The sequence below is a fragment of the Scyliorhinus canicula genome, chromosome 5, assembly GCF_902713615.1.
Source record: "Scyliorhinus canicula chromosome 5, sScyCan1.1, whole genome shotgun sequence".
Taxonomy (NCBI): domain Eukaryota; kingdom Metazoa; phylum Chordata; class Chondrichthyes; order Carcharhiniformes; family Scyliorhinidae; genus Scyliorhinus; species Scyliorhinus canicula.
In genome coordinates this window covers 60,072,364-60,216,542 of record NC_052150.1, presented here as the reverse complement: position 1 = coordinate 60,216,542, position 144,179 = coordinate 60,072,364, and the positions used below count along the sequence as shown (strand labels likewise).

The following is a 144,179-nucleotide window of genomic DNA, read 5'->3' as shown; positions in this document are numbered from 1 at the left end:
CCTGGCCGGGAAAGGTGAGAAATCAATTTTCAATGTTAAAGTTGACAAGCCCAAGAAGTCTGATTTCTCCTCACACTGCCTGTCCGCAAACAGAAAGGTGGTTTTGATTTTTGATTTCCCCCTTTATAAAAGGTGACATATTTTCTTCAACCATTCAGTTTGGAGTGTTCCAATCGTTTATGAATAACCCCACAGGAAACTTGAGCTAATATGAAATAAAGTCTGGTGTGTTTTACACACGCACAAAACATAGGAAAGGGGTTTTGCAACATCTGCCCTCCTTTGTACTACTATAATAAAATGAATAAAATAAGGGAAAGAAAGGGCTGTAGGGCGAAAGCACAATAAGTGGGTTTCCTTCCGGTGCTCTGGTTTCCTCCCACAGTGCAAAGATCATAGATCATAGAATTTACAGTGCAGAAGGAGGCCATTCGGCCCATCGAGTCTGCACCAGCTCTTGGAAAGAGTACCCTACCCAAGGTTAACTCCTCCACCCTATCCCCATAACCCAGTAACCCCACCCAACACTAAGGGCAATTTTGGACACTAAGGGCAATTTATCCAATCCACCTAACTTGCACATCTTTGGACTGTGGGAGGAAACCAGAGCACCCGGAGGAAACCCACGCACACACGGGGAGGATGTGCAGACTCCGCACAGACAGTGACCCAAGCCGGAATCGAACCTGGGACCCTGGAGCTGTGAAGCGATTGTGCTATTCACAATGCTACCATGCTGCCCATTAATTCATGCACTAAGATATGCAGATTAGGTGGAATGGCCATGCAAAATTGTCCTTTAGTGTCCAGGGATGTGTAGGTTAAGTAAAAGTGTTGTAGGAATAGGGCAAGGAAGTGGGCTTGGGTGGAATACTCTTTCAGAGGGTGGGCCCAGACTCGATGGGCCAAATTACCTTCTGCACTGTAGGGATTCTATGATTCTGTGAAAATCTGCGGTCTGACTTTGCGTGACTCCAAAATCCAGATTAAAAAGACCAATGGTGTGTTCCTTCAGAGAATAGCAGGCTGACTGCTGCAGGGTGATCCATCTTTTCAGAAGCAAGGACTTCCACAATGCAGAGTTGAACTAGTCTTGAAGGCACAAATACAGAGGTTCCAATATTCCAGTTGTTCATAGTGTGGATGAAGGTTGGGCAATTTACCCAGCTGGTGTTCTTTCTGCTGCTCGATGGTAAAATGGTAGACAGAGGCAGACTGCTTGCCTGGAGTGGTGTTTGTCTTCTGAAGTCAAACAGTGATTGAAAATAAGGGCCAATCATTTGCGGTGAGTGGTGGGAAGCCACGGGCTGACGATTTTGAAAGCAGACCAAGGCGGGCCAGCAGCACGGTTCAATTCCTATACCAGCCTCCCTGAACCGGTGCCGGAATGTGGCGACTAGGGGCTTTTCACAGTAACTTCATTTGAAGCCTACTTGTGACAATAAGTGATTTTCATTTCATTTTCCTTTGGCAGCCACGGCCTCCAATGCCCCGGTCTATGCAGGAAGAGGACAGTGGGACATCCCCTTATGACACGGCCAGCTTGGAAGTAACCATTGAGGGCAGGCATCTAAACAGATAGAAAACAATAGGCAACAATGTTAACAAGTGTTTTAAAGATAGAGCTCAGGAATAGGAAAGGTGCAGTCACAATGTTGGGGGTTTATTACAGGCCTCCCAACAGCCAACGGGAGATAGAGGCGCAGATATGTAGACAGATTCTGTCTCCAGATTAGTGATAGGCACCATGGAATTGTGAAGGGGAGGTCATGCCTCACTAACTGGATTGAGCTTTTTGAATAAGTGACAAAGATGATTAATGAAGGAAGGAGGGCAGTGGATGGTCTCTACATGATGGACTTTAGTAAGGCCTTTGACAAGGTCCCTCATGGCAGACTGGTACAAAAGGTGAAGTCACACAGCATCAGAGGTGAGTTGGCAAGATGGATATAGAACTGGTTCAGTCATAGAAGGCAAAGAGCATGCTGGCCTTCATCGGTCGGGGCATTGAGTATAAAAATTGGCCAGTCATGCTGCATCTGTATAGAACCTTAGTTAGGCCACACTTGGAATATTGCCTACAATTCTGGTCATCACACTATCAGAAGGATGTGGAGGCTTTGGAGAGAGTCCAGAAGAGGTTTACCAGGATGTTGAAACCAAAAGAGAAAATAAGAACAAAGAAAAGTACAGCACAGGAACAGGCCCTTCGGCCCTCCAAGCCCGTGCCGACCATGCGGCCCGACTAAACTACAATCTTCTACACTTCCTGGAGCCGTATCCTTCTATTCCCATCCTATTCGTGCATTTTTCAAGATGTCCCTTAAATGTCACTATCGTCCCTGCTTCCACCACCTCCTCCGGCAGCGAGTTCCAGGCACCCACTACCCTCTGTGTAAAAAAACCTGCCTCGTACATCTACTCTAAACCTTGCCCCTCGCACCTTAAGCCTAGTAATTGACACCTCTACTCTGGGGAAAGGCCTCTGACGATCCACTCTTCTATGCCCCACAATTTTGTAGACCTCTATCAGGTCGCCCCTCAACCTCCGTCGTTCCAGTGAGAACAAACCGAGTTTATTCAACCACTACTCATAGCTAATGCCCTCCATACAAGGGAACATACTGGTAAATCTCTTCTGCACCCTCTCTAAATCCTCCACATCCTTCTGGTAGTGTGGCGAACAGAATTGAACACTATACTCCAAGTGTGGCTTAACTAAGGTTCTATACAGCTGCAACATGACTTGCCAATTCTTATACTCAATGCCCCGGCCAATGAAGGCAAGCATGCCGTATGCCTTCTTGACTACCTTCTCCACCTGTGTTGCCCCTTTCAGTGACTTGTGAATCTGTACACCTAGATCCCTCCGACTTTCAATATTCTTTAGAGTTTTACCATTCATTGTATATTCCCTACCTGCATTATACCTTCCAAAATGCATTGTCTCACATTTGTCCAGATTAAACTCCATCTGCTAACTCTCCGCCCAAGTCTCCAAACGATCTAAATCCTACTGTATCCTCTGACAGACCTCATCGCTATCCACAAATCCACCAATCTCTGTGTCGTCTGCAAACTTACTAATCAGACTAGTTACATTTTCCTCCAAATCATTTATATATACTGCGAACAGCAAAGGTCCCAGCACTGATCCCTGCGGAACACCACTAGTCACAGCCCTCCAATTAGAAAAGCACCCTTCCATTGTTACTCTCTGCCTTCTATGACCTAGCCAGTTCTGTATCCACCTTGCCAGCTCACCCCTGATCCCGTGTGACTTCACCTTTTGTACCAGTCTGCCATGAGGGACCTTGTCAAAGGCCTTACTGAAGTCCATATAGACAACATCCACTGCCCTACCTGCATCAATCATCTTTGTGACTTCTTCGAAAAACTCCATCAAGTTAGTGAGACATGACCTCCCCTCCACAAAATCATGCTGCCTCTCACTAATACGTCCATTTGCTTCCAAATGGGAGTAGATCCTGTCTCAAAGAATTCTCTCCAGTAATTTCCGTACCACTGACGTAAGGCTCACCCGTCTGTAGTTCCCTGTATTATCCTTGCTACCCTTCTTAAACAAAGGAACAACATTGGCTATTCTCCAGTCCTCCGGGACATCATCTGAAGACAGTGAGGATCCAAAGATTTTTGTCAATTTCTTCTCCAGCCTCCTGCAGTATTCTGGGGTAGATCCCATCAGGCACTGGGGACTTATCTACCTTAATATTTTTCAAGACACCCAACACCTCATCGTTTTGGATCTCAATGTGACCCAGGCTATCTACACACCCTTCTCCAGACTCAACATCCACTAATTCCTTCTCTTTGATGAATACTGATGCAAAGTATTCATTTAGTACCTCACCCATTTCCTTTGGCTCCACACATAGATTCCCTTGCCTGTCCTTCAGTGGGCCAACCCTTTCCTTGGATACCCTCTTGCTTTTTATATACGTGTAAAAAGCCTTGGGATTTTCCTTAACACTATTTGCCAATTACTTTTCGTGACCCCTTCTAGCCCTCCTGACTCCTTGCTTAAGTTCCTTCCTACTTTCCTTATATTCCACACAGGCTTCGTCTGTTCCCAGCCTTCTAGCCCTGACAAATGCCTCCTTTTTCTTTTTGACGAGGCCCACAATATCTGGAAAAATACTGGAAAATTTCAGCAGGTCTGCCAGCATCTGTAGGGAGAGAAAAGAGCGGACGTTTCAAGTCCATTTGACCCTTTGTTAACTTTGACAAAGGGTCACCTGGACTCGAATGTGATCCCAGGGTAGAAAAGTTAATTACATGGGGACATAGGTTTAAGGTGCGAAGGGGAAAGTTTAGAGGAGATGTCTGAGGCAAAAGCTTTACACAGAGTGTTTTAAGTGCCTGGAACTCGCTGCCGGTGGAGGTGGTGGAAGCAGGTATGATAGCGACTTTTAAGAGGCATCTTGACAAATATATGAATAGGATGAGAGTAGAGGGATATGGGGCGGGATTCTCTGATCCAGCGGCAGAGTATTGACACCATCGTAAACACTGCTGGGAGCAGTGATTCTGGCCCGTAAAACGGCCAGCACATGGGAGCCGCGAGAAGCGTGGGGGGAGCGGCCACAGACCAGCATTGGCTGCGTCACTGACGCGGCGCCGAACCGCTTAAGTTGCGCGTGTGGCGCTCACTGGCGACACTGGCAAGATGGCCACCGCCCGCCGTGCCGCCCCGAGGTTTAGGGACCACGACTTGGACACGCTCCTGGATGCGGTAGAGGAGAGGAGGGCGGTCCTGTGCCCCGGACGGAACCACCACCACCCGGGCAGCACCATCTGGCGTATGTGGAAGGAGGTGGGCCAGGCCGTCAGCGCCGTGGGGCACACCCCATAAACCAGCGACCAGTGCTACAAAAAGCTGCACGACCTAACAAGGACAGCCAGAGCGAGTACACAGCAACGTGCCCCTGGCACCACTACCACCCCTACCCTCACACATGTGAAAGGCCCCCCCCACCCATGAGGATGGCGCAACCCCCTCCCTAACCCACATGGGCTGCACACACCCATGACAGCCGCAATGGCCGGATGCCCTTGCTCCCATGCCATCATATACCCAACAGCTGCGCTGCATGCGTCGGACTGTCTAACACTAATGTCTGTCCCCCCCCCCCCCCCCACAACAAGAGCACCCACAACCAAAGGGAGTGGGAAAGAACTGGAGGGGGTCCACCCATACTGCACCCCCTCACCGTCCATGAGCAGAGGGCACTGGATCTCGCAGGCGGAGCCGAGGACAGGGAGGTTGCCGGTTGCCAGGTCGGAGGCGCACCACCAAGAGAGACTCCCCTGCCTGACTCCACCCCCTCACCCCAGCCCCCCCATTCCATCCCCCAGCCCCCCACTCCACCCCCAGCCCCACCCACCCCCTCACCCCAGCCCCCCACTCCACCCCCAGCCCCCCACTCCACCCTCACCCCAGCCCCCACCCACCCCCACCCCCCAGCCCCCTACTCCACACCCTCACCCCAGCCCCCCCCACTCCATCCCCCAGCCCCCCACTCCACCCCCAGCCCCCACCCACCCCCTCACCCAGCCCCCCACTCCACCCCCCAACCCCCTACTCCACACCCTCACCCCAGCCCCCCACTCCATACGCCCCCACCCCAGCCCCCCACTCCACCCCACAGCCCCCTACTCCACCCCCCAGCTCCCTCCACCCTCACCCCAGCCCCCACCCACCCCCTCACCCCAGCCCCCTACTCCACCCCAGCTCCCCACTCCAGCCCCCCACTCCACTCCCACCCCAGCCCCCACCCACCCCCTCACCCCAGCCCCCCACTCCACCACCAGCTCCCCACTCCACCCTCACCCCTGCCCCCACCCACCCCCTCACCCCAGCCCCCCACTCCACCACCAGCTCCCCACTCCACCCTCACCCCAGCCCCCACCCACCCCCTCGCCCCAGCCCCCCACTCCACCCCCAGCCCCCCACTCCACCCTCACCCCAGCCCCCACCCACCCCCTCATCCCAGCCCCCTACTCCACCCCATCACCCCAGCCCCCCACTCCACCCCCCAGCTCCCCACTCCACCCTCACCCCAGCCCCCACCCACCCCCTCACCCCAGCCCCCCACTCCACCCCCTCACCCCCACACTCCACCCTCACCCCAGCCCCCACCCACCCCCTCACCCCAGCCCTCCACTCCACCCCCAGCTCCCCACTCCACACTCACCCCAGCCCCCACCCACCCCCTCACCCCAGCCCCCCACTCCACCCTCACCCCAGCCCCCACCCACCCCCTCACCCCAGCCCCCCACTCCACCCCCTCACCCCCCCCACTCCACCCTCACCCCAGCCCCCACCCACCCCCTCACCCCAGCCCCCCACTCCACCCCCCAGCTCCCCACTCCACACTCACCCCAGCCCCCACCCACCCCCTCACCCCAGCCCCCCACTCCACCCTCACCCCAGCCCCAACCCACCCCCTCACCCCAGCCCCCTACTCCACCCCATCCCCCTAGCCCCCCACTTCACCCCCAGCCCCCTACTCCACACCCTCACTCCAGCCCCCCACTCCATACGCCCCCACCCCAGCCCCCACCCACCCACTTACAGGGCATAGCACCTCCACAGCTAGTGCCAGGTCCAGTGGCCCCCAGGGACGCAGGCCACGGCGGGGAGGGCAGACGTCACAGACGCCCTGCCACCGACACAGAGACCCAGGGCACTGACACACAGAGGACGGACGCACAGAGGACGGACGCACAGAGGACGGACACACAGAGGCCGGACACACAGACAGGCGAAGTGGAACCTGGAGTATTCCTCGACCACGTTAAGGAAGTATGTGTTTCGGTCGCTGGAGGGGCGGGGTCCTTTGAAGTCCATGCTGAGGTGCTCTTTACCAGGTGCACTCTATCTGGCCAGTAGAAGTGCGGCTTGCACTCCGCGCAGACTTGGCAGTCTCTGGTCACGGTCCTTATCTCCTCAATGGAATAGGGCAGGTTGCGGGCCTTGACAAAATGGAAGAACTGGGTGACCCCCGGGTGGCAGAGGTCATTGTGGAGAGCCCAGAGCGCTGGCACATGTACCGTAGGATAGGGCATCTGGGGCTCATTGAGCTTCCCGGGGCGATGCAAGATCTCATAGTTATAGATGGAGAGCTCGATCCTCCACCTCAAGATCTTGTCATTTTTTATCTTGCCCCGCTTCGTATTGTTAAACATGAAGGCAACCGACAGTTGATCAGTGAGGAGAGTGAATCTCCTGCCGGCCAAGTAATGCCGCCAATGTCGCACAGCTTCCACAACGGCTTGTGCTTCCTTTTCGACAGAGGAGTGCCGAATTTCGGAGGCATGGAGGGTGCGGGAATAGAAAGCCACCGGTCTGCCCGCCTGGTTGAGGGTGGTGGCCAGAGCTACGTCTGATGCAGCACTCTCCACCTGGAAAGGGAGGGACTCATCGACCGCATGCATCGTTGCCTTGGCGATGTCCGCCTTGATGTGGTTGAAGGCCCGGCAGGCCTCAGCCGTCAGGGGAAAAACTGTGGAATTAATGAGTGGGCGGGCCTTGATCGCATAATTAGGGACCCACTGGGCGTAATAGGAGATAAACCCCTGCCATTGTTTCTGGGCCTTGGGGCAGTGGGGGAGGGGGAGTTCCAGGAGGGGGCGCGGTCGGGGTCGGGCCCGAAGTCTCCATTTTCCACCACGTAGCCAAGGATGGCTAAGCGGTTGTTGCGGAAGACACTTTTCTCCTTATTGTAGGTGAGGCTAAGGAGTTTGGCAGTAAGGGGGAATTTTTGGAGGTTTACGTCGTGGTCCTGCTGATCGTGGACGAAGATGGTGACGTTATCTAGGTACGGGAAGGTGTCCCGCAGCCCGTACTTGTCAACCATTCGGTCCATCTCTCGCTGGAAGACCGAGACCCCATTGGTGACGCTGAAGGGAACTCTAAGGAAGTGATAGAAGCGGCCGTCTGCTTCGAACGCTGTGTATTGGCAGTCCTCCGAGCGGATGGGAGTTGGTGGTAGGCAGACTTCAAGTCAACTGTGGAGAAGACTCGATACTGCACAATCTGATTGACCATGTTGTGGTAGTCACTGCTGTTCTATTGTTGTGTTGTATATATCGTGCATAAGGTGTGATACAGTAAGGCCCCTGTACTACAGGTACAGGGGTTGATCCCTGCCTGCTGGCTCCGCCCAGTACGCGGAGTATAAACGTGTGGGTTCTCCGAGCTGCAGCCATTTTGGCAGCAGCTGCGGGAGGCTACACATCTCTGCGTAATAAAGCCTCGATTACACTCTACTCTTGTCTCGTCGTAATTGATAGTGCATCACATGTCAGATATGCGTGGGAGTGGGTACGCATCGAGCTGCGTGTACCGGTTGGTGGTCTGACTGTAGTCAATGACCATCCTGTTTGTCTCCCCGGTTTTCACCACGACCACTTGGGCTCTCCAGGGGCTGTTGCTGGCCTCGATGATGCCTTCCCGCAGCAGTCGCTGGACCTCTGTCCTGATGAAGGTCCTGTCGTGGGCACTGTACCATCTGCTCCTGGTGGCCATTTCGGCAGCAGCTGCGGGAGGCTACACATCTCTGCGTAATAAAGCCTTGATTACACTCTACTCTCGTCTCGTCATAATTGATAGTGCATCAATTTATTACGCAGAGAAATTAAAACGATGGATCTCTGCATCAAGCCTGATCGCCTGCAGCTGCACCCTCAAGCAGACAACGCCAAGTCGGCCTTCGCACATTGGCTAGCTTGCTTCGAGGCATACATCGGATCTGCGACTGAACCACCCTCAGAGGCACAGAAGCTCCAGATCCTTTACCCGAGGCTGAGCTCCAACATCTTTCCCCTCATCCGGGCGCGCCCACCTACGCTGAGGCCATGGCGATACTGAAGGAGAACTACGCTCAACAGACCAACAAGATCTACGCCAGGCACCTCCTCTCCACGTGGCATCAACTCCCCGGTGAGTCTGTGGAAGATTTCTGGTGTGCCCTGCACGCCCTGGCGAGGGACTGCAATTGCCAGGCCGTTTCGGCAGTTGAACATTCTGAACTTCTAATTCGAGATGCGTTCATTACTGGCATAGGGTCAGCTTACATCCGCCAGCGCCTCTTAGAAGGGGCTACCCTCGACCTCGCGGCCACCAAGAAGCCAGTGATTTCACTCACAGTTGCCTCCCGCAATGTTCAGGCATATGTCCTCGATCGCTCGGCCCACCCCTCCTGGGCATTGTGGACCCCGCTGGCGAACACCCCATCATGGACCCCAGCAGCGGCCGTCCCTGAGCTGCGCGGCAGCCAACCAACCCCGGGGGACCCAAGTGCTACTTCTGCGGACAGACAAAACACCCCTGGCAGCGCTGCCTGGTGCGGAGCACACTCTGCAAGGCCTGCGGGAAGAAAGGACATTTTGCTGCTGTGTGCCAGGCCCGCTCCATCGCCGCTATTGTACCTGCACCCACCACGTGCGTTCCGTGGGCGCCGCCATCTTCCTTGCCTCAGACCACGTGCAGCCCGTGGGTGCCGCCATCTTGCCCCCCTGACGACATGTGCGGCCCATGGGCGATGGCATCTTTAACGCCGCCCACCACATGCGCCCCGTGGGCCCCACCATCTTCCCCGCCTCAGGACCCCTGCTCGTTGGGCACCTCACCTGGCCGATCATTTCCTGCACCGCCGCCGATCTTCCGCGTCTCGCCTCCATCACGATCGACCAGTCCCGACCGCACAACCTCCCGACCGTGTCGACGACAGTGAAGGTCGATGGGCACGAGAATCCTGCCTTCTGGACTCTAGGAGCACTGAGAGCTTCATCCACCCCGATATGGTAGGGCGCTGCTCCCTCACAGTATACCCTATTAATCAAAAAATCTCCCTGGCCTCCGGATCCCACTCCGTGGCGATCTGGGGATACTGCACCACCACCCTCACCATCCAGGGCGTAGTGTTCAGTGGCTTCTGCCTCTACATCCTCCCCAATCTCTGCGCTGCATTGCTACTCAGCTTGGACTTCCAGTGCAACCTCCAAAGTCTGACCCTGAAATTCGGCGGGCCCCTACCAACCCTTACTGTAGGCGGTCTCACAACCCTTAAGGTCGACCCGCCTGCTCTGTTTGCAAACCTAATCCCGGATTCCAAACCCGTCGCCACCAGGAGCAGACGGTACAGCGCCCAGGACAGGACCTTCATCAGGTCTGAGATCCAGCATCTGCTACGGAAGGTATTATCGAGGCCCCTGGAGAGCTCAAGTGGTAATTGTAAAAACTGGGGAGAAAAACAGGATGGTCGACTTCAATCAGGCCATCAATCGGTACACGCAGCTCGACGCATACCCCCTCCCACGCATATCTGATATGGTCAATCAGATTGCACAGTACCGGATCTTCTCTACAGTGGACCTGAAATCTGCCTCTCACTAGCTCCCCATCCGAAAGGCGGACTGCCCGCACACTGCGTTTGAAGCGGACGGCCGCCTTTACCACTTCCTTAGGGTTCCCTTCGGCATCACTAATGGGGTCTCAGTCTTCCAACGGGAGATGGACCGAATGGTTGACTGGTACGGACTGCGGGCCATCTTCCCTAACCTGGTACCTGGATAATGTCACCATCTGTGGCCACGACCAGCAAGACCACGACGCCAACCTTTCCAAATGCCTCCACACCGCAAAACTCCTCAACCTAACCTACAACAAGGAGAAGTGCGTGTTCAGCACTAACCAATTAGCCATCCTCGGCTATGTGGTTCAGAATGGGGTCCTAGGGCCCGACTGCATGCGCCCCTTCATGGAATACACCCTTCCCTATTGCCCCAAGGCCCTCAAACGATGTCTGCGGTTCTTCTCGTTCTATGCCCAGTGGGTCCCGAACTAGGCGGACAAGGCCCGCCCACTCATTCACTCCACCCACTTTCCCCTGACGGCTGAGGTTCACCAGGCCTTCAACCGTATCAAGGCCGACATCGCCAAGGCCGCTATGCACGCGGTCGACGAGACCCTCCCCTTCCAAGTCGAGAGCGACACATCAGACGTCACTCTGGCCGCCACCCTCAACCAGGCAGGCAGGCCTGTGGCATTCTTTTCACGCACACTCCACGCCTCTGAAATTCGGCACTCCTCCATCGAGAATGAGGCCCAAGCCATAGAAGAAGCTGTGCGGCATTGGAGGCATTGCCTGGCCGGCAGGAGATTCACTCTCCTCACTGACCAACGGTCGGTTGCCTTCATGTTCAACAACACACAGCGGGGCAAGATCAAAAATGATAAGATCTTGAGGTGGAGGATCGAGCTCTCCACCTACAATTACGAGATTTTGTATTGCCCCGGTAAGCTCAACGAGCCCCCGATGCCCTATCCCGAGGTACATGTGTCAGCGCACAAGTGGACCGACTCCGGACCCTACACGACGACCTCTGCCACTCAGGGGTCACCCATTTTTTGCACTTCATAAAGGCCTGCAATCTGCCCTACTCCATCGCGGAAGCCAGGGCTATCACCAGAGACTGCCAGGTCTGCGCGGAGAGTAAACCGCACTCCTACCGGCCAGACCGAGCGCACCTGGTGAAGGCCTCCCACCCTTTGAACCTGTCAGCATGGATTTCATACAGCCCCTCCTCTCCAGCGACCGAAACACATACTTCCTTAACGTGGTCGAGGAATACTCCAGGTTCCCCTCACCGCCCCATGCCCCGATATGACGTCTGCCACCGACATCAAAGCCCTCAACACCATCTTCTCCCTGTTCGGTTTCCCGCCTACGTCCACAGCGACCGGGGATCCTCATTTATGAGCGATGAGCTGCGCCAGTACCTGCTCAACAGGGGCTTTGCCTCGAGCAGGACGACCAGCTCCAACTCCCGGGGAAATGGGCAGGTAGAGCGGGAGAATGTGACGGTCTGGAAGGCCGTCCAGCTGGCCCTACGGTCCAGGAATCTCCCGGCCTCCTGCTGGCAGGAGATCATCCCTGACGCCCTTCACTCCATCCGATCGCTCCTTTTTACCGCGACTAACAAAAACCCCCCATGAACGTCTCTTTGCCTTCCCCAGGAATTCCACCACCGGGGTTTCACTCCCAACGTGGCTGGCAGCTCCAGGAGCTGTTCTCCTCCGTAAGTACATACGGCTCCACAAGGCGGATCCGTTGGTTGAGAGGGTACAGCTACTTCACGAGAACCCTACGTGACATACCCCGACGGCCACCAAGACACAGTCTCCCTCAGGGACCTGGCGCCAGCTGCCCACACACCCCCCCCCTCTACCCCGGCGCCACCCAAACTCCCCCACCCCAGCGCACTCCACCACAGCCCCCGCTCCAGGACGATACGTCCTCCCCTTGGTCCCACCCTGGGATGAAGATGAGGCCGACACACTCCCGGAGTCACCCACGCCCGAACTGACGCCTGCATCGCCACCGGGACTGCGGCGCTCGCAACGACGGATCAAGGCGCCTGATCGTCTGAAATTGTAAACTTTTTCTAAGATGTTAAAAAAATCCTGCCTGTAAATATCCTTCCACCAACCCCACTCGACTCTTTTTTAACAGGGGGTGAATGTGGTAGCACCACTGTTGTATTGTTGTGTTGTATATATCGTATATAAGGTGTATTACGGTAATGCCCCTGTACTACAGTTGCGGAGGTAGATCCCTGCCTGCTGGCTCCGCCCAGTAGGCGGAGTATAAACGTGTAGGTTCTCCGAGCTGCAGCCATTTCGGCAGCAGCCGCGGGAGGCTACACATCTCTGCGTAATAAAGCCTCGATTACAGTCCACTGTCATCTCGTCGTAATTGATAGCGCATCACATGTCAGATATGCGTGGGAGGGGGTACGCGTCGAGCTGTGTGTACCGGTTGATGGTCTGACTATAGTCAATGACCATACTGTTTGTCTCACCGGTTTTCACCACGACCACTTGGGCTCTCCAGGGGCTGTTGCTGGCCTCGATAATACCTTCCCGCAGCAGTCGCTGGACCTCAGCCCTGATGAAGGTCCTGTCCAGGGCGCTGTACCATCTGCTCCTGGTGGCAACGTGTTTGCAATCCAGGGTTAGGTTTGCAAAAAGGGAAGGCGGGCGACCTTCAGGGTCACCAGGCCGCAGACAGTAAGGGGTGGTAAGGTCCCGCCAAATTTGAGGGTTAGGCTCTGGAGGTTGCCCTGGAAGTTCAGGCCAAGTAGCAAGGCAGCACAGAGGTTGGAGAGGACGTAGAGGTGGAAGCCGCTGAACACTATGCCTGATGCAGTATCCCCGGATCGCCACGGAGTGGTATCCGGAGGCCAGGGAGATTCTCTGGTTAGCGGGGTACCGCGAGGGAGCAGCACCTTACCGTATTGGGGTTGATGAAGCTCTCAGTGCTCCTGGAGTCCAGAAGGCAGGATATCGCGTGCCCGTCAACCTTCAAGTGGTCGCGAGGTTGTGCGGTCGAGACTGGTCAATCGTGACGAGGCGAGATGCAGCTGGTCGTCGGTGGTTGGAGGCGATGAGCGGCCAGATGAGGTGCCCGATGGGCAGGGGTCTTGAGGCGGGTAAGATGATGGTGCCCACGGGCCGCACGTGTCCTGGGGCAGGCAAGATGGCGGCACCCTCGGGCCACATGCATTGTGAGTAGAGCAAGATGGCGGCGCCCACGGGCCGCACGTGGGACACGCCAGGACAATCGCGCCGATTGAGCGGGCCTGGTACACTGCAGCAAAATGTCCCTACTTGCCACAAGCTTTGCAGAGCGCACTCCGCGCCAGGCATCACTGCCGGGGGTGTTTTGACTGTCCACAGAAGTAGCATTTGGTTGGCGCAGGCGTGGAGTTGACTGGGGGTGGTTGCCGATGAGGTCCATGATGGGGTGGCCGTCAGCAGGGTCCACGATACATGGGGGGAGTGTGCCGTGTGGTCGGGGCATCGGCCTGTATGTTGTGTGGCCCCTTCTTAGAGGCGCGGGCGGATGTAGTCGGACCCTATGCCCGTAACGAATGTGTCTCTCATCAGCAGGTTGGGATGTTCAGTGGCCGAAACGGCCTGGCAGTCACAGTCTCTCACTCGGGCGAACAGGGCACGCTAGAAATCTTCCACAGACTCACCGGGAAGTTGGTGCCGCGTGGATAGGAGATGCCTGGCGTATATTTTGTTGGTCCGCTGAGCGTAATTCTCCTTCAGTAGCGCCATGGCTTCTGTGTAGGTCGCGCATCCTGGACGAGGGGAAAAACGTTGGAGCTCAACTATGTGTACAGAATCTGGAGCTTCTGTGCGTCTGGGATTGGGTCTGGCGCAGACCCGATGTATGCTTCATAACAGACTAGCCAATGTTCAAAGTCTGTTTTGCCGTTGTCTGCTTGAGGATGCAGCTGCAAGCGATCCGGCTTGATGCGGAGGTCCATCTCTGAAAAATCTCTGTGTAATAACTTGATGCACTATCAATTACGACGAGACGAGAGTAGAATGTAATTGAGGCTTTATTACACAGAGATGTGTGGACTCCTCCAGCAGCTGACGAAATAGCTGCTGTACGGAGAGCACACATATGTATACTCCACCTACTGGGTGGAGCCAGCAGGCAGGGATCTATCCCCGTACCTGTATTACAGGGGCCTTACTGTAAACCCATATATACAGAATATACATCAGTGGTGACTACCACACAGTGACACGCAGACGGGGCCGACACTGGGACCATCGGGCCAAAGGTCGACGCAGGAGACACCGGACTTTGGCTCCGATAACGACATTGACCTCTCGGCACTGCTGTCTCCCACACCCTCCACCATCGCAGAAACTCTCACCTTGGTTGGGCACTTTAGTGATGAGGTTTCTGGGACACTCTCTGGTGCGCACCACACAGCCGTACCGGTATAGCAGGTGGATGTAGGAGCAACCGAGGTGCCAGATGGTCGGAGGGCAGACCGGCCCCAGCAACCAGCTGCCACCCAGACGGTTCCCGGGTTTGTGGATTTATTAGACCCACCCAGAGACCCGAAGCAGTCAGACACCCAGGGACTAGACAACGGGATGACGGCCAGCTTCCGGCAGCTGCAGACGCAGGTGGAGGAGTCCATCCATGTCCAGGAGCAGTGAGTGGTGCCGGTCATGGCTGCGACCCAGGCCGACACGCACGGTGTCCGCGGTGGAGGCAATGGGGCAATGGTGTCGGCCATGGGTCAGGTCATGCAAGGCATGGGGCTTCATGTGCATGCGTCATCCGTGGCCCAGGACAGGGTTGCCCTCTGACTGGCAGCCATGTGCCAGACCCGGCTGGAGATTTCAGCGGTGCTGCGCAGTCTGGCCGAGTCTCAGCAGGCCATTGCTGAGAGCATCGGCGGCATTGCCCTGGTGATGGCCCAGGCTCAGCAGGCCATCACTGAGAGCATTGGCGGCATTGCCAAGGTGCTGGATGGTGTCGCACAGGCCCAGAGGGAAGTGGCTCAGTCCCAGACAGGGACGGCCCACTCGCTGAGCTCCATCGCTGTTGATGTTTGGACCCTGGTCGATACATCAGCAGGCCTCCAGGACTGGCAGCGCCAGGTGTTGGCGGTGCTTCGGAGCTTGTCTCCACTTGCACCCCCATCCCATGGAGAGGCCCGGGGGCCACTGGGCACCCCGAGGGAGGAGGAGGTGCTGGGGCCTGTGCCGGTGACTCCTGCAGGGGAGGTCCCAGAACACGCGGCATCTCGGACGCCCCCCGTTCCGCCCCTGGTGCAGCTGGCGGACAGCGGGCAGAACAGGGTGGCACCACGCCATCCAGGACGCCCGAGGAGCAGCTTGGCCCATCCAGGCCGGGCCACCCCAGGAAACGAACACGAATGGGGAGTCAAGTTGCAGGGCAGGAGTCTCAGCAGTCCGCCTCCACTCCTGCTGTACCGTCTGGGGAAGCACAAGGACGTAGTGGTAGGGCCATAAGGCCAGGCAGTGTGACACCTAGTAAGTTGGCACGGGTGCAGGGCACAGTTTAATTATGGGGCTTGGGCGCGTGTATGTAATGTTTCTAATTAAACTCATTGTTATACCAATGCAAGCTGCCTCTGTGCTCTGTCCGATGCCTACGGGGTCTAGTAGGGGACTGAGTGCCTAAGTGGTCGAGGGGTAATTTGATTTGATTTATTATTGTCACATGTATTACATAGAACATAGAACAGTACAGCACAGAACAGGCCCTTCGGTCCTCGATGTTGTGCCGAGCATTGTCTGAAACAAAGATCAAGCTATCCCACTCCCTGTCATTCTGGTGTGCTCCATGTGCCTACCCAATAACCGCTTGAAAGTTCCTAAAGTGTTTGACTCCACTATCACAGCAGGCAGTCCATTCCACACCCTAACCTCTTTCTGAGTAAAGAACCTACCTCGGACATCCCTCCTATATCTCCACCCTGAATCTTACAGTTATGCCCCCTTGTAACAGCTACACCCACCCAAGGAAATAGTCTCTGAACGTCTACTCTATCTATCCCCCTCATTATTTTATAAACCTCTATTAAGTCACCTCTCATCCTCCTCCGGTCCAAATAGAAAAGCCCTAGCTCCCTCAACCTTTCCTCATAAGACCTATCCTGCAAACCAGGCAGCATCCTGGTAAATCTCCTTTGCACCCTTTCCAATGCTTCCACATCCTTCCTATAATGAAGTGACCAGAACTGCACACAATACTCCAAATGTGGTCTCAACAGGTTCATGTATAGTTGCAGCATAACCCCGCGGCTCTTAAACTCAAACCCGCTGTTAATAAACGCTAACACACTATAAGCTTTCTTCACGGCTCTATCCACTTGAGTGGCAACCTTCAGAGATCTGTGGATATGAACCCCAAGTTCTCTGTTCCTCCACATTCCTCAGAACCCTGCCGTTGACCCTGTAATCCGCATTCAAATTTTTTCTACCAGAATGAATCACCTCGCACCTATCAGGGTTAAACTCCATCTGCCATTTTTCGGCCCAGCTCTGCATCCTATCAATGTCTCTTTGCAGCCTACAACAGCCCTCCACCTCATCCACGGCTCCACCAATCTTGGTGTCATCAGCAAAATTACTGACACACCCTTCAGCCCCCTCCTCCAAGTCATTGATAAAAATCACAAATATCAGAGAACCCAGCATTGATCCCTGTGGTACACCGCTAGTAACTGGTCTCCAGACTGAAAATTTTCCATCCACCACCACCCTCTGTCTTCTATGTGATAGCCAGTTACTTATCCAATTGGCCAAATTTCCCTCTATCCCACACCTCCTTACTTTCTTCATGAGCCGACCATGGGAAACCTTATCAAACGCCTTACTAAAATCCATGTATATGACATCAACTGCTCTACCTTCATCTCCACACTTAGTTATCTCCTCAAAGAATTCAATCAAATTTGTGGGGCAAGACCCTTCACGAAGCCGTGTTGACTATCCCGGATTAAGCTGCATCTTTCCAAATGGTCATAAATCCTATCCTTCAGGGCCTTTTCCATTAACTTACCGACCACCAAAGTAAGACTAACTGGCCTATAATTACCAGGGTCATTCCCATTCCTTTTCTTGAACAGAGGAACAACATTCGCCACTCTCCGGTCCTCTGGCACTATCCCCATGGACAGTGAGGACCCAAAGATCAAAGCCAAAGGCTCTGCAATCTCATCCCTTGCCTCCCAAAGAATCCTTCAGTATATCCCATCTGGCCCAGGGGACTTCTCGACCCTCAGGTTTTTCAAAATTGCTAGTACATCCTCCCTCAGAACATCTACATCCTCCAGCCTACCCGCCTGTATCACACTCTCATCCTCAAAAACATGGCCCCTCTCCTTGTGAACACTGAAGAAAAGTATTCATTCAATGCCTCTCCTATTTCTTCTGACTCCATGCACAAGTTCCCACTACTGTCCTTGACCGGCCCTACCCTCACCCTGGTCATTCTTTTATTTCTCACACAAGAGTAAAAAGCCGTGGGGCTTTCCTTGATCCGACCAGCCAAGGACTTCTTATGCCCCCTCCTAGCTCTCCTAAGCCCTTTTTTTTTTAGCTCATTCCTTGCTACCTTGTAACCCTCAAGCGACCCAACTGAACCTTGTTTTCTCATCCTCGCATACTCTTCCTTTTTCCTCTTGACATGACATTCAACCTCTTTTGTGAACCATGGTTCCCTCACACAGCCATTTCCTTCCTGCCTGACAGGGACATACCTATCATGGACACGCAGTATTTGTTCCTTGAACAAGCTCCACTTTTCATTTGTGCCTTTCCCTGACAGTTCCTGTTCCCATCTTATGCTCCCTAATTTTTGCCTAATCGCATCATAATTACCTCTCCTCCAATTATAAACCTTGCCCTGCCATATGGCCCGATTTGTGGTCACTATCTCCAGGTCACTGTCTGTGTGGAGTCTGCACATCCTCTGTGTGCGTGGGTTTCCTCCGGGTGCTCCGGTTTCCTCCCACAGTCCAAAGATGTGCGGGTTAGGTGGATTGGCCATGCTAAATTGCCCGTAGTGTCCGAATAAAAGTAAGGTTAAGGGGGGGGGGTTGTTGGGTTACGGGTATAGGGTGGATACGTGGGTTTGAGTAGGGTGATCATGGCTCGGCACAACATTGAGGGCCGAAGGGCCTGTTCTGTGCTGTACTGTTCTATGTTCTATGTAAAGTGCACTCCCACAAACAAATCAAACACTTGGCCCGGTTCATTACCCAGTACCAAATCCAATGTGCCCCCCCCCCCCCCCCCTTGTCGGCCTATCCACATATTGTATCAGGAAATCCTCCTGCACACACTGTACAAAAACTGCCCCATCCGAACTGTTCGACCTATCGATGTTCCAATCAATATTTGGAAAGTTAAAGTCACCCATAACAATTACCCTGAGACCTCCACACCTATCCATAATCTGTTTTGCAATTTCTTCCTCCACATCTCTATTACTATTTGGGGGCCTATAGTAAACTCCTAACAATGTGACCGCTCCTTTCCTATTTCTAAGTTCGGCGCATATTACCTCAGTAGGCAGATCCCCTTCGAACTGCCTTTCTGCAGCCGTTAAACTATCCTTGATTAACAATGCTACTCCTCCACCTCTTTTACCACCTTCCCTACTCTTACTGAAATATCTATACCCCGGAACTTCCAACAACCGTTCCTGTCCCTGCTCTAACCATGTCTCCGTAATGCCCACAACATCGTCGTCCCAAGTACCAATCCACACTCCAAGTTCACCTACCTTATTCCGGATGCTCCTTGCATTGAAGTGGACACACTTCAACCCACCTTTCTGTCTGCCGGTACATTCCTGCGACCTTGATACCCTCCTCAGTACCTCACTACTCTCAACAATGACTTCTGGACTACAGCTCGTTTTCCCAGTGAAAAGTATTGTTTCTTGCATGCTGTGCAAACAATGCATACCGTACATAGGAAAGGAAGGAGAGACTGTAGAATATAATGTTACAGTTATAGCAAGGCAGCAGGGAAGAAACTGTTCTTGAGTCGGTTGGTACGTTACCTCAAACTTTCGTATTTTTTTCCTGATGGAAGGAGGTGGAAGAGAGTATATCCAGCGTGCACGGGGTCCTTAATTATGCTGGCTGTCTTTCTGAGGCAGCAGGGAATTATAGATAGAGTCAATGGATGGGAGGCTGGTTTGCGTGATGGACTGGGCTAGATTCATGACCTTTTGTAGTTTCCTGCGGTCTTGGGCAGAGCAAGACCCATACCAAGCTGTGATACAACCAGAAAGAATGCTTTCTATGGTGCATCTGTGGACGTTGGTGAGGGTCATAGCTGACATGCCAAATTTCCTTGGTCCTCTGAGAAAGTAGAGTCGTTGGTTGGCTTTCATAACTATTGTGTCGTCATGGGGGCACCAAGATAGGCTGTTTGTGATCTGTACACCTAAAAACTTGAAGCTCTCGACCCTTTCTATTTTGTTCCCATTGATGTAGACAGGGGCGTGTTCTCCGCTACGTTTCCTGAAGTCGATGACCATCTCCTTCATTTTGTTGACATTGAGGGGGAGATTATTGTCGTCGCACCAGTTCACCAGATTCTCTATCTCATTCCTGTACTCTGTCTCATCATTGTTTGAAATCCGACCACTACGGTGGTGTCATCAGCAAATTTGAAAATCGAGTTGGAGGGGAATTTGGCCACACAGTCATAGGTGTATAAGGAATATAGTAGAGGGCTGAGGACACAGCCTTGTGGGGCACCGGTGTTGAGGATGATCGTAGAGGAGGTGTTGTTCCCTATCTTTACTGATTGTGGCCTGTGGGTTAGAAAGTTCAGGATCCAATTGGCCAAGGCCAAGGCCACGGAGTATGGAGATGAGTTTCATAGGAATTATGGTGTTGAAGGCTGTGCTGTCATCGATAAATAGGAGTCTGACATAGGTATCTTTGTTATCTAGGTGTTCCATGGTAGAGTGAAGGGCCATGGAGATGGCGTCTGCTGTGGATCTGTTGCAGCGGTAGGCAAACTAGTGGATCAAGGCAATCCGGGAGGCTGGAGTTGATTCGTGCCATGACTAACCTTTCGAAGCACTTCATGATCATGAATGTCAGAGCCACTGGACGATAGTCATTAAGGCACGCTGCTTGACTTTATTTTGGTACAGGGATGATGGGCATCTTCTTGAAGCAGATAGGGACCTCAGATTTCTGTAAAGAGAGGATGAAGATGTCTGTGAATACCCGCACCAGCTAATCCGCGCAAGACCTGAATGCTCTTCCGGGTGCCCTATCCGGGCCAATGGCTTTCCGTGGGTTGGCCTTCGAGAAGGCTGCTCTGACATCTGCAGTGATGATCTCAGATGCAAGTTCATCCGAGGCTTCCCGGGCGGAGGACTCGCTCTCGCTGACCTCTTGCTCAAAACGGGCATAGAATGTGTTGAGCTCATCAGGGAGGGGTGCATTGGAAGCGGCGTTATGTCTTGCAGACCTTGCCGTGTGGCTAGTCTGGGACTCGAGCTTGGCACGGTACTGTCTTTTGGCATCTTTGATGGATTTCTTTAGATCATATCTGGCTTTCTTGTACAGGTCAGTTTTAGGGGGCGCGATTCCCCCAGCCCCGCGCCGGGCCGGAGAATCGCCGCAACCGTGCCACACAGCCCCGCGCCGACGCACGATTCTCTAAGGCGCAGAGAATCAGCGCCATTTGCCGGTCGCGTGCTACTGTACGCGGCAGAGCCAATGATTCTCTGGCCCGGATGGGCTGAGCGGCCACGCGGAAAAAGCAGAGTCCCACTGGCGCCATCCACACCTGGTCGCTGCCGGCGGGTACTCTGCGCGAAGGGTCGGGGGCGGCTTGTGGGGGGGGAGGGGGCCTCTGTCCCCGGGGAGGGCCTCCGATGGGGTCTCCCCCCCCCCTCCCCGGGCCTACTTTGCTGCGCATCCGGCCCCTGAAGCCCTCCGGCCCCATGTTGTGTCGGGGCCGGAGCGTTCAGTAAAGCCACCGCGCATGCATGGGTTCGCGCATCGACACTGCGCATGAGCGGGTTGGCGCCACGTCCTGTGCGTGCCAGAAAGTAAGGCTGGAGTGGTGTGAACCGCTCCAGCACCGTGCTGGCCCCCTGTGGAGGCCAGAATCCCTACTGCCCGTGCCCGTTGCGCACCATCGTGAAATACCCGGAGAATCTCCGCCAGGGTGATGGAACGTTGAGCCCCGGTGGGTGCACTGTCTACCCCGGACGTCTGCTCCACCCCGACCCCAGCGATTCGACAGGGCCTGCCTGCATGCAAGGACCACCCAGGTGGAGGATTTAACCGTGGCCATGAGTCTGACATTGTCAAATGATTTGGAGCTCAGAGCTCATCGCAGAGCAGGTTGTCATCATCCTCCATGGCATGGACCACACCCGCTTCCATAAGCAATCGTGCGAGCTCAGCCCGTTGTGCTACAGGTTGATGTGTAATGGAGGGGTGTTGTCCATGCGGTCGTGTGGGTGCTAAGGGTGGTGGGTGGTGGGTGAGGTGCATCTCAGGGGTGTTGTGGGAGGTAGGGGTGCGGGGTAGTGAGGTGGTGCAGTATAGTGGTGTCAGTGCTCCTGCTCAGCGAACCCCTACCCCCCCCTAGTTGGTGAAACATGCGGCGATCAACGCTTCCGTGCTCACTGGCCCTGCTGGTGGCGCTGTGCAGCCTCCCGTCCATATCCCGCCCCCATGTCACATCGATTGCCCTCATCTGGAGAGACGTCCTCTTCCTCATGCTCCTCCTGCCCCTCTGCCTCCCCCTCCTCCTCCTATAGCACATCGCACCTCTGCTGGGCTATACTGTGGAGGACGCAGCAGACCACAACGATGCGGCCGACCCTCCCCTCTGAAATCCACGTAAAGCTTTTTGTAAACCAACGCTGTACTCTCTCCAAGACCAACATATCCTTCCCAAGGTGTGGTGCTCACAGTACTCTGTGGGGTCTAAACAGGGCTTTGTATAGCTGCAGTATAACTCGTGTCTTTATATTCCAATCCTCTAGATATAAATTCCATTAGCCATTTTGATTATTTTCTGCATTTGTTCCTGGCATTTTAAGGACCCTTGCTTCTGAACCCCCAAGTCTCTTTGGACTGCCACTCTACCCAACTTCTTTCCATTTACAAAGTACTCTGCTCCATCCTTTTCTGGTCTGAAATGGAAAACCTCACACTTGCTGACATTAAATTCCATCTGCCAAAATTCTGCCCATTCACCCCATCTGTCAATTTTGCTTTCCAATTTTATGCTATCATCTAGGCTGTCTACAATACCACCTAACTTTGTATCATCCGCAAATTTGGATACATGTCTTTCTATGCCATCATCCAATCATTTTGTTTTTTAATAATATTTTATTAAGGTATTTGAATTTTTTTATAACTAACAAAAACAATGACATCAACATGGTAAAATAAATATTTCCCCCCCCCCAGCCCAATCTTGACACACCTCAACCATACAACAGCCCCCCTCCCCCCCGAATACTGCATCTCCTGACATTTTAAATTTTCTCCGAGAAAGTCGACGAACGACTGCCACCTCCATGTCACTAACCCAGGTCTCTACACTCGGGGGCTTCGTGTCCCTCCACATTGAGAAGATCCGTCTCCGGCTACCAGGGAGGCAAAGGCCAGGACTTTACATAGAACTTAGAGTGCAGAAGGAGGCCATTTGGCCCATTAGGTCTGCAGCGGCTCTTGGAAAGAGCACCCTTCCCAACCACACACCTCCACCCTATCCCCATAACCCAGTAACCCCATCCAACATTAAGGGCAATTTTTGGAAACTAAGGGCAATTTAGCATGGCCAATCCACCCGACCTGCACATCTTTGGACTGTGGGAGGAAACCGGAGCACCCGGAGGAAACCCACGCACACACGGGGAGGATGTGCAGACTCCACACAGACAGTGACCCATGCCGGGAATCGAACCTGGCACCCTGTAGCTGTGAAGCAATTGTGCTAATCACTATGCTACCGTGCTGCCGACCTCTTTCGCCCCCTGAACTCCCGGATCTTCCGACACTCCAAACATCGCGACCTCCGGATTCGGTACCACCCGTGTTTTTAGTACCGTGGACAATGCCCTCGCAAAACCCTGCCAAAACGATCCAAGCTTTGGGCATGCCCAAAACATGTGGACATGATTTGCTGGGCTTCCCGCGGACCTAGCGCACCCATTCTCTACCCCGAAAAACTTGCTCATCCTCGCCACTGTCATGAGTGCCCGGTGGACAACCTCGAATTATATCAGTCTAAGCCTGGCACATGATGAGGATGTATTAACCCTGCTTAGGGCATCCGCCCATAGACCCACCTCTACCTCTGCTCATAGCTCGTCCTCCCACTTGCCCTTAAGTTCCTCCACCGGAGTTTCCTCCGCCTCCGAAAGCTCCTGGTAAATATCCGATACCTTCCCCTCTCCCACCCAGGTACTGGAAACTACTCTATCCTGTATCCCCCATGGCGGCAGCAGCGGAAAGGCCGGCACCTGTTTTCTCAGGCAGTCTCGCACTTGCAAATACCTAAAACCATTTCCCGCTGGCAATTCAAATTTATCCTCCGAGGCTTTCAAGCTGGGACAGCTCCCATCTATAAATAGATCCCCTATCCTTCTAATTCCTGCCCCCTGCCAACTCCGGAACCCACCATCCAGCCTACCCGGTACAAACCTATGGTTGTTATAAATCGGGGTACAAATCGATGCTCCCTCCACTCTCTTATATCTCCTCCACTGCCCCCAGATTCTCAGAGCCGCAACTACCACCGGACTTGTGGAGTATTGGGCCGACAGAGGTGCCGTTACCAATGCTCCCAGAGTGGTGTCTTTACATGACCCTGTCTCCATCCGCTCCCATGCCGACCCCTCCCCCACTACCCAATTCCTGATCATGGCTATATTAGTTGCCCAGTAGTAATTGCAGAGGTTCGGCAGCGCCAACCCACCGTCCTCCTGACTGCACTCCAGCAACACTTTCTTCACTCGCGTGGTTTTACCCACCCACACAAAGCCCAAAATAACCTTATTCACCCGCTTGAAAAAGGCCTTTGGGATGAAGATGGGGAGATTCTGAAAGACAAACAGAAATCTGGGGAGGACCGTCATTTTCATGGTCTATACCCTCCCCGCCAGTGATAGCAGGAGCATGTCCCATCTCTTAAAGTCCCCTTCCAGTTGTTCTACCAACCGGGATAGGTTTAACTTGTGTAGTACCTCCCATTCGCGGGCCACCTGGATTCCCAGATATCGAAAGCTCTTCCCTACCATTCTAAGCGGCAGCTCTCGCAGTTTAAGGGCAATTTATCATGGCCAATCCACCTAACCTGCACATCTTTGAACTCCTTCTCCCCTGTGTGGGTGAACTGCCATGGGTCCACTGCTCTCATCAGCTCTATTAATATGGTGAGTTCTTTCACCATGTTAGAGACCCTCCCCATTTGGGGTTCGACCTGACCGTCCGTGGATCCTGTACACAGTTAAAGTCCCCCATGACGAGTTGCCCGTTTTCCCAGTCAGGAATGTACACTTTCACCAGGACCACCGGTGCCCCATCCAGGACACCGCTGACCATGACGCACCGTCCCCATGGGTCCGTAACTGTCCTGCTCGCAGTAATCATCGTCCTCTTATTTAGTAGTATGGCTACCTCCCTGGCCCTTGTCCCATAGCATCTGTCCAACCCAGCCCTTACTTACCCACAGTCGGTCATTCTCCCTCAGGTGCATCTCTTGGAGGAAGACTATATTGCTTTCATACTTTTCAGGTGGACGAAGACTCTGTATCTTTTCACTGAGCCGTTTAGTCCTCTGACGTTCCAGGTGAATATTCTGATGGGGGGTGGGTTCTGCCCCCCACTACACCCCACCTCTTGTGGGATCAACCATACTTATCTTGTGGCTAAGCCCCTGCACTCTGGGGTTTCCCTTTATTTGGGGGCCGTCCCAAATGGCCGCGGACATCATTCTCACCATGAGGCTGGGCCCCTGCGGTCCGGGATTTGAAATGAAAATCACTTATTGTCACGAGTAGGCTTCAAATGAAGTTACTGTGAAAAGCCCCTAGTCGCCACATTCCGGCGCCTGTTCGGGGAGGCTGTTACGGGAATCGAACCGTGCTGCTGACTTGCCTTAGTCTGCTTTCAAAGCCAGCGATTAGCCCTGTGAGCTAAACAGCCCCTGGATTTCCCTTTGTCCAACATTGGATTGGATTTGTTGGATTGGATTTGTTTACTGTCACGTGTACCGAGGTACAGTGAAAAGTATTTTTCTGCAAGCAGCTCAACAGATCATTCAGTACATGGGAAGTAAAGGGAATTGAACAGAATTCAAGAAAATACATGAGAATACATAATAGGGCAACACAATATATACAATGTACTACATAAGCATTGGCATCAAATGAAGCAGACAAGGGTGTAGTGTTAATGAGGACAGTCCATAAAAGGGTCATTTAGGAGTCTGGTGACAGTGGGGAAGAAGCTGTTTTTGAGTCTGTTCGTCCGTGTTCTCAGACTTCTGAATCTCCTGCCCAATGGAAGAAGTTGGAAAAGTGAATAAGCCGGGTGGGAGGGATCCTTGATTATGCTGCCTGCTTTCCCCCGGCAGCGGGAGGTGTAGATGGAATCAATGGATGGGAGGCAGGTTCGTGTGATGGACTGGGCGGTATTCACGACTCTCTGAAGTTCCTTGCGGTCATGGGTCGAGCAGTTGCCATACCAGGCTGTGATGCAGCCCGAGAGGATGCTCCCTATAGTGCATCTGTAAAAGTTGGTAAGGGTTAATGTGGACATGCCGAATTTCCTTAGTTTCCTGAGGAAGTAAAGGCGCTGTTGTGCTTTCTTGGTGATAGCGTCGACATGAGTGGACCAGGATAGATTTTTGGTGATGTGCACCCCTAGGAATTTGAAACTGCTCACCATCTCTACCTCGGCAACGTTGATGCTGACAGGGGTGTGTACAGTACTTTGCTTCCTGAAGTCGATGACCAGCTCTTTAGTTTTGCTGGCATTAAGGGAGAGATTGTTGTCGTTGCACCACTCCACTAGGTTCTCTATCTCCCTCCTGTATTCAGACTCGTCGTTATTCGAGATCCGGCCCACTATGGTTGTATCGTCAGCAAACTTGTAGATGGAGTTGGAACCAAGTTTTGCCATGCAGTCGTGTGTGTACAGGGAGTAGAGTAGGGGGCTAAGTACGCAGCCTTGCAGGGCACCGGTGTTGAGGACTATTGTGGAGGAGGTGTTGGTGTTCATTCTTACTGATTGTGGTCTGTTGGTCAGAAAGTCAAGGATCCAGTTGCAGAGTGGAGAGGCAAGTCCTAGGTTTTGGAGCTTTGATATGAGCTTGGCTGGGATTATGGTGTTGAAGGCGGAGCTGTAGTCAATAAATAGGAGTCTGATGTAGGAGTCCTTGTTTTCGAGATGCTCTAGGGATGAGTGTAGGGCCAGGGAAATGGCGTCTGATGTAGACTGGTTGCGACGGTATGCGAATTGAAGTGGGTCAAGGCGTTCCGGGAGTATGGAGGTGATGCGCTTCATGATCAGCCTCTCGAAGCACTTCATTACAACTGACGTCAGGGCCACCGGGCAGTAGTCATTGAGGCACGTTGCCTGGTTCTTCTTTGGTACCGGTATGGTGGTGGTCTTCTTGAAGCAGGTGGGGACCTCGGAGTGGAGTAGGGATAGGTTAAAGATGTCTGTGAAAACCTCTGCCAGCTGGTCCGCGCAGGTTCTGAGTGCACGACCAGGGATCCCGTCCGGGCCCATCGCCTTCCGTGGGTTCACTTTCAGGAAGGCCGATCTGACTTCGGAAACTGTGATGGTGGGTACGGGTGAATTATGGGTTGCTGGGGCACCCGATAGCGGGTTGTTGGTTACCTGCTCAAACCGAGCATAGAATGCATTAAGTTCATCGGGGAGGGGTGCGCTGCTGCCAGAGATACTGCTCGGCTTCGCTTTGTAGCCCGTTATGTTGCTTAGTCCTTGCCACAACCGCCGAGAGTCTGTCTGTGACTCTAGCTTAGTTTGATATTCTCTTTGGCATCTCGGATGGCTTTGCGGAGGTCGTACCTGGATTTCTTGTATAGGACAGGGTCGTCTGCCTTGAACGCCTCAGATCTGTCCTTCAGTAGGGAGTCAATCTTGCGGTTGAGCCATGGTTTCCGGTTGGGGAACGTACGTACTGCTTTCTTTGGCACGCAGTCGTCCACACATTTGCTGATGAAGTCTGTGACGGTGGTGACATACTCATTTAAGTTAGTCGCTGAGTTCTTAAATATGGACCAGTCCACTGTCTCCAAGCAGTCACGTAAGAGCTCTTCTGTCTCCTCAGACCAGCACTGCACAACCTTCTTAGCTGGGTTCTCCCGCTTGAGTTTCTGCTTGTAAGCCGGGAGAAGGAGCACAGTCTTATGGTCTGATTTCTCAAAGTGCGGTCGGGGGATGGAACGGTAGGCGCCCTTGATTTTTGAGTAGCAGTGGTCAAGAGTGTTGTCGCCCCGGGTGGTACAGGAGATGTGCTGGTGGAATTTTGGCAGTACACTCTTGAGGTTGGCTTTGTTGAAGTCTCCGGCCACAATGAACAGGGCCTCCGGGTGTTCTGTTTCATAGTTGTTTATGACTGTGTACAGTTCATCCAGCGCCTTCCTCACTTCTGCCTGGGGTGGGATGTAGGCCGCTGTAATAATGGCTGAAGTGAACTCACGTGGAAGGTAGTATGGGCGGCACTTTACGGTCAAGTATTCCAAGTCTGGGGAGCAGTAGGTCGCCAGGGTCACCACATCCAAGCACCAGGAGGAGTTGATGAGGAGGCAAACCCCTCCACCCTTCGCTTTGCCTGAAGATGCCGTGCGGTCCGCCCGGCGAATAGAGAAGCCTTCAGGTTGTATGGCACAGTCCGGTGAGGTGGGGGTGAGCCATGTCTCTGTGAAACAGAGCACACAGCAGTCTCTTACTTCCCTCTGAGAGGTAAGTCTGGCGTTAAGTTCATCCAGCTTGTTTTCAATCGCTTGGACGTTTGCCAGGAGTATGCTGGAGAGAGGGGTCTTGAAACCGCGTTCCTTCAGTCTAACCTGCAGACCGCTGCGTTTCCCTCGCTTTCTCGGTCGGCGGCTGCTGCTGGATGATCCTGGGATCCGATGGGAGACGTCAGCCCTTGTGGAATGTAGGTGGTTGCGTCTGGCAGGGTCCAGGGCGCTGGCGGGGTCCAGGGCGCTAGCGAGGTCCAGGGCGCTGTTTACAACATGACTTGTAACCAGCCAAATGCCCTTATTACCCTCGCCCCCATATTTCCCCTATGTTTCTTTCTTCTCCCTCCCTCACAATCTTCTATTCCCCTCCTTTTGCTGTCCCCCCCACTGTGTTCCCTTCTCCCTGCTTCTTCCCCTGGTTGCTCCCTCTTTAGTGATGCACAGCACCACCTCCCCACTCCCCCCACCCCTCTCAGGTGTCAGGCGCCACAGCCTCCCTTTCGCTCGAGCTTCCTGGTGCTATGGCTCCTCTCCTCTCTCTCTATCTATCCTTCACCTGCTATCTGTTTCCTGTCCTGCCTTTCTTGTGCTCTTCTATCCTCGCCCTTTCCCTCCAACACTGCAGCTCCCGTATTCAAAGTGAGGCAATGCAGTCCCACATAAAGGGCGCGATTCTCCGCTCCCGGGCAAAATCATGAAGGCCGTCGTGAACTCGGCCGAGTTTCACGACGGCATGGCCTCGGAGCCCGCTCCTCTCACCGAATTCACCCCCACCCGGGGGGCTAGGAGCGGCGCTCCGTAACTCTCGGTCGCCGGGCCTTGACGCTGGCCAGGGGCTCGTGAAATTAGTCGGGGGGCCCTCTCGCGATTCTCCCATGTGGCGTGGGGAGCGGAGAATCGTGCCCAATGTGTCTTTCGGGTTGGTTGCATAAATAAAGTCTTTTCGGATGCTCATTTCACCGCTGTCCCTGCTGCTGTTTTTCCAGCCCATTCTCCAGGGCAAAGTTGTCCACCTCCGCAAGGACCATGAAGAAGTGCTTCCTGCCCTGATATGTGACCCAAAGTTTGGCTGGGTGCACCATCCCAACTTTTATGCCACTTTTATATCGGGCTATCTTTGCCCTGTTGAACTCTGCACGACGCTTGGCCAGGTCAGCCCCAATGTCCTAGTAGATCCTGGTAACCTTCCCAGTTACAGTTTCTGGTCTGTCTTGCTCAGCGCAGGATTCTTTCCTGGTCTAGATACCGATGCAGTTTGATGATTATCGCCCTTGGCTGCCCTCCAGGCCTTGGGTATTGGATGGAGCGACCGGTGGGCTTTGTCTATTTCTGATGGGTTGGGGAAACTATCTCTTCCCACCAGATTGCCCAGCATGTGGGCCACATAGTCCATGGGATCCCTGCCTTCAATCCCTTCCAGCAAACCCACTTTGGCACCATGACCGGTTCTCCTGATCCTCTATCTACCCTTCAGACTCCCCTGCATCGTGACCAACCTCACTATTTCCTTCTCTAGGGTATCTATCCGGTCGCTATGGTCAGTTGAGACCTTTTCTACTTCTTTTCTGGTGTTCCCCTGGGCCTCCAATAGCCTCTCTGCCTTGACCAGAGCCACCTGCATGGTTTCCCAACCATCACCCTGACAGCAGCCTGAATACCGGTCTTCATCTCCTCTCTATAATCTCTTAGTTCCCTTTAGAGAAGCATCCTCCATCCACCCTCTCGTGAGGGGATGTTCCTCGTGTGGCGCGCCGGTCCTTCTCATTCTGGCGTGGCCGGCGCTTTGTTGCTTTGTGAGTTCGGCGGATCACCATTTGCTTCTCCTGGCTTTTCAAAATTGGAGAATCCAGCCCCTCGAGTAAATTAAGGATACAAATTCCATCCAAGTTATTTCCATCTCCGATTTCTGGATTTGCATTTAGCACTGGTGATTGAATAAAAGACTCCTTTCTCTGTTTTATTATCTTAACCCAATTTTTCATGTACAATTGTTACTAACTTGGAAATTTTACTCAGGACCTAAGTATAAGGGTGAAAATGATGCACCTGTCAGTTCGGGTAGTTGCTGACATTCAGTAGGATCAGTATCCCTCAGTGTCTGGCTAACCCACACCTCACTCCATCTCTTGATTCCAATACTAGATACAGAAAAACATGGTTGTGCTCATAATCTCCAACTCCGTTACCAGAAATTTTCAGATGGCAGAGATCATCCAAGGAGATGGTGGCGAACACATGAATGCCAATACTCAGGGGAGGCAGTGGCAGAGTGGTATTATCGTTGGACCAGTAATCTAGAGACCCAGAGTCGCGGGTTTGAATCCCGCCATGGCAGATGGGGAAATTTGAATTCACTAGAAGTCTGGGATTAGACGTCTCAGGCTGACCATTGACGATTGTCGTAAAAACCCATCTGGTTCACTAATGTCCTTTAGGCAAGGAAACCTGGTCTGGCCTACATGTGACTCCAGATCTTAAATGTCCTCAGCGATGGGCAGTAAATGCTGACCCAACCAATGATTCCCACATCTCATGAACAAACAAAAATAACCTCTGCTTTGCAGCCAGTTTACTGGTCACTTCAGAGGTCCCTTACAGTCAGAAACAGGGGATTTTATAATGGGAAACAAAGAAATGGCTGACCAAAGAAATACATACTTTGGCCAATAAACCCCGAGAGTCCAATAACCTACGTCCCAGAGTATTTAAGGAAGTGGACCAAGAAATAGTGAATATATTGGCGGGCATCTTTCAAGGGTCTGGAACAGGTCATATGGATTGGAGGGTAACTAATTTAATTCCACTATTTAAAAAGGGAGGCAGAGAGAAAACAGGGAATTATAGACCAGTCAGCCTGACATTAGTAGTCCATTATAAATGATTTAATAGTAGAGCACTTGGATCAGACAGAGTCAGCATGGATTTATGGAAGGGAAATTATGCTTGACAAATCTACAGGAATTCTTCAATGATGTAACCATTAGAGTTCATGAGGGGAAGCCAGTGGATGTGGTTTGTTTGAATTTTAAGAAGGTTTTTGACAAGCTTCAACATAAGAAACTAGCGTGCAAAATTGAAGCGTACAAGATTTGGGGAAGTGCATTGAGATGGGTAGAAAACTGCCTGGCAGACAGGAAAGAAAGAGTATAAATAAACTTGTCTTTTTCCAAGTAGCAGGCAGTGCCAGTGGGTACCACAGGGACCAGTGCGATGACCCCAGCTATTCACAATATATATTAATGATTTATATGAGAGAACAAAATGTAATATCTCCAAATTTGCAGATGACACAAAGTTAGGTGGGAGGGTGAGTTGTGAGGAGGATGTAGAGATGCTTCAGTGTGATTTGGACAAATTGAATGAGTGGGCAAATGCAGTATAATGTAGATAAATGCGAGGTTATCCACCATGGTAGCAAAAAAGAGAAGGCAGATTATTATCTGAATGGTATAGATTGAGAGAGGGGAATGTGCAATGAGACTTGGGTGTCCTGCTATACCAGTCACTGAAGATACGCAGGTGGTGAAAAGGTAAATTGTATGTTGGACTTCATAGAGAGAGGTTTCGAGTAGGGGGGCAGAAATGTCTTGCTGCAATTATACAGGGCCTTGGTAAGGCCGCATCTGGAATATTGTGTAAAGTTTTGGTCTCCTTACATGAGGAAGGATGTTCTTGCTATGGAGGCTAACAAACCAGGTTAAAGTCCAACAGGTTTGTTTGGAATCACTAGCTTTCGGAGCGTATCTCCTGATGTGTTGGGTAAGCTGGGTCTGCGAGGACTGCGTTTACTGCAGTGGTGAGAGAGACAGGCTTCCAACACTTGTAGAAATGCAACTCGATTTTATTGAACACTTGACTTTAATACATGCTTTAACTGTGGGTTGACACTATGCTGACTTGACTGGAGACCTGAGGCTAACCTGACCAGACTATCTTACTAACACATGGTGTTTGTTCTAGTTGCTGCTCACAGGCTCTGACTGTCTCAGAGGCTGGATCCTGAGCGAGCGGGAAAACTAGTGCCCTCTGGCTTTATAGTGGTCGTATCCTGTCTGGTGATTGGCTGCTGTGTTCTGTGTGTTCACTGGTCATCCTGTGCGTCAATCACTGCCTGTCTGCACTCCATCATATACCTGGATGTATATTATGACATCTCCCCCCCTCCTTTTATTTAAAAAAAAAATGTGTTCAGGTCAATAAATAGTGAGTGTGTGGGTACACGAGCCTGACTATATACAGAATATGCTAACGTATTTACATGAGAAGGTGTCTAGTGCAGATAGAGGGCAGATAGATAATACCTTAGAAAAATACGATATGTACAGATGTGTAAACGAAGAGATAACAAGGTAATGCAACATTCAGTCTATAAATTCAGTCTCTGTGGCGAGCGGCAAATTCTGGTTGACCGCCTCAAGGATGGGTCAGGGTCCGCCTGCACTTGAACGGGCGGAACTGCCTCCAATGTAGAGGTCGGTAGAATAACTGGCAGATCAGTGGCCTCATGGAAGGGCACGTCCTGAGGAACCAGCGTGCGAGGCGGGACATCACGGTTAGGTGGCGGGCGCGGGAGTTGATGCAGAGCCCGCCTATTACGTCGAAGAAAGGAGCCATCAGGCATGCGAACGAGGAACAATCTCGGGGCCACTTGCTTGACCACCTCAGCTGTGGCAGACCAGTCACCGTCAGGTAGCTGAACACGAATTTGATCAGCAGGGACCAGGTCAGGGAGATCTGTGGCGTGGGCGTCGTATGCCGACTTGCATTGTGCCCGAGACTGTTGCATCCTCTGTAGGACCGGAAAGTTGTCAAGGTCCGGAATGTGGATAGCCGGCACCGTCGTTCGCAGTGCCCTGTAGGCTAACAGCGGCAGGTTGAAATCCAATAACGAGTCAGCAGCTTTGCACAAGTCTTTTAACGATGTGGACCCCTTTTTCAGCCTTCCCATTCGACGGGGGTAGTGGGGGCTTGATGTGACGTGCCGAAATTTGTACAGCCAGGCAAAATCTGTCCACTCCTGGCTGAAGAAGCAGGGGCCGTTGTCACTCATCACCGTGAGTGGGATGCCATGCCGGACAAAAGTCTCCTTGCATGCCTTGATTACCGTTGCTGAGGTGAGGTCAGTCAGTTTGACTACCTCGGGGAAGTTGGAAAAGTAGTACACTAGGAGGACATAGTCTCGGCCCTTGGCATGGAACAGGTCAACAACAACTTTGGACCATGGGGAGGTCACCATTTCATGCGGCTGTAGAGTCTCTTTAGGCTGAGCCGGCTGGAACCTTTGACATGTTGGGCAATTGAGGATCGTGTTGGCGATATCTTGGCTGATGCCTGGCCAATATACTGCCTCTCGGGCTCGACGGCGACACTTTTCGCACTGGCTTTATAGTGGTCGTATCCTGTCTGGTGATTGGCTGCTGTGTTCTGTATATTCTGTGTATTATGACACCTCCTTCATCAGGTGAGCTTGCTATAGAGTGTCATGTGAGAGTACCTTTAAGAAATGGGTGTTTAGAAATGTACCTTTAAGAAACGGGTGTTTATCAGTGATGTCAGAGTTTGGGTGGAACTGGGCTGTCTATCAGCTTTTTACTTTAGTTTTAAGCTGTTTGATGCAGGGTGTGTTTTAGTTTCGTTTTCAGAGCTGGATAGCTGCAGTCATAGCCAGAAGAGGTATTAGTCTCTCTGTAATCTAAAAACTGTAAATCGATCCTTTGGTGATTTAAATCTAATAACTGCTCTCAGTAGTGAGTTTAACCTGACGTGCTTCTTTTTAAAGATTTGTAAAAAGTCTTATGGATGTTAAAAGGATTAAGGATTACTTAGTGTTGTATTCATTGGGGGTTGTATTTGAATTAATGATTGCTAAGATGTTCACTGTATGTTTTAAAAAGGTTAACTTGAGTTAATAGAATAAACATTGTTTTGCTTTAAAAATTACTTTTCCATTTCTGCTGTACCACACCTGTAGAGTGGGCCGTGTGCTCCCCATACCACAATCTATTAAAAGTTGTGGGTCAGGTGAACTCCATGATACACTTTGGGGTTCTCTAAACCCTGGCCCATAACAAGAGGGAATGCAGCGAAGATTCACCACCGATTCCGGGGAAGGCGGGACTGACATATGAGGAGAGATTGAGTCAGTCAGGATTATATTCGCTGCAGTTCAGAAGAATGAGGGGTGATCTCATAGAAATCTAAGAAACTTTAACAGGACTAAACAGGGTAGATGCAGGAAGGATGTTCCCGATTGTGGGGAGTCCAGAACTATGGGCCAGAGTCTAGGAATGTGGGGTAAATCATTTGGGACTGAGATATGGAGACATTTCTTCACCCAGAGAGTGGTGAGCCTGTGGAAAGCAGTTAAGGTCAAAACATTGTATGTATTCAAAAAGGAATTATATATAGCTCTTGGGGCTAAAGGGATCAAAGTATATGGGGGGAATAGCATAAAAAAGTTACTGAGTTGTATGATCTGCCATGATCATAATGAATGGTGGAGCAGGCTGGAAGGGCCAAATGGCCTACTCCTCCTCCTATTTTCTATGTTTCTATGACATCCACCTGATCTGATTGGCTGGTAGCTCTCTTGTCCCAGCAGTGCCAGGACTGTGACTGCATGCAGTTCCCAGATTTCCTAGATGATCTTTAACTATGAGGTCAATTATCAAGTGAGTAGGCCTCCATCAACAACCTACGTTTAACAGTAAGTGTTCCCCAAAAGGCCCGGCGACTGCGGATGGCAATCTCTCTGCCAACACCCCGAGCTCACTGTGTTTATCCCCCAGGCGTCATTTCCACTCCCTACCCTCAGACCCCTTTATCTGGTCCTGGACTCCCAAGACAGCTCAATGAATAAAATATCACATTTAGGAAGTGTTGCTGCAACTTTACAAGGCATTGGTGGGACCGCATTTGGAGTACTGTGTACAGTTTTGGTCCCCTTACTTGACAAGAGATGTAGTTGTATTAGAGACAGTTCAGAGGACGTTCGCTACATTGATTTCAGAGATGAGGGGTTTGTCTTATGATGAGAGATCAAGCCGTTTAGGCCTATCTTCTCTTGAGTTTAGAAGAATGAGAGGAGATCTAATTGAGGTATATAAAATGATAAACGGCATTGACAAAATAAACGTAGAGCAGATACTTCCTCTTGTGGGGAAATCTTGAACGAGAGGTCATAGTTTCAGGGTAAGGGGTAGCAGATTTTAAACAGTGATGAGGAGAAAATACTTCTTTCAAAGGGTGGTGAATCTGTGGAATTCACTACTACAGATTGCGATGAATGCTGGGATATTAAGTAAATTTGAAGAGATTAACGGATTTTTAATTAGTAATGGGTTGAAGGGTTATGGAGAACGGACAAGAAAATGGAGTTGTGGCCAAGATAAGATCAGCCCTGATTTTATTGAATGGCAGAGCGGGCTCGAGGAGCTGAATTGCCTATTCCTGCTCCTAACTCTTCTGTTCCCACCTGAGGTGTCTGAGCAGAGTCACTTTTCAGGCTTCCCTCCTGCACCTGAACACTTCCCATCAGCCTGAAAATTGAAGCTGGGCAGAAAACAGCCCTTAAGTTCTCATTCATCTGCCACTTAATGGCCTCAACTGGGGCAAGGGAATCGAGGTCAGGCCTAGGCATTACCTATCTCAATGTAAATTTCCAAAGAAGATGGGGTGGTCAAGAGACCAATGGGAAGGCAATGCAAATACTTTTATGGTCCCCCACCACCTACAAACCTGATGGAATGTAAACCTATGCCCCTTAAGGAGAAATTTGACATAAAGGCCTCTATGCATCCAAAGCTCTGAACATACCCCAAATGCCCAGCTCATTTTACCTGCTAAATGGCTAGTTACCTTGAGATAATTTTGGAGGACAGCACTTGAGTTGCACAGTCCAGTTGGAATGAACAAAATCCGATTGTAGATCTCTAGCATTCGTCTTGAGGAATGAAATATAAAGGCAAATGATGTGACAACATCCCAATTCATAACCAGACCATCTTTTGGGTTATATATGTTTAACATCAAGTCTAACATGTTTATTTAATCATATTTTATAACAAACATTCAACTATGGACATGTTAAAAACTTTCAGAATGACAAGGGTATTGATTATGAACTTTGAGCATAAAAATATACAAGAGACAAAACAATGTTCATCTTTAATCTAAGTAAGTCTTGGTGATTTGAATTGTTTTATAGTTTTACATTTGAAATAAACATGGCCACGATTCTCCGCTCCCCACGCCGGGTGGGAGAATCGCGGGAGGGCCAGGCGACTCATTTCACGCCCCCCTGGCGCCCCCCACGATTCTCCCACCCCCCCGCTCGGAAGAATCAGCTCTCGCCGTTTTTCATGGTGACCGGCGATTCTCCGGCCCGAAAGGCCGAGCGGCCTGCCGTTCGCAACTGGTTCACGACGGCGGCAACCACACCTGGTCGTTGCCGTCATGAACATGGGCGCCAAAGGCCCGTTTGAAGCTTGTGGGGGGTGGAGAGGGGAGTGAGCACCACGGCCGTGCTCGGGAGGGGACTGGCCTGCGATCAGTTCCCACCAATCGTCGGGCCGGCGTCGCAAAGAGACCCACTCTTTCCCCTCCGCCGCCCCGTAAGATCAAGCCACTACATCTTGCGGGGCAGCGGAGGGGAAGACGGCCACCGCGCATGCGCGGGTTTGAGCCGTCAGCCGCGCATGCGCGGGTTGGAACCGGCCAACCTGCGCATGCGCGGCTGACGTCACATAGGCGCCGCCGTCACATCATTCTTGGCGCGCCGAGAATAACGGAGCGCCGCTCCTAGCCCCCCGGGTGGGGGTGAATAAGGTGAGAGGAGCTGCCTCCGAGGCCGTCGTGAAACTCGACCGAGTTCACAACGGCCTTCCCGATTTTTTCCGGGAGCGGAGAATTCCGCCCCATGTTTCAGATTGGCCATGAGCTAAAAGAAGTTCTTGAAGAATTGAAACATTTATTCTAGAATAGTTCAGTTCAATCTGATTCCACTCAGGCGTTTCCTGTATTTCACTGGGCTTTTTAAAGAAAGGCCTTGGATTTCATCCTGAAGGTCCCAAATTAAATTACAAATTAAATTTTTAAGCATCAGAGAAAATACACATTCTAAAACTTATGCAAACATTAAGATTTTTCCTTTTTGATGAAAACAAAGCTTTCTGTTTAGCATTCTAGAACATTTAATAACACTGTGTCACTTGCAAACCCAGATCTTGAGTGGATTGAAATTCCGAAGGTGCACTGTGTGATAATAAAACAATGAGCATCATAAGCATGGTCAAAATGTGACACCTAAGCCCAGAATGATGAATATTTTGGTCAGTTCATTTTCAGTATTCTCCAGCATCATATCTGAAGGGGTGAGCTATTCGGTCAGTGTAGGAGTTTGTGGAATAATTTCCATATCTGTAGCTTTCTAGTCCTTCGGCCCGTTCTGTTTTAGAGGGTGCTTCTTGTTGATAGGCTGTGGCTGATTTAATCATGCCGTTATCCTCCTGGAACTTTGCCTCAGGGTAAATTATAGGAGAAAGGGTGTCTGCCAAGTGATTACAGTTTGGAAGATTTTTGGCATCACAAATATTGTCACCAAACTTAGCAACAGGCTTATAAGTTTGATAGGAAACCTTAGTAGTGGTGGTTATGATAGTCTGCAAAGCTGGAGGCGTGGACCCAGTGCCACCTAATCTGCAGGGGTATTCTCCATTGTAGTAATGACTTGAATTGGGTGTGATACGGCTGCATTCATTCCTGTCTCCATATCCTCCTTTCAATATCTGCTTCCACCCGTGATGTTTACTTGGCCCATCAAAGTTCCGATCATGGACATTCAGAGTGCCCATGTTGTGCTGGGATCCATTGAGTTGCATACACATCTTTCCTGAGTCAGTTTCAGATGGTATGTTACTGGAATCTTTATAAAGAGCTGAATAAGAGTTCGAGCCCATATAGCCAGGCATAGTAAAATCATAGCCACAGGAGCCTCGAGGTACATAGATCCTTGGATTGGAGACCTTCGGAAGTGGTGAGGCTGTTTCCACAAAGCTGCTGCTGGAATCATAAGCAGGCTTGAAAGATTCTGCATTTTGAAATGGTGAGTAATGATGTGATGGAATAGGAAAGTTTGATTCTGCTATTATGCCAAATCTATCTGGAGCTTCCATACAAGACATGTGGTGGAGGCTGCTGTAGGGACCACCACTGTCATGATATCTACTTGCCTGGAGGGAAGAAAATAACAAAAATATTAACTATAATAAACAGTGCAAGATAGCTAGAAAAGTTATGCTTCACATTTTAGAAATACTAGATATTGGGCGGCACAGTGGCGCAGTGGTTAGCACTGCTGCCTCACGGTGCCAAGGACCCGGGTTCGATCACGGCCCTGGGTCACTATCTGTGTGGAGTTTGGACATTCTCCCTTTGTCTGTGTGGGTCTCACCCCCACAACCCAAAGATATACAGGGTAGGTGGATTGGAAAAATAAAAATAGGTACTAGATGTAAAAAAATTGCTTCTAATGGTCATTTGCCAACATAATATTTGTCTTTCTGTACAAAGTTCAGAAACATCTCTCCAGAAAATATACTAAAAGTAAATCTGACTATGTACAAAATGTTACCAGTTTCCTAGTGGAGCAAAGCTTTGTTTCAGTCTCCTACACTCGAGAGTCAACCTGCTGACATCTCAGTACTGACAGGGTGTGTTCCGCAACTTGAGAGATATTTTCTGCTGTTAATATAGCGGTAGAGACAGGAATTGAAACTGATGACTGGAAATGGCAGGATATGTTAAAATCTTTTCTAATTTACTCCCAAACTTCTAGCCTCCTAAAAATAGTACTGAAAACAATAACTTTTTTGCCAAAGAATTGTCTGGTGAAACCCGATTAGTTATAGCGTCCAGGGAAAAAGATATCACTTTCCTGCTGGAGGAAAATAAAATGACTTGAATTTGGAATTGGTTCAATAATAGAGGAGTTAAATATTTTGGTGGAAAATCTATGGAGCATAGATTTTGCTGAAGATTTTATTTTAAGTTGCATTGTGTAAGGTTTCCATTTATGAGAGAGAGCTGCCCAGGAGGACTGTCTCCACTGGTGACTACGTGCTAGCCCAGTGACAGTGCTAATGTATAGTCCATTGCTCTGACCTGCATTTTAATCAGTTGAATAATACTCAGCACAGAGCAATTTAAATAGATGAGTAACAAACTGACTAGTCAATGTGTTACTTAGCTCTATATTTCAATGTCATGGGAGGAGGGGTTGAAGAATCTTTGTGACTCAAGGGCATCAAGAACATTTTAGCCCCCCCCCCCCCCCCCCCCCAGACCCTCTGCACAATCCCAATCATAAGTGGTGCAAAGCCCACGAAATCAGTCTCCCACAATGTCCCCTATTACCCATATTAGCATCCCCACAACACCTGCACTGTTTTTCCATCGATAAAAACCGTTTAATAAAATTGCATGCAGAAATAATTCCATAGAATATTTCCACACTGCATCTACATGATTGAAAATCATGTCTGGGATTTCCTGCTCCTGTTTATTTCAGGCGGGTTTGACTACCGGAGAGGAAAATCTCGTGAGAGGCCTATGGCAATCATTCCCTCCCCCTTTCTGTAGTGGGCTGCCTTTCCTGCCATGCAACGTTGAGTACCTCGTGACTGTACATTTGCATTATTTTGCCTCCATGCAGGAATCACCTCCACCATCCAAAAATCCACCCATGGCAGTGTGACGTGACAACAGCGAGAAGCATGATGCGCTCACCTCCAGATTCAGTGATTGCTATGGTCACCCTGCACCATTAACCAACCGGGCAAGCACATTAGTGGAGTCCTGCAATATAGTCCACAGAGGATGTCGCCTATCGTGGTTGTCTGTAACACCCTTCACTACCTGGTACTTCAACAGGGGGAAGAACTGCCTTAAGAGGAGATGGAGAGTGGCACCTTTCCTTGGAGGACATCGAGGTGGATGAGGCAGAAGAGTCCTGGAGCGAGAAGATGTTGGTCATGAGGCAATGCTGATGGCCAGATGGGGCAAACAAGCTCAGGATGTGCTCATTGCCATCTGATTCATGAAAGGTGATGATCTGAACCACTGAGGACATCCCATCATCCTCACATTCATTCCAGGCTCTCCAATCTGACCGCAGGCAGCATACATCCTCAATGATAAGGCTTGTATCATGGGAAGGGAGCGGTTGCAGGAGGATGATGATGATTTGTAATGGGGCCAACTCATAGACCAGGAGGGATTTTAGAATCTAAGGACGAGCTTGGTGATCTGTACCCTTGAGGTTCAGTGTGACTGGAGGCTGATGCTAATGGTGTGTAAAGAGCACTCATTGACTGGGTTGAGTGATGGTAGCCCTGAACACTGTGTCCCATCCCCACAACCCAAAAAAGATGTGCAGGGTAGGTGGATCGGCTTCGCTAAATTGCCCCTTAATTGGAAAAAAAGAATTAGTTACTCTAAATTTTTTAAAATCCCAATTAAATCTTTTCTCGTTCAAATACTGAGACATTATATGATAGTATTAACCGTTAGTATATCCCCACCACATGGATTTTTTTTTTTTGAAATTCTAAATTCCCTTGTCACCGGCCGTCCCGCAGCATGCCGCAAGTTAGGTGGATTGTTAGTTGTGCAAGTTCGGTGGATTGGCTATGCTAAATTTCCCTTAGTGTCCAAAAAAGGTTAGGTGGGGTTATGGGGATGGGGTGGAGGTATGGGCTTGGTAAGATGCCCTTTCCACAGATGGTGCAGGCTCGATGGGCCAAATGGCTTCCTTCGGCACTATAAGTTCTATGATTCTATGATCAGTTATTCATCTCAAACATCAATGTTTAAAGGTCAGGGTGTTTTGGCAGATGGTAATGCACTAAGCAATTAGTGGAATATCTCAACTTGTTGCAACATTCTTAGCAAAATCTGAAACAATGACGTGTTCCCTACCTCTGATTCCATTTGCCTCTTTTTATGTACAAAGTGTGGGGAGGACATTCGTCTCTTAACAGCACTTCTTCTTGCTTCTGTTTCTGATTTACTTTCTGGTCTTGGATGATCATGTACACCTTTGGCCTGTGTATTTAATATGTTAATGTTGATCAGTATGGATTTTACATAGCCCTGACCAACAGTATCAAAACCAATCATGTTATTTTACATTAAAGAGAAACAACTTCTGTTTATAAAATATCATCATGCTGACCCATACATAGTTCATTGTTTCACATGATTGCACGTGGAGAATATGTAAATAATGACATCATTCAAATAATTATATCATTATTCATTCAATAAAATAAGAATGAAGTGTAACAATGAAATATCATGGGGCTGGATTCACCGCCCCGCCGTGCTACATTTGTATCTCACCCCACCGGTGGGCTGCTCCGTTTCGTCGGCTGGTCAATGGGATTTCCCATTGTGGGGCAGCCCCATGCCATTGGGAAACCCCCGGGCTGATGGCAAAACAGAACATCCCGACGGCTGAGAATCCAGCCCCATATCAATCAACCCAATTCAAACCAATTTTAATGTATGAAACCCAGCTTTAGGAGGTAAAGTTTTCCAATGCATGCTGCTTGTATGTATAGGAAACCATGGGTGGAATTCTCTGGTAATGGGTCTATGTCCCCACGCCCGCGAGAAAATGGGCGCAAATCACTCTGGACTTTCCTGGAGAAAATCCAGAGTGATTCTCCATTTTGCAGGGGGCTAGCAGGGCCCCGAAGTGCTCCTCACAGCTCCGGCTGCCGATACGGGGCCTTGCACTTCTGGCCGCACATGGCGGACCCACACAGAGGGCCGGCCCCAACAATATAGGCCCCCCCCCCAAGATTGCGCGCGCCTGCCGATCGATGGCCCCCGATCGTGAGCCTGGCCGTCCTGGAGGCCCCTCCCGATGATGGATCCCCCCGCCCCCCCACTAGGACAACCACAGACTGAGTCTGCAGCCGCCACTCCGAGCTCCCGCCGGGTGGAACTATGAGTGAACCATGCAGGCGGGAACTCAGCTAGTTGTCGGCAGAGAATAGCCGCGGGGGCCTCTTTCAATGGCCCCCGGCTGGCGCCGCCTCAACTGCGCGTGCGCGATTGGCGCCGATTCTCCGGTGCCCAGAGAATCACGGGAGTGGCGTTGAACCTGATCACGGGTCTGATGCCCATTCTCTGCCCCCGCGCTGAGCGCGATTGCGGTGCAGAGGCTTGGTGAATCCCGGCCATGATGCCTGTCATTTTTTTTCAGCAATTTAAAAAAAAACATGTTAAGTGTGTCAGTGATTACTTCTATGGAGATGGAGCAGGGAATGGGACTCTAAGTCTGGTATGGTCTTGATGGACCAAATGGTCTCCTTCTGTAGAATAATGACTCTATGGACCAAATTTTGTTGGGGCAGTGGCAGGTCTAACAGCAGATCAGAAAGCCAGGGGCAACTCCACCTTAGCCTTTTCCCAAAGCCTCACTGAATACTGTGGCAATCAGACAAAGTTCCTCAGACAGCACCTTCCAAACCCATGACCACTCCTCGAAGAACAAGAGCAGCAGATACCTGGGAGTCCCACCTCCTGGAGGTTCTCCTCCACATCACTCTGACTTGGAAATATGTCACTTTTCCTTCACTGTTGCTGGGACAAAATCCTGGAACTCCCACCCTAACAGCACAGTGGGTGTACCTCCAGATCAGGTACTGCAGCGGTTCAAGAAGGCAACGAACCACCACTTTCTGAAGGGCAACTAGGGATGGGCAATAAATGCTGGCCTAACCAGCGACGCTCACATCCTGTAAATGGATTTTTTAAAAACTGGCATCAAGGCTCCTTTTGGAGGATGATATTCTGCTTCCCAGTGCTGCTGGTCAATTGGACGGATGGCTGTACTTCAGTTGCAGCCATGGCCACTGATGGAACTGCACCTAGCCCAGAACATCATCATGGGCTTTCCCTGACACCAAGGTTGGGGTCATCAAGGCTAGTCAGGCACAACCCAATGAGAGGAGAAATGTAGTTGGTGAAGGCAGGGGTGGCCATTTCATGGGTTAGCCTTTGTTGCTAGGGTTACCTTCTGTGGTCCAGTATAGTAGAATGCCAACAGCAGTGGAACATCCCCAAAGCTATCTTTCAAAGTTCATTTAAGGGCTGCAACTGGCCTCTGACAGGAAAGCCATCCTCCAATTTCCCTGGTATTTTAATCATTTCTATTTGTATCAGTTCAATGTCCACTATGTCTTCCAGACATGTTGATTGCTTTGTTATAATTTATATATATGGGCCAGGAGTCTCCAATCCCGCGACCAAGTTCAGAAGCCAGTGTGAAAAGCCACGCGAGCCACTCCAGCGTCAACGAACCTCAAGTGTGAGGTATTCATCCCTTCCTAGGGGGATAGTAGGGCGCTGGAGTGGTGTCCGCTGCTTCGGGGCCCGAAAACTGGTGCGCCACGGCTGGCGTGTGTCTGCGCATACGCGCCACGGCCAGCGTGAGTCCGCTCATGCGCGTGGGTTCTCTTCTCCGCGCCAGCCCTGGGCAACATGGCGGAGCCCTACAGGGGCCCGGCGCAGAGGAACATAGGACCCCACCAAACTAGCCCGCCCGCCGATCAGTAGGCCCCAATCGCGGGCCAGGCCACTGTGGAGGCCACCCCCAGGGTCGGATCCCCCCACCAAGACGGCCCCCGCAGGTAGGACCATACGTAACCCCCGCCGGGGGACTCGGCCGAATATGGCAGGCACTCGGCCCGTCGAGGCCCGGAGAATCATCGGGGGGGGCGCTTTCAACAGCCACCATCGGCATGGCGGCGATCCAGCGGGTGCCCGAGAATCAGCAGCGGAGAATCGCCAGCCTGCATCGAAGCGGCGATGCACGATTCTCGCGCCACCCCCCCTGCGATTCTCTGACCTGGCTCGCCTGGTGGGAGAATCCCGGCCATGTTGTTTGTCTTTAGATCTCTTACACAATTTAGAAATGTATTCTATGAGAGTAGGCAAATATCTCTATCAGTGTGAACACATTTTGTAAATCTTAACCATCTGTCAGCGATCCCTAAATAGATTTGAAAAAGTGGCATTGCCATCTACTTGATAATGTAGAAAATTGCTCAGCTGTGTCCTCTCGACAAAAAAGCAGGACAACCAAACAAAAAAGAATAAAGAAGAATACAGCACCGGCACAGGCCCTTCAGCCCTCCTAGCCTGCGCCTACCATGCTGCAAGTCAACCTAAAACCATCTACACTTCCGGGGTCCGTATCCCTCTATTCCCATCCTGTTCATGAATTTAAACGTCACTATTGACCCTGCTTCCACCAATTCCTCTGGCAGCAAGTTCCAGGCACCCACTATCCTCTGTGTAAAAAACCTCCATCACACATCTCCTTTAAACTTTGCCCCTCGCATCTTAAACCTGTGTCCCCCACTCTTCCATCTTGGGAAAAAGCATCTGACTATTTACTCTGTAAATGTCCCTCAGAATTTTGTAGACTTCTACCAGGTCATCCTTCAACCTCCATCATTCCAGTGAGAATAAACCGAGTTTATCCAACCTGTCCTCAGAGCTAATGCCCTTCATACCAGGCAATATCTGGTAAACCTCTTCTGTACCCTCTCCAAAGCCTCCACATGCTTCTGGTAGTCTGGTGACCAGAATTGAACACTATCGGTTGGATTCTCTGCAGCCCCATGCCAAAATCGTGGGCGGCGCCGGGGTGGAGAATCAAGTTTCACGCCGTAATCAGGCCTGGTGCCTGTTCGGTGATTCCCCGGGCACTGAAGATCAGCGTTGCCTCGGAGTACGCCACACCGCTGGGGGTCATTGCCAGAAGCCTGCCCACCAATCCTCTGCTCCCAACCAGCCAAGTTCCCAACAGTGTGAAACTAACCACCTATTGCTGATTGTGATGCTGGCATGGTGGCTGCGGATTCAGTCCGCAGCTGCCCTGGTCGGGTACGGGTGAATCAGAGACCAAGAGGGGCCTAATAGGCAGCTGGCGATTAAATGTGCGGGGTTTGATGCTCAGGCACGCGGCCGATCAGGGGGTTTATCTTTTTTGTCTGGCTCCGCAGTCCAAGTCCGCCATGGAGCACGGTGGGCTGCTGGAGGTCACCGCCATGCGCATGCTGCTAGATTCACTCCGGGTCCCTGCTAGCCCCCCGTAGGGCTATCGATTCATCTAACTTTTTTCACGGAATTTCAGGAGTAAAACTCCACCATTTTTACCACCGGCGTGGGGACGTAGTCTCATTTTCAGAGAATCCAGCCCTATATTCCGTGTGGCCTAACTAAGGCTCTATACAGCTGCAGCATGACTTGCAAATGTTAATACTCAACGCCCCGACTGATGAAGGCAAGCATGCCTCATGCCTTCTTGACTACCTTATCCACCTGCGTTGCCACTTTCAGTGATCTGTGTACCTGTACACCCAGATCCCTCTGCCTGTCAATACTATTAAGATCTCTGCCATATACTGTGTATTTCCCATTAGACCTTCCAAAATGCATCAATTCACATTTGTCCGGATTAAACTCCATCTGCCATCTCTCCGCTCAAGTCTCCAACCAATCTATGTATTGCTGTATCCTGTGACAGTCCTTATCGCTATCTGCAATTCCACCAACCCTTATAGATAACCAACCCATCAGCTAACATCAGCAAAGTAAAATTGTGGAGGGCGTTGCCAACAGTGCTGTCATAAACTCATATCACACACTTACTACCACCTCTGTCTTGAATTATCTGAAACTTTGATGTTTGAACTCACACTGACACCCATCCACTTATTGCATCTGTACTAGCTGCTCACTGGGCAACATCGGTTCTTAGTTACAAATGCTTCAATTTGAAAATTCCCACCTTGGTTTTGAAATTCTGCCGTGGCCTCACCCACACTCTCCAGCACCCACCCTCTACCCCACGCTATATCTGTAATTCCCTCCAACTCCTTCAAGATATCTCCCCTCTAATGCTGGCCTCTGGAGCATCTCCAATTTTAATCATTCCAACATTGGTGGCCATGCCTTCAGCTGGCAAGGACATAAGCTCTGAAATTCCCTCTTTAAACTTCCCTAACTTTTAATCTCTCTTTCCTCCTCTAAGATGCTCCTACAAAACTACCTCTTTGACCAGCTTTTGGTCATCACACTCTTGTGAAGCACTTTAGGAGGTTTGATTATGATAAAGTTAGGTCATTTCGACATTCTGAATTCTCCCTCTGTGTACCCGAACAGGCACCGGAGTGTGGCGACTCGGGTCTTTTCACCGTAACTTCATTGCAGTGTTTATGTAAGCCTATGTGTGACAATAAAGATTATTATTAAGGTGCTATACAAATACAAGTTTTTGTTGTCCAAACATGCAGACAAGAGATGAAATCCAGAGATGAATTGGGGTTGGGGTTGAACCCCAGGAATTGGGGTTGGCAGGCTTGTGGAAGCAGGAATCCCAAAGGTAATCTATAATTTTTAAATCTCCCGTCTGCATCAGGACTGCATCAATTGGAGGCATGAAAATCCAGGCCTAGGTTTTATTTGATATCAGTTACATAACTTTAATTTTTAATAGAAAGGCAGCTATCTGTAATCAAGATGGCTACTTTCTAGGAAGATGAACCCAGGGTTCAGATTTTCTCCACTGTCATGAATCCATTCCATGCAAGAATTGTGGGCGAGATTCTCCCAAAACGGGAGAAATCGTAAAGCTGCCGTAAAACCCGGGCGGGTTTTACGGCAGCGCGCCCCTTCCCGACGGGGGACCGATTCTGGTCCCCGGTCGGGGCTAGCAGCCCGACGCCGTAGGCTCCGGCAAGACGGGCTTAATGAAAATCGTTAAGCCCGCTTACCGGATTTAGCGCCGGCTGACGCGTCATATGACGTCAGCCGCGCATGCGCAGTTTGGAAGACTCCAACCCGCGCATGCGCGGGTGACGTCATCGCGTTTTTGCGCGAAACCCGCGCATGCGCGGGCCGGGTTGCCCCTCAGCCGCCCCGCGAATGGATACTGCGGGGCGGCGGAAGGACAAGTAGTGCGCGGGCATCGGGCCCGCTGCCCGCGATCGTGCCATGGTTATAAAAAGCGAGTTTGTGACGCCGTTTTTACGAACGGCAAGACCAGGTGTGTTTGCCGTTCGTGAAAACGGCGGAAAGGGCTGGGACTTCGGCCCATCTAACAGCTGAGAATCGCTGCCGGCCGTAAAAAAACGGCGGCAGCGATTCGGGTCGGGACTTCGGCGGGGGGGCGGGAGAATAGCGGGAGGGCGGCAAAAATGTCGGGAAGGCCCTCCCGCTATTCTCCCACCCGTCGTGGGGGGCGGAGAATTTCGCCCTGTAATTCTCACAGTTGGATTATTAACATTTCTTGGACTGTATAAATTGCAATCTGGTTACTCTGGAAGTGACTCAGAAACATTGACACTAATTGTTTAATTTGTCACAAAAATGTCAACAGCACATTCATTTCCAGCTACAAATTTCTTGATAGCTTGGGCATGATCTAGAATAGATAATCATTTCTTTGAACCATTAGACTTGTTTGAATATACACATTCACCCAGCACCTGGGAGTCACCGACTGCACCGGTGATCATTTCCTGGGCACTGATTCGTACTGGGCCCACAAGGGGTGGCCACTCTGGGCAGCACGGTAGCACAGTGGCTTCACAGCGCCAAGATCCCAGGTTTGATTCCCCGCTGGGTTACTGTCTGTGCGGAGTCTGCATGGATTTCCTCCGGGTGTTCCGGTTTCCTCCCACAGTCCAAAGACGTGCAGGTTAGGTAGATTGGCCATGATAAATTGCCCTTAGTGTCCAAAAAGGTCAGGAGGCGTATTGGGTTATGGGGTGGAAGTGAGGGCTTAAGTGGGCTGGTGCAATCTCGATGGGCCGAATGGCCTCCTTCTGCACTGTATGTTCTATGTTTGAGGCCGTTAAAGCCCCCACGAGTGGTCGGGGACAGGGCAGGGCAATTACCTGGTACGCCACGTGGCACCCTGGCAGTGCCAACCTGACGCTCCAGGTGCCTAGTTGACACTACCTGGGGCAGTGAACAGGTACCTGGCTAGCTGTGTCAGAGTGCCCAAGTGCCAGAAATGGCCAGCAGAGCAGGAAGAGGATGAATGATCTGCTGTGAGTGCCAGACTAAGTGCATGTACATTGCACCTTACTGCAAACAAACACTCACAAGGCATCAGGCAGTCTAAGTATGTGGGTGCACAGGGATGTCCAATAGGAACTTGGGTTGCCACACTTCCCAGCAGTTGGGATTTCATACTCGCATGTGACTATCTGCACCTGAAGAACACCAATCTTATTTACTGTGCATTATCTGTTTACATGCATTCACTAGAAACCTAACTGTGACCTTACTGCATTCACTCTTAGTTTGGATCCCCTCCTAACACCATACTCTTTCATCCTGTAGTGCTATCTGACTCTCCCAATCTTTGTTAACATGGTTTCTCCTTTCTAGTGTTCCATTCTGGTTCTCAGCTCTTTGCCAAGTTAGTTTAAACTCTCCCCGATGGCATTGGCAAATAACCTTGTGATGCTATTGGTCCTAGATATGTTGAGGTGTAACCTGCCAAACCTGTGTACTCCCCTTCCCCTCAGAGCCAGTCTCAATTTTCCAGGAATCTAAAGCATCATCTCTCTAGCCACACATTCATCTGCTATCCTTCTATTTCTATAGCCACTCATTACAAAACGATGTAAAGAAAATAATATAGAGGGAAAGAAAGGTAGGATTGAGAGAGAGAAAACAGAGAAAGAGAAAGTTAAAAAAAAACATTATTGAAAATCTTGAATACATTGGGAAGGAATGAAGTCCACACTTTCTGCATTTAACCATACACATACAGATTTGTTGTCAAATTTACTTCATAATAATATTATTATTCTCAATGCAAACTCTGGGCAAAGTGTCGCACAGAGGGCAGATTGAGGAATATGGTAGAGTGTCATTAAAAAGCTTAAATAATATGTTGAGCATTGTTATTTAATTGAACACCTTTGTGTCTAAATATAACCTACCTGGAAAAATATAGCTTTGGTATCAAGCCTCCAAAAGTTTGTGACAGGATAGCCACTGTGACCTCGACAGGATATCAGTTCCAATGCTGAGTTACAGTTTGGACACACTCTTTCTGCAAAACATAAATCCATAAATCTATCAATTTATAACACAGGAATAGGAAACAAGACGGGCCCAATTCCTACTTCAGTGTTTTAAAAAGAATTTCACAGCTCCCAGTTGAGAGCCTCGCCCACAGGCAGCATCTTTCAAAGATTCAAACTTGTGGCTTGGCACTCTTACTGGGAGTGGCTTTTCAATAGAGGCTCGATTTCCAAGATTGCCCAACTACTTTCCACAAAATGGAATTAAAAGATAAATCAGTTCATGTGCACTCTTTAGTGATTCCACTTCTGCATCAAAGTAAAGTTATAATTACTTCAAATATGGCATTAATATTCAAATACAGCATGTTACATAGCACATCAAATGTCAGCCGTTTTTATTGGTAGCTCTGCCCCTGAGTCAGAAAGTTGTGGGCTCAAGTTCCACTCCCAGGCTGGAGCACACAATGTCTTCAAGATGAGACCTTAAACCAAGTGTAGGGGGGAAGTTAAAAAGAAAATTAGGAAAGCCAAGAGTGTAGACTAAGGAAAACCCAAAGGCTTTTTTCAGATAGGCAAATTACCTCGATGAGGAAACCAAATGTAACAATTCCAAGTTTGCTGACGACACAAAACTGGCCTGAATTGTGATTTGTGAGGAGGATGCAAGGAGGCTTCAAGGTGATTTAGACAAGTTGAGTGAGTGGGTAAACACGTGGAAAATACAGCACAACATAGCTTTTTTTTTAAAATAATTTTTATTGAAAGAGTTTTTCCATACAAACATTTACCCCTACTAATTTTTAAATCATTTACAACACGATCCCTCTAGGCAAATATCCCTCCCTCGCCCGCCCTCTCGTGCGCACCAGTCCTCCCCCCCCCCCAAGCAACAACTTAACAAACAAGGCAGCCTACAGTTTCAGACATGAGCAGCGAGCAGACTTGCCCGCGTTACAGTCGTGCATGTCCCCCCACGACCATTGCTGCCCCCCCCTCCCCCTCCCCTCCCCCCCCCTCCCCCTCCCCTCCCCCCCTCCCCCTCCCCTCCCCCCCTCCCCCCCTCCCCCTCCCATCCCCCTCCCCTCCCCCCCCTCCCCCTCCCCTCCCCCCCCTCCCCCTCCCCTCCCCCCCTCCCCCTCTCCCCCTCCCCTCCCCCTCCCCTCCCCCCCCCCCCCCCCCCCCGGGTTGCTGCTGCCACGACCCCGAACGTCTATCTCTGATCTAAAAAGTCAAGGAAAGGTTGCCACCGCCTGGAGAATCCCTGTACCGACCCTCTCAGGGCAAATTTGATCCTTTCCAGCTGAATATAGCTAGCCATATCGTTAATCCAAGTTTCAACGCTTGGAGGCCTCGCGTCCTTCCATTGAATTAATATCCTTCGTCGAGCCACTAGGGACGCAAAGGCCAGTATTCCGGCCTCCCTAGCCTCCTGTACCCCCGGTTCTACCCCGACCCCAAAGATCGCAAGCCCCCATCCTGGTTTGACCCTGGACCCCACCACCTTCGACACCGTCCTTGCCACCCCCTTCCAGAACCCTTCCAGCACCGGACATGCCCAGAACATATGCACATGGTTCGCTGGGCTTCCCAGACATCTGACACACCTGTCCTCACCCCCAAAGAACCGGCTCATCCTTGTCCCCGTCATGTGAGCTCTATGCAGCACCTTAAATTGAATGAGGCTCAGCCTCGCACACGAGGAGGAAGAATTGACCTTCTCCAGTGCATCCGCCCACGTCCCGTCTTCTATCTGCTCTCCCAGCTCCCCTTCCCACTTGGCTTTCAGCTCCTCCCCTGATGCTTCTTCCGCCTCCTGCATTATCTTGTAGATGTCTGATATCTTCCCCCCTCCGACCCAGACCCCCGAGAGCACCCTATCACTCGCCCCCTTACTGGGGAGCAGGGGGAACCCCTCCACCTGCCGCCTAGCAAATGCCTTCACTTGTAAATATCTGAACATGTTTCCCGGGGGGAGCTCAAACTTCTCCTCCAGCCCTCCCAGGCTCGCAAACCTCCCCTCTATAAACAGGTCCTTCAGCTGCCGTATGCCCACCCTGTACCAGCTCTGAAATCCCCCGTCGATGTTCCCCGGGATGAATCTATGGTTCCCTCTTATTGGCGCCGCCAACAGACCTCCCATTTCCCCCCTGTGCCGCCTCCATTGCCCCCATATCTTGAGGGTGGCCGCCACCACCGGGCTCGTGGTGTACCTCGTGGGGGGGAGCGGCCATGGTGCCGTTACTAGGGCCCCCAGGCTTGTGTTGCCACAGGACGCCCTCTCCATTCGTTTCCAAGCTGCCCCCTCCCCTTCCATCATCCACTTGCGCACCATTGACACATTTGCCGCCCAGTAATACCCCGAGAGATTGGGTAGTGCCAGCCCTCCACTGTCCCTACTCCGCTCCAAAAAGACCCTCCTCACCCTTGGGGTGCCATGCGCCCACACGTAGCTCATGATGCTACTCGTCACCTTTTTGAAGAAGGCCCTAGGGAGGAAGATGGGCAAGCACTGAAATAAAAACAGGAACCTTGGGAGGACCGTCATTTTGATTGACTGCACCCTCCCCGCCAGCGACAGCGGTACCATGTCCCACCTCTTAAATTCCTCCTCCATCTGTTCCACCAGCCTGGAAAAGTTCAACTTGTGGAGGGTCCCCCAGTTCCTTGCCACCTGCACCCCTAAGTACCTAAAGCTCTTTCCTGCTCGCTTGAAGGGGAGTCTCCCAATACCCTCTCCCTGGTCCCCCGGGTGTATCACAAAAACCTCGCTTTTGCCCAAATTTAGTTTGTACCCCGAAAAGTCCCCAAACTCTGCTAATAGTTCCATTATCTCCGGCATTCCCCCTTCTGGGTCTGCCACGTACAGCAGTAGATCATCCGCATACAGTGATACTCGATGTTCCTCCCCTCCCCTAGTCAGTCCTCTCCACCCCCCTGAACCCCTCAGTGCCATCGCCAACGGTTCAATCGCCAGTGCGAAAAGTAGGGGGGATAGGGGACATCCCTGCCTGGTCCCTCGGTGGAGCCCGAAATACTCCGACCTCCTCCCGTTTGTCACTACACTCGCCGTCGGGGCCGAGTAGAGCAACTTCACCCACTTAATAAACCCTTCCCCAAACCCAAACCGTTCCAACGTCTCCCACAGGTACTCCCACTCCACCCTATCGAATGCCTTCTCCGCGTCCAGCGCTACCACTATCTCAGCCTCCCCCTCCACTGCCGGCATCATAATTACATTCAGCAATCTCCGCACGTTCGTGTTGAGCTGCCGCCCCTTCACGAACCCCGTCTGGTCCTCATGGATTACCCCTGGCACACAATCCTCTATTCTAGCTGCCAGGATCTTTGCCAGCAACTTGGCATCCACGTTCAGAAGCGAGATAGGCCTATAGGACCCGCACTGCACGGGGTCTTTATCCCGCTTCAATATCAGGGAGATCAGAGCCTGCGACATTGTCGGGGGCAGAACCCCCCCCTCTCGCGCCTCATTAAAGGCTCGTACCAGTACCGGTCCCACCAAGTCCACATTTTTCTTGTAGAATTCCACCGGGAACCCATCTGGCCCCGGCGCCTTCCCCGCTTGCATCTGACCTATTCCCTTGACTAGCTCCTCTAGCCCTATTGGCGCCCCCAGCCCTTCTACCAGCCCCTCCTGGACCCTTGGGAACCTCAATTTGTTTAGGAAGTCCTCCATTCCCCCTCTCCTCGTCGGCGGCTCAGACCGATACAACTCCTTGTAAAAATCCCTGAAGACCCCATTCACTTCTTGCCCCTTCTGCACTACCTTCCCGCCCCTCTCCTTCACTCCCCCAATCTCCCTAGCCGCATCTCGTTTGCGAAGCTGGTGTGCCAGCATTCTGCTCGCCTTTTCCCCATACTCATAGACCGCGCCCTGTGCCCTTCTCCACTGCGTCTCTGCCTTCCTGGTGGTCAGCAGGTCGAACTTGACCTGCAGGCTGCGCCGTTCTCCCAGCAGCCCCTCCTCTGGTGCCTCCGCATATCTCCTATCCACTTCCAATAGCTCCCCCACCAGCCTCTCCCTCTCCTGCCTCTCCTTTCTTTCTGTGTGTGCCCTTATGGAGATCAGCTCTCCCCTGATCACTGCCTTCAGGGCCTCCCAGACCATCCCCACCTGCACCTCACCCGTGTCATTCAAGTCCAGATAGCTCTCAATGCACTTCCGGACCCTTTTACACACCTCGTCGTCCGCTAACAGCCCCACATCCAGCCGCCACAGCGGGCGCTGGTCCCGCGCCTCCCCCATTTCCACATCCACCCAATGTGGTGCATGATCAGAGATCGCAATGGCCGAGTACTCAGCTTCCCGTACCCTCGGGATCAGCCCCCTGCTCAACACGAAGAAATCGATTCTGGAGTACACTCTATGGACGTGGGAGAAAAAGGAATACTCCCTCGCCCTCGGCCTACCAAACCTCCATGGGTCTACTCCTCCCATCTGCTCCATGTACCCCCTCAGCACTTCTGCCGCTGCCGGCCTCCTATTGGTCCTTGAGCTCGATCTGTCTAGCCCGGGGTCCAGCACTGTGTTAAAGTCACCCCCCATGATCAAGCCCCCTGCCTCCAGTCCCGGAATGAGGCCCAATAGGCGCCTCATAAAACCCGCGTCATCCCAGTTCGGGGCATATACGTTGACCATCACCACTTTCTCCCCCTGCAGCTTACCCTTCACCATCACATACCTACCCTCCTTATCCGCCACCACCTCCTCCGCCACGAACGACACCCTCTTTCCCACCGGAATCGCCACCCCCCCGGTTCTTTGCGTCCAATCCAGAGTGGAACACCTGTCCCACCCACCCCCTTCTCAGGCGAACCTGGTCCACTAACCTTCAAATGGGTCTCCTGTAACATTGCTACATCAACCTTCAGTCCCTTCAGGTGTGAGAATACCCTTGATCTCTTGACCGGCCCATTCAGCCCCCCTCACGTTCCAAGTGATCAGCCGGGTCCGCGGGACGACCCGCCCCCTTCCCCTGCCGATTAGCCATGTCCTGTTCCCTGCTCGCCCCGGGTCGACCCTCCCCTTCTGACCCGCTCCCCATGGCGATGGCCCCTCCCCCCACCTCTCCAGTCCTCCACTTCCCATTTCTGGTCTTTCCAGCAGCAACCCGGTGTCCCTCCCTAACCCCCCCCCCCCCCCCCCCCCCCCCCCCCCCCCCCCCCCCCCCACCCCCCCCCCCCCCCCCCCCCCCATGCTAGGACCCCTCCTAGCCGCGATGTACCCTCCATCGTACTCCCGTAAGTCAGCTGGTTTACGCTGACCCGGCTGCTCCTGCCACACTCCGACTCCCCCCGGCTCGGGGGGAGGGCCTCCCCCCCCTTGCCACTCCTCCCTGGCCCCACTCCAACGCGGGAAAGGTCGCCATTGCTAGCCACGCCCCGCACTCCTCCCCTCCCCCCTCCTCTGCCCCGCGCGCGGGAAAACAGAGGAAAGCCCGCGCTTTCGCCCTGCCACACCCCACCCCGCCATCTTCAGTTCCACCCCCGTCCCCGTCCATGCCTGTAAAGAACCCCCCCTAGGAGCCCATATCCCCGATCTGCTCTCCCCCCCGTCCCGCCTCCCCAACTTAACATTATAAATAACAGATAGATAACAAATAACAATGTACTTAACAGTCGCCCTCTACCAAACAGTATAAATAACCATAAATAACCATGAATAACCACAATAACAATAGCTAAGGGAAGTTGGCAAAGGGGGGAAAAAACATCAGAAGAAAAAAAACCCAAAGCAAGAGTTCAAGATCCAAACAAGGAAAGAAGAAAAAAAAAAGGGAAACCGTTCCAATAAGAGTTGCCCAGTTCCGACCCAGCCGAGAAAAAAAAAAACCGCTTGTTCAGCTGAAAGTACCCGAGCGGCTACGGCCGCCAAGTATCCCCTGGGTCTAATTCGAGTCCAGTTTCTCTTCCTGTACAAAGGCCCACGCCTCCTCTGGGGACTCAAAATAGTGGTGTTGGTTCCTGTAGGTGACCCACAAGCGCGCTGGCTGCAGCATTCCGAACCTGATCCGTTTTGCATGTAGCACCGCCTTCGTCCGGTTGTACCGGGCCCGCCGCTTAGCCACCTCCGCACTCCAGTCCTGGTAGACCCTCACCGTCGAATTCTCCCACTTACTGCTCCTTTCCCTCTTGGCCCACTCCAGCACTCTCTCACGATCGCTGAGTCGCTGGAACCGCACCAGCACCGCCCTCGGGGGCTCATTTGCTCTTGGCTTCCTAGCCATGACCCTGTAGGCCTCTTCCAGCTCCAGGGGCGAAGGGACGGCCCCTGCCCCCATCAGGGAGCTCAGCATTTCTGCTACGTATCCCGGGAGGTCTGACCCCTCCAGGCCTTCTGCCAGGCCCAAGATCCTCAGGTTCTTCCGCCTCATTCGGGTATCCAGCTCCTCAAAACGGCTCTGCCATTTCAGGTGGAGTGCCTCGTGCACCTCTACCTTTCCCACGAGGACCGTGGCCTCCTCCTCCCTCACCGTCATCTCCTGCTGCAGCTCCCGAATCGACGCCTCTTGGGTCGCCTGGGCTCCCATCAGCCTGGTGGTCGTCGCATTCATTGACTCCAAGAGCTCCATTTTCAGCTCCGTAAAGAAGCGCAGGAGAGCGGCCTGCTGCTCCTCCGCCCATTTCCTCCATTCCTCGGGTGCGCCACCGGCCGCCATTTTGGTCTTTTTCCCCCGCTTTTTTTGGGGAGCTGCTGTTGCTTTTTTTACCACCCCACTCCGGGTACCGACCATAAAGTTGGTCTGGTTCTCCTCAGGGAGCCTTCCCCCACCGGGATTTGTCCTTACAGCGCCGTTGGGGCCCTCCAATCGGCCCGAAAACACCTTTGTAGCAGGAGCCGCCAAACGTGCGACTTAGCTGGTCATAGCCGCAACCGGAAGTCCACAGCACAACATAGCTAAATGTGAAGTTGAGTGTGATAAACAGAATGGGAGAGTAGTATTTAAATGGGGATATATTGAGTTGCGTGAATGTACAAAGGAATCTGGGGATGGGATTCTCACGTACCCGGCGGGGCAGGGGGCCCCGGCGGGACGGAGTGGCGTGAACCACTCCGGCGTTGGCCCGCCCCAAAGGTGTGGAATCCTCTTCACCTTCAGGGGCTAGGCCAGTGCCGGAGTGATTTGCACCACGCCGGCTGGCGTGGACGGCCTTTGGCGCTGCGCCAGCCAGGGCCGAAGGGACTCTGCTGGCTGCCGCGGGTCCGCGCATGCGCGGGAGTGTCAGCAGCTGCTGACGTAATTGCCGCGCATGTGCGGGGGGGGGGGTTCACCTTTGCGCCAGCCACCTCGGGGACCATACGGCCGGCGCATAGGAAAAGAGTGCCCCCACGGCACAGGCCCGCCCGCAGATCGGCGGGCCCCACCGGTAAGGGACCTAGTCTAATTTATGCTGGTGGGACCTGCGTAGAATGGGCAGGACTTCAGCTCGTTGAGGGTCGGAGAATCGCCGAGGGGGCCGCTGCGAGCGGACGCCAACCGGCGTGGCGCGATTCCCGCCCCCGCTGAATCTCCGGCGCCGGAGAATTCGGCGGCCGGCGGGGCAGGATTCACGCCGCCCCCCCAGCAATTCTCCGACGCCCACTACCCTCTGTGTTAAAAACTTGCCTCATACATCTCCTCTAAACCTTGCCCCTCACACCTTAAACCTATGCCTCCTAGTAATTGACCCCTCTACCAGGTTGCACGTTCACCCCTGTTTCCGTGGGTTTCGCCCCCACAACCCAGGGATGTGCAGGGATGGTGGATTAGCCACGATAAATTGCCCCTACACTTTCCCCAAATCCTTGTTTCCTTTACTGATTAAATATCTGTCTATCTCAGCCTTGAACATACTTAATGACCCAGCTTCTACACCTCTCTGTGGTAAAGAATTCCACAGATTCACTACCCTCTGAGAGAAGAAATTCCTCCTCATCTCTGTCTTAAATGGCCAATCCCTTACTCTAAGATTATGACCTCTGGTCCTAGACCCTCCCACAAGATGAAACATCGGCTCAGCATCTACCCTGCCAAGCCCCCTGAGAATCCTTTATGTCTCAGTAAGGTCACTTCTTATTCTACTCGAGAATTTACCCAACGTCTCCTCATACAAAAAGCTCTCCATACCCGGGGTCAACCTAGTTAACCTTCTCTGGACTGCCTCCAATGCCAATAAATCTTTCCTCAAATAAGTGGACTAAAAGGGTTCACAGTGTTCCAGATGAGGTCTAATTAGTACCTTGTACAATTTTAGTATGGCTTTCCTATATTTATATTCCATTCCCTTTGAAATAAAGGCCAGGATGTATGAGCTCAGAAGTAAAGATATCTTACGGCAGATGTATAGATCCTTGGTGAGGCCACACCGTGAGTATTGTGTGCAGTTTTGGTCTCCCTACCTAAGAAAGGATATATTTGCCATAGAGGGGGTGCAACGGAGGTTCACTGGATTGATACTGGGGTTGGCGGGACTGTCCTTTGAGGGGAGATTGGTTTGACTGGGCCTGTATTCACTAAGATTTAGGTGGATGAGAGATCTCTGATTGAAATGTATAACATTCTAACCGGGTTGGAAAGACTAGATGGAGACAGGATGTTTTCCCTGGTTGAGGAATCTAGAGCAGTTTCAGGATACGTGTTAGCAGGTTTAGCAGACTTCAAAGGACAAATCTGCAGGCCCAAATGGGCGGAATTCTCTGATAATGAGGCTATGTCTCCACGTCTGTGAGAAAACAGGCAAAATCACTCTGGACTTTCCTGGAGAAAGAGCCCCGGGGTAGTCCTTGCAGTTCCAGTTGCTGATACGGGGCCCATCACTTCCGGACGCGGGTCCACACATGTGTGTGGCGGCCCCACACAACATGGCAGACCCAAAATGCGGGCCAGCCCCGACAATAGAGCCCCCCCCCCCCCCCCCCACAGATCGCGCGCGCCCGCCGATCAGTGGCCCCCAATCATGAGCCCGGCCATCCTGGAGGCCCCACCCCCCGTGACGGATCCCCCCCTCCCCTACCAGGGTGGCCGCGGACTGAGTCCGCAGCCGCCACTCTGAGTGCCCGTCGGGGTGGAACCATGAGTGAACCACGACATTCTTCCGCTGGAGAATCACAGGAAGGCATTGGACTCGATCGTGGGTCTGACGTCCCATTCTCCACCCCCGCGCCTGGCGCGATTGCGGTGCGGAAGCTCAGAGAATCCCGGCCATGACATATTCCAGGCTTTTGAGAGATGAAAAGGAAGAGATATAAGGGGCACTGACAGTAACTTTCAATTCGCCTCTGGTCACAATTGAGGCGTCATAGGGCTGAAGCACTGCCAATGTTGTCCCATTATTAAAAAGGGAAGTGGGAAAGTAACTAAAATGATTTCTGAGGGACAGAATATATCTTCACTTGGATAGACAAGGATCAATCAGAGGATAGTCAGCATGGATTTGTCAAGAGAATGTCATGTTTGACAAATTTAATTGAATTTTTTGAGGAGATAACCGGAAGTTTTGGTAAGGTCCCCTCATAGCAGACTAGTCAAGAACGTAAGGACCCATTGGATCCAAAACAAAGTGACACATTGGATCTAAGGCAGAAAGCAGAGGGTGATGGTATAGTGATGTTTCTCTGACTGGAAGCGTGTTCTTGGTGGGGTTCCGCAGGACTCGTGATGGGGCCCTTCTTACTTGTGGTGAATATTAATGATTCGGACTTGAAGGTGGGAGCTGTGATCAAAATGTTTGTGGAGACATGAAACTTGGTAGGATGGTAGGTAGTGAGGATAGCCATTGACTGCAGGAGGATATCAATGGACTGGTCAGGTGGGCAGGGCAGTGGAAAATTTAATTCAATCAAAAAGGTAGGACATAATGTACTTGGGAGGGCTAACAAGACAAAGGATTACACTATGACTGATAGGACCCTGGAAAGTAGTAAAGATCAGAAGGACCTTGGAGTGCATATCTACAGATTTCTGAAGGTGTCAGGATAGATAGATAAGGTGGTTAAGAAGGCATATGAGATACTTGCCTATGTTAGCTGAGGTATAGAATACAAGAGCAGGCAGTCACGTCTGCTGTTAAGACCACAACTGGAGTACTGTGTGCAATTCTGGTCATCAGGTTATAGAAAGGATGTGTTTACACTGGAGAGGGTGCAGAGGAGATTTACCGGGATGTTGGCTGCGTTGGAAGTTCTGAGCTATGAGGTGTGATTGGAATGTCCGGGGCTGTTTTCCTTGGAGAAGTAAGGGTTTAGAGCGGACATGATAGAGGTGTTTAAGATTATGAGGGGCATAAATAGGGTGGATAGGAAGGCACCTTTTCCATGCAGAAGGGTCAATAACCAGGGGGCATAGATTCAAAGTAAGAGGCAGAAGGCGAAGAGGAGAGTTGAGGAAAAACATTAGTGGGAGTCTGGAACTCACTGCCTGAAAGGGTGATTGAATCAGAAACACTTGTAACATTTAAGAAGTATTTTGATATTCACTTTCATTGCCATAACCTCCAAGGTTATGGGCCAAGCCCCGGAAAATTGAATTAGTGTCGTCAGATCTTTGTTGACCGGCTCGGTACGATGGGCTGAATGATCTCTTTCTGTGCTGTAAATGCCTTTGAATCTATGAAAACACTCCCCAAAATAGATTATCTGATCATTTAGCTATTTTTATGTCAATGGAAATTTGCATGCACAGATTTACAGCTGTATTTTCTTACATGGCAATAATAACTACATTTCAACAATAATTAACTGGCTTTGAAGTCATGTGGGATGTCATGAAAGGTCAGCTTTGAATTCCAGTTATTTCACTGGGCAGTCTGATCATAAATGTTCTCTCAGGGGCTGGTTTAGCTCACAGGGGCTGGTTTAGCTCACAAGGCTAAATCGCAGGCTTACCAAGCAGGCCAGCAGCACGGTTCAATTCCCGTACCAGCCTCCCCGGACATGCGCCGGAATGTGGCGACTAGGGGCTTTTCACAGTAACTTCATTGAAGCCTACTCGTGACAATAAGCGATTTTCATTTCATTTTCATTTCATTACAGTTTACTGGTTGTCATGAAGTCATGGTTGAATGCTGCTTCTGTTTGTTGAAGTACAGTTGATACTTACCTGAATGTACTTCACATGAATACAGGGATGGCAGTACATCAATGCCAGTAAACACGTGAAGCAGGTCTCAATCTGGCTTCTCAGTGTAGTTATTTTTTTGATGGTATGTGGGTGTCACAGTCTAGGCCAGAATTTTTATTGCCCATCCTCCATTGGTGATGAGCCTCATTCTTGAACTGCTGCAGTCCATGTTCTGTAGGTACACCAACAGGGCTGTTGGGGAGGGAGTTCCAGAATTTTGACCCAGCAATTGTGAAGGAAGGGCAATGTAGTTCCAAGCCACGATGGTGTTACGGTTTGGAGGAGAGCTTGCAGATGGTGGTGTTCCCATGCATCTGCTCCATTTTCCTTCTAGGTGGTAGAGGTCATGGGTTTGGAAGGTGCTTTCGACGGAGCCTTGGTGAGTGCACAGAAATCAATCTTACATCATTGATAATTTGTATTGCTGCATTATAACTCCAGTGTCTCGGTCGTCTACCAGAAGGATTGATAGGAATTTTTGTAATGTTATGGAAGAATTGATAATCACATTGTTGGTCACACCCAATGGGGATGCCTTGAACACGTGTCCAATCATGAAGTAAACTTTTGTCTTTTGTTCACTTGATCTCGAGATTTTTATCCACAATGCCTAAATTCCCAATATCTGATCCCAATGTAAATGCAATGTAATGGATTTTTCAGTAAAGGCAACAATGAGGCGATCAGTGCTCATTGTTGTTAAAATGTCAATTGGAAAGCAACTTCCAGGGACCCTACAGATGCAGTTAAACATGAAGATCTGGAAGTTGCTTTCCAGGTTGCCCTGCTCCTCCAGAAACTTCATTATACCCACCTCACGAACACTTGGCATGGCATGTAGTTACAGTACTGGCATAATATCATATTTACTAAACTAAGCTAAAAGGTTAAAGCTTGTCCATTAAAGCGTAAGTTCTTTAGAAACTAGCAAACAACCAATATGCCACTGAAAATAACTTCTGCAAAACTGAAGTTTCATTCCTTCAAACTGGAGATTTGGTGAATTTTTAAAAGATTTGGTAGAATGATAGAAGACCCGACAGCCCATCTTATCTGTGCCAGTCTTTGAAAGAGCCATCCGTGGGGGATGGTAGCAGAGTAATATTACTTGTCTAGTAATCCAGAGGCTTGGATCATGCTCCAGAGACATGAGCACAAATCACACCATAGCAACTGAGGGAATTTATAATAGTTAATTATATTCAGTTAATTAATGAACCTGTAATATAAGCCTCATTAATCAATATGAAATGATTGCATTGTCACTGAAAATCCACCTGGCTCATTCATGCCTTTCAGGGGAGGAAATCTGTCAATCTTACCTTATCTGGTCGATGTTTGACTCCACTCTCCAACCACATAAATTACTCTTAAATGCCTTTTGAAATGCACCAACAAGACACTCATTTATATCAAACTACTGCAGAGAAAAGGAAGCGGAATTCAATGCCCTCTCCCATGGTACATTTGGAGGCGGTGGGGTTTTTAAACTGGGTGGGAGGGTGTTGGGTGGGACCCTTCCACCTTCCTGCCTCTGCTCCAGTAAAGTTTGCTACATCCAAGCATACGGATTAGGAGCAGGAATTGGCCACTCAACCCTTCAGGCCTGCTGACCCCTTAATTTTAAACAGTGACCCCTAGTTCTAGATTCTATGACAAGAAGAAACATCCTCTCCACATCCACCCTGTCAATTTCATCAGGATCTTAAAGCTTTCGATCAAGTCAACTCTAAACACTAGTGTATACAAAACTAACTCTCCAACCTTTTCTCATAGGACAACCCACTGATTCCTGGAATTAGTCAAGTACATCTTCACTGAACTGCTTCCAACATAGTTATATATTTTCTTCAATAAGGAGACCAATACTGTAAAGAATACTCCAGATGTGGTCTCACTAATGCACTATACAACTGAAGCATCAATTCCCTACTTTTGTAATCAATTTTCCTCATAATAAACAATAACATTCTATGAGCTTTCCTAATTATTTTCTGTACCGGTATAGCAGCCTTTTGTTATTCACTGGAACACCCAGATCCCTCTGCACCTCAGAGGCCTGAAATCCCTCACTGTTTAGATACTAAATTTTGCTTTTAAACTTCCTGTCAAAATGGACAATTTCATAGTTTCATAGAATTTACAGTGCAGAAGGAGGCCATTCGGCCCATCGAGTCTGCACCGGCTCTTGGAAAGAGCACCCTACCCAAGCCCATACCTCCACCCTATCCCCATAACCCAGTAACCCCACCTAACACTAAGGGCAATTTGGACCCTGAGGGCAATTTATCATGGCCAATTCACCTAACCTGCACTTCTTTGGACTGTGGGAGGAAACCGGAGCACCCGGAGGAAACCCACGCACACACGGGGAGAACGTGCAGACTCCACACAGACCCAAGCCGGGATTCGAACCTGGGACCCTGGAGCTGTGAAGCATTTGTGCTAACCACTATGCTACTGTGCTGCCCTAAAATTATACTCCATTTGCTAGATTTTTGCCCACTCACTTTACCTATCTATGTCCCTTTATAGCCTCCTTACTCCCTTGCCACAATTTACCTTCCTATTATCTTTGCAGCATGAGCAAATTTAGCGACCATTAAGGAGTGTGCCCTTTCAGTCCATGTTATCACCTCGGGGGCTGTCACACAGAAGTGTGTGAACGTCAACCAATGGGGAAAATTACAGGGCCGTGGGAGTGGGTGCTATAGGAATGTCCCTTTAAGAAATGTTTATCTTCTCAAATGGCTGCAGTGATGTCATTGTGTAGTGGAGCTGGGTGGTGGCTCTGGTTTTTACTTTTGTTTTGAGCTGGAAGCTGTTTGTGGCTTTGAGTTTTACTTTTGATTTAGACAGTTGGAAGCTGTATTCAGACTACAAGTCTCTCTCTCTGCATGTTAAAAAGGTTTCTCCAGATCACTTGATAACTTCAAAGTAATACCTGTTTTCTGAAAGGAATTCAAACCGACATGTTTTATGAAAAAAGGGTTTTCTGATTTATGGACGTTGTTACGTGAGTGAAACAGGAAAGGGAAGTTATTAAGGGTTAAATATAGAGTACTGTAGCTGTGAGGGGTATTTATGTTTGTGGTTGATAAAAAAATGTTTACTGTGTGTTTATAAAATGTTAACTGAATTTGTAGAATAAACTTTGTATTGCTTAAAAGTGCTTAAGGCCTTGTTAAATAACACCTGGAAGGTAGGCCCCTATGCTCCTCATAACCAAAATATATAAACAGTTGTGGATCAGGTGAACTCCATGATACGCTTTGGGGCTCTCTAAACCCCGGCCCATAACAAATTGGGGGCTTGTCCGGGATAAAAGTCTATCGTTCGTGATTGGGTTGGCTGAGTGAACTTAAAGACAGTGTGGGGTGAGCATATTTGTGTTTGCTTTTCAGGTGTGGTATTCCAATTTAAGTAGGGAGTGTGTTGTGGACTAATGGCTCTTTCGGAGGCTCAGAAGTTTTTGGGAGTGGAAAAGGTCACACGCAGTACCTTATGGACAGAGACTAAAAAAAGACTTTTAGATTTGGAAAAAACATTGCCATTAACATTACCTCACAATATATGAAAAGAAGAGGTAATTGAGGCAGTAGCTGAGCATTTAAAATTGCCTGAGACACAGTCAGAATCATTAAAAATGGCAAGAATTAATTTACAGATCAAGCAACTTGAACATGAAAAAGAATTAAAACAGCATGAATATGAAATGAGGGAAAAGGAAAGAATAGCCCTAACAGAACAAAAAGAGAAAGTAAGGGAGATGCAGATCAGGGAAAAAGATAAAGAGAGAGAAAAGGATAGAGAGGAAAAAGTAAAAGAGAGAGAAAGAGATAGAGAGGAAAAAGAAAAGGAGAAGGGAAAAAGAGAGAGATTTTGAACTTCAGAAAATGGCCATGAAACATGACAGTCAGTTAAAATTGACGGATGTAAGGAGAAATATACAGTATGAGGATAGTGATGAGGATTGTGAGCATGAACGGCATAGTCAAAGGCTTGGTGGGGATCTATTTAAATATGTCCAAGCATTGCTACAGTTTGATGAGAAGGATATAGAAGTCTTTTTCATTTCATTTAAGAAGGTAGCGAAACAAATAAAATGGCCACAGGGCATGTGGGTATTACTGATTCAAACAAAGTTGGTAGGTCAAGCTACCACTGTTGAGGAGGTTTTAAACTAATGTGGCAGGGGGACGGGAACCAGATTAGGAAGTTAGAGGTCAGGAAAGAGACAGCAACTAAAGCCAGTAAGGTACTAGATAATAAACTCAATGTGGCTAAGGGGAAGAGTAGACAGGGAAGAGATAATGAACGCAAAGGGACAGGTGGTCTGAGGTGCATTTGTTTTAATGCGAGAAGTATAGCAGGTAAGGCAGATGAATTTAGGGTTTGGATTAGTACCTGGGAATATGATGTTATTGGTATTACTGAGACTTGGTTGAGGGAAGGGCAAGACTGGCAACTAAATATCCCAGGGCATAGATGCTTCAGGAGCGATAGAGAGGGAGGTAAAAGGGGTGGAGGAGTTCCATTACTGGTCAGAGATGATATCACAGCTGTGATTAAGGAGGGCACGATGGAGGATTCGAGCACTGAGGCAATATGGGTAGAGCTAAGAAATAGGAAGGGTGCAGTAACATTGTTGGGACTTTACTACAGGCCTCCCAAAAGCGAGCGTGAAGTAGAGGTACAAATATGTAGACAGATTATAGAAAAATGTAGAAGCAATAGGGTGGTTGTGATGGGAGATTTTAACTTCCCAACATTGAATGGGACTCATGTAGTATTGAAGGCGTAGATGGAGCAGAATTTGTAAGGAGCATCCAGGGGAGTTTTTTAGAGCAATATGTAAACAGTCCAACTCGGGAAGGAGCCATACTGGACCTGGTATTGGGAAATGATCCCGGCCAGGTGGTTGAAGTTTCAGTCGGTGATTACTTTGGGAATAGCGATCACAATTCCGTAAGTTTTTGAATACTCAGGAACAAAGACGAGTGTGGTCCTGAAGGAAGAGTGCTAAATTGGGGAAAGGCAGAGTATAACAAAATTCGGCAGGAGCTAGGGAATGTGGATTGGGAGCAACTGATTAAGGGTAAATCCACATTTGAAATGTGGGAGTCTTTTAAGGAAAGGTTGATTAGAGTGCAGGACAGACATGTCCCTGTGAAAATGAGGGATACAAATGGCAAGATTAGGAAACCATGGATGACGGGTGGAATTGTGAGACTTGCTAAGATGAAAAAGGAAGCATGCATAAGATCTAGGTGACTTACAACTGATGACTTTGGAGGAATATCGGGAGCATAGATGATTTGGAGTTGGGGACCAAGGGCAATGTGTCCAAGTTTGCAGACAACACTAAGATGAGTGGTAAAGCAAAAAGTACAAAGGATACCGGAAGTCTGCAGAGGGATTTGGATAGGTTAAGTGAATGGGCTAGGGTCTGGAAGATGGAATACAATGTTGACAAATGTGAGGTTATCCAGTTTGGTAGGAATAAGAGCAAAAGGGATTATTATTTAAATGATAAAATATTAAAACATGCTGCTGTGCAGAGAGACCTGGGTGTGCTCGTGCATGAGTCGCAAAAAGTTGGTTTACAGGTGCAACAGGTGATTAAGAAGGCAAATGGAATTTTGTCCTTCATTGCTAGAGGGATGGAGTTTAAGACTAGGGAGGTTATGCTGCAATTGTATAAGGTGCTGGTGAGGCCACACCTGGAGTATTGTGTTCAGTTTTGGTATCCTTACCTGAGAAAGGACGTACTAGCACTGGAGGGTGTGCAGAGGAGATTCACAAGGTTAATCCCAGAGCTGAAGGGGTTGGATTACGAGGAGAGGTTCAGTAGACTGGGACTGTACTCGTTGGAATTTAGAAGGATGAGGGGGGATCTTATAGAAACATATAAAATTATGAAGGGAATAGATAGGATAGATGCGGGCAGGTTGTTTCTACTGGCGGGTGAAAGCAGAAATATGGGCCATAGCCTCAAAATAAGGGGAAGTAGATTTAGGACTGAGTTTAGGAGGAACTTCTTCACCCAAAGGGTTATGAATCTATGGAATTCCTTGCCCAGTGAAGCAGTTGAGGCTCCTTCATTAAATGTTTTTAAGATAAAGACAGATAGTTTTTTGAAGAATAAAGGGATTAAGGGTTATGGTGTTCAGGCCGGAAAGTAGAGCTGAGTCCGCAGAAGATCAGCCGTGATCTCATTGAATGGTGGAGCGGGCTTGAGGGGCCATATGGCCTACTCCTGCTCCTAGTTCTTATGCTCTTATGTCGGACAAATCTCAAACGCACAATAAAGTGGGCTAAAAGGGGTCAGGAAATATCTTTGGCTAAAAGGGTTATGGAAAATCCCAAAGCCTTTTATTCGTATGTAAGGAGCAAGAGGGTAACTAGAGAAAGGATTGGTCCACTCAAAGATAAAAGAGGGAATTTATGTGTGGGCTCAGAGGAAATGGGTGAGATTCTTAATGAGTACTTTGCATCGGTATTCACCAAGGAGAGGGGCATGACAGATGTTGAGGTTAGGGATGGATGTTTAAATACTCTAGGTCAAGTTGTCATACGGAAGGGGGAAGTTTTGGGTATTCTAAAAGGCATTAAGGTGGACAAGTTCCCAGATCCAGATGGGATCTATTCCAGGTTACTGAGGGAAGCAAGGGACAAAATAGCTGGGGCCTTTACAGATATCTTTTCAGCATCCTTGAGCACGGGTGAGGTCCCGGAGGACTGGAGAATTGCTAATGTTGTCCCTTTGTTTAAGAAGGGTAGCAGGGATAATCCAGGGAATTATAGACCTGTGAGCTTGACGTCAGTGGTAGGCAAACTGTTGGAGAAGATACTGAGGGATAGGATCTATTCACATTTGGAAGAAAATAGACTTATCAGTGATAGGCAGCATGGTTTTGTGCAGGGAAGGTCATGTCTTACAAACCTAATAGAATTCTTTGAGAAAGTGACAAAGTTAATTGATGAGGGAAGGGCTGTAGATGTCATATACATGGACTTCAGTAAGGCGTTTGATAAAGTTTCCCATGGCAGGTTGATGGAAAAAGTGAAGTCGTATTGGGTTCAGGGTGTACCCAGGGGCTGGTTTAGCTCACTGGGCTAAATCACTGGCTTTTAAAGCAGACCAAGCAGGTCAGCAGCACGGTTCGATTCCCGTACCAGCCTCCCCGGACAGGCGCCGGAATGTGGCAACTAGGGGCTTTTCACAGTAACTTCATTGAAGCCTACTCATGACAATAAGCGATTTTCATTTCATTTCATACTAGCTAGATGGATAAAGAACTGGCTGGGCAACAGGAGACAGAAAGTAGTGGTGGAAGGGAGTGTCTCAAAATGGAGAAAGGTGATTAGTGGTGTTCTCAGGGATCTGTGCTCGGACCACTGTTGTTTGTGATATACATAAATGATCTGGACGAAGGTATAGGTGGTGTGATTAGCAAGTTTGCAGATGACACTAAGATTGGTGGAGTTGCAGATAGCGAGGAGGACTGTCAGAGAATACAACAAAATATAGATAGATTGGAAATTTGGGCAGAGAAATGGCAGACTGAGTTCAATCCAGGCAAATGCGAAGTGGAACATTTTGGAAGATCTAATTCAAGAGCAGAATATACAGTCAATGGAAGAGTCCTGGGAAAATTGATGTACAGAGAGATCTGGGAGTTCAGGTCCATTGTACTCTGAAGGTGGCAACGCAGTTCGATAGAATGGTCAAGAAGGCATACAGCATGCATGCCTTCATCGGACGGGGCATTGAGTACAAGAGTCGGCAGGTCATGTTACAGTTGTATACGACCATGGTTAGGCCCCATTTGGAATACTGCGTGCAGTTCTGGTCGCCACATTACCAGAAGGATGTGGATGCTTTAGAGAGGGTGCAGAGGAGGTTCACCAGGATGTTGCCTGGTATGGAGGGTGCTCGTTTTGAAGAAAGGTTGAGAAGATTAGGATTGTTTTTGTTGGAAAGACGGAGGTTGAGGGGGGACGGGATTGAGGTCTACAAAATTATGAGAGGTATGGACAGGGTGGATAGCAACAAGCTTTTTCCAAGAGTGGGGGTGTCATTTACAAGGGATCACGATTTCAAGGTGAGAGGGGGAAAGTTTAAGGGAGATGTGTGTGGAAAGTTTTTTACGCAGAGGGTGGTGGGTGCCTGGAACGCTTAGCCAGCAGAGGTGGTAGAGGCGGGCACGATAGCATCATTTAAGATGCATCTAGACAGATATATGAACGGATAGGGAACAGAGGGAAGTAGATCCTTGGAAAATAGGCAACAGATTTAGATAAAGGATCTGGAGCGGCGCAGGCTGTAATTTTCTTTGTCCTTTGTTCTTTTTGAGCTAGTGAAGTGTTTGCATCACTATGAGAGGAGGTATCTGGGACCTATGAGGAGATGGAAAAATCCATCTTAGTTGCATATGAACTAGTGCCTAAAGTCTACAGACAAAGGTTTAGAATTGTAAGGAAAGAACTTGGTCAAACATACATGGAGTTTGAAAGGATCAAACAGAGTAATTTTGATAGGTGGATAAGGGCTTTGAAAATAGACAAAACGTATGAAGCTCTTCAAGAAATTATACTTTTGGAGGAGTTTAAAAATTCAATTCCTGATGTAGTGAGAACTCATGTGGAAGAGCAGAGGGTTAAAACTGCGAGGTGAGCAGCAGAAATGACAGATGATTAGTTCATAAATCAAAGTTTGGTTTCCAACACCAGTTTCAGCCGCTGAGGGATAGAAACTGGGGAAAAGAGAAATACTCAAGTGGTAAAGTGCATCTGATGGGAGATAATAAGGAGAGTGTACCTCAGATTAAAAAAGAAATCCAGGAGGGTGGAAGAGAAATGAAAAGTTTCAGATGTTTTCACTGTAATAAACTAGGCCATGTAAAGTCACAGTGTTGGGGGTTGAAGTAAAGCTGATTTGGTAAAACAGGATAAGCCAGTGGGGTTTGTTAAAGTGGCAAAGGAAAGCCCAAGTGAAGCGAAGGAGGTGCAAACGATTGTACAGCCTGATCAAGAGGTGATTGATAAGAAGGTGCCAGATCTCTTTAAAGAAATGACATGTGTGGGCAAAGTTTACTCATGTGTACCAGGAGGAGTAGGCAAAGAAGACACAATTTTAAGAGATACGGGAGCTAGTCAATCTTTGATGGTAAGAGATGAGGAGTTATGTAGTTTGGGAGGAATATTGCCAGAAAAGGGGTGGAATATGTGGAATTCAGGGTGAGAAGAGTAGTGTTCCATTATATAAGGTATGGTTGGAATGTCCAGTAAAGAGTGGTGAAGTGGTAATAGAGAAACTATCTTGTCCAGGAAAAGAGTTTATCTTGGGTAACGATATAGCTGGATCGCAGGTGGGAGTGATGCCTACTGTGGTTGATAAGCCAGTGGAAAATCAAACAACAGAAGTGTTGAAGGGCGAATATCTGGGATTTTTCTGGATTGTGTAGTAACAAGGTGTAGCAATGTCACAGGTTAAAACAAGAGGAGAAATCAAAGAGTGAAGCTAATGTTGAAGTTCAATTCTCAGAAACGATTTTTGATCAGATAATTGTAAAACAATAAGAACAGGTGGAGGATTAAACGAATAGTTTTAGTTCAGGAAAATTGGCGGAGTTACAACAGAAAGATATAGAAATAAAATGGATGTATCAGAAAGTATACATGGAAGAGGAATCTGAGTGTATACCAGAATATTATTACCGTAAAAGTGATGTATTGATGAGAAAATGGAGACCTTTACAAATGCAGGCGGATGAAAAGTGGGCAGAAGTTCATCAAGTGGTATTGCCGGAGGGTATATAAAGGAGGTGTTGCGAGTAGCATAGGAGGTACCAGTAGGAGGTCACGAGGAAAATTCAAGCGAAAGTACAAAAACATTTTTATTGGCCTGGACTACATAAAGATGTAGTTAAATTTTGTCGATAATGCCACATATGTCAAGTGATAGGGAAACCTCAAGCGGTGATAAAACAAGTGCCCTTACTATCCATTCCAGCATTTGAGGAACCTTTTATTGATTGCGTCGGACCGCTTCCTGAAACAAAAAGTGGGAATCAATATCTTTTGACTATAATGGATGTGTCTACTAGGTTTCCAGAGGCCATTCCAGTATGCAATATTACAGCTAAAAAGATTGTGGAGGAGTTACTTAAATTCTTTACTAGATATGGACAACCCATAGAAATACAATCAGATCAAGGATCAAATTTTACCTCAAGGTTATTCAAAGAAGTTATGGATAGCTTAGGAATAAAACAGATGAAATTAAAAGCGTACCATCCAGAATCTCAGGGAGCATTAGAACGATGGCAGCAGACATTAAAGACAATGTTGAGGGCTTATTGTCAAGATTATCCAGAGGGACTCGACTTCCGGGCGGCGAGCGAGGAGGTCGCAGGGAGAGGGGCTCCCGCAAGCGCCAGGAAGGAACCCCCCCGACAGGCCGGACGGCGGAGGAGGAGCGGGCGGCAACGGCGGAGGAGGAGCGGGCGGCAACGGCGGAGGAGGAGCGGGCGGCAACGGCGGAGGAGCGGGCGACAACGGAGGAGCAGCGGGCGGCAGCGGCGGGCGGCAGCGGAGGAGAAGCGGAGGAGGAGCGGGCGGCAGCTGAGGAGGAGCGGGCGGCGGCGGAAGGCGGAGGCGAGGAGCGACGGCGACAGGGAGGCCCAGCAGCGGCAGGTCCAACCCCTCTCTCCCCCCCCCCCCCCCCCCCACGCGGGCCGGGAACGGTGCGGCAGCGGCGGGCCCTCTTCCCCCCCCCAAACCAGCAGCGGGACACCACCTTCCCCCCCCCAACCAGCAGCGGGGACACCAACTCTCCCCCCCCCCCCAACCAGCAGCGAGGACACCAACCCCCCCCCCCCCCCAACCAGCAGCGAGGACACCAACCCCCCCCCCCCCCCCAACCAGCAGCGAGGACACCAACCCCCCCCCCCAACCAGCAGCGGGGACACAAACCCCCCCCCCCCCCCCCAACCAGCAGCCCCACTCGCCCCTCCCCCTCCCCCCAACTGCAGTGACCACCACGTGGCAAGGACAAAGGGGGACTCTCTCTCTCTCTCCTGGGCGAGTGGAGAGAGAAAACAAAAGAAAAAAGAGACTTATATTTCTGTTCTTTCTTTTAAAATAAAAACCCAAAAGAAAACTGGTAAAGAGAAAAGGGGTGAAATAAAGGGGTAAAGGAAAGAAGGGGGGAAATAAATTTTTCATTTAAAAAAAAAAAAAATATATACATATATTTTTATATATATATATATATATATAAATAAAATTAAAATAGGGTGCGGAAAAGGGGGAAAAGAAGAAAAAGGAGAGAAGAAACGATGAAGGGGAAGGGGGAGAAAAAAATGCCAGAAGGGACCCAAGAGAAAGGGGGCACCGGAGGTGGACGGGGCAAAGGGCAAACCAGCTTGGGCAAACGAGTCAACACGCGAAGCAGCGGGAAGAATGTATCGCCGCATCCAAAAGGGCTGGACGGGCGGGCAACCTCTCCCCTGGGGTTAGAGGGGGGCGTGAATTGGAAGGAAGCCATTGCAGAGGTGGTGAGGGAGCAGCTGCAGGCAATCAAGGCAGAGTTAAAAGCAGACACGGAGGCCGCAGCACAGGCAGCAATGACCAGGGCCATGTCAGGGGTGCAGCAGGCTCTGACCAGAATGGAGGAGAAAGTGGATGCCCAAGGGAAGATACTGGAAGCCCAAGGGAAGATACTGGAAGCCCACGGGGCAACCATTAAAGAGCTGGAGAAGGCAGCGACTGACGTGAGCGACCGGGTCATGTCCCTGGAGAGGGAAATGGCGAAACTGAGTGCAACACAGGGGAGCCTGAAGGGCAGGGTAGACGACCAGGAGATCAACTCGAGAAGGCAAAACATTAAGATAGTGGGCCTGCCAGAGGGGATAGAGGGTAGAAATCCCACAACATTCGTGGCTGCGATGCTGGGCTCCTTAGTGGGGCGGGAAACTTTTCCCACCCCACCGGAAATGGACAGAGCTCATCGGTCACTGCGCCCGAAGCCCAAGGAAGGGGAAAAACCGAGAGCAGTTATAGCCAGACTGCACCGGTACCGGGATAGGGAGACAATCCTGCGCTGGGCCAAGGAGAATAGAGCCTGCAATTGGGACGGGCACGCCATCAGAATCTACGAGGATTTTGGAGCGGACATAGCTAAGAGACGGGCGGAGTTCAACAGAGCGAAAGCAGCTCTCTATAAGAACAAAGTACGTTTTGGTATGCTGTACCCAGCAAAACTCTGGGTCACATACCAACACAAGGAATATTTCTTTACAGCCCCTGCCGAGGCGAATAGATTCGTTGAGGAGCACGGGCTGGAAAAACGCCATGGGAAGTAGGGACGAGGGGCCCATGGCAAGGAGATACGTCATGCCGACGGGGGGGTGGGGAGGGGCGAGGCAAAGCCAGCCCCCTCCCCCCTGGCAGGAGCACCCAGGAAAAACAACCCAATGCCCAAGGGCCCGCTCCAGGTGGGAGGCCAGGCCCCGGCACGAGGGAACGGGAGTACTGGAGAGGGGAGAGGGGAAGGGGGACATCAACCTCCGAGCGGGGAGCCACCGTGCTAGCAGGAAAGCTAGCGAAGGGGGCGCGCAACAGAGCAGGGCCGCAGCGCACCCCCAACAGGGGGGAAGGCGCCAGGCAGGGGAGGGGGGGGATCACCCATCAAAGGTGGGAGAGCAAATGGGGACAGGAATGGGGGAGAGAGGGGCAATGGAGGGGTACACAGGGGTATCCCCGAAAGGGATAGAGCGGGGGGGGGGGGCACTCGGGGGGCGAGAGACCAGGGAGGGGAAATGCAGGGACGAAGGGACAAAAGAGGCCAGAAAGGGAATAGGGCCACAAAGTGCCACAGACAAGGGCTCGAAACAGGGAACTGCTGCAAACACCCACCCAGTACGGTCTGTGGGTGAAGGGGCCCCCCGGAGTGCAGGGGGCTACCCGCGTGGCGGACACACAGTGGACGGCCATGGCGGGTGTCCCCGGGACAAGGGGGAACCCCGGAGCGCAGGGACCCGACCGCATGGGGAGAGCAGTGATAGTGGACATCCTGGACGGCCCCCTAACAAAGGGAAACCCCAGAGGGCAGGGGCGCGTCCACCGGACAAATATGGTTAACCCCACAGGAGCAAGGGGGCAGAAGCCCCCCACCAGAATAGTCACCTGGAACGTAAGGGGACTTAATGGCCCAGTGAAGAGATCTAGAGTCCTCACCCACCTTAGAAACATGAGGGCCGACATAGTCTTCCTCCAAGAGACGCACTTGAGGGAGCAGGACCAACTGCGGGTAAGAAAGGGCTGGGTGGGACAAACCTATCATTCCTGTTATGGGGCAAGGGCCAGGGGGGTGGCGATCCTGATTGGCAAGAGGACAATGTTTAGGGCGACAAAGACGGTTACGGACCCAGGGGGACGGTATGTCATGGTCAGCGGGGCCCTGGATGGGGCGCCGGTAGTCCTAGTTAACGTGTATGCGCCCAACTGGGACGACACGAGCTTCATCCAAAAGACCATGGCAGAAATCCCGGACATAGCGACGCACCGACTAATCATGGGGGGGGACTTCAACTGTGTACAGGACCCAACGACGGACAGATCAAACCCCAGAACGGGGAAAACCTCAAACATGGCAAGGGAACTCAGTCACTATATGGAGCAGATGGGAGCAGTAGACCCCTGGAGATTCGCCCACCCGGGGGAGAAAGAATTCTCTTTCTTCTCCCCAGTACACAACGTGTACACCAGAATTGACTTCTTTGTGGTGGGGAAAACGGTGCTTCCAGAGATAGACAAGGTGGAATACTCCGCAATTGTGATATCAGACCACGCCCCACACTACATGGATGTGCGGCTAGAGACGGGAAGGGCCCAGCGCCCCAAATGGAGGTTGGACGGTGCCTTACTAGCTGACAAGGCCTTCAGCGAAAGGATAGCGCGGGCCATAGCGGAGTACACTGAGATCAACCAAAACGGGGAGGTCTCACCCTCCACGTTCTGGGAAGCGCTTAAGGCCGTACTAAGAGGGGAAATCATAGCCTACAAAGCGCAAAGAGATAGGGAGGAAAGGGTGGCTAGGCAGAAGCTGGTCGACTCCATACTGGAGGTAGACCATAAATACTCCGAGGCCCCGACCGTAGAACTCCTGGCGGAGAGGAAAGAATTACAAAGGAACTTTGACCTGCTCTCCACCAGGAAAGCAGTACACCAACTCCGCCAGGCACGCGGGGCCCTATACGAACACGGAGACAAAGCCAGCCGCCTGTTGGCCCACCAGCTGAGAAAGCAGGCAGCCAGCAGAGAAATTGCGCAAATCAGAGATACCAGAGGCACGTTGGAAACAGAACCAGAGAGGATTAACAAAACCTTCAAGGCCTTCTACCAAGAGCTGTACACCTCAGAGCCCCCAACGGGGAAGGCTGGGATGAACCGGTTTCTTGACGGACTGGACATACCAGTTGTGGGAGAGGGCAGAAAACGGGATCTGGAAGCACCACTAGCACTGGGAGAGATCATGGACAGCATTAGCTCCATGCAGGCGGGGAAGGCGCCGGGACCGGACGGATTCCCGGCGGACTTCTACAAAAAATTTGCGACAGCGCTGGCCCCGCACCTGCGGGAGATGTTCACAGACTCGCTAGCTAGGGGCACATTGCCACCCACGTTAGCACAGGCCTCAATCTCGCTGATACCTAAGAAAGACAAAGACCCAACGGAATGTGGGTCATACAGACCCATATCTCTGCTGAATGCAGACGCCAAAATACTGGCCAAAATCCTAGCCAAGAGGCTAGAAGACTGTGTACCTGAGGTGGTCACAGAGGACCAGACGGGCTTTGTCAAAGGTAGACAGCTTACCGCGAACATCAGGCGCCTGCTGAACGTGATAATGACCCCCTCCAGGGAGAGAACACAAGAGGTGATCGTCTCCCTGGACGCAGAAAAGGCCTTCGACAGAGTCGAGTGGAAATACCTCATAGAGGTACTGGAGCGGTTCGGGCTTGGAACAGGGTTCACCGCTTGGGTAAAGCTCCTGTACAACGCACCCATGGCGAGTGTACAGACCAACAATACCAACTCCCAATACTTCCAGCTGCACAGGGGCACCAGACAAGGATGCCCACTGTCCCCGCTGCTGTTCGCACTAGCAATTGAACCGCTAGCAATCGCGCTCAGGGCAGCAAAAAATTGGAGGGGGATCCGAAGGGGAGGTAGAGAGCACAGAGTCTCACTCTATGCGGATGATCTGCTCCTCTATATCTCGGACCCACAAAGCAGCATGGACGGAATCATCGCGCTCCTGAAAGAGTTTGGAGCCTTCTCGGGCTACAAACTCAACATGAGCAAAAGTGAGATCTTCCCAGTACACCCGCAAGGGGGGGGGGGGGCAGCACTAAAGGGGCTGCCGTTCAATCAAGCCCGACATAAATTCCGCTACCTGGGGATCCAAATAGCCCATGACTGGAAAGGGATCCACAAATGGAACCTCACCAGCCTGACGGAGGAAGTTAAAAAGGACCTGCAAAGATGGAACACACTCCCGCTCTCCCTCGCGGGGAGAGTTCAGACGATCAAAATGAACGTACTGCCCAGGTTCCTCTTCCTGTTTAGATCCATTCCGATCTACATCCCCAAGGCCTTTTTCAAAGCGCTGGACAAACTCATCATGGCGTTCGTATGGGGGGGTAAAAATGCTAGGATCCCAAAGAAGGTCTTACAAAAAACAAAAACCAGGGGAGGGCTAGCCCTCCCGAATCTACAATTCTACCACTGGGCAGCAACAGCCGAGCGAGTAAGGGGATGGATCCAGGAGCCAGAGGCTGAGTGGGTGCGTGCGGAGGAGGCCTCCTGCATGGGAACCTCCCTCCGGGCCCTCGCCACGGCAGCACTCCCATCCCCACCCAAAAAACACTCCAGCAGCCCAGTGGTGACAGCCACCCTCCAATCCTGGAACCAACTGCGGCAGCAACTTGGCCTGACCAAAATGTCAAACAGGGCTCCCATCTGCAACAACCATAGGTTCACACCAGCACTGACTGACGCCACCTTCAAAAGGTGGAGGCAGGACGGGGGGACACTGACAGTCAGGGACCTATACACGGACGACAGGATCGCAACACTGGACGAACTGACAGAGAAGTTTCAGCTAGCTGGGGGGAACGAGCTACGGTACCTGCAGCTCAAAAACTTCCTACGAAAGGAGACAAGGACGTACCCACAACCGCCACGACAGACACTACTGGAAGACCTACTGGACGCAAGTATCCTAGAGAAAGGGAACTGTAGTGACATGTATGACCGACTGGTAGATAGGGACGACACCGTACTGGACGCAACAAGAAGGAAATGGGAGGACGACCTGGGGATGGAGATAGGGTGGGGACTCTGGAGCGAAGCACTGCATAGGGTCAACTCCACCTCCACGTGCGCAAGGCTCAGCCTGACGCAACTAAAAGTGGTACATAGAGCCCACTTAACAAGAACCCGTATGAGTAGGTTCTTCCCGGAGGTGGAAGACAGATGTGAACGGTGCCAAAGAGGCCCGGCCAACCACGCCCACATGTTCTGGTCTTGCCCCAGACTCGTGGAGTACTGGACAGCCTTCTTCGAGGTTATGTCCAAAGTGGTGGGAGTGAGGGTGGAGCCATGCCCGATAGTGGCGGTCTTCGGGGTTTCAGAACAGCCAGATCTATTCCTGGGGAGGAGGGCGGACGCCCTTGCCTTTGCCTCCCTGATCGCCCGCCGTAGAATCCTGTTTGGCTGGCGGTCAGCAGCACCGCCCAGAGCTGCGGACTGGCTGTCCGACCTCTCGGAATCTCTCCAAATGGAGAAAATCAAATTTGCCATCCGAGGGTCGGACGACGGCTTCCACAGAACGTGGGAGCCATTCATGCAACTGTTCCGGGACCTATTTGTGGCCAATGTACAAGAGGAAGAATAGTCGGGGGAAGGTAGCGGGAGGGGCTACAGGTTCGGTACGGGGGTTCGATGGCTAGCTAAGGCCCAAAACCAAACTAAATAAACATGTTGGGGGGGGGGGGGGGGGCGGGGGCAGTTACTACTACGAAGATGCTTACCTGTAAATATGTATGTTAATTTTTGCGTGTTTGTTTGTTGTTTTTTTTTTTTTTTTTTTTTTTTGTTCTTTTTCTCTCCTAACAATTTGTAATTTGTTCAATATAAAATATGAAAACTGAATAAAAACATTTATAAAAAAAAAATAAAAAAAAAAAAAGATTATCCAGAGGACTGGGATAAAGAAATTCCATTCGTACTGTTTGCAATTAGGGATGCACGTAATCAGTCGACCAAGTTAAGTCCTTTTGAACTCATTTTTGGTCATGAAGTAAGAGGACCACTTAAATTGATTGAGGAGAATGAGCAGTCGGAAATTACATTATTGGATTACGTGTCAAATTTTAGGGAATGATTAAATAGAGCAGGGAAATTGCTGCACAACATTTAAAAGTTGCACAGCATGTGATGAAACAGGTAGCGGACAAGAAAGCAAAAGTTTATCATTTTGCCAGTGGAGATAAAGCTTTAGTATTGTTACCAGTGGTAGGTGAACCTTTAAAAGCTAGGTTTTGTGGACCTTATCAGATTTAAAGGAAATTAAGTGAGGTGAATTATGTGTTAAAAACACCAGATAGAAGGAAGACTCGGCGAGTGTGCCATGTGAATATGCTTAAATGGTACTTTGAAAGGGAAGGAGAGCAAAAGGAAGAGGTTTTAGTGATTCTAACTCAAAGTAAAGAAGCAAATCCAGATGACTCTGAATTTGACATTCCTCAAATTAAATTGGATAACAAGGATATTTTTTAAAATTTGAATAAATTGTTGAGTTACCTTCCAGAGAAAAAACAAACTGTCCTGAAAGAGTTATTATCCACGTTTGTGAGGATAAGTTGGGAAGTACTAAAATGGCTATACATGATGTCGATGTGGGAAATGCTGTTCCAATTAAACAACATCCATATACATAGACTTAACCCTTTAAAATTGGCTCAGGTTAACAAAGAAATTGAAAGTATGCTTAAAAATAGCATAATTGAAGTAGGTTGCAGCCAATGGAGCTCACACATCGTTGGGTACCGAAACCGGACGGTACCCAACGATTGTGTGTGTTCTATAGAAAGGTTAATACAGTGACAAGGACAGACTCTTATCCTATCTCGCGTTTGGAGGATTGCATTGAGAAGGTGGGACAATCAGCTTTTATTTCCAAACCGGATTTACTTAAAGGTTACTGGCAGGTACCTTTATCCGAAAGGGCGAAGGTGATTTCAGCTTTTGTGACCCCAGAAGGTATATACCAATTCAAAGTTATGTTATTTGGTATAAAAAACGCCCCAGCCACATTTCAACAGTTGATGAACAAAATTGTTTCAGGATTACCCAATGGTGCGGTACACATAGATGATCTGGTGATTTTTAATCAGACATGGAAAGAACATTTGAAGCAGCTGATGGTGTTATTCGATCGACTTCAGGAGGTGGGTTTGGTGGGTAAACCTAGCCAAAGGTGAATTTGGAAAAGCCCAAGTCACTTTCCTTGGCCATACAATTGGACAGTGTCGAATGGTCCCACGGGATGTGAAAACAAATGTTATCGGGGAGTTTCCAATCCCGTTGAAACAAAGGAAAATAATGCAATTTCTTGGCATGAGTGGATTTTACTGAAAATTTGTGCTGAATTTTAGTAGTGTGGTTGCTCCACTGATGCACTTGCTGAAGAAGCATAGCAAATTTCCGTGGACAGCGGAGTATCAACAGGCATTTGACTACCTTCCCGTAACAGCCTCCCCGAATAGGCGCCGGAATGTGGCGACTAGGGGCTTTTCACAGTAACTTCATTTGAAGCCTACTCGTGACAATAAGCGATTTTCATTTTCACCTGAAGGCTGTGTTAGCCATTGCTCCTGTGTTAGCCATCCCAAATTACACAAAACCATTCAAAGTGGCTGTTGATGCGAGTGATGTGGGCGTAGGTGCTGTGCTTCTACAAGAAGACGACGAAGGAATAGAGCGGCCTATTGGTTATTTTTCAAAGAAATTGAATAATCACCAGACAAAGTATTCAATGATTGAGAAGGAGACTTTGAGCTTGGTGCTGGCTTTGCGACGTTTTCACATTTATGTGACCAGCAATTTGTCTGAAACAATTATATATACTGATCATAGTCCATTGACGTTTTTGGAGTGATTGCGGAATAACAATGCCAGACTGTTTCGATGGAGTTTATTGTTACAGCCACTTAATTTAAAAATTATACATGTGGCAGGACGAGAAAACATGATAGCCGATGCTTTGTCATGAATGCGATGAAGAGAAGCAGGTTCGATGGTGGAACAAGAAATAAAATGGACTGTATTATTATTAATGATTGGCTGTTTTGTTTTGTTTTAGAAAAAGTATATTTATTGTCAATTTTTCTTAAAGGAAAGTGAAAAGGTGAAAAATGAAACCATCTTGACATTGATGGTTTATTTTCTTTTCTTGGCGGGCGTGTCATGGGAATGTTCCTTTAAGAAATGTTTGTCTTCTCAAATGGCTGCAGTGATGTCATTGCGAGGGTGGAGCTGGGTGGTGGCTCTGGTTTTTACTTTTGTTTTGAGCTGGAAGCTGTTTTTAGCTGAGTTTTACTTTCAGTTTAGACAGTTAGAAGCTGGATTCAGACTATAAGGATCTTGGAGTCTTTCTCTCTGCATGTTAAAAAGGTGTCTCCAGATCACTTGATAACTTCAAAGTAATACCTGTTTTCGATAAGGAATTCAAACCTACTATTTTATGAAACAAGGATTGTCTGATTTATGGATGTTGTTAAGGGTCAAATATAGAGTACTGTAGCTGTGTGGGATATTTATATTTGTAGTTGATAACAATGTTTACTGTATGTTTATAAAATGTTAACTGAATAAACTTTGTTTTGATTAAAAGTGCTTAAGGCCTTGTTGAATAACACCTGAAAGGTAGGCCCCTATGCTCCTCATAACCGAAATCTATAAACAGTTGTGGATCAGGTGAACTCCATGATACACTTTGGTGTTCTCTAAACCCTGGCCCATAACAGGGAACCAGAGAGTGAAGACCTGTTTCGAGGCTCTGTGCCTGTGTATAGTTTACCGTTGCTTGTTACCAATAAAACCATGTGCCCTTATTCTGGAAGTTTCCGCGGTATTGCCCTGAGCGACCACGCTGCCGACAAATGTAAACCGGATCAATCGCAAGTCTGTCGTAGTTTAGAATTCGAGAGGGAGGGTAGGAGCCTCCAAAAGAAATAGAAAAGCCAAAAGGCATTGATGACATCACAAAACAATGAGTGAAAGATGTCCACGATTGGGAAGTTATACCTACTCAATCAAGGGCCTAAAACTGGAGCCAGTATATTGAGTGGCTCTGTTACACAGCAAATGAAATAATGGAGAAGGATAAAGAGAATGTTCTCCAATTAACGGTTTGTGGGCCAACAACTTACAACCTTATAAGAAATTTGATGTCCTCAGAGGCTCCTGATACAAAGTCATTTAACCAGTTGGTGAAGCTGATCGGGATGTATTTCAACCCTAAATCTTCGATCATACGACAGTGATACAAGATCAATTCAGCTGTCAGGGACCCTGGGGAGACGTTCTTTGTCGTTGCTGTCAGACTCCATCAAATGGCTGAGCATTGCAAGTTCGGTGCAGTGCTTGGTGACATGCTGCACGATCGTTTAGTGTGTAGTATTGACAACACAAGTATGCACAATAAACTTCGAGCTGAAATAAAGATGATTCCAGACAGGGCCATTGAGATTGCTCAGGCAACCGATGGCGCTGAGGGAGCACGTTAAAGCTTCAAAGCGTGCAAGAAGGTGAGGGGAACCAGCTGTGGGGAAGTATGGCTGCAAAGTGTGCAGCCAGATTAACAAGCATAGAGAAAATTCAGCAACAATCCCAGGAACAGGATTGTAGTCAGCGAACAGGAAAGAAATTGAGTCATCAGCCCAGAAGTCAAAAAGACTTAATGATGTGGGGGAGATCACTCCCAGAAATTGTGCCGCTGCAGAGTGTTTATTTGTCTACAGTGCAATAGGAAGGGCACATTTCCATACCTGTCAGAACAAGCCAATTAAAAAAAAACAACGAAACATGCCTCCAGTGAACAAAGTGGAGAGGAACTCAGATGAAGAACCTGAAACATACAGATTAAACATGGTGAAATTGAGTAAACCAGCCTCAATTGAAATAGTCCTCACAGAAAATGGAAGACCCCTAATGATGGAGGTTGACATCGAGTGAACAAATGTTTAAATACCCTCAAGGAGGAGTTCTGTCTCTGAATTTGAGTAGCACACCAGCCAAGTTGGCAACAATTATGGGGATGATCATGAAACGTTTGGAGTCTGAGGGTGGCATGTGGCGCAGTGCTGAGCAGTGGGACTGCGGCGCTGAGGACTCGGGTTCGAATCCCAGTCCTGGGTCACTGCCCGTGTGGAGTTTGTACACTCTCCTCATGTCTGTGTTGATTTCACCCACACAACCCAAAAGATGTGCAGGCTAGTTGGATTGGCCATGCTAAATTGCCCCTTAATTGGAAAAAAATAAATAATTGGGTACTCTAAATTTATATTAAAAAATAAATAAAAAGTTTGGAGTCAACCATGATACCAGTGTCACGTCAGCAACAAAATGCCCAGCTACCTATGATCATTGTCAAAGGGCATCAGCCAAGTCTCATGGGATGGGATTGGTTGCATCAAATCAAGTTGAACTGGTTGGAAGTTTTCAAAATCTTGGACAGTGTCTTCCAGGAAGTCTTACGTAAATATAAAAATGTATTACAGAACGAGTTGGATCAAATAAAAGGAGCAAAGGCCAAGATTTACGTCAACTCAGGCTCAACACCAATGTTTTTACAGAGCGAGACCAGTCCCTTACGCTTTGCACCAAAAATTGGGAGTCAAGCTTAAATGCCTGGAAGAACTGGGAATTAACAGGCCTGTAGAGCTTTCAGAATGGGTGACACCCATCGTCCCTATATTAAAACCAGACCACTCAGTTAGAATATGTGGGGACTACAAGCTTAATAAACCAGGCATAGGGTAGCACGGTGGCACGGTGGCTACCACTGCTGCCTCATGGCACCGAGGACCCAGGTTCGATCCTGGCTCCAGGTCACTGTCCATGTGGAGTTTGACATTCTCCCCGTCTCTGCGTGGGTCTCACCCCCACAACCCAAATATGTGCAGGGTAGGTTGGATTGCCCATGCTAAATTGGCCCTTAATTAGAAAAAATGAATTGCGTGCTTTAAATTAAAAACAAAACGCAATAATCCAGGCACCCCAAGCAGATAAATACACAATTCCACAAATTGAAAACCTTTATGTAAAGTTAACGAGTGGCCTCATGTACAGTTTTCGACCTCATTCATTTTTTTTAAAATTTAGAGTACCCAATTTATTTTTTCCAATTAAGGGGCAATTTAGCATGGCCAATCCACCTAGCTTGCACATTTTTGGGTTGTGGGGGCGAAACCCACGCAAACATGGGGAGAATGTGTGAACTCCACACGGACAGTGACCCAGAGCCGGGATCGAACCTGGGACCTCGGCGCCGTGAGGCCGCAGTGCTAACCCACTGTGCCACCGTACTGCCCTTTTGACCTCATTCATGCCCATTTGCAGTTTGACCTATAAGAAGATTATTGAAGGATTGCGACAATGAACACAAATAAAGGCTTGTTTCAATGTACCAAATTACTCTTTGGCATCTCCCCAGCTTCTGCGAGATTCCAGCACATTATGAAGAATCTGCTCCAGACATCCTGAAGGTTGTGGTCTACCTGGATGCCATTCTAGTAACAGGAACCTTACAAGAGGAGCACCTAGCAAGCCAAGAGGAGGTGCTGAGAAGATTGAGAAATGTGGGAATCCGGCTGAAACTTGAGATCTGCACTTTTCAAGCTAGTGAGGTCACTTACCTAGGGTTCAAAGTGGACTCAAAAGGCATGCACCCACTTGAAGACAAGAGCCATATGAGAAGTCTCGGCACCTAAAAAGTGGCAGAATTAAAGTCCTTCTTAGGGATGGTAAACTAAGATGGTCGTTTTATTCCCAATCTAGCAATGACATTAGCACCACTACACATGCTCTTAAGACAACAGCAGTGTTGACATTGGAAGGGACTACAAGAGCAGACGTCCCAGCACATCAAACAGGTTTTACACTCATTGAGTCTATTGACTCTGACCTGCGATACATCACCGTCTAGGATAGGAGCAGCTTTATTCCATAAAATACAGGATTGTTCAAAAATGCCAATTGCCTTCACCTCTAGAATGCGTTCTGATCCAAATGGAAATACGCAAAGATCAACATGAAGACCTTCCGTAAGCTACAGTGTCAAGAAATATCACCAGTATGTTTATGGACGATGTTTCACAATAATAACAGACCACAGGCCTCTGATGGGGCTCCTTTGTGAAGAGACACCAACACCACCAATCACCTCCAGCAGAGTACAATAGTGGGCCTTGTTGCTGGCGGCCTATGACTACATCTTTCAGCATAGGCCAGGCACATATATTTCAAACGCTGATGTGCTGAGTTGTCTCCCACTTTCAAAGAACTTGGCACGGCCACAGGTATTTCAAGAAATTGTCCTGGTGCTAAACTCTCTTGACACTTTGCCAGTATCATCAGGTCACATAAATAATTGGACCTAGTCCGATCCAAAGTTAAACGCATGATCTTAACCAGGTGGCACCATGATAAATATGACCAGTTAGGACCTTACCTTACTCGTAAGGATGAATTCAGTTGCGAGGATGGAGTCATACTCTGAGGTTCCTGAGTGATAGTACCACCCCTAGTCCAAGAGCCATTGTTGGAAGAATAGATTTGATTGTCAGAGGCAAGAGGGAATTAATTTAAGCAGCCTTTATTTATTGTTTCACTACCTGTCCATAAACAGAAAGGTGGTTTTGATTTCCCTCTTTTATAAGTGGCATGATGGGCTGTGTGGCCTCCCTCTGCACTGTTTGATTATTCCCCAACCTTTACATTTGGAGTGTTACAATCTTCTATGAATAACTTGCACAGCAAACTCAAGATAAGATTAAATAAAAAGGTTTGTTCATCTCTCTTCCAGTGGCTTCCAGGAGATTTGGTGGGCAGCACGGTGGCACCGTGCTGCCTCACAGCGCCTCGCAGCGCCAGGGACCCAGGTTCAATTCCGCCCTTGGGTGACTGACTTTATGGAGTTTGTATGTTCTACCCGTATCCACGTGGGTTTCCTCCGGGTTCTCCAGAGGAAACACACGGTTCTTCTTTTCACAGTCCAAAGATGTGCAGGTTAGGTGAATTGGCCATGCTAAAATTGCTCTTTAGTGTCCGAAGGGTAGGTGGGGTTACGGGGTTAGGGCAGGGGAGTTGGCCTGGGCAGGATGCTCTTTTGAAGGGTAGATGCAGACTCTAAAGGCCAAATGGCCTCTTTCTGACCTGTAGGGATTCTACGATTCTATGATTTCACACACACAAAATGCAGGAAAGAAGTTTCGCAACATCTTCCCCTTTTGTTTTGCACTCATACAAAGAAAGAGGAAGAACAGAAAGAAAGGGATACAGGGCCAGACCAGGAAAGCAATACAAGTTATGATTTTACATGAGTCCAGAATCCAGAATCAGAAGTCAAATGAAGAATTTTCTCAGAGTGTAGGTTGGTTGACTGCCGCATGGTGATCCATCTTTCCAGAAGTGAGACTTCCATGAAGGGAGATGGCATATAGAGTTGAGTTAGGCTTGAAGGGCCCAGTTCCAGTGCTCCAGTAGTTGTGATAGATGAGGGCCAAGCAATTGTAGCTGGACAGAGCTATTACTGCTGCTACCTGATGGTAAAATGCTAGATAGCAACAGGCCATTTGCCTGTAGCTACTGTTATCTTTGGGTTTCAAACAAAAAATTGACTATAAACTCCACCAGCTCTTTAATTAAATTAATTCAGACAGCTCAAGCCTCAGTTATGTGATAGTGCGATTTTGGGTTGACTACTCAGGTCCCTGGTGAAACCCAGTGTGTTTTAGAGCAGGTGATAGATGGGACATTAACTCCACATTGAATATTAGGAGTCACAAACTGTTATATAATGGGTTGAGAGACATTCCAATTAGTTGTCTAATTTATGTTAAGTATCCAATAATTGACACTGATATGTAAAGGGGCTTCAATTGGCCTTTGTGTCAGGTGATGTGATGATAGAGTTTTGTGCAGAGTCTGTTAAAGTAAAATAAAGGTGTTTCTGTAAAGGAGCAGAACCTTTCACTCTTTAAACAACAGCAGCTGAACGTCTAACACAAACAGCTATCTTTGTCCTTGGAGACACAGCATCTCTGGTGGTCAGAATTCTTCTTTAGAAATGCAAAGAAGATTTGTGCTGCTCCAGGAAGGGTGATTAGTGTTTTTGTTTCGGGTAACAAGACTCTGCTGGTTTGTCTGAAGGTTAGAAATTCCTTTGGTATGAGTTGGTGTTAGTCAGGATAAAGACTTATCCATTTTTAAAAATAAAAATATCAATTTTACAGAGTAGCCAGTTGACATAGCTATGTATTTATATTTTCCTTCCCAACTCAACCAGGACACCTTTCTTGCTGATTCTCATTCAGCTCTTTTCACATAATTATTTGTTCCTTTCTGTGTGTCCCTCTTACTTTTCCATGCACCTTATCTCTCCTCTCTGCTGCCCTCCTCTGGTGATACTCTGCTTAATTTCTCTCTCTATTTACCCCACTGTCATTTCCCTTTCTTTATTTCACTTCCTGTTCATGATTTGCCGTTTAATTATTATCCTAACATATACTTTATCGTTCTGCATGCCTCAGGATTTTTCAATCTGAATGGCAAGCGAGATGCACAGTTGCAGACCCTGTTCACGCAGTTCCCAGATTCGCTGTAGAGGCTGCTGCACCAAAATGGATTTCTAACCAGGCAGGTTCCAGTGCAAAATTCGTAGAACGGTTACACCCGTGACAGCTACTTTATGGCTGACCTCAGTTCAATTTTTAGTGATGGTGAAAATGGTCAGTAGTATCATTGGTCTCCTGATCGTACATTGCATCCTTCAAAACCTAGTCTCAATGATTATTCTTTTCTTCCATTTAACTCAAATCTGTACAAAACTCTGCACAGCAAAAACATATAACTTGAACATAAACAAGGCACAGGTATTAGTGATGGGTTTGCACCAAGACTTAACAATGCAATGCAACAGTTCAGAATTAATGAGTTAAGAGGGAGGTTAGAGAGATTTATTTCAGGCAAAGTGTTGTTAAAGAATAGAATGCAGGGACTGTGAAGATGAATCAAAAAGCCTTGACCTGCTACAAAGTTCTAGTGAGGTGAAACCCAACACAAAATGTTGGAAATAGTGCTTCAGCTTCTGATTAGCTATTTTACAGCCTTCAGAACACAACACTGAGTTCATAACTTTCAGACTATGAACTCTGTCCTCCATTTTGAATTTATTTTGCCAAGTGCCAATCTTTATCTTGTTTTTGAGCTTACCTTTGACCTGCTACTGACATTTACTCTGGACCTGCTGAGGTCTTTGTTTCTTAACTTGTTATTCCATGGGATCTTTGGTATTTAATCTCTCCCACCCTCCAGCCTATCACTGATTGTCCCCCTGTTCTATCTGACTCTCTTTGTTAACAACATAAGTCCCACCATATTTCTATCTCTCTTCAGTTCAGAAGAGGAGTCAGGTTGAATTTGAAACATTAACTCTTTCTCTCTCCACAGATGCTGCTGGACCTGCTGAGTTAGAGGTTTATAGAGCCACAGAGGTATACATCACAGAAAATGCCCTTCGGCCAATCACATCTGCACCAGTCAAAAAAACCCGAAGTATTTGAATCCCATTTTCCAGGTCTTAGCCCCTATACCTTGGCATCGCGAGTGCACATCTAAATACTTCTTAAATGTTATGAGGGTCTCTGCCTCCCCACCCTTTCCGACAGCGAGTTCCAGACTACCAGCACATTCTACGTGAAAAAGTTTTTCCTTCCATCCCCATCAAACCTCCTGCCCCTTAGTAATGCCCCCGGTCATTGATCCCTCCACCAAGGTGAACAGTTTCTTCCTGTCTACTCTATTTATGCCCCGTATAATTTTATACATCTCAATCATGTTCCTCCTTAGTCTCCTCTGCTCCAAGGACAACAACCTAGTTTTTTCCAGTATTCTGTGTTTCAATATTTTTAAACTTCCATCAATAAATTAATTCTGAAGAAGAGAGTCTATTAAAATTATATTTTTATTGTCAGAGACATTGTTTGACATTAATCAAGACTCATCACACTATTAAACAATGATTTACACCTAAATGCTCAGCCCTAAATTTGTAAGGCATGTTTCATGGGCAACTGATGGGTAATGACAGCAAATTCACGCCCTTCATAAATTGTAATGTCAAACTAGGAAAGCACCAGTGTGGTGAAGCTTGTGTCGGAGCAGGAGTAAATCAGACAGCAAGTTCCAGATTTTGTGCTGAACTGAACAGGTAGAGTTCCCAGAAATTGCTATCCAATATATTCTATAATAACAGTGACTGCTGCTATGTTTACTAATAATGGCACTACAAAAAAGTATTGTAAAATATTTCACGGTGCCTTGAGGTCATGAAAAGTGCTATATAAATGCAAGTTTTTCTTTTGAAAGAGAAAAGAATTGGGATTAGAGTAGATAGAACAAAGAACAATACAACACAGGAACATGACCTTCGTCCCTCCAAGCCTGTAATGGTCATGATAGCAACCTTTGGCAAAAACCCTCAGCATTTGCTTGTGCCATACCCCTCTATACCCATCCTATCCATGTGTTTGTCAAGATGCCTTTTGAACGCCGTTAATGTATCTGCTTCCACAACCTCACCTGGCAACGCGTTCCAGGCACTCACCACCCTCTGCGTAAAAAACCTGCCTCGCACGTCACCTATAAACATTGTCCCACGGATCTTAAACCTGTGCCCCAGATATAGATAGTGCTATTTAATTGAGGATGGGCCTCTTCAGGACTGATTTTTCAGATTTTTGATTCTTTATGCTATTAAGATCAGCGAGAAAGAAAGCAAAATACAGGACAAGCCAAGGTGTATGGAATATACTTAGGAAAGGATTTTTCAGATAGTGAGATTTCCTGCCCTGTCACCTGAACAGTCAACAGGAATGCATCCCCACTGATACCAGCTGCCTTGTAGCTATTTAATACTCAGCAGAGTGTCAGTTAGATAAGGGCAAGATTTCCAGCCTTTCTGGGGATAAAGTCTTACCTTCCTAGCCAATTGCATGGCTGGCAACTCTGTCGTCCTAGCAACACCAAGTGTAAAAGATGACTGCTGGGACTATAGCCAATCCCTTAAAAAGAGGAGTTTAAAGAGGCCAGCTGAAGATAATTCCAGGAAATCGGCAGGGCCTGGTTCAGGCTGGCTGGCAGATCCCAGGGAGAAGAATGAGGGTGTCAGGGGCTGAGTTTGAATGGGTGTGTGGAGGAATAAAATGACCTATGACCTGGGAGAGGGTTTTCTATGATGGGTACAGGGGACCACCAAGGGCGATTCTCCCCGCTGCCTGCCTCAGTAGGCCCAAGGACAGCCCAATATCTCCAGCTCCCTCTGTAAAATTGGAAACAGGTTGGAGGTGGATGGGCACATGCTACATTTTATAGGACCCCCGCCTTCAAACCCACCAGCAGAGGACCATAAGATTTTGCCCATAGTTATCGTAAGTCACAGTTAGATTCATAGAATTTACAGTGCAGAAGGAGGCCATTCAGCCCATTAGTCTGCACTGGCCCTCGGAAAGAACACCCTACTTAAACCCACACCTCCACCCTATCCCCATAATCCAGAAACCCTACCTAACCTTTTGGACACTGAGGGGCAATTTATCATGGTCAATCCGCCTAACCTGCACACCTTTGAAATGTGGGAGGAAACCGGAGCACCCGGAGGAAACCCATGCATACACAGGGAGGAAGTGCAAACTCCACACCTGAGGCTGGAATTGAACCCGGGTCCTTGGAGTTGTGAGGTAGCAGTGCTAACCACTGTGCCACCATGCCGTCAGAAGCATTAGTGAAACTGATCTGTGCAACCCTATTAGTGTTTTGTTTATATGAACTTAATTTGTTCACTGTTTTAACAGCATTGCAAGGCAATATGTTAGCAATAACAGATAGTGAGATTTCATGCATAAAACTTTAAAATTTACAAATGTTCCAGTTCACAAATGCATTTGATTCCATCTGCAATTCTCAATGAAAACATGGGTTTTGTTATAAGCCCTGGTTGGTTTAATAATATCTGGGTGACTCATGAAAATTACGTTGACTTTAGCCCATTGTTTCCAAAACAAATGACTTAATGTAGCTTAACTTCCAGACTAAACAAATAATTCAATTAAAAAAACAAAAGACTTGCATTTGCATAGTAACCTTCACAACCAGAGAGCCTCTCAGCGCCTTGATTGAGGGAGAAATTTTGGTCAAAACACCTGGGATAACTTGCTGAGTTTTTCTTCGGAAGAGTGGCATGAGATCCTTTAACCCCATCTGAGAGGGCAGGTGGGCCTCAGTTTAACATTTCACCCAAAAAGGTGAACCTCCTCATTATAACATGATAAAATTAGTTGCTTATGGTTTAACATTCTCTGCACCAACTGTTAATTGAATAAGAAAGCCTTACGTCAGGGGCAAATTCTGGGTTGTGATTTACTACAATGAGGAAGATTCTGGACTAGAATTCCATTGGACCGCTAAAGTCCTCCTGTTGAACAAAAACACAAATATCAGATAGCCTTGGAAAAGGTTTAAGTTCAATTGTGATTCAAGATCTAGTTAGGTAGAAAATTGTCTTAAGCAGAAGCACAAAATAGAAAAGGGACTGCCAATTCACTATTGCTCGTTTTGTACTGCTATCCAAGACAAATTTCTAACCTGTTGTAGCAGCAGATGTAGGGGAAAGACTGATTTGCATTGTATGAACATGTCTTGCAACTTTTGCTGTGATTTTAGTGTGAATGTACTTGGAATCCATTTCCAGACACAACCTGACATTGAAAAACACCCTGATGGAGTTTATTCCACTTTATTCAAGATTATTTTGGGGTCCGAACACTCAACTTACACTACACAAATTAGTGCTAATGTAAAGCCAAAATTCATAGTGCATGTATTTCCAAATATATCTAGTGTGAGATTCAATGATAACTCTTAATTTATTCTTCATGAGTCCAAGCATTGGCAATATGCCCATCTTTGGCGATGTCCTGTCCATCCATCAGGCCAGCCACCAAAGGTGACACAGTGGTATATAGTTGAGTGAGAAGGTTTCTGGGAACCATCCGATTTACTCTAAATCTTGTGATGTCTCATGGCTTCAGATCAAGCAAGGTCAAGCAAAGCTTCCGATCACAATATACTAATCGGCATTCACAAAAAACTGGATGAATGAATCGCACAAACTGATGTAAATAGGTATGATATAGTTGGGATTAGGGAGATATGGCTGCGGGGTGACTAGGGATGGGAACTGAACATTTAGGTGTATTCAGTATTTAGGAATGACAGACAAAAAGGAAAAGGTGGTTTAACCAGAGGAAATCAATGTAATAATGAAGAAGGATATTAGCTTCAATGTTGTGAAATCTGTATGGGTAGAGCTGAGAAACAGGAAGAGGCAAAAACATTACTGGGGATGGTTATATTGGCCCCCAAACTGTGGTGGTGATGTCTGGGGTAGCATTAAACAGGAAATTAGAGATATGTGTGATAAAGGAACATGTATAATTATGGGTGACTGTAATCTGCATATAGATTGCGCAAATCAAATTAGCCACAATACCATAGAGGCAGAATTCCTGGAGTGTATACGGGATGGTTTTCTGGGCCAGTAGGTTGAGGAACCAACTAGAGAACAGGCCATCGTAGGCTGGCTATTGCGTAATAAGAAATGATTAATTGGCAAGCTAGTTGTGCGAGGCCCCTTGGGGATGAACAACCATGGAATCCATAAGATCCCTACAGTGCAGGAAGCCATTCAGCCCATAGAGTCTGCACTGACCCTCCTCAAGAGCACTCTACCTAGGCCCACTACCCCGCTCTACCTCCGTAACCCTGTGCATTGCTCCTGGCCAATCCCCCTAACCAGCAAATCTTTGGACTGTGGGAGGAAACCGGAGCACCCGGAGGAAACCCACGCACACACGGGGAGAATGTGCAAACTCCACACAGACACCCAAGGCCAAAATCAAACCTGGGTCCCTGGCGCTGTGAGGCAGCATTGCTAACCACTGTACTACTGTGCCGCCCATCAGTTACCAAGCAACATATTTTCAACTAATAGACATTTCACCAATGCTTTGCTTGGATTTTGCCAAAATTAATTGGCTTCAAACTCAATCTAGTCACAGTCATTAATGTACAGAAGCACGCTACTTAACTGATCAGGCCTACGTCAGCTGCCTGTAGAGTGAAATCCAGTCCATCCCATTCATTCTTCACTCCATTATTGTCACCATCCCAGTTTATTTCTCTCAAGTGCCCGTCAATGTGATCATTGATTGTCTCAACTTCCAATCCCCTTGTAGGCAGAAAGGTTCAGGTCATGGTCATGTGTGTAATAAAACTCCCTCATATACCCCTACATCTCTTACCCTAATCTACAATAAGTTAATGGGAAAAACTTTTATTTGGCTGCCTGATCAAAATCTGTCATCATCCGATACAATTTTATTCAATCTCCAGTAATTTTTTTTGTTCCAAGGAAAACACCAGTTTCTCCAACCTAGCCTTATAACTAAAATCCCTTACCCCAGGAAACCTTCTCGTAAATATCGTTTGCATCGTCTTCAGGACCTCACATCTTTCCTAAAGGATGGTGAACAGAATTGGACACAGAATGATCTACTGGTGGTCCAGCCAAAGCTCTATAAAGGTTGTGTAATGAGACAGGATTGATTCATGATCCTCTCGGAAGGAGCGATCACAATATGGTGGAATTTAAAATACAGATGGAGGGTGAGAAGGTAAAATCAAATACTAGTGTTTTGTGCTTAAACAAAGGAGATTACAATGGGATGAGAGAAGAACTAGCTAATGTAGACTGGGAGCAAAGACTTTATGGTGGAACAATTGAGGAACAGTGGAGAACCTTCCAAGCGATTTTTCACAGTGCTCAGCAAAGGTTTATACCAACAAAAAGGAAGGACGGTAGAAAGAGGAAAAATCGACCATAGATATCGAAGGAAATAAGGGAGAGTATCAAATTGAAGGAAAAAGCATACAAAGTGGCAAAGATTGGTGTAAAAGTTTCTACAAATATATAAAACAAGAAAGTGTGGCTAAGGTAAATATTGGTCCTTTAGAGGATGAGAAGGGATATTTAATAATGGGAGATGAGGAAATGGCTGAGGAACTGAACAGGTTTTTTGGGTCGGTCTTCACAGTGGAAGACAAATAACATGCCAGTGACTGATAGAAATGAGGCTATGACAGGTGAGAACCTTGAGACGATTGTTAGCACTAAGGAGGCAGTGATGGGCAAGTTAATGGTGCTAAAGGTAGACAAGTCTCCTGGCCCTGATGGAAGGCAGCCCAGAGTGCTAAAAGAGATGGCTAGGGAAATTGCAAATGCACTAGTGCTAATTTACCAAAATTCACTAGACTCTGGGGTGGTCCCGGCGGATTGGAAATTAGCAAACGTGACACCACTGTTTAAAAAAGGAGGTAGGCAGAAAGCGGGTAATTATAGGCCAGTGAGATTAACTTCGGTAGTAGGGAAGATGCTGGAATCTATCATCAAGGAAGAAATAGCAAGGCATCTGGATAGAAATTGTCCCATTGGGCAGACGCAGCATGAGTTCATAAAGGGGAGGTCGTGCCTAACTAATTTACTGGAATTTTGTGAGGACATTACCAGTGCAGTAGATAACGGGGAGCCAATGGATGTGGTATATCTGGATTTCCATAAAGCGTTTGACAAGGTGCCACACAAAAGGTTGCTGCATAAGATAAAGATGCATGGCATTAAGGGCAAAGTAGTAGCATGGATAGAGGAATGGTTAATTAGTAGAAAGCAAAGAGTGGAGATTAATGGGTGTTTCTCTGGTTGGAAATCAGTAGCTAGTGGTGTCCCTCAGGGATCAGTGTTGGGCCCACAATTGTTCACAATTTACATAGGTGATTTGGAGTTGGGGACCAAGGGCAATGTATCCAAGTTTGCAGATGACACTAAGATGAGTGGTAAAGCGAAATGTGCAGAGGATACTGGAAGTCTGCACAGGGATTTGGATAGGTTAAGTGAATGGGCTAGGGTCTGGCAGATGGAATACAATGTTGACAAATGTGAGGTTATCCATTTTGGTAGGAATAACAGCAAATGAGATTATTATTTAAATGATAAAATATTAAAGCATGCTGCTGTGCAGAGAGACCTGGTTGTGCTAGTGCATGAGTCACAGGAAGTTGGTTTACAGGTGCAACAGGTGATTAAGAAGGCGAACGGAATGTTGTCCTTCATTGCTAGAGGGATGGAGTTCAAGACTAGGGAGGTTATGCTGCAATTGTATAAGGTGTTAGTGAGGCCACACCTGGAGTATTGTGTTCAGTTTTGGTTTCCTTACTTGAGAAAGGACGTACTGGCACTGGAGGGTGTGCAGAGGAGATTCACTAGGTTAATCCCAGAGCTCAAGAGGTTGGATTATGAGGAGAGGTTGAGTAGACTGGGACTGTACTCGTTGGAATTTAGAAGGATGAGGGGGAATCTTATAGAAACATATAAAATTATGAAGGGAATAGATAGGATAGATGCGGGCAGGTTGTTTCCACTGGCGGGTGAAATCAGAAGTAGGAGGCATAGCCTCAAAATAAGGGGAAGTAGATTTAGGACTGAGTTTAGGAGGAACTTCTTCACCCAAAGGGTTGTGAATCTATGGAATTCCTTGCCCAGTGAAGCGATTGAGGCTCCTTCATTAAATGTTTTTAAGGTAAAGATAGACAGTTTTTTGAAGAATAAAGGGATTAAGGGTTATGGTGTTTGGGCCGGAAAGTGGAGCTGAGTCCACAAAAGATCAGCCATGATCTCATTGAATGGTGGAGCAGGCTCGAGGTGCCAGATGGCCTACTCCTGCTCCTAGTTCTTATGTTCTTATGTTCAGTATACCATCCCTGCTTCTGTACTCAATAACCAAGTATCATTGATAAATTTTGACATCTTATTCTGTATTCCAATATCAAACTCATTTATAATGGAAAAAAAAACAGTGGTCCCATCACTGGCCATTGGGGAACACATAGGTCTACCATCCTCCAGTACGAAAAAAAAAACAATTCGCTATTTCTGATGTTAAGTTTTTTTAAACTCCAAACTGACACAGGCTCTCCTATTCCACGAGCCTAAATTTTGTTAATCAGCCTGTTAAGTGATACTTTGTCAGATGCATTCCTTTGATTAACCTTCTCTGTTAATTCACCAAAAGTTCAATAATCAAACATGATTTGTCTTTTACAAATCTATGCTGTCTCTTCTTAATTAACTCAAACCTCTCTGAGTGCCTGTAGATACTTTTATCTGGTTATTGTTTCCAAAACCTTACCCACCACAGATCTCAAACTGACCAGCTAGATGTTATGAGGAACGTCCTTACATCCTTTCTTGAATAAGGGTGTCACTTTTCTATTTGGCACCTCCTTGTATTTAGGTAGGATTTGGAGATTATGGCAAGCCTTTCTGCTATCTCCCCCACCACTTTCTTAAGCAACCTGGGATGAAAGCCATTCGAACCAGATACATTACCCACTCTAGAAATAGGCAGTCTTTCCACTATTGCCCACCTTTCAATGTTACCTTATCCATTATTTCTACCATCTCTGTTTCTATCAATATTTTATTGGCATCCTCTTTCTGACACAAAACATTAATAATAATAATAATAATCTTTATAAGTGTCACAAGTAGGCTTATATTAACACTGCAAAGAAGTTACTGTGGAAATCCCCTAGTCGCCACACCATGGCGCCTGTTTGGTTACACTGAGGGAGAATTCGGAATGTCCAAGTCACCTAACATCACGTCTTTTGGGACTTGTGGGAGAAAACCGGAGCACCCGGAGGAGACCCACGCAGACATGGGGAGAATGTGCAGACTCCACACAGACATGAGGAACGTCCTTACAGTGACCACAATTCAGTAAGTTTTAAAGTGCTGATGGACAAGGATAAGAGTGGTCCTAGGGTGAATGTGCTAAACTGGGGGAAGGCTAATTATAACAATATTAAGTGGGAACTGAAGAACATAGATTGGGGGAGGATGTTTGAGGGTAAATTAACATCTGACATGTGAGAGGCTTTCAAATGTCAGTTGAAAGGAATTCAGGACCGGCATGTTCCTGTGAGGAAGAAGGATAAATAGGGCAAATTTCGGGAATCTTGGATAACGAGAAATATTGTAGGCCTCGTCAAAAAGAAAAAGGAGGCATTTGTCAGTGCTAGAAGGCTGGGAACAGACAAAGCCTGTGTGGAATATCAAGGGCGCGATTCTCCCAAAACGGGAGAAATCGTAAAGCTGCCGTAAAACCCGGGCGGGTTTTACGGCAGCGCGCCCCTTCCCGACCGGGGACCGATTCTGGTCCCCGGTCGGGGCTAGCAGCCCGACGCCGTAGGCTCCGGCAAGACGGGCTTAACGAAAATCGTTAAGCCCGCTTGCCGGAGTTAGCGCCGGCTGACGCGTCATATGACGTCAGCCGCGCATGCGCAGTTTGGAAGACTCCAACCCGCGCATGCGTGGGTGACGTCATCACGTTTTTGCGCGAAACCCGCGCATGCGCGGGCCGGGTTGCCCCTCAGCCGCCCCGCGAATGGATACTGCGGGGCGGCGGAAGGACAAGTAGTGCGCGGGCATCGGGCCCGCTGCCCGCGATCGGTGCCCACCGATCGCGGGCCCATGGCACCCTTGGCACGGCCGTAGTACGGCCGTGCCAATCGGTGCCATGGTTATTAATAGCGAGTTTGTGACGCCGTTTTTACGAACGGCAAGACCAGGTGTGTTTGCCGTTCGTAAAAACGGCAGAAAGGGCTGGGACTTCGGCCCATCTAACAGCTGAGAATCGCTGCCGGCCGTAAAAAAACGGTGGCAGCGATTCGGGTCGGGACTTCGGCGGGGGGGGGGAGAATAGCGGGAGGGCGGCAAAAATGTTGGGAAGGCCCTCCCGCTATTCTCCCACCCGTCGTGGGGGGCGGAGAATTTCGCCCCAGGAAAGTTGGAAGGAACGTAAGCAAGGAGTCAGGAGGACTAAAACGGGTCACGAAAAGTCATTGGCAAATAGGGTTAAGGAAAATCCCAAGGCTTCTTATACGTACATAAAAAGCAGGAGGGTAGCCAGGGAAAGGGTGGGCCCACTGAAGGACAGGGGGGAGAATCTATGTTTGGAGCCAGAGGAAATGGGCGAGGTACTAAATGAATACTCTGCATCAGTATTCACCAAAGAGAAAGAATTGGTGGATGTTGAGTCTGAAGAAGGGTGTGTAGATAGCCTGGTAACTTTGAGATCCAAAAAGATGAGGTGCCGGGCGTCTTGAAAAATATTAAGGTGGATAAGTCCCCAGGGCCTGATGGGATCTACCAAAGAATACTGAAGGAAGCAAGAGAGGAAATTACTGAGGCCTTGACAGAAATCTTTCGATCCTCACTGTCTTTAGGTGATGTCCCGGAGGGCTGGAGAATAGCCAATGTTGTTCCTTTGCTTAAGAAGGGTAGCAAGGATAATCTAGGGAACTACAGGCCGGTGAGCCTTACGTCAGTGGTAGGGAAATTACTGGAGAGAATTCATCGAGACAGGATCTACTCCCATTTGGAAGTAAGGGCTCATCTTAGCGAGAGGCAGCACGGTTTTGTGAAGGGGAGGTCTTGTCTCACTAAATTGATAGAGCTTTTCGAGGTGGTCACAAAGATGATGGATGCAGGGAGGGCAGTAAATATTGTCTATGTGGGCTTCAGTAAGGCCTTTGACAAGGTCCCTCATGGCAGACTGGTACAAAAGGTGAAGTCACACAGCATCAGAGGTTAGCTGGCAAGATGAAAACAGAACTGGCTCAGTCACAGAAAGCAGAGAGTAGCAAAGGAAGGGTGCTCTTCTGATTGGTGGGCTGTGATTAGTGTTGTTCTGCAAGGATCAGTGCTGGGACTTTTGCTGTTCGTAGTATATATAAATGATTTGGAGGAAAATGTAGCTGGTCTGATTAGTAAATTTGCGGACAACACAAAGGTTGGTGGAATTGCGGATAGCGATGAGGACTGTCAGAGGATACAGCAGGATTTAAATCGTTTGGAGACTTGGGCGGCAAGATGGCAGATGGAGTTTAATCCGGACAAATGTGAGGTAATGCATTTTGGAAGGTCTAATATAGGTACTGAATATATATTGAATGGTAAAAACCCTCAAGAGTATTGACAGTCAGAGAGAGCTTGGTGTACAGGTCCACAGGTCACTGAAAGGGGCAACACAGGTGGAGAAGGTAGTCAAGAAGGCATATGGCATGCTTGCCTTCATTGGCCAGGGCATTGAGTATAAAAATTGGCAAGTCATGTTGTAGCTGTATAGAACCTTAGTTAAGCCACACTTGGTGTTCAATTCTGGTCGCCACACTACCAGAAGGATGTGGAGGCTTGAGAGAGGGTGCAGAAGAGATTTATCAGGATGTTGCCTGGTTTGGAGGACATTAGCTATGAGGAGCGGTTGAATATACTTGGTTTGTTCTCACTGGAACGAAGGAGGTTGAGGGGCGACCTGATAGAGGTCTACAAAACTTTGAGGGGCATGGTCAGAATGGATAGTCAGAGACTTTTTCCCAGGGTAGACGGGTCAATTACTAGGGGGGGGGGGTAAGTTTAAGGTGCGAGAGGCAAGGTTTAGAGGAGATGTACGAGGTAAGTTTTTTACACAGAGGGTAGTGGGTGCCTGGAACCCACTACCGGAGGAGGTGGTGGAAGCATGAATGAAAGAAGCGTTCAAGAGGCATCTTGACAAATACATGAATAGGATGAGAATAGAGGGATACGGACTCCGGAAGTGTAGATGAGTTTAGTTTAGACGGGCAACATGGTCGGCACAGGCTTGGAGGACCGAAGGGCCTGTTCCTGTTTGGCTGAAAACAGCCTTTGGTTCTATTTTACTGTGGCTAGAGCGTTCTTCCAATTTCTTTAGAACAAATGTGAGGTAATTCATTTTGGAAGGTCTAATTTAGGTAGTTTCTCCATCACTAATCTAAGCTTTATGATACGATGGTCACTTGTACCCAAGTGTTCCCTCAGAGACACTTGTTCCACCTTGTCCACCACTTTCCTCAGCACCAGAACCAGAAATGCTGCCTTTCTAGTTTGACTGAGAACATACTGACCAAAAAGAGGTGAGTGCTTGAGGCGTGATGATATTAACTTTCCTCAACATCAAGGCAGCATCCAACTGATTATGGCACCAAACAGACCCAACAAAATTGGGTCCGTGGGAATCAAGGGAGGCTCTCCATTGTCTGGAATCATAACTTTACATGTCAGAAACCAATCATCACAGCCCTTCATCTGTATTTCTCCTGAAACCAACCCTGCTAACGTATAGAAATATTTGAACAATATTCAGTCATGCCTAGAATCATAAATGGTAGGTAACAATCACATCATATAAGTGCCTGCCAGTAATAATAATAATAATCTTTATTGTCACAAGTATGTTTACATTAACACTGCAATGAAGTTACTGTGAAAAGTCCCTAGTCGCCACATTCCAGTGTCTGTTCGGGTACACAGAGGGAGAATTCAGAATATCCAAATGACCTAACAGCATGTCTTTTGGCACTTGTGGGAGGAAACTGGAGCACCTGGAAGAAACCCACACAGAAAATGGGAGAACTTGCAGACTCCACACAGACAGTGACCAAAGCCTGGAATCAAACCTGGGACCCTGGCATAATCTTCTTGAGCAAAAGAAAGCTCAGCCACATTCTTTGATGTTGAACTGCACTGCCATTATCTCATCATATTGGACGAGTCACCATTGACCAGAATCTTTAATTGAACCAACCAAATGAACATCAGGGTTCAAAGACCAGGGTTAAAGTTTATTTCTCAGTGAAGAGTCACCAATCTTCTGACTTTTCAAAAGCTCTCCATCATCTATCGTACACATGTCAAGCGTGATGGAATAGTTCCCATTCATGTGTATGCCGTAGCTGCAAGAAGCTCAAAACCGTTTTGGCAAAGCAATCTGTTTGAATCCAACAGGTGGCACAGTAGCACAATGATTAGAACTGCTGCTTCAAAGAGCCAGGGACCCCGGTTCTTTTCCTGGCTTGGGTCACTGTCTGTGTGGAGTCTGCATATTCTCCCCGTGTCTGTGTGGGTTTCCTCCAGGTGCTCCGGTTTCCCTCCCATAAGTCCTAAAAGACATGCTGTTAGGTAAATTGGACATTCTGAATTTTCCCTCAGTGCACGTGAACAGGCAAATTCCTAGGGGAATTTCACAGTAACTTCATTGTAGTGTTAATGTAAGCCTACTTGTGACACGAATAAAGATTATTATTATTAATGGACTCAGTAGTCATCAATCCATTAACACGTATCTCATACAATAGATAGGATATACTACAGCAATTCATCAAGGTTGTTCAACCATACCCTCCAACCCTGGTGATCTCTATTACCAAGAAAGACAAGAGCAACAATGGTATGGAAACACTACTAGCTCCACTCACTATATGTTTATTACCATTTCTTCAATGTTGAAGAACTCATATCCACAAAATGCAATCAGGGTAGCACATAAAGATTGCATCAGTTCAAGACAAAAGGCCAGCAACCTTTCAAAGCAACTAAAGGGCAGCACGGTAGCATGGTGGTTAGCATAAATGCTTCCCAGCTCCAGGGTCCCAGGTTCGATTCCCGGCTGGGTCACTGTCTGTGTGGAGTCTGCACGTCCTCCCCGTGTGTGCGTGGGTTTCCTCCGGGTGCTCCGGTTTCCTCCCACAGTCCAAAGATGTGCGGGTTAGGTGGATTGGCCATGCTAAATTGCCCGTAGTGTCCTAAAAAATGTAAGGTTAAGGGGGGGGGGGTTGTTGGGTTACGGGTATAGGGTGGATACGTGGGTTTGAGTAGGGTGATCATGGCTCGGCACAACATCGAGGGCCGAAGGGCCTGTTCTGTGCTGTACTGTTCTATGTTCTATGTTCTAAGTACCAGCCTCCCCAAACAGGCACCGGAATGTGGCGACTAGGGGCTTTTTACAGTAACTTCATTTGAAGCCTACTTGTGACAATAAGCGATTTTCATTTCATTTCAAGTGAGGACAATAAATGTGATTTTTCCAATAACCTCCACAGTGCAATAACTATTTTAAATAAATCAAAGTCACCTTTTAACAAACACTGCACATAAGAACACCCACAGTTTATGAAAATAAAACTTAATAAAATGAACCAGAACTGAATAAATTGTAATTAAATGTATTATTCAGATTGAAATTGAGTGTGTTTTCTGTTACAACACACCTCTGGGGATTCTTATATATTCAATGATATGTTTAGATGAAGTAAATCAAGAAAGTCTCCTTCCACTGATTGGTAATTAGAGTAATTATATTAATTAGACAATATGAGTTTAAGATCATCATCTTAGAAGTACAAAGAGAGGATGAGAGATGATTTTTTTTCATACAGGGGTTTGATAGGACTTGAAAGGAAACGTGAGAGGACGGAAAATCCACACTAGTTTTTACAATACTTTGATATTTCAATATTAAAAAAGGCAGCATTTGTTTGTCTTTCAGTGAGCTGGTACAGGCATGGTGGATTGCACTGTGTTCAACAAACTATTTGAGCTTAATTTGTTTTGTTTATAACAATATCGGCATGTCCTCTGCGCCCTCTTGTGTATTAATCATCCCACCATTTCTCTCTGGACAATTTTTAATCATGTCATTTTATTGACCAAAAGTTGTTTTCTTTCCATATATTTCAAATAATGCCTGAATTCTTTTTTATTAACTAAGATGGTAAAAAATTTCAGAAATGACAAAAGATCAACAAGCCCAACAGATCTACCCTGTTTGAGCAAGCTTAATCCCACTGTGTAACCATAAATCAAGCATATTACAAGTATATAAGTGATGAAACTTTTTATTTTTATTTTGCAAAATGTGACATTTTGGCAACATGATGAAATTGCCGCATTCCATGTTTGAAGGGTTTCAAGGTCAGCGTATCAGTGCTACTGTTATAGTCCTATCTCTGAGCCATATTCCACTTTGACATGGCTCCCTCTGGGAGCACAAGATCCGCAAATTGACCCAGTTTATTCTTGTTTTTCAATTCAATATAAAGAAAAGTCTTTATATATTTGCTGCAGCAGGACATTCTGACATGCTTAGAGGGAGATTTACATCCACTTTGTCAGCATTGTAAAATGTTTTTAATGCTCATAGGAAGAAATTGACAGCAAAATGTTCAGTTCCTCTGTGACTCCTGATCACCGCACAACGAGAAGATGCAAGATTCTCCTCAGGCATTGATTTCATACTGAGTATAATATAACTCCAATTCAGTGTAAAACCAAATAATGGAAGTCTCCAGCTTGTCCATTGGATGTCCTGGAAACTGCATAAACTTCTAGTTTTTAATTTTTCTGATGTTAACTTTTATCAATAATCTGCTAACTTTAAAACCTGGTTTCTAAGGGACTGGGGTTCTACATACAGTACATACATTATGTAAACACACAGTAGTTCATTACCACGGTATAGTCCTTATTCCTTTATCACTGATCTCAGAATAACCTGCAGCTGTTATGGATGGCAGTATAACTTTCATCTGCCAGTTGCCTATTGCACTCCTCAAACAATAAAATACAGATGGAGGGTGAGAAAGTAAAATCAAACACAAGTGTTTTCTGCTTAAACAAAGGAGATTACAATGGGATGAGAGAAGAACTAGCTAAGGTAGACTGGGAGCAAAGACTTTATGGTGAAATAGTGGAGAACCTTCCAAGTGATTTTTCACAGGGCTCAGCAAACGTTTATACCAACAAAAAGGAAGGACGATAGAAAGAGGGAAAATCAACCGTGGATATCTAAGGAAATAAGGGAGAGTATCAAATTGAAGGAAAAAGCATATAAAGTGGCAAAGATTAGTGGGAAATATTTAGGGGGCAACAGAAAGCTACTAAAAAAGCAATAAAGAAGATTAAGATAGATTATGAGAGTAAACTTGCTCAGAATATAAAAACAGATAGTAAAAGTTTCTACAAATATATAAAACAAGAAAGTGTGGCTAAGGTAAATATTGGTCCTTTAGAGGATGAGAAGCGAGATTTAATAATGGGAGATGAGGAAATGGCTGAGGAACTGAACAGGTTTTTTGGGTCAGTCTTCACAGTGGAAGACACAAATAACATGCCAGCGACTGATGGAAATGAGGCTATGACAGGTGAGAACCTTGAGACAATTGGTAGCACTAAGGAGGTAGTGATGGGCAAACTAATGGTGCTAAAGGTAGACAAGTCTCCTGGCCCTGATGGAAGGCAGCCCAGAGTGCTAAAAGAGATGGCTAGGGAAATTGCAAATGCACTAGCGCAAATTTACCAAAATTGACTAGACTCTGGGGTGGTCCCGGAGGATTGGAAATTAGCAAATGTGACACCGCTGTTTAAAAAAGGAGGTAGGCAGAGAGCAGGAAATTATAGGCCAGTGAGATTAACTTCGGTAGTAGGGAAGATGCTGGAATCTATCATCAAGGAAGAAATAGCGAGACATCTGGATAGAAATTGTCCCATTGGGCAGATGCAGCATGAGTTCATAAAGGGCAGGTCGCGCCTAACTAATTTAGTGGAATTTTTTGAGGACATTACCAGTGCTGTAGATAACGGGGAGCCAATGGATGTGGTATATCTGGATTTCCAGAAAGCGTTTGACAAGGTGCCACACAAAAGGTTGCTGCATCAGATAAAGATGCATGGCATTAAGGGTAAAGTAGGAACATGGATAGAGGATTGGTTAATTAATAGAAAGCAAAGAGTGGGGATTAATGGGTGTTTCTCTGGTTGGCAATCAGTAGCTAGTGGTGTCCCTCAATGTTGACAAATGTGAGGCTATCCATTTTGGTAGGAATAACAGCAAAAGGGATTTTTATTTAAATGATAAAATATTAAAACATGCTGCTGTACAGAGAGACCTGGGTGTGCTAGTGCATGAGTCGCAAAAAGTTGATTTACAGGTGAAACAGTTGATTAAGAAGGCAAATTGAGTTTTGTTCTTCATTGTTAGAGGGGTGGAGTTTAAGACTAGGGAGGTTATGCTGCAATTGTATAAGGTGTTAGTGAGGCCACACCTGAAGGAGCTGGATTACGAGGAGAGGTTGAGTAGACTGGGGCTGTGTTCTTTGAAATTTAGAAGGATGCGGGAGGATCTTGTAGAAACATATAAAATTATGAGGGGAATAGATAGGATTGATGCAGGCAGGTTGTTTCAACTGGTGGGTGAAAGCAGAACTATGGGGCACAGCCTCAAAATAATGGGAAGTAGATTTAGGACTGAGTTTAGGAGGAACTTCTTCACCCAAAGGGTTGTGGATCTATGGAATTCCTTGCCCAGTGAAGCAGTTGGGGCTCCTTCATTAAATGTTTTTAAGATAAAGATAGATAGTGTGGAAGGGAAATTAACATAAACCAACTTAGAAGCATGCTGGGAAATGCTTGACTATAGTTCAACACTGTTTTTAAATGAAAATAAGTAGGTTAGGTAACATAAATGAAATACTGCTTAATATTCTGGTCTCTGCCTTATTATGAAAACACATTGCCCTCCGAAATATAACAAAATGTATACTCGAGTTGTTTTTAGCAAGAACATACGTACTACGTATTTCATCTTACATACTTTCCAAGGTCTATTTAATATAAACATGCCTGTTTACATCAAGCTGTTATTTCAGACTATAAAATATGCTTTCTTCAATCGAATCTCAGAGTGCAGTGCGCTGGCTGTGCAGCTGGAACACTCTCTACAAATATATTTATGCAAATAAATTTCCTTGAATTGAACCTCAAGAAATTTGGCTTTATTATAATTTCCACGACAAATTGGCGGAGTCATTGCAGTTTCCCTACTTTAACAGGACATGAACCCAGAAACAATTCTCTAAACTGGACTCTCTCAGCTGAAAGGGAGAGAGCCATGGCGCGACCCCAGCTGCCAGTGACTCATGCTAGGATGAGTTATCTTAATTAATAAATTAACGATAGCTGCATGGAAGATAAAAGGTGCCTTACAGACTAAAACATAAAGGAAAAAAAAGACTTTGAGGTTCGTGAAAGGATAAATACCGGTGTACGTTCCCTGTAGTATTTCTAAATGATTTCCGCGGTCGTTGTTATTGTTATATACTTTATGTTCTAAAGTATTTTGCAGAAGGAATTATGAGCAATAAACTCAACACCTCCTCACAAGTCATCCCGAAGCCTCGGTAAAGACATCTGGAGTGAGAAAGAAGGTGACCTCCTTAAAGAGGACAGATAAGGGAGTCAAAATGAGTAAGAAAATGAAAAGAAACAATCGTAAAGCAACGGAATGAGGTAGGAAAACCTATATGTCCTGCATAGGAATCTAATGAAGCTGACCCCCACTCGGGAAAAAAAGGGGGAGTAAATAGAAGATTAAGGTAACAGATGGGTTCCTGTAGAAAAAGGGAATTCAGATTTGTCTGTAGCCATGAGATAAGGCTACTGGTTAACTGTGATATTTGTGAGCTGTGAGAATCTGTGTGTTTTGTTTAACCAATTACTTTTAGTCAAAGCATGAAGTGCTAAGTAGGTTATCTTTTTTATCATCTGTCATTGTGAGTCAGAGATCATAACTTAAGTGACTTTTGTTGAGATTTCTCTAATGAACTGAAACATAATGAAATTAAAACCAGTTTAAGAGAAAAGAAGTGCCTTTACGAATAAAAGTAATTGAGTATGAATAAGTTTTCAGATTACGTGAAAAGACGTATATAGAACAAAGAACAAAGAAAATTACAGCACAGGAACAGGCCCTTCGGCCCTCCCAGCCTGCGCCGATCCAGATCCTTTATCTAAACCTGTCTCCTATTTTCCGAGGTCTACTTCCCTCTGTCCCCGCCCGTTCATATACCCATCTATGTGCCTCTTAAATGATGCTATCGTGCCTGCCTCTACCACCTCCGCTGGTAAAGCGTTCCAGGCACCCACCACCCTCTGCGTAAAAACCTTTCCACGCACATCTCCCTTAAACTTTCCCCCTCTCACTTTGAAATCGTGACCCCTTGTAACAAACACCCCCACTCCTGGAAAAAGCTTGTTGCTATCCACCCTGTCCATACCTCTCATAATTTTGTATACCTCAATCAGGTCCCCCCTCAACCTCCGTCTTTCCAATGAAAACAATCCTAATCTACTCAAACTTTCTTCATAGCTAGCCCCCTCCATACCAGGCAACATCCTGGTGAACCTCATCTGCACCCTCTCCAAAGCATTCACATCCTTCTGGTGATGTAGCGACCAGAACTGCACGCAGTATTCCAAATGTGGCCTAACCAAAGTCCTATACAACTGTAACATGACCTGCCGACTCCTGTACTCAATACCCCGTCCGATGACGGCAAGCATGCTGTATGCTTTCTTGACCACTCTATCAACCTTCGTTGCCACCTTCAGGGTACAATGGACCTGAACTCCCAGATCTCTCTGTACATCAATATTCCCAAGGACCCTTCCATTGACCATATAGTCCACTCTTGAATTTGATCTTCCAAAATGCATCACCTCACATTTGCCTGGATTGAACTCCATCTGCCATTTCTCTGCCCAACTCTCCAATCTATCTATATTTTGTTGTATTCTCTGACAGTCCTCCTCGCTATCTGCAACTCCACGAATCTCTGTATCATCTGCAAACTTGCTAATCAGACCACCTATACCTTCCTCCAGGCAGGGCCGGCTCAAGGCACCGGCAACTCGGGCAGTCGCCCGGGGCGCCATGTGCTAGGGGGCGCCAGACTCGGGTCCCGCGCATGCGCAGTTGGGCCGGCGCCAACCAGCGCATGCGCGGTGGCCGCACTCCCCCAGTGTGGCCGCACTCCCCCAGGGCGCCCCCCCCCCGGTCCGTCCCCTCGGTCCGCACCCCCGCTCGGTCCGCTCCCCCCCCCCGCCTCGGGTCCGTCCCCCCGCCCCCCCCCTTGGGTCCGCCCGCCCCGCCCCCCCCTCGGGTCCGCCCGCCCCGCCCTGCCCCCCCCTCGGGTCTGCCCCGCCCCGCCCCCCCCCGGGTCCGCTCCCCCCGCCCTCCCCTCGGGTCCCCCCCCTGGTCCGCCCCCCCCCCGGGTCCGCCCCCTCGGCCCCGCCCCCCCGGGTCCGCCCCCCCTCGGCCCCGCCCCCCTCTCGCCCCCCCCCTCGGCCCCCCCCCTCGGCCCCACCCCCCACTCGGCCCCGCCCCCCTCTTGGCCCCCCCCTCGGCCCCGCCCCCCCCCTCTCCCCCCCCCCCCCCCAAGGGCGCCGAAGTTCAGCTTGCCCGGGGCCAGCAACCCTAGGGCCGGCGCTGCCTCCAGGTCATTTATGTAGATCACAAACAACTGTGGTCCGATCACGGATCCCTGTGGAACACCACTAGTCAGCCTTCTTCATTTTATCCAACTAGCTAGCACACCCTGAAACCCATACAACTTCACTTTTTCCATCAACCTGCCATGGGAAACTTTATCAAATGCCTTACTAAAGTCCATGTATATGACATCTACAGCCCTTCCCTCATCAATTAACTTTGTCACTTCCTCAAAGAATTCTATTAGGTTTGTAAGACATGACCTTCCCTGCACAAAACAATGCTGCCTATCACTGATAAGTCTATTTTCTTCCATATGTGAATAGATCCTATCCCTCAGTATCTTCTCCAACAGTTTGCCTACCACTGACGTCAAGCTCACAGGTCTATTATTCCCTGGATCTTCCCTGCTAACCTTCTTAAACAAAGGGACAACATTAGCAATTCTCCAGTCCTCCGGGACCTCACCCATGCTCAAGGATGCTGTAAAGATATCTGTTAAGGCCCCAGCTATTTCGACCCTCGCTTCCCTCAGTAACCTGGAATAGATCCCATCCGATCCTGGGGACTTGTCCACCTTAATGTCTTTTAGAATATCCAAAATTTCCCCCTTCCATGTGACAACTTGACCTAGAGTATATAAACATCCATCCCTAGCCTCAACATCCGTCTTGTCCCTCTCCTTTGTGAATACCGATGCAAAGTACTCATTAAGAATCTCACCCATTTCCTCGGAGTCCACGCATAAATTCCCTCTTTTGTCTTTGCATGGGCTAATCCTTTCTCTAGTTACCCTCTTGCTGCTTACATACAAATAAAAGGCTTTGGGATTTTCCTTAACCCTGTTAGCCAAAGATATTTCCTGACCCCTTTTAGTCCTCTTTATTACGCGTTTGAGATTTGTCCTACTTTCCCGATATTCCTCCAGAGCTTCATCAGTTTTGAGTTGCCTCGATCTTATGAATGCTTCCTTTTTCATCTTAGCTAGTCTCACAATTTCATCCGTCATCCATGGTTCCCTAATCTTGCCATTTCTATCTCTCATTTTCACAGGGACATGTCTGTCCTGCACTCTAATCAACTTTTCCTTAAAAGACTCCCACATTTCAAATATGGATTTACCTTAAACAGCTGCTCTCAATCCACATTCCCAGGCTCCTGCCGAATTTTGTTATACTCTGCCTTTCCCCAATTTAACACTCTTCCTTTCGGACCCCTCTTGTCCTTGTCCATGAGTATTCTAAAACTTACGGAATTGTGATCGCTATTCCCAAAGTAATCACCGACTGAAACATCAACCACCTGGCCGGGATCATTCCCCAATACCAGGTCCAGTATGACTATTTACATACTGCTCTAAAAAACTCTCCTGGAATCTCCTTACAAACTCTGCTCCATCTACACCTCCAACATTACACAAATCCCATTCAATGTTGGGGAAATTAAAATCTTCCATCACAACCACCCTATTGCTCTGGCATTTTTCTATAATCTGTCTGCATATTTGTACCTCTACTTCATGCTCGCTTTTGGGAGGCCTGTGGTAAAGTCCCAACAATGTTACTGCACCCTTCCTATTTCTTAGCTCCACCCATATTGCCTCAGTGCTCGAATCCTCCATCATGCCCTCCTTAATCACAGCTGTGTTATCATCTCTGACGAGTAATGCAACTCCTCCCCCCCCCTTTCTACCTCCCTCTCTATCCCTTCTGAAGCATCTATACCCTGGGATATTCAGTTGCCAGTCCTGCCCTTCCCTCAACCAAGTTTCAGTAATACCAATAACATCATATTCCCAGGTACTGATCCAAACCCTAAATTCATCTGGCTTACCTGCTACACTTCTCGCATTAAAACAAATGCACCTCAGACCACCTGTCCCTTTGCGTTAATCAACTCTTCCGTGTCTACTCTTCCCCCTAGCCACATTGAGTTTATTATCTTGTACCTTACTGGCGTTAGTTGCCGCTTCTTTACTGACCTCTAACTTCCTAATCTGGTTCCCACCCCCCTGCCACATTAGTTTAAAACCTCCCCAACAGTGTTAGCAAAAGCACCCCCTAGGACATTGGTTCCAGTTCTGCACAGGTGTAGACCATCCGGTTTGTAATGGTCCCACCGCCCCCAGAACCGGTTCCAATGTCCCAAAAATCTGAACCCCTCCCAATATGGCATCATTCCAAGTTCTCCGCCCCTTAGGTTCAGCAGGAAACATTAACCATTTCAGCAGACAGTTGACCTTTTCTGAATTGACAAAGTAAAATATACGGATCTAAGAATAGTTAATGCCTATAAAGTCAAACATTGGAAATTGACTTAAATGTGTGCTATTTATAGCTCACTGCCAGAGGATGCTTTGCTGCTTCTAAAATACTCTTATGGTGCTTGGCTAGCTTAGAAGGATGGGATTGCAGTCCCACCCGGCATAAATGGGGGCTGGGTTCCCAAGAATGCTAATCATTTGAATGAAGGAAATGAATCCCTCGAACACTGGTTAGCAAATAGAGGGAAAGAGGCTATCATGCAAGGGGCCAAGAAGCATTTAACCCACAGGAAGGATGTACTCCACCTAGCGACACCTTCCCCTATTAAGTAGATACTCTGCAAATTAGGAGCGGCAATACATTGCATTGACAATGGAATGTTTATAGAACTGTCTCAAATACGTGCTCACCAGCTGAAAAATGTAATAATTTCTGTGTCTGCGCCCGATCGCTCTGTGTCTGTGTTGTATGCTGGCAGCTTAACGTTAACCCTGACAGTACCACTGTTAAAAAAAATTAACTGCAGGAAGTCTTACAAAAGGTTAATGATCCTTGGGCATAACTATTAAAACACCTGACAGAGTTCAGCCAAGAGAATATCGTGACCCATTGCATGGCTTGGTATGCTTGCGAGGATGAGTACGCACACAATTTAGGAAAGCAGACCTCATTGCATATCACTCCTTTTTATTTTTCGGTGTTGTGGGATTAGGAATGTTAGTACAGTTGACCCATAGTCAGAGGGACCTTTTTCGGATGGGTTTAACTTCAGAACCACATTTAACATTGGCGTAAGACATCACGCTAAGGCAAAGCAAATAGGAGAAGTGATCAAAGAGGCCAAAGGAAACATGTAATACATGGGATTTATATTGAAATGGACGGACAAAATTACCTGATAGAATTTTATAGCAAACAGGAGGGCAAAGTGACCTGGAAAGAGGAGCAATGGCCCGTTACATTTGAAAGACAACAACCTCCCCGAGAGAGCCCAGGTACTGGCACATCTATGGGCCCAACATAAAAATTATGTTGGAAAAGTACATTCTGCCCCACCGCATAGGGTGCAGTTACGGAAGAACATTGTCCTGCCCTGCTTAAAACTATACAGGTTGGCACCGGAAGCTGAAAAAGGGATAGAGGGAGTGATCAATGCTCTATTACAGAAAGGGGCGCTGAAGAGAACACAAAGCCCCTGTAAAACCCCTATACTCCCCATTCCAAATGTAGGAAGTCCCAACGAGTGGTGGTTTGTGCAAGATCTTAGAGCCATCAAAAAAATTGTTATCACTATTGCTCCATTGGTGCCGGACACAAATGTCATTTTGTCCTCTATACCACCAACAACAAATACTTTCTCAGCCTTCTTCTCCATAACATTGCACCCAGAAAGTCAATATCTATTTTCCTTTACATATCGGAATTAACAGTATTAAAAGAGACTTGGACGACTGCCAGTTGTGTGCCAGCTCAACATTCCCTCAATATGATGTGGATTTATTGATAGCCTCAGAGGGAGGGCTAGTTTGTCAACAGAATACCCTTTTGTTATTATCACATCTGGCAGAAAGAGGGCATAGGGTTTCAATGGACAAACTGCAATTCTGTCAGGAAACAGTTCAGTATTTGGGATTTCAGCTGCAGCAAGGACAGCGGAGGCTTGAGTCTGAAAGCGTACAGGCTGTAGCAAGAGTTCCAACTCCGCGTACAAAAAAGGAAATCCTCACCTTCCTAGGCATGGTGGGCTATTTCAGGCAGTGGATACTGCACTATAGAGAGATGGATGCAGTACTGCGCAAGGTTACCCTACAGGACGCCCCTTCAGTTGTTACCTGGATACCAGAGAGGGAGCAAGCATTTTGTAATTTGGAATAAGCCATGAATAGCACCCCTGCCTTGGGACTTCCTAATTTCAGCAAGCCCTTTACTCTTTATATGAATGAAGCAGGGGGATTTGCAACAGGGGTCCTGGTGCAAGAGCATTGAGGAGAGAAAGGACCCCTTGCCTATTACTTGGTGTCCCTATGTGCTGTGGTAAAAGTAATGCCAAATTGCTTAAGAGCAGTAGCAGCCACAACAGCCATAGTAGGAAAAATCAGTTTTGCTGCTGCTTAATTCATCTGCAACGTAGCATTTTACTGCGCTCGACACACTGGGTACGAAGTAATTCTCTCTAAAACCAACTTTACTTACAAGCGAGCACCAGCTATCAACCCTGCAACACTCTTGCCCGCACCCTTGGAAGCAGAACATGTGTATGATCATGACTGTTTACAATTGGTTGAAGCCACCACAAACCCCTCAACCTGATTTATTGAGTCACCCACTAGAAAATCCAAACATCATCATTTTCACCGATGGGTCAGCGAACCGACCAAATGATAAGACCCTCCTGGCCGGCTATGCAATATTAACTCCAGTCAAGATAGTGGAAACTTTTGCTCTGCCTTCGGGAATGTCTGCTCAAGCGGCCAAATAGTTTGCCCTTACTAAAGCATATAATCTAGCTAAAAATAAAATAGTCAATTGATTCCCGATCCGCTTTTGGGGTAGTACATGATTTTAGCCAATTATGGAAAAACAGGGGATTCATAACTTCCTCCGGCCAACCTATTAATCATGCTAAATTGGTTTTACATTTACTAGATGCTGTTCAGCTGCCCAGCAAGATAGCCATTTTAAAGTGTGAAGTGCATACTGCTGCAGACGATGAAGTCTCATGATAAAATAGCAAAGGAATTGGCTCTCAAACAGCAGCCACAACTGCAAGTGGCTGCAGTTGAACTTCCATCCACCATAACAGAATCAAAGTTAAAACAGGCACGGGAGCAAGCCTCCCTACAGGAGCATCACTCTTGGCTAAAAGAAGGCTGCTATCAAGACAATCATCAAATCTGGATCCACCCAGATACCCGCGCAGCTTGCCCATGGGCAGGCTCATGTGGGCAAAGGAGGAATGACACATGCCATATGTCAACAATGGTATGCTCGAGGTATTATGGTAACAATTGAAAAAGTAGCCCGCACATGTATGATTTGTCAAAGGAATAATCGGTGATAGTGGTGGAAAAGGCGGATGGAATAATTAAAACTGCAGTAACAAAAATGTGGCAACAAAATGGGCTACTATGGCCAGATGCCATACCCATAGTAATGTATGCCCTGAGAAATCAGAGAAATCGTAATACGGGTTTAACCCAGTATGAGATATTAAAGGAACATCCCATGACAACTGGAACTGAACCCCCAATGACTCCAGTGGCAGTAGCCTTGATATGGGCAGATGAGGCATCACTAAAATATGCCCAGGATATGTGCGAAACCACTGGGGAAAAAAAAACATGAAAAGGTTGGACAGGCTCAGATGCATCCAAAAGAGGGAAATCCACACCCTTTAAACCTGGAGATCAAGTATATGTGAAAGCACTAAACAAAGATTATTTTTCTCCTTGGTGGAATGGACCCTACCAAGTGCTGCTAACAACCCGAACAGCCATTAAAGTAAAAGAAAAGCCAGATGGGATCCACGAAACTCGTGTAAACTACATCATACGGAACTTTGAGAGCACTAGCGAAACGCTGACCTGAAGAGAATGACGGCGTTGATGTTTATATATTATCATATTAATCCAACATCATGTAGAGGATAAACTGCATACTAACACCTTAATATACATGTTTCACTCCTATGCAGGGAGGGTAAATAAATTCAGTTGTTGGGTTTGTACACAAATTCACAGATGCTTGGGGGAGGGCTTCCCTGTGCGACCTATCCCATTCACCAGTAAAGAGATAGCAGAATGGGCTCTAAGACAAAATAGTACAGGACATGGTGAAGATACACAGAGTATGTTAGATTGGGGATTAGCTGGTTACGATTTGAATAGGTTTGAGGAATGGTGGGGGCCTAGGTTTAATGTAACACGTGAACCGCCCTGGTTGATCCTTCCCAATTATACTGGAGTCCCAAAAGGAAGTATATGCTTTATGAATCATAAAACATATGGGACCCACTCAGTAGGCACGAGTCAGTGTGATCAAACCTTAATTGGCAACCACCATGTTCCATCTTACAGCTAAAGGACTATTCATCTTTGATTGGTCAGGAGTTGAAAATCAAACTAGTGGAGGCTCCTGGGAGGGGATCCGATTAGACTAATGATGACTGATAGTAAAGGAAACCTGACCGCATATAACGGCACGTATTTTATCTGTGGCCATACCAGAAAATTGGGAAGGCTCCTGCTATTTGGGATGCATAGTCCCTTATGTGCATTACATTCAGCAATTGCAGGACCATTCCCATCACAGGACGACACAAAGTATTATGACATGGGCACAAATGCTGGGAATAATGATACTACCATTAGGAATAGCCACTAATGCATACGGACTACACAAACTACGAGACATCGTTGAGCAGGTAGCTAATGACACTGCAGAAGCTGTTAACCAGATAGAAACTGAGATGGTTGCACGAAGAGCGGTTTGGCCTGCAGAATACAATGTCTCTTGATTTCTTGTTAGCTGAAAAGGGAGGCACTTGTGCCCTGATTGGAAGTGACTGTTGCATGTACACCCCTGATAACTCAGAGAAAATTGATAATCTGGTGGGTCACATTCATAGAGAGGTGACAAGATTACATGAAAATGAGTGATGGGACTTTGGCTTTGGCTGGTTTGGATCGGCAGGACAGAGGATTGTGTTCTGGATTATAATCGCCATTATAATCTTGATTGTCGTATGGTTACTGTTTTAATGTTGCTCAAGATATTTTTATTGTACTAACAAAGGAGAACAGCCCTAGCCGCCTTGCCCCCTTGCTACCAGGCTTATAACACGCTGGGAACTGTCATACATCCGTTCTCCTTACATTATAAACCACCCTTCTCTACAGAGGATTCGATAATTTACCAAAAGGTGTTGATCAAAAGATGAACAAGGAGGGAATTGTGGAAGGGAAATTAACATAAACCAACTTAGAAGCATGCTGGGACATGCTTGACTGTGGTTCAACACTGCTTTTGAATGAAAATAAGTAGGTCAGATAACATAAATGAAATACAGCTTAATATTCTGGTCTCTGCATTATTATGAAAACACATTGTCCTCCAAAAGATAACAAAATGTGTACTCGAGTTGTTTTTAGCCAAGGGCAAGTGCATACGTACTATGTATTTCATCTTAAACACTTTCCAAGGTCTATTTAATATAAGCATGCGTGTTTACTTCAAGACTATAAAATATGCTGTCTTCAATCGGATCTCACAGTGCAGTGCAATGGCTTTGCAGCTGGAACGCTCTCCATAAATATATTTGTGTAAATAAATTTCCTTAAATTGAACCTCAAAGAATTTGTCTTTATTATAATTTCCACGATAGATAGTTTTTTGAAGAATAAAGGTATCAAAGGTTATGGTGTTCAGGCCAGAAAGTGGAGCTGAGTCCACAAAAGATCAGCCATGATCTAATTGAATGGCGGAGCAGGCTCGAGGGGCCAGAATGTCAAAAACATTAAAATATAGAGTTCTACTTAAATTGATGTCGATGTTTGTCAGGCTATTTGGATCCTTTATCCTCCATAAAGGATCCTCCATTTATCCTCCATTGCCATCCTAGCAATTATCAAACCACTTTTCATTAGTATTTCTGGCTAAAGCATATTATCACGCTCTCAATGATGAGGGTTACAGTTATGAAAAGAGACTTGAGAAGTTAGGACTTTATTTCACTCGAGCTGAAGAGATTACGTGTAAAACGGCAGGGCTCTCCCAGGTTATGAAGAGTTGCGATAGAATAAATAGCGAAAGGTTGTTATCGTGGTTAACTAGTCGCTAGGTTAAATCCATCACAAATAATGAAATCACAAGAGTTAACTGGAATTGGATTTCTGCTTGACAATTGGAAATGTTAAATGGCATGAGAGCGATCAGCATTGGTTTAGATTCCTTTCTGTGAATTAACGCATTCTATAAATGTGTGCTGATGAGAATTTAAACAAGACTTGAATTAGAATTTGAAAACCTCGAAAGGTTGTGGCACTCTAGGTATTTTAAATGATTTACACACAGAAATACACGCAGAAAGGGGGAATAATATTATCAATGATATAAATGTTTCCTTATGAACGTAAACCAATAACTTGCAACCGTGGCCCCTATCTGGGAGCATCTGTAACCCGTGGTGCTGTGGAATTAATATCAGAAAGTAAAAAAGACACAGAGTACTGGAATTCAGCTGCAGAAGTCACTCCAGCTACTTGTGCTGGAAATATATATTTTAGGGTACAGATAGAAACCTCTGAAAGAGGTTAAGAATTTGCATTTATTGGAGCATTTTCAGCTCCCATGGCTTCACATCCAGTGAGTTGTTTTCTGGTGTCTAGCAATGTCGGCAATCTTAATCGTTTCCATCTCCTCCCACCAATATTTTTATTTTGTTTTCAAATATACATCCAAGAACCCGCTTTTCCTGATATAAATCTCGCTTCATCCACCACCACCACAATCTGAGATTGAAATATGGGCTGCTCAGTAAAGGATGTGCTATCAGTCCTACAACACACAAAGCCATTCAGTGACCACTCCAGGATACTTACTCTGCTGCTTTTGACGAGCCTTGTCACAGATAGCTGGTCTGAGCTGAAGTTTGCTGCCATTCGGTAGGGTGCAGTTCCTGGCGCAGATCACCACTCCCAGGCAAGACTTCTTCAGGATCTGGCAGTTGTGGTTGTTAGTGTTCCTCATAGCCCAGCCACTCAGGTGCCTCTGTGCATTTTTATCATCTGCAGTGTAAATATATCGCACATATCCATCTGTCCATTCCTGGAACGTGTCAAACTGCTTCACATCCTGAAAATTACACCCAGAATTATAGATTAATTATACGAGACGTGTCAGGTTTTAAAAAACACGATGTAAGAAAAAGATACATGGGCTGGTCCATTCTGGGTCCCGTGTCACATATTGTTAAAACAGATTTTAGAGGTTTATAAATCCGCAGAGAACTCTCGAAAATAAATCGAAATTGTCAAACCGATAGAGGTTTCTGTCCCATGCTCATTTTGAGCGGATCTGTAAAATTCTTAGAACATCTGATCAAAATGTAAGATTGAGATCATCCGAAGCCACTCCCAAATTAGAAATAGTATTTAAAAAATGATTACGCCTGTCATCGATTTGTTTTTAATTATTAAATATTGTCAAATGGAGCAGCCAGTAGCAGGAATAAATGAGTGCTGAACTCAACAAATAAACATTAAATATTCTTCAGAGGCCCGAGTCAATCTTTGCCACAATTTTAAAAATCAACACAATATTTGAAATAAAAACCTGGTAGCAAGTGGAAAGAATAAATGTGCTCACTCAATAACTTAAATATCCTCCCGTCGGTAAACGGCAACAGGAACTTTAAAAGACAGGAATAGAATTAATTATCCCACTGATTGAACGCCTTCTCCTTGTGCTTATACTAACTGCTGCTTAGGGACCGAATCTGATTCTCTCCCCACCTCAAAAATCACCTTTGTATTTAACTCTGGAACTGAAAAGCATTATAAGAGTCACCAAGACGGGAAATTTAGCTCCCTTCTCTCCTGCTGAGATTGTGCAGCATTTTCTGTTTTTGTTGTTATTTTAACATAATAACACCATGATAATTTGCACCATAGAAATACTCCATTTGAATCTTGTGCATCGAAGCTTTCCCGACAGTTACCTGAGGCAGTTTGGGGTCGTTAATGTCCCAGGTGATTTTCATGCCGTAGGAACACACACAGTCGGCATCCTCATACTGATCACCTTTCGACATCTTTCAGATCGGCTGCCTGGGAATCCCCTCGTACTCCGATTCATGTACTGCAGAAAAGAAATGGTCAGTGGTGATGGGGGGCGGGGTGGGGGACGGACATAGGATAAAGAAACACAGAATGCGAGAGTCAAGTTTGTTTAAAGTGTTCGTGTTTACTGATAACTAGCTAAACCGGAGGCATCCGAGTAGCATTTGAGCCGGGCGTGGAGTACAGTGAAGTTTGACAGGAGGGCTTGTCACAACGCACTGGTGTCCAAAGATGAGTGACGATGATGTGAACACTGCCTGGATCCCCGGATCACCTCGCAGTGATTCAGGAGACGCGCCCTTTTTGACACAATTGGGTAGGAGTTGAACGCCAGCATCAGCTTTGATCTCAGGTGAACCGTGTTGGTGACCTGTTCGAAACTACACGTAGACACTAAGTCAAGTCGCACATGATCCACCCGCCTGCCAGGATCTCAAATTCAGCCGCAAAGCGAGCACAAATCAGACTGCAAACCACATCAAAACACAATTAGCAGAGATATTGAAATGGCCATGTGTATACAAAGCGGCATCGTCGAATTTCTGTTGATAGCACAGTAGAATTATTTATTCTTTAACAATCAAAATAAAATATTATTATTGCGAAAGTCGCCATGATTTTCCTGACCCATCTCGTGTCCAATACACACATATTTTATGATGAGCGAATTTTAAACAAACATTCAAATATTGTGAGAGCAGTAGTGTAAATTGGTTGTGAATCCGTTCAATTGACCCAACATGGTTCAAAGTGGGTTGGGAGCAGTTACAATGGGTTTGTGGGGCGTTTCACGTTAATTATGGATTGTTTTGAACCGAATATGACGCAAAATGCTTTCAACATTTTAGCCGAGCCAATGATCTGAAAATCTGACTTGGGTGACATTGACGGGATACAGTTTGGTACCAGCGCTACAGAGAACCCCCAGTTAAACGCCACAGTTCAAGTCTTGGCTCTTTCCCAACCAAGTTATTTGTTCTTTGTTTTACAGAGGTTTGATTTTGATTTTTAGTCCATGCCGTACGGACCAAAAAAATCCCCAGTTATTTCGATTGCCCCAAAATATTTGTGAACTGTGAAATATGCATTTTCTAAAATCGGTGCATAATAACATGTTGAAATAACAGCAATGAGATCTCGGGTCAGATGAAGATGAGCTTAGTCTAATGGAAAACGTTTGCCATGCGCGGCGTTCTGAGTGTAAAAAGTATTTAGCCTTTTTCTCTTATTTATATAACAACATTGGTGGATATTGCTTCATTTTGTCTGATGGAGGGAGGGACCTTTCCAAGTGTCGTGGAATAAACAAGCAAAGTGGTTGTCTGGTTGTTGTGTGTAAACCTAATAGATTTTCAGTTTAGAAATCGGGCAAATCTTGTCAATCTAGAACCTATGACAAAGTTGCCAAACTTGCTCCGGTACTCGTTTGGTTCGAGTTTATGGTCTTCATATATCAATGAAACTATGGATGATTCGAGATTTATTTAGTCAAAAGACTAAACAATCAGGCTATAGTTTAAATGTAAGAGAGGAAACGTGACAGTAATATTGTGCATTTAGATCTGAATCGGGCTTCTCGGTCAGATGACCGTATCTCACGAAACAGATACAGACGTTGGACAGTAACACCGAACACCCCGACCCCCATCTCAGCTCAACCTTCCTGACAGCAAAAGTTCAGCAGAGAGGGAAGTCAAAGCACTGACTTCAGGACCTTTCATGATCTGAGCTGTCTATTGTTTATTGATTTTGCATTCACAGATTCCGCCCAACACCCGCTTTAAAAATAAACAGATGCTCACTCCCAAAACAAATACTGATCATTATTAAACATAATTAAACCGTCCCAAAATATTAACTAGCACTGGTACCAAATTAAACCAATACTGAACCGGGGAATAAAACAAATGCTGACCTCGAAATTTGGCACAGTCCTGAGCGGCTGGAACTTGACTCCGAAATAAATAAACAATATTTTTCAGTTTAACGGCATAATGGAACAGAGATGACAACCTTAACGTTTAGCTACAATAGTGTCACTGCAAAGTTTCCTTGCAAATGACAGCACATTTTCTGAATGCTACACACATCCATGCTCTTTATGAATACAGCCTTGTCTCTGACTCTTATTAAGGACAATACCAAGGATTGAAAACAGTGCGGCACCTTTGTTTTTGTTTAATCAGTTAAAGAGCATGAGCACAAATTGCCAAAACATTGGCAAAACATGGACGTTATCCTGAAAGAAAAGTGATATGATGCAAATTAGATACAAATTTATACTCGGCTCAATTCTGCCAGATACACGTAAAAAGTACAATCATTAAATGAATATTTGAAAAATATCAGCTCTCGACTAAGAGTCATCCAGACTCCAAACATTGGCTCTGTCCTCTCTCCAGATGCTGTCAGACCCGTTCAGATTTTTTGTTTTTATTACAGATTACAGCCTCCGCAGTAAATTGCTTTTATTTGAATTTGCTGTCCGCGTTTTTCCAGAGTTGGATTAACAGTCATATTTCAAAATTAAAATCCAAAACGTTCCAAGAATTGGCATAACCCTGGCATTTTTAATCCTTAGACAAACCAATTTTTCGAACAGAAAAAAAAGAGAAAACAAGTAAACCTTGATCATTTTATGAAAGTTATTGAAAAGTTAGCTAAAGGGCAGGTCATTCCGTGGAGTTGTACAATAAGTCCAAATTTAGCACATCGTTCTTGCAGCAATATCGCAGCAATAGGAAAAAACGAACCACAATGTACAAGCCGTGAGACCAACGAAGATCGCAAGAAAATCACACAAAAGTTGTTTTGTGCGGGCTTTGCACGGAAATTTTCTCTTGGCTGGTAAAATGCTGCAGGAAAATGTAGCACTTCCGGCAAGCCAAGCGAAACATAACTTCAAGAAAAGTTTTGAAAAATAATTTTGTTGTATATTTCAACATTAGATTAACATCAAATAATGAGTCACAAGATTAATTCATTTTTCAATGTAATTTTCTAAATGAATTTAGGCCTCTAGTGCGAGCATTTTGGAGATAGTGACCATAATTCGGTTAGATGTAGGACAGTTATGGAAAAGGATAAGGATGGGCTGGGAATAAAAGTTCTTAACTGGGCAAAGTTTAAGTTTAATAAGATACAAGTAGACTGGGAGAAGTTACTTGCAGATAAAATTGTGTCAGAGCAGTGGGAGATCTTCAAGAAGGGAAAATCTTATGAGGAAAGGCTGATGGACTTGAGGTTGTTTTCGTTAGAGAGAAGAAGGTTAAGAGGTGACTTAATAGAGGCATACAAAATGATCAGAGGGTTAGATAGGGTGGACAGCGAGAGCTTTCTCCCGCGGATGGAGGTGGCTAGCACGAGGGGACATAGCCTTAAATTGAGGGGTAATAGATATAGGACAGAGGTCAGAGGTGGGTTTTTTACGCAAAGAGTGGTGAGGCCGTGGAATGCCCTACCTGCAACAGTAGTGAACTCGCCAACATTGAGGGCATTAAAAAATTTATTGGATAAGCATATGGATGATAAGGGCATAGTGTAGGTTAGACGGCCTTTAGATTTTTTCCATGTCGGTGCAACGTCGGGGGCCGAAGGGCCTGTGCTGCGCTGTATCGTTCTATGTTCTATGTTCTAAGGAGACAGCCAGAGTACAGAGAAAATACGTTCCTCTAAAGACAAAGAGTGGACCCTGGATGTCAAGGAACATAATGGCCAGGATTAATGGTCAAGAAAAAAAGAGAAGCATTTGTATATACTGAGGGCTCAATCTGGCAGAGACCCTAAACGAGTATAGAAAGTGCAAAGAGAACTTAAAAAAAGAAAATTATGAAAGCTAAGAGAGTGCATAAAAAGGCTTGGTGGGTGGTAATGTGCGGATGAACCTGAAAGACATGGGTACAGTGTTCAATGAATACTTCTCATCGGTCCTCACAATGGAATAGGATGACACAGGTGTAGACATCAGGGTGGAGAACTGTGAAATCTTAGAGGAAGTTGACATCGAGATAGTGGAGGTGCTAGGAGGTTAAAGTTGATAACTTCGCAGGCCGAGACGAAATACATCCCAAGCTCTTGAGGGAGGCAAAGGAGGAGATATCGGGGCACTGACAGTAACTTTAAAATCCTCTCTGGCTGCAAGTGAGGTGTCATAGGACTGAAGGACTGCCAACGTTGGGAGGTAGGGGTAGACCGGGAAATTATAGGCAGTCGGTCTTACCTTGGTGGGGAAGTTACTGGAAATAATTCTGCGGTACAGAATATATCCACACTTAAATAGACAAGGATCAATCAGGGATAGTGAGCTTTGATTTATCAGTGGAAAGTCATGTTTGACAATTTAAAAAATTTTTATTTTAAAAAAAATTTAGAGTACCCAATTATTTTTCCCAATTAAGGGGCAATTTAGCATGGCCAATCCGCCTACCCTGCAGATCTTTGGGTTGTGGGGGTGAAACCCACGCAGACATGGGGAGAATGTGCAAACTCCACACGGACAGTGACCCAGGGCCGGGATTCGAACCCAGGTCCTCACTGCCATAGGCAGCAATGCCACTGTGCCACCGTGCTGCCCATGTTTGACAAATTTAATTGAATTTTCTGAGGAGGTAACCAGGAGTGTTTTTTTTAAATTTAGAGTACCCAATTCATTTTTTCCAATTAAGGGACAATTTAGCGTGGCCAATCCACCTACCCTGCACGGCTTTTGGGTTGTGGGGGCGAAACCCATGCAAACACGAGGAGAATGTGCAAACTCCACATGGAAGTGACCCAGAGCTGGGATCGAACTTGGGACCTCCGCGCCGTGATGCAGCAGTGCTAACCACTGTGCCACCATGCTGCCTTGTAACCAGGTGTGTTGATGCGAGTAATGCAGTTGATGTGGTTTATATGGACTTTAGCAAGGTTTTTGATAAGATCCCTCATGGTAGACTGGTCCATAAGACCATAAGACATAGGAGCAGAATTAGGCCACTCGGCCCATGAAGTCTGCTTCGCCATTCAATCATGGCTGATATTTTTCTCATCCCCATTCTCCTGCCTTCTCCCCTAACCCTCAAGAATGTAATGGCCTATGAGATTCAAGACAAAGTGGCATATTGGATCCAAATTAGCAGAAAGTAATGGTATGGGGATGTTTCTGTGACTGGAAGTCTGTTCTTGGTGGGGTTCCGCAGGGCTCAGTGATGGGACCTTTACTATTTGTGGTGTATATTAAGGATTGGGAATTGAAGGTAGGGGCTATGATCAATAAATTTGCAGATTACATGAAACTTGGTGGGGTAGTGAATAGTGAGGAAAGTCATAGACTGCAGGAGGATATCAATGGACTGGTCAGGTGGGCAGAGCAGACACAAATAGAATTCAACCCAGAAAAGTGAGGTAATGCACGTGGGGAGGGCTAACAAGATAAAGGATCTGGAAAGCACTAAAGATCAGATGGACCTTGGAGTTCATATCCACAGATTTCTGAAGGTGGCAGGCAGGTAGATAAGGTGGCTAAGAAGACATATGGGATTCTAGCCTTTATTAGCCGAGGCATGGAATACAAGAGCAGGGAGGTCAGGCTTCAAGTGTATAAAACGTTAGTTAGGCCACTACTGGATTGCTATGTCAAGTTCTGGTCACCATATTATACAATATTATACAATATTATACAATATGGTGACCATAACTTGACATAGCAATCCAGTGGTAGCCTAACTAATGTTTTATGGACTTTCAGCCTGTCCTCCCTGCTCTTGTATTCTATGCCTCGGCTAATAAGGCTAATAAAGGCTAGAATGATGTCATGCACTGGAGAAGGTGCAGAGGAGATTGACCAGGATGTTGCCTGGGCTGGAGAGGCTGAACTATGAGGAAAGATTGGATAGGCTGGGGCTGTTTTCCTTGCAGGAGTGAAGGGTGAGAGGGGATAGAAGTGTATCAGATTATGAGGGGCATAGATAGGGTGAATAGGAAGACACTTTTGTCAATAACTAGAGAGCATAGATTTAAGGTGATTTAAGAGGGTAAGAGGGGAGTTGAGGAGAAACATTTTCACCCAGAGAATGGTGGGAGTCTGAAACACACTGCCCAAAAGGGTGGTTGTGGCAGAAACTCTTATCATGTTTAAGAAGTATTGAGATATTTATTTGCGCTGCCACAACCACCTGGGCAATGGGCTGGAAAATGGGATTAGTGCAGTCAAATCTTTGTTGATATTTCTGTAATATTGCAGAGATGCCAGCGTTGGACTGGGGTGAGCACAGGAAGAAGTCTTACAACACCCGGTTAAAGTACAACAGGTTTGTTTCAAATCACAAGCTTTCAGAGAGCAGCTCCTTCTTCAGGTGAATGAAGAGGTAGGTTCCAGAAATATATATAGAGACAAAGTCAAAGGTGCAAGACGATACTTTGAATGCGAGCATTGGTAGGTAATTAAGTCTTTACAGAGAGGGGTAACCCCAGGTTAAAGAGGTGTGAAATGTCTCACAGTTGGTAGGATTTTGCAAGCCCAGGCCAGATGGTGGGGGGATGAATGTAATGCGACATGAATCCAAGGTCCAGGTTGAGGCCGTACTCATGTGTGCGGAACTTGGCTATAGGTTTCTGCTCTGTGATTCTGCGTTGTCGCACGTCCTGACGGCTGCCTTGGAGAACGCTTACCCGAAGATCAGAGGCTGAATGCCCTTGACTGCTGAAGTGTTCCCTGACTGGAAGGGGACATTCCGGCCTGGCGATTGTCGTGCGATATCTGTTCATCCGTTGTCGCAGAATCTGCATGGTCTCGCCAATGTACCACGCTTCGGGACATCCTTTCCTGCAGCGATATTTCTGTATGCAGGGATATTCTGGTTTGCTAGATGTTTTTCGTAAGTTCATTCTCATAATTAAAAGAAAACAAATGAAAAAAATATAAACAGTAAAATATTGTAATTTTTTTCAAAAAGTAATCAAGATAATGTTGTGTTAATTAAATGATTGCCTGCAGTTTGGCATGCTTACGTCCTACATTTTGCTCATATGGTTTCTGTTATAAAATGCATTTTAAAATGTCGAACCATATAGAACAGAATCCCTATGGTGCAGATGGAGGCCATTCGGCCCATAGATTTTGCACTGACACTTCAAATGAGCACTCTACCCATACCCAGTCATCCATCCACACTTCCCTAGCCCCGTAGCCCCATACCCTAACCTGCACATCCATGGACACTAAGTGGCAATTTAGCATGGCCAATCCACCTACCCCATACATCTTTGGACAGTGGGAGGAAACTGGAGCCGGAGGAAACCCAAGCAGACACAGGGAGAATGTACAAACTGCAGACAGTGACCCGAGCTGAAATTGAACCTGGGTCCCTGGCTCTGTAAAGCAGCAGTGTTAACCACTGTGCCACATTATATTATGAATAAATTTATTTTTGTATGTTCATTTCCAGGTCACACAAAGGATAAAAAAAAGAAAATGACACCGCACTGAAGAGTTTAGATGACGTCTTAAACCATGAGAGCAAAACTCCAGCAGATTCTCAATTAATCTGAACCTTAAAATATGTTACTTTTCAAAACATGTTCCTACGTAATCTTTAAAGCACGTACAAATCAAAATATTTAGCCTAGTGATGTGCAAACATTGGCATTTATTAACAAGTTGCATAGCAATAAAATAGAACTGCATGTATCTGCATGTTCGAAACCAAAATAATTCCACACCTTAAGCTCTGTGGCCTGAAGTTTAATATGAATGAAACCATGGCCAAGCTGTGGACTGCAAAACACAGTCAACCAATAATTTTAAAATTTGAACAAAATGCATGCCATTATTTATTCATTTACGGAGTCATTTTGTGCAGCGTAACTGCAAAGAGGGACCAATAATCCTGAGACACCACGGGCGGCACGGTGGCACAGTGGTTAACACTGCTATCTTTTGGTTTAGCTCAGTGGGCTAGACAGCTGGTTTGTAATGCAGAACAAGACCAGCAGCGTGGGTTCAATTCCCGTACCAGCTTACCCGAACAGGTGCCGGAATGTGGCGACTAGTGGCTTTTCACAGTAACTTCATACTTGTGACAATAAAAGATTATTATTATTACAGCTCCAGGTCTCAGGTTCATTTCTGGCCTTGGGTGACTGTGTGGAGTTTCCACTTTCTCCCCGTGTTTGCGTGGGCTTCCCCAGGGTGCTCCGGTTTCCTCTGAATAAGTGCAGGTTCAGTGGATTGGACATGCTAAGTTGCCCTTATGTCGAAAAAGGTTAGGTGGAGTTACTGGGTGACAGGAGTAGGGTAGAGAAATGGGCTTAAGTAGGGTGCTCTTTCAAGGGCCGGTGTTGACTCGATGGGCAGAATGACCTCTTCCTGCACTGCAAATGCTATGATTCTATCACACAGAACATGGTGCCATAAATAACAGGCTCTCTATATATGTCAGGTGATTGAATACCAAGGTTGATTAGGCACATAGAATCATAGGATCCCCACTGTGCAGAAGGAGGCCACATGGCCCTTCGAAAGAGCACCCCACCAAGTTCCACTCCCCCGCCCTATCCCTGCAACCCCAGCTAACCTTTTGGACACTAAGGGGCAATTTAGGATGGCCAATCCACCGCATCTACACATCTTTGAACCACTTGTGTGGGAAGAAACCAGAGCACAATCAACTCTTGAACATCTCAACAACAAGCATACCTACATCAGATTGCTGTTCATAGACTCCAGCTCCGCCTTCAACATCATTATCCCAGCAAGACTAATAACCAAACTCTGCAACCTTGGACTTGACCCCTCCCTGTGCAGCTGGATCCTTGACTTCCTCACCAACAGACCGCAATCTGTCAGGATAGACAACAGCACCTCCTCCATAATAGTCCTCAACACCGGGGCCCAGTAGGGATGTGTACTCAGTCCTCTACTGTATTTCCTGTAGACACATGACTGTGTGCTGAGATTCAACTCCAATTCAATCTATAAGATGATATGACTGTGGTGGGTCGTATCTCAAACAACGATGGCTCAGACTACAGAAGGGAGATAAATCACTTGGTTGCATGGTGTACAGAAAACAACCTGTCTCTAAATGCTGGAAAGACCAAGGAACTGATCAGCGACTTCAGGAAGCATAGTATGACACACACTCCTGTCTGCATCAATGGCTCCTAATGTGTTATCTGTGTTGGTCTAACATCGACTGCAACTGGACGCAGTAAAACGAGAAACAGGCTTCCGACACAGGAGATGGTCCAACACTGTTTTATTTAACCTGTTGATTGCTGTACATAATCTGCTGTGGGTTGACACTCTATTAACCTAACGGATAACCTCCTACTGGCTTGACCAGGCTAGCTCTCTGTCACATGGTGATGTTCATTGGCCTGTGCACTGCGACTAGCTCCATAGGCGTGTCCTGTGAGAGAGGGAGAGCCTTAATGCCCTGTGGGCTTCATAGTGGTGGTGTCCTGTCTGGTGATTGTCTGTTCTGTGTTGTGTATGTTCATTGGTTTTCCTGCGTGTCAATCACTGCCTGTCTGCATCTCACGATGTACATGAGTGGATATTATGAAAGCTCCAAAGTAGAGATGGTCGATAGCTTTAAGTTCCTGGCGGTCACCATCACCAACAGTCTGTCCTGCTCCAATCACGTTGATGTAACAGTCAAGAAAGCCCAATAACTTCTCTACTTCCTACAGAAGCTAAAGAAATTCGGCATGCTGCTCTTCGGCAAATTCGGCAAACCGCTACAGATGTGCCATAGAGAGCATCCTGTCCGACTGCAGTACAGCTTGGTATGGCAACTGCTCGGCCCAAGATCGCAAGAAACTGCAGAGTGTGGTGAACTCAGCCCAACACATCACACAAGCTTGCCACCTCCACATTGATTCTGTCTATACCTCCGGTGCCTCAGGAAGGCAGAGAGCATTGTCAGAGACCCCTCACACCCAGGCTTTGTCCTCTTCCAGACCCTTCCATCAGGCACAAGATACGGAAGTCTGAAGACCCGCATATGCAGACATAGGAACAGCCTCTTCCTCACAGTTACTAGACTTATCAACAACTCTCTCTTGGTCTGATCTGTTCCGTGTAAGAACATTATTCACAACACCCCATGCTGCACTTGTTTGGCCTTGTTCCGCACTGTAACCAATCACTATTTGTTGATGCACCACTGTGTATGTACTCTGTCGATTATTCTTTTGTCTACTATGTAATTACTTTGTACGTTTCCTTGGCCACAGAAAAATACTTTTCACTGTACTTCGGTACATATGACAATAAATATCAATCAATCAATCACCAAGAGGAAACCCACAGAGACAGGGGAGGGTATGCAAACTCACCCTGACATTCACAGAATCACAGAATAATAGACCACAGAAGGGGCTCTTCAGCCCATCAAATCTGCACCGATGCATGAAAAACACCTGACCTGCCTACCTAATCCCATTTGCCAGCACTAGGCCCACATCCTTGTGAGTGTTATGACGTGCCAAGTGCTCATCCAGGTACCTTTTAAAGGATGTGAGGAAACCCCCTCCACCACCTTACCAGGCAGTGCATTCCAGACCGTCACCACCCTTTGGTTTAAAAGTTTTTCTTTCCTCAAATCCCCCTAAACCTCCAGCCCCTGACCTTGAACTTGTGTCCCCTCGTAACTGACCCTTGAACTAAGGGGAACAGCCTATCCACCCTGTCCATGCCCCTCATAATCTTAGACACCTCAATCAGGTCACCCCACATTGTCCTCTTCACAGTTTACAATACTTCCATGTTTTGTGTCATCAGCAAATTTTGAAACTGTACCCTGCACACCAAGATCTCAATAATTAATATATATCAGGAAAATCTGACCCCTGGGGAACACCACTACAAACAGTCCTCCAGCCTAAAAAATATCCATTGGCCGTTACTCTCCACTTCCTATCATTCAGCCAATTTTGTATCCACATTGCTCCTGTCCATTTTATTCCATAAGCAATAATTTTCCTCACAGTCTGTTGTGTGACACTGTATCAAATGCCTTTTGAACAGCATTACTCTCATCAACCCTTTCTGTTACCTCCTCAAAAAACTTCAGTAAATTTGTTAAATATGATTTCACCTTTAGAAATCCATGCTAGTGTTTCTTAACAATTATATATATATGACATAAATTTGAAGTAAAAGACAACACCTTATACATCGTCCTGAAATAATCGCTGGAAATCCAAAAGTTATGAATAAACCTTTGTTAACAATGGCCTTAATTTAAACATATAATGTCTAACCAGGTATTGCATTTTGCTCCTTGGTTATAGTTGATCTCAAATATGTTAATAAATATTGATTTGCTTCACACTGAGTTAAATTTAAATTCAAGCCAAATATATAGAACAAAACTGAATTTGTATAGTTCTTTTCATATACATTCAAAGCCACGTCTAGAATCAGAGATTCATTCCAGCACTGAGGAGGTCATTTGCCTTATCACATCTATGTTGGCTCTCTGTTTTGCAATCTAATCAATCCCATTCCACCATTCCATCCCTGTAGCCCTATAGCAAATCATGCTTAAGAGCCTATCCAATTTCATTTTGAAATCATTCATTGTCTCTACGTTCCCCACACCACAATGGCAAAGTGGTTAGCATTGCTGCCTCAAAGGGCTGCACATGGCGCAGTAGTTAGCACTGGGACTGCGGCGCTGAGGACCTGGGTTTGAATCCCCTCCCTGGGTCACTGGCCCTGTGGAGTTTGCACATTGTCCCCGTGTCTGCGTGGTTTTCATCCCCACAACCCAAAGATTTGCAGGTTAGGTGGATTGGCCATGCTAAATTTCCCCTTAATTGGAAAAAAATAATTGGGCACTCTAAATTTATATTAAAAAAAAGCATTGCTGCCTCACAGCACCAGAGACCCGGGTTGACTTCTGGCCTTGGATTTGCACTTTCTCCCCGTGACTACGTGTGTTTTCTCCGGGTGCTCCAGTTTCCTCCCACAGTCCAAAGATGTGCAGGTTAGGTGGATTGGCCATGCTAAATTGCCCCTTAGTGTCCAGGGATGCACGGGTGAGGTTTGGGTGATAGGGCAGGGAAGTGGACCTAGATAGAGTGCTCTTTCAGAGTGTCGATGCAGACTCGATGGGCCAAATGGCCTCCTTCTGCAGTGTAGGGATTCTATGGATTCTATGCACCCTCAGCAGCAAATTCCAGCTCATTACCATTCGCCTGTGTAAACATGTTCTTCCTCATTTTCCTTTTGCAGCTCTTGCCTAAAACCTTAAACCTATGCCCCTCACTCTTGACCTATCAGCTAATGGGAAATACATTTCTTTGCACACCTTAACTAAACCTGTTGTAACATTGTAGACTTCTGTTGTATCTCCCCTCAATTTCCTTTGCTCCAGTTTCTCCACCCTAACCTTCCAGCTAAAATCTACAATCTCTTGAACTATTCTGGTAATCCCTCTTTCACTTTCTCAAGGACCTTTACAGCCTTGAAGTTTGGAGACCATAGCTAAACAGAATATTTTAGTTGTGGCCAAACCATAGTTCGACAGGCTCAGCCTACTCCCCTGCTTTTTTACTCAATACCTACTATTTATGAAGCCCAAAATCACATATGTTTTGCTAACTGATCACTTCTTATGCTTCCACCATCGAAGATCAATGTGTATGAAGCCCCTGGTTGGATTGCATGAGTAATTCATGAGAAATATTCATGACTAATGGCTGTCTCTTACCATAGAATCATAGAATTTACAATGCAGAAGGAGGCCATTCGGCCCATCGAGTCTGCATTCTACCGAAGCCCACGCATCTATCCTATCCCCGTAACCCAGTAACCCCCACTTAACATTTTTTGGACACTAAGGGCAATTTAGCATGGCCAATCCACCAAACCCACACATTTTTGGACTGTGGGAGAAAACCGGAGGAAACCCACGCAGACACTGGGAGATCGTGCAGACTCCGCATAGACAGTGACCCAGCCGGGAATCGAACCTGGGATCGTGGAGCTGTGAAGCAACAGTGCTAACCACTATCCTACCCATTAACAGCTCCTGTTAGACTGCCTGACGGCTCTGGAGCTGCGGATGGACTCACTTTGGAGCATCCGCGATGCTGAGGAGGTCGTGGATAGCACGTTCAGTGCGTTGGTCACACTGCAGATTAGGATTGGTGAAGGAGACAGGGAATGGGTGATCAAAAGGCAGAGAAAGAGCAGGAAGGCAGTGCAGGTGTCCCCTGCGGTCATCTCCCTCCAAAACAGGTATACCATTTTGGATACCTTTGGGGGAGATGACTCACCAGGGGAAGGCAGTAGTAGCCAGGTTCATGGCACCGTGGCTGGCTCTGCTGCACAGAAGGACGGGAAAAAGACTGGCAGGGCTGTAGTCATAGGGGATTCAATCGTAAGGGGAGTAGCCAGGCATATCTGTGGTTGAAAACGAGACTCCCGAATGGTATGTTGCCTCCCGGGTGCACGGGTCAGGGATGTCTCAGATCGGCTGCAGACATACTGAAGGGGGAGGGTGAACAGCCAGTTGTTGTGGTGCATATAGGCACCAACGATATAGGTAAAAAACAGGATGAGGTCCTACAAGCAGAATTTAGGGAGTTAGGAGATAAGTTAAAAAGTAGGACCTCAAAGGTAGTAATCTCAGGATTGCCACCAGTGCTACGAGACAGTCAGAGTAGAAATTCAAGAATAGTCAGAATGAATACGTGGCTTGAGAGATGGTGCAGGAGGGAGGGGTTCATATTTTGGGACATTGGAACCAGTTCTGGGGGCGGTGGGACCATTACAAATCGGATGGTCTACAGGACTGGAACCAATGTCCTAGGGGGTGCTTTGGCTAACCTTTTGGGGAGGTTTTAAACTAATGTGGCAGGGGGATGGGAACCAGATTAGGAAGTTAGAGGTCAGTAAAGAGGCAGCAACTAAAGCCTAAAAGATACTAGATAATAAAATCATTGTGACTGAGGGGAAGAGTAGACAGGGAAGAGATAATGAACGCAAAGGGACAGGTGGTCTGAGGTGAATTTGTTTTATTGCGAGAAGTGTAGCAGGTAACGCAAATGAATGTAGGGCTTGGATTAGTACCTGGGAATATGATGTTATTGGTATTACTGAGACTTGGTTGAGTGAAGGGCAAGATTGGCAACTAAATATCCCAGGGTATAGATGCTTCAGGAGGGATAGAGAGGGAGTAAAAGGGGTGGAGGAGTTGCATTACTGGTCAGAGATGATATCACAGCTGTGATTAAGGAGGGCACTTTGGAGGATTCGAGTACTGAGGCAATATGGGTAGAACTAAGAAATAGGAAGGGTGGAGTAACATTGTTGGGACTTTATTACAGGCCTCCCAAAAGTGAGCGTGAAGTAGAGGTACAAATATGTAGACAGTTTATAGAAACATATAGGAGTAATAGGGTGGTGATGGGAGATTTTAACTTCCCCAACATTGAATGGGACTCATGTAGTGTTAGAGGCGAAGATGGAGCAGAATTTGTAAAGAGCATCCAGGAGAGTTTTTAGAGCAGTATGTAAATAGTCCAACTCGGGAAGGGGCCATACTGGACCTGGTATTGGGGAATGATCCCGGCCAGGTGCTTGAAGTTTCAGTCGGTAATTACTTTGGGAATAGTGATAACAATTCTGTAAGTTTTAGAATACTCATGGACAAAGACTAAGCCTAAAGTGAGCCTAAAGGAAGAGTGCTAAACTCGGGAAAGGCCAAGTATAACAAAATTCGTCAGGAGCTAGGGAATGTGGATTGGGAGCAGCAGTTTAAGGGTAAATTCACATTTGAAATGTGGGAGTCTTTTAAGGAAAGGTTGATTAGAGTGCAGGACAGGCATGTCTCTATGAAAATGAGGGATAGAAATGGCAAGATTAGGGAACCATGGATGACAGGTGGAATTGTGAGACTAGCTAAGATGAAAAAGGATAAGATCTAGGCGACTTAAAACTGATGAAGGTTTGGAGGAATATCGGGAAAGTAGGACAAATCTCAAACGTGCAATAAAGAGGGCTAAAAGGGGTCATGAAATATCTTTGGCTAACAGGGTTAAGGAAAATCCCAAAGCCTTTTATTCATTTGTAAGGAGCAAGAGGGTAACTAGAGAAAGGATTGGCCCACTCAAAGACTAAAGAGGGAATTTATACATGGAGTCGCAGGAAATGGGTGAGATTCTTAATGAGTACTTTGCATCGGTATTCACCAAGGAGAGGGACATGATGGATTTTGAGGTTAGGGATGGATGTTTAAATACTCTAGGTCAAGTCGGCATACGGAAGGGGGATGTTTTGGGTATTCTAAAAGGCATTAAGATGGACAAGTCCCCAGGTCCGGATGGGATCTATCCCAGGTTACTGAGGGAAGCGAGGGACGAAATAGCTGGGGCCTTAACAGATATCTTTGCAGCATCCTTGAGCACGGGTGAGGTCCCAGAGGACTGGAGAATTGCTAATGTTGTCCCTTTGTTTAAGAACGGTAGCAGGGATAATCCAGGGAATTATAGATCTGTGAGCTTGATGTCAGTGGTAGGCAAACTTTTGGAGAAGATACTGAGGGATAGGATCTATTCACATTTGGAAGAAAATAGACTTATCAGTGATAGGCAGCATGGTTTTGTGCAGGGAAGGTCATGTCTTACAAACCTAATAGAATTCTTTGAGGAAGTGACAAAGTTAATCGATGAGGGAAGAGCTGTAGATGTCATATACATGGACGTCAGTAAGGCGTTTGATAAAGTTTCCCATGGCAGGTTGATGGAAAAAGTGAAGTCGCATGGGGTTCAGGGTGTACCAGCTAGATGGATAAAGAACTGGCTGGGTAACAGGAGACAGAGAGTAGTGGTGGAAAGGGGTGTCTCAAAATGGAGAAAGGTGACTAGTCGTGTTCCACAGGGATCCGTGCTCGGACCACTGTTGTTCGTGATATACATAAATGATCTGGACGAAGGTATAGGTGGTCTGATTAGCAAGTTTGCAGATGATATTAAGATTGGTGGAGTTGCAGATAGCGAGGGGGACTGTCAGAGAATACAGCAACATATAGATAGATTGGAGAGTTGGGCAGAGAAATGGCAGATGGAGTTCAATCCAGGCAAATGCGAGGTGATGCATTTTGGAAGATCAAATTCAAGAGCGGACTATATGGTCAATGGAAGGGTCCTGGGGAAAATTGATGTACAGAGAGATCTGGGAGTTCAGGTCCATTGCACCCTGAAGGTGGCAACGCAGGTTGATAGAGTGGTCAAGAAGGCATACAGCATGCTTGCCTTCATCGGACGGGGTATTGAGTACAAGAGTCGGCAGATCATGTTACAGTTGTATAGGACTTTGGTTAGGCAACATTTGGAATACTGCGTGCAGTTCTGGTCGCCACATCACCAGAAGGATGTGGATGCTTTGGAGAGGGTGCAGAGGAGGTTCACCAGGATGTTGCCTGGTATGGAGGGGGCTAGCTATGAAGAAAGGTTGAGTAGATTAGGATTGCTTTCATTGGAAAGACGGAGGTTGAGGGGGGACCTGATTGAGGTCTACAAAATTATGAGGTATGGACAGGGTGGCTAGCAACAAGCTTTTTCCAAGAGTGGGGGTGTCAATTACAAGGGGTCATGATTTCAAGGTTAGAGGGGGAAAGTTTAAGGGAGATGTGCGTAGAAAGAATTTTACGCCGAGGGTGGTGGGTGCCTGGAACGCTCTGCCAGCGGAGGTGGTAGAGGCGGGCACGATAGCATCATTTAAGATGCATCTGGACAGATATATGAACGGGTGGGGAACAGAAGGAAGTAGATCCTTGGAAAATAGGCAACAGGTTTAGATAAAGGATCTGGATCGGCGCAGGTTGGGAGGGCCGAAGGGCCTGTTCGTGTGCTGTAATTTTCTTTGTTCTTTGTTTATCATGAGATGCTATCTTCCCCACTTAGAAGTTTTCTGAGTTTCAGAATTCATTTAAAGGGACTCCAGCGGCTAATAAAGACCTCTATGCCTGTCGCAACCCAGTCTGCACGGATTGATTTTTGAGTAAGTGTGTCCAGTTAAAACTTCTAAGTGGGGAAGATAGCATCTCATGATAAATAAAGAAAAATGAACAAAGAAAATTACAGCACAGGAACAGGCCCATCGGCCCTCCCAGCCTGCACCGATCCAGATCCTTCGGGGTTGGCTGTCATCCCTGACTTTGGAGACTGTTTCTAACACTTCCTGAAATTAACAGCAGTTTTTTTTTACATAGAATTTACAGTGCAGAAGGAGGCCATTCAGCCCATCGAGTCTGCACCGGCTCCTGGAAAGAGCACCCTACCCAAGGTTAACACCTCCACCCTATCCCCATAACCCAGTAACCCCACACAACACTAAGGGCAATTTTGGACCCTAAGGGCAATTTTGGACACTAAGGGCAATTTATCATGGCCAAACCACCTAACCTGCACATCTTTTGACTGTGGGAGGAAACCGGAGCACCCGGAGGAAACCCACGCACGCACGGGGAGGATGTGCAGACTCCGCACAGACAGTGACCCAAGCCGGAATCGAACCTGGGACCCTGGAGCTGTAAAGCGATTGTGCTATCCACAATGCTACCGTGCTGCCCAGTTTCTGGGTAAAGGAGTCAGTTCAGGATCTCAGTAAACCCACCAGTCACAATACTTTGCTCTAATCTCCAGCTAACTGTTTCATTGCCATTCTCAAGCCCACTGCGGTTGGCAATCCTGTTGACCCTCAATAACTAGAGGGTTACTTCCGACCACTTTCTTCTCAGCATGCTGAGTGTGGCACCAAGGCACAAAGTTTTAGAAAAATTAAGTCAATGAGATTCAGAGGAAAAACTCTCCACTGGTTAAAGTCATACCTAGCACAAAGGAAGATGGTTTGGATTGTTGCATGTCAATAATCTTAGTCATGGGACATCACTGCAGGAGTTCCTCAGGGTAGTGTCATAGGCCCAACCATCTCCATCTGCTTCATCATTGACCTTCCCGATATCATAAGGTCATAAGGGGAGGTTGGGGGGGGGGGGGGGGGGGGGGGGCAGGACGGTGGTGTTCGCTGAACATTGCACAATGTTAGTATCATCCACAATTTCTCAGATACAAAAGCAGTCCATGTCCATATGCAGCAAGACCTGGACAATATTCAGATTCAGATTTGGGCTGACAAGTGGCAAATAACATTTGTGCCTCACAAGTGCCAGGTAAGGACTGTCAAACAAGAGAGAATCTAACAATCTCCTCATGACATTCAATGGCATTAACATTTCTAAATCCCTGAGTATCAACATCCTGGGGGTTACAAGTGACAGAAACTAAGGGAACAGCCATGTAAATACTGTGGCTATAAGAGCAGGTCAGAGGCCAGGAAGTCTGCAATGAAAACTCACCTGACTTCCCAAAGCCTGTCCACCAGCTACAGTGCACAAGTCAGGAGCGTGATGGAATACTCTCCATTTTCTTGGATGAGTGCAGCTCCAACAATACTCAAGAAACCCAACACTATGCAGGAAAAAGCAGCGTCTGTGATAGGCACCTCATCCATCACCTGAAACTTTCAGTCCCTCCACTACCATAGCATGGGCAGCAGTGTGCAGTGTGTATCAAATGCAAGATGCAGTCAGACAACTCACCAAGGCTCTTTTGATAACACCTTACAAAGCCATGAACTCTATCACATAGAAGGACAAGAGTTGCATGGAAACCGCCACCTGGACGTTCCCTCCAAGTCGAAGACAATCCTGATGGCACGGTGGCACAGTGAGGGGGGGGTGGCATGGTGGCACAGTGGTTAGCACTGCTGCCTCACAGCTCCAGGGTCCCAGGTTCAATTCCGGCCTTGGGTTACTGATTGTGTGGAGTTTACACTTTCTTCCCATGTCTGGGTGGGTTTCCTCCGGGTGCTCCGGTTTCTTCCCACTGTCCAAAGATGTGCAGGTTAGGTGGATTGGCCACGCTAAATTGCCCTTAGTGTCCAAAGGTTAGGTGGGGTTACTAGTTTATGGGGATAGGGTGGAGGTGTAGGGTTAAGTAGGGTGCTCTTTCCAAGGGCCGGTGCAAATGCGATGGGCTGAATGACCTTCTGTACTGTACTGTAGATTCTATGACTTATATTGTCGCTGCCGGGTCAAAATCGTGGGGCTCCCTCCCTAAAGGTACTGTGTACCTACATCACATTGACTGCAGTGGTTCAAGAAGGTTTCTCAGCACCATCTTCTGACGGGCATTTAGCGATGAGCAACAAATGCTGGCACAGTCAGTAATGCTCACATCCTATGAAGTTATAAGAAAAAACTGTTAATCAATCACTGCTTAAATCTTGAGTCAGGCTTCCATTCCCTGCAATTGCTAAGCACTGATTTCAAACCTCTTAAAATGAATGGATAAAACATTGCCAGTGTAAAATCACAGCTGCAAAACTACTCTGCCCATTACTTCTACATGCCAGTGGCTATAAGCAAGGTATTGCAGAAGCTGTTCTGAATATCCTCCATTTCATATTTGAAGGCTAGGATACCAACGAGAAGCATGGCGCATTAGTTAATCCTTATCAACACAGGATTGGTACTCATCCATACCTGGGGCGGGATTCTCTGATCCTGAGGCTAAGTGGTGACACTGTCGGAAATGCCATCGCGTTTCTCGACGGCGTCAACACGGTCCCAGGTTCAGCAATTCTGGCCCCTACAGGGGGCCAGCACGACGCTGAAGTGGTTCACGCCGCCTCAGCTGCTGGTCTGGCCGTGGAATGGGCGCCAGGGGATGCGTGCATGCGCAGAGGGGCCGGTGCGAATCCGTGCATGCGCAGTCCCACCAGCGCGATTTCTGCGCATGCGTGGTATCTCCCTTGTCCGCGCCGGCCCTGACCCAACATGGTGCAGGAGTACAGGCGCTGGCGCGGAAGAAAGGAGGCCGGGAGACAGAGAGGCCGGCCCGCTCATTGGTGGGTCCCGATCGCGGGCCAGGCCACACCGGAGTCCCGCCCCCCCCGGGGTCAGACCCCCCTGCCCCCCCCACAGGCCGCCACCCGACAGGCCGCCACCCAACACTTCAATGCTGAGTTCCCGCTGGCTGAGAGTAGGTGTGGATGGCGCCGGCTGGACTCGGCGTTTCCACGACAGCCGTTAGGCCCATCGCGGCCCTAGAATCGGCGGGCCGGCCGAGTAGCGCAGCCAATCACGCTCTGCAGAGAATCACATGCCGGCGTCGGGGCACTTCCTCGCTTGAAACAAACACCTGTCAAAAATATAATTTAGTGAGCAGAGAGACTTTCAGTTTGAAATAAATTCCGATAGTGCGAATCAAAGTCTCAGTGATGCATTCATTCCACAGTTCAAAATGTCAAAGATATTTTGGAGATACTTATTTTCTTATTTTCCTTATTTTTCTTCAAACCTATTTTAGTCCAAGACACCTCCTCTCAATCTCTTTGAACATTGGAATTCAGTGGATACCAAAGCTCAAAGCACTTCTGCTGGCATTCCGACTACAAACAACAACAAAAAACTAAGAAGTCTTACAGTAACAGGTTAAAGTCCAACAGGTTTGTTTTGAATCACTAGCTTTTGGAGCACTGCTTCTTCATCAGGTGAATGAAGAGGTGGGTTCCAGAAACAGATATATAGACAAAGTCAATGATGCAAGACGATACTTTGAATGCGTGTCTGTGCAGGTAATGAAGTCTTTACAGGTCCAGACGAAGCAACTGGAGAGAGGGATAATCTCAGCTTAAAGAGATGTGAATTGCCTCAAGCCAGGACAGTTGGTAGGATTTCGCAAGCCCAGGCCAGGTGGTGGGGGGTGAATGTAATGCAACATGAATCCCAGGTCCCGGTTGAGGCGGCACTCATGTGTGCGGAACTTGGCTCTAAGTTTCTGTTCGGCGAATCTGCGTTGTCGCGTGTCCTGAAGGCCGCCTTGGAGAACGCTTACCCGAAGATTAGAGGTGGAATGCCCTTGACTGCTGAAGTGCTCCCCAACTGGAAAAGAACATTCCTGCCTGGTGATTTTCACGTGATGTCCATTCATCTGCTGTCACAGCATCTGCATGTTCTCGCCAATGTACCACGCTTCGGGGCATCCTTTCCTGCAACGTTGGCAGAATCGCACGAGTATGTACCACGTACCTGGTGGGTGGTGTTCTCACGTGTAATGGTGGTACCCATGTCGATGATCTGGCACGTCTTGCAGAGATTGCCATGGCAGGGTTGTGTGATGTCGTGGTTGCTGTTCTGAAGACTGAGTAGTTTGCTGCAAACAATGATCTGTTTGAGGTTACGTGGTTGTTTGAAGGCAAGTAGTGGGGGTATGGGGATGACCTTGGCAAGATGGTCATCTTCATCAATGACGTGTTTAAGGCTGCAAAGAAGATGTCGTAGTTTCTCAGCTCCGGGGAAGTACTGGACGATGAAGGGTACTCTGTCGGTTGTGTCCCGTGTTTGTCTTCTGAGGAGGTCGGTGCGGTTTTTTGCTCTGGCACACTGGAACTTTCAATCAATGAGTTGAGCGAAATATCCCGTTCGTATGAGGGCATCTTTCAGTGTCTGTAGATGTCTGTTACGCTCCTTCTCGTCTGAGCAGATCCTGTGATACGTAGGGCTTCTCCATAGGAGATAGCTCCTTTAATTTGTTTCGGGTGGAAGCTGGAGAAGTGGAGCATCGTGAGGTTATCTCTACACAGAACCTCTCTAGCTACATCGAGGACATCTTGAAACCCATCATACATGGAACACCCAGCTTCTGTCGCGACATGATGGACTTCTTACAGAAACGCTGCACCCATGGACCAGTTGAACCAGGAACATTGCTCGTCACAATGGACGTCTCGGCACTCTACACCAGCATCCCCCATGATGACGGCATTGCTGCAACAGCCTCAGTATTCAACATCAACAACTGCCAATCTCCAGACGCAATTCTGCAACTCATCCGCTTCATTCTGGATCACAACGTTTTCACCTTCGACGACAAGTTCTTCATCCAGACACACGGAACAGCCGTTGTCTACCTCCTAACCAGAAGCGTGGTACATTGGCGAGACCATACAGACGCTGCGACAATGGATGAACGGACATTGCGCGACAATTGCCAGGCAGGAATGTTCCCTTCCAGTCGGGAACACTTCAGCAGTCAAGGGCATTCAGCCTCTGATCTTTGGGTAAGCGTTCTCCAAGGTGGCCTTCAGGACTGCGACAATGCAGAATCGTCAAGCAGAAACTTATAACCAAATTTTGCACACATGAGTACGGCCTCAACTGGGACCTTGGATTCATGTCGCTGTCATGATATGCAAACATGCAACCAATGAACACTCAGACTAGGACACAACCAATGGGCAGTCAGGACACTCAGAGGTGGCATCACCACCAGGGGGCATGACATGAACACTATAAAAGGGATGAGGCAGTCACACCCTGCCACTTTCCACAGACAGACATCTAGAGAGTTAGACAGGGTTGATCCGCAGCATCACACCCCAGCATGTGGCTTAGAGCAAGCTGGTACAGTTAGACTGAGTTACTACAGTTAGATTAGCAGAGAGTCGAACTCATTTGAGAACTGTATTAATAGTTCAATAAACATGTTGAATTCATTTCAGAGTCTGGAGCATCCTTTAGTTAAGATTGCATCAAGTAGCAGCCTGTGTTATCCAAAGCAGCATAACACAACTGCCTGCATTACATTCACTCCCCGCCATCTGGCCTGGGCTTGCGAAATCCTACCAACTGTCCTCGCTTGAGACAATTCGCATCTTTTTAACCTTCTCTCCAGTTGCTCCATCTGGACCTGTAAAGACTTAATTGCCTGCAAAGACTCACATTCAAAGTATCGTCTTGCATCATTGACTTTGTCTATATATCTGTTCCTGGAACCCACCGCTTCATTCACCTGAGGAAGGAGCTGTGCTCTGAAAGCTAGTGATTCAAAACAAACCTGTTGCACTTGAACCTCGTGTTGTAAGATTTATTACTTTGCTTACCCCAGTACAACGCCGGCATCTCCATATCATGACCAAAAAAAGAACATTTTCACCTTGCCCCAAGTAAGATCATTCTTACTTTGGCATGATGCTTGTTGATTATCCAACCGATCATGTAACTACTGGAATAAATAACTTGCAAAGTTAGCAAACATTTTCTTAACTACAAGGTTTCAAACATAATATATTCAATTTGGTGGCACAGTGGCTAGCACTGCTGCCTCACAGCACCAGGGACGTAGGTTCAATTCCAACCTTGGGTCACTGACTGTGTGGGTTTCCTCCGGGTGCTCCGGTTTCCTCCCACAGTCCAAAGATGTGCAGGTTAGATGGATTGATCATGTTACACTGCCCCTTAGGGTGGGGTTGCAGGAATAGGGTGGGGGATTGGACATAGGTAGGGTGGCCAAAGGGTCGGTGCAGACTCGATGGGTCGAATGGCCTCCTTCTGCACTGTAAGGATTCTACCATTCTATGAATACAGGATGGCCTGGAGTTCATTGTGAGTGACAAAGGAACAGCTTTGCCTGTTCCCATGCAGTCACCCCACAGACTTTTAATAAGTTTCTCAGTAGATACTTAGAGGTGAATTTTACACTTTGTAGTGGTCAGCGGGAGTCTGACCCAGAAATTTGTGTTTCACTAATTCCCGCCCCAACCTTTTAAAGATGCCGAATAAATTGTCTTGTGAAGCTGGCGAACTAGCTAAGGAAAGGGCAGACAGTCCAACTAATTTGGGTTCCAGAGTGGGATGTCCAGGAAGAGAGGGGCAGGCTGTGGCCTGGACGTCAGTCACAGGTACTTATTTAAAGGCACCCCGGCAGGACTTTCTGGCAACTGCACCATAGATAGTCATTTTCTGACGGATGTTTTGAGCAGAAGCGTGTGAATTCCTTCGAATTGTTGGAGCAGCAGCAGTTCAGAGCTTGCTTTTAAATGCTGCTGACTATTATGTCAACACTATCTCACTCAGGGCCTTTTACTGGGAGGAACGAACATTTGAGCACACATGTTCCATTCCCTTTCTGAACAACAAGTGTTTTATAAACAAACTCAGATTCTATCCTTGAACCCTCTTTGTCTCTGACAGGGGTTAAAAACCACAAAATAGAGGACAGGGTTTTTTTTCGGTGTTTCAGGCCATGATGACCTATGTTTTGATAATGACCCACTGTAAGTCCTCCTCCAGGCTGAGTGATCGGTAGGAGGTCCTCATGCCTGTTGATGGGAAACGACCTCCCAGTCAGACCAAGGTATCCTGGATTAAAATGGCAGAAAGCTGTGGGCTCATCTAAAGGACTGTGCCACAAGAGGCTGAATGGCCTGCCAGGGTGAGTGTGTGATCATTCCGGAGATGGACCCATATGAAAGGGTGTGATGTGTGTCAAGTATGGGATTGCTCATGTCTTGGCCAAGTGCACAAAATTCCATGGGCATAATGCTCTCTCCTGCTCTAAGGGATTCACACACTGGTGTGAGCACATCACAATCGCAAGACCAGCTATATGGGGACTAAGATAGAGTAGGTCTATGGTAGCCAGAGTGGCCTATGGTGCAATGGTGGCCTAAATGTTGAGCTCTGGGTTCATGATGAACCTGTCAAGTGGCAAAAGCTTGACATACAGTGGGAAGTACATGGCGATGCTGCAGAGATCCCAGAGGGTTACGCACACTAGTACGGATATTGGAGAAGTACATTCAGGCCATGAGTGCTCCAATCACCTGCTCTTCAGAATATGTGACTTCCTCCATTGAGAGACCGGCAATTGTCAAGGAGATACAAACACAGGATCTCTAATGGGATACTGGGCATGGATGCCAACCTGCAGCCATCTCTTTTTCTCTGAGCTCTGGTGCACAGAGCCAGGGTGAGAAGAGGGGTTACGGGATGACTGGAGTCACAAACAATTACTAGCTCTTTTCAGGAAAGCAATAAGGACCAATTGGACCTCACAGCGGAAGATGAACAGTTGCTGCCTCGATCAGAGGGCACGTCTCAGGGTACCTTTCATTGGGCCAGCCTCTCCTCTGCTCCTCTGTCATTGTTAGAAATGCCTCAGAGTGCCATGGTGATGGTTGGGCCTCCTGCCATTGTGTGTGCAGAAAACTCTCACCATACAAGGGCCCTCATGGCCTTCGGTGACAAGAGAATCATGCCAAAGGGTCACTGTCTGTGTGGAGTCTGCACGTCCTCCCCGTGTGTGCGTGGGATTCCTCCGGGTGCTCCGGTTTCCTCCCACAGTCCAAAGATGTGCGGGTTAGGTGGATTGGCCATGCTAAATTGCCCGTAGTGTCCTAATAGTAAGGTTAAGTTGGGTTACGGGTATCGGGTGGATACGTGGATTTGAGTAGGGTGATCATTGCTCGGCACAACAACGAGGGCTGAAGGGCCTGTTCTGTGCTGTACTGTTCTATTCTATTCTATTCTAAAGTGATCCCAAGCAAAGGGTTTTAAAGGTCAGCAGCCTGCCTTCAATTTTGAGAGGAATAAAGATTAACGTTGCTTGTATGTGCTGATTTTGATTTGGATTGACAGCACGCTGTTATGGGAGTTTGTGTTCATGTGGGCCCTTTAATCAGCCTCTTTTGGTACTTTTGTAGACACATTGGCACATGCACAATAGGCCCTGGTGTTGATGTGTGAGAAATGCCAGGAAAAGGTAAATGGGGCCAAAATATTCTTGTTGATTAAATAACATACTGTTAGTGCAACCTTCACAGTATTAGAGAATACCACATCACCCAGGCATCCAGTGCCTCCTGCTGGCATGGCGCACCCTCCATATTTAATTGTCAGAGGATGCAAGTCTTCATCAGATCGGCAAGGTTTCCTTTCTCTGAAGGGCCAAGTTATGTAGGCACAGCAGACCATGACCATGAGTGAAAGTCAAACAGGAGCATATTACAGACTATTGGAGCCTCCTCCAGAAAGCACAATTCCCAAGGTGGACAGCGATCGTAAAGGTAGGGGAGTGGGCCTAGGTCGAGTGTTCTTTCAGAGGGTCGGTGCAGACTTGATGGTCTCCTTCTGCTCTGTAGAGATTCTCTGGATTCTGCCTCCTTTACCATCTCAATCTTCGGCTGAACAGCTACTGCCCCGCTTTTGCTTTATATCTGCCTTTGCAACACATCCTGATAACTGACATGACTCCCTTTGGAGATTTTCCAAAAACTGCCTTGGCAAAATATTCTGCTTTTCAATGAGTGTAAAGTTCAGGTCAATTGTTTTGTTAACTCGCTTAATTACTTGTTTATTAGATTTTTCAAAAGGGTGGGTGAGGTTGTCAATTTCAACACCCACCCGACTTCTGTATTATTGGAGATTGGCATCATGACGTTGTTTGGGTGACAGTGGGTCCAATTTCTGAATATAAAATTCATCCCTATGGGTCATCCCGTGTCTGTTTGAATATGGCGCCCTCTACTGGGCTGTTGTGAAGTCTTTGAGCAGGATGAGCAGCAATTAGTTTGAAGAATCCTCACTGAGACAGGCAGATGGCAAAGGTGAAATTTAAAAACAGCTATCTAAGGCAGAATTTTCCCAAAATTACGCTAAATGCTATTTCCGGGACGAAAACTGGTGCAAACCTCATCAGCCCCGCCGGCACAATCTGGACCTCAATTTTTAGGCACTTTGAAAAAAATTCCCAAGTGTAAAATACTGGGCCTGTGGCACAAACCGTCTGACTCGCCCTCCCCGAGGGTCACCTGAGCAGTTATATCAAGGGGGCACTGTATTTAGACAGCTCCACAGCACGTGGTCCAAATCAAACCAGGAGATGGCAGTAAAGAAGCCTGCTCCTCGCTTCATGGCAGGGTGTGGTCCAAATCAAACCAGGAGATGGCAGTAAAGAAGCCTGCT

General features: G+C 47.6%; 1 protein-coding gene across 1 annotated transcript; it reads right to left on the bottom strand.

The window, feature by feature from the left end:
- Nucleotides 1-37,330: 37,330 nt before the first annotated feature.
- On the bottom strand, nucleotides 37,331-117,649 carry gcm2 (glial cells missing transcription factor 2). The gene is made up of 5 exons (XM_038796398.1): nucleotides 117,255-117,649; nucleotides 116,137-116,389; nucleotides 49,415-49,527; nucleotides 41,355-41,480; nucleotides 37,331-38,608 (listed from the first exon to the last, which is right to left on the bottom strand). Exons 1-5 carry the CDS (start codon nucleotides 117,345-117,347, stop codon nucleotides 37,721-37,723), a joined length of 1,473 nt encoding a protein of 490 aa, XP_038652326.1. The 5' UTR covers nucleotides 117,348-117,649; the 3' UTR covers nucleotides 37,331-37,720.
- Between the last annotated feature and the right edge of the window lie 26,530 nt (nucleotides 117,650-144,179).

What these genes read in the sequence shown, in the direction of transcription:
- gcm2 (XM_038796398.1), bottom strand. Translation starts at nt 117,347, where the DNA reads ATGTCGAAAGGTGATCAGTATGAGGATGCCGACTGTGTGTGTTCCTAC. An exon ending in ACGACCCCAAACTGCCTCAG is followed by an intron (nt 116,390 to 117,254) that starts GTAACTGTCGGG and finishes TGTAATTTTCAG; the next exon opens with GATGTGAAGCAGTTTGACAC. An exon ending in AGAGGCAAATGGAATCAGAG is followed by an intron (nt 38,609 to 41,354) that starts GTAGGGAACACG and finishes TCTTCCCTCCAG; the next exon opens with GCAAGTAGATATCATGACAG.